The 120,718-nt window shown below is 35.5% G+C and overlaps 6 protein-coding genes, 1 long non-coding RNA gene and 2 pseudogenes across 9 annotated transcripts; 5 read left to right on the top strand and 4 right to left on the bottom strand.

Annotated features, from left to right (window-relative positions):
* Positions 1 to 335: 335 nt before the first annotated feature.
* Positions 336 to 10,479, top strand: LOC138326453 (multiple epidermal growth factor-like domains protein 6; the record flags this gene model as incomplete). The annotated part of the gene is made up of 4 exons (XM_069272557.1): positions 336 to 1,990; positions 2,340 to 4,154; positions 4,393 to 4,556; positions 5,240 to 10,479. Coding segments are annotated over 4 exons (3,663 nt in total), but the record flags the coding sequence as incomplete, so codon positions are not given.
* Positions 10,480 to 22,444: 11,965 nt separating this feature from the next.
* LOC138325601 (scavenger receptor class F member 1-like) lies at positions 22,445 to 47,077 on the top strand. Its single transcript, XM_069271372.1, has 4 exons — positions 22,445 to 22,841; positions 36,830 to 37,043; positions 41,146 to 41,433; positions 41,787 to 47,077. The coding sequence occupies exons 1-4, from the start codon at positions 22,667 to 22,669 to the stop codon at positions 42,166 to 42,168; spliced, it is 1,059 nt and encodes a 352-aa protein (XP_069127473.1). The 5' UTR covers positions 22,445 to 22,666; the 3' UTR covers positions 42,169 to 47,077.
* On the top strand, positions 25,257 to 27,193 carry LOC138325600 (uncharacterized; annotated as a pseudogene).
* Positions 30,748 to 35,288, bottom strand: LOC138325604 (uncharacterized). Of its 2 annotated transcripts, none has more exons than XM_069271375.1 (4): positions 33,730 to 35,288; positions 33,214 to 33,404; positions 32,462 to 32,593; positions 30,748 to 31,875 (listed from the first exon to the last, which is right to left on the bottom strand). In XM_069271375.1, the coding sequence occupies exons 1-4, from the start codon at positions 34,299 to 34,301 to the stop codon at positions 31,733 to 31,735; spliced, it is 1,038 nt and encodes a 345-aa protein (XP_069127476.1). In that variant the 5' UTR covers positions 34,302 to 35,288; the 3' UTR covers positions 30,748 to 31,732. The 2 variants fall into 2 exon arrangements, with proteins under 2 accessions (XP_069127476.1, XP_069127475.1); XM_069271374.1 differs by having other exon boundaries at positions 33,214 to 33,391; positions 33,727 to 33,882.
* A 1,418-nt stretch (positions 47,078 to 48,495) lies between the features above and the next one.
* On the bottom strand, positions 48,496 to 67,026 carry LOC138325603 (required for excision 1-B domain-containing protein-like). The gene is made up of 4 exons (XM_069271373.1): positions 66,530 to 67,026; positions 65,677 to 65,881; positions 65,007 to 65,095; positions 48,496 to 48,683 (listed from the first exon to the last, which is right to left on the bottom strand). The coding sequence occupies exons 1-4, from the start codon at positions 66,655 to 66,657 to the stop codon at positions 48,551 to 48,553; spliced, it is 555 nt and encodes a 184-aa protein (XP_069127474.1). The 5' UTR covers positions 66,658 to 67,026; the 3' UTR covers positions 48,496 to 48,550.
* A 7,962-nt stretch (positions 67,027 to 74,988) lies between these two features.
* LOC138325605 (uncharacterized) lies at positions 74,989 to 82,145 on the top strand. Of its 2 annotated transcripts, XR_011208806.1 has the most exons (9): positions 74,989 to 75,125; positions 75,557 to 75,668; positions 76,448 to 76,875; positions 77,408 to 77,485; positions 77,818 to 77,841; positions 78,150 to 78,203; positions 78,761 to 79,054; positions 79,875 to 80,090; positions 82,015 to 82,145. XR_011208806.1 is itself a non-coding variant. In XM_069271376.1 (8 exons), exons 1-7 carry the CDS (start codon positions 75,024 to 75,026, stop codon positions 79,040 to 79,042), a joined length of 1,080 nt encoding a protein of 359 aa, XP_069127477.1. In that variant the 5' UTR covers positions 74,989 to 75,023; the 3' UTR covers positions 79,043 to 79,054; positions 79,875 to 81,145. The 2 variants fall into 2 exon arrangements, 1 of the variants encoding a protein (XP_069127477.1); XM_069271376.1 differs by lacking the exon at positions 82,015 to 82,145 and having other exon boundaries at positions 79,875 to 81,145.
* A 2-nt stretch (positions 82,146 to 82,147) lies between these two features.
* LOC138325606 (uncharacterized) lies at positions 82,148 to 87,412 on the top strand. The gene is made up of 4 exons (XR_011208807.1): positions 82,148 to 82,278; positions 83,683 to 83,837; positions 86,098 to 86,340; positions 87,128 to 87,412. It is a non-coding gene; the product is annotated as an uncharacterized lncRNA (long non-coding RNA).
* An 8,210-nt stretch (positions 87,413 to 95,622) lies between these two features.
* Positions 95,623 to 96,965, bottom strand: LOC138326454 (uncharacterized). The gene is made up of 2 exons (XM_069272558.1): positions 95,841 to 96,965; positions 95,623 to 95,805 (listed from the first exon to the last, which is right to left on the bottom strand). Exons 1-2 carry the CDS (start codon positions 96,963 to 96,965, stop codon positions 95,623 to 95,625), a joined length of 1,308 nt encoding a protein of 435 aa, XP_069128659.1.
* A 1,803-nt stretch (positions 96,966 to 98,768) lies between these two features.
* On the bottom strand, positions 98,769 to 101,288 carry LOC138326455 (uncharacterized; annotated as a pseudogene).
* Positions 101,289 to 120,718: the final 19,430 nt, after the last annotated feature.

Here is a 120,718-nt window from a genome sequence, read left to right on the forward strand (position 1 = left end):
TTTTACGTACATTGGTGAGTATAATGCATGGTCATCGTTAGTTATGTATGATTGTAGTATGAACAACAACCATATCAATATTTTAATATTATAATGGTATATGTTTAATACTTCATATCATTGACCTTTAGCGTAGCCATAGCAGTATAATACAACTGCATAACCTCTAAATATATTTCAATTTTACTTAAGTTCATACTTTTAGCTTTAATAGAACTTGAACGCTTAATACTGTGTACAGAGTATAAATAGATTGAACATATACATGTAGTAGTTATACAATTGTATATTCGATGCTATATCGGAAAAGGACCAACATGTGAAGAAAAATGTAACAACGGGTGTACTTTTTAAAGAGAGGTCAGGAAGGAGATGACTACGGGAATAGCTGCGATAGGTATACAGACGTATGCAAGTTTGGATGTAATCCTGAATACCATGGTCTTGCGTGTGACAAGAAGTGCAGTGCAGGATGTAAGCCTCGGTATGTTGCTGAAGCTAAGGGCCACATACAGAACTGTAGCTCGGTAACGGCAGAATGTGACGCTGGGTGTAAACCAGGATGGTGTGGAGGACCGTGTGACAATCCGTGTAGCGAACATTGCGTTGCTAAGGAAGACACGTTTTACGGTACAACAACTCGCAATTGTGATTGCATTGGAGAACTTGCGGGTCGGTGTAAAGATGGATGTGAGGATGGATGGTTTGGGAGTAATTGTGAATGCACGGAAGAAATAGCCGGATGTGATGAAAGAGGATGTAATAGAACATCGCGTGGCTGTATCGGCTGCAAGTCTGGGCTATATGGCAATAAATGTACAGAGTCGTGTTCGCCAGGGTGTGTTGGGTGCCACCACATCACTGGAGAGTGTCAGCAATGCACGCCTGGATGGTATGGAGCTAAATGTACCCTCCAATGTAGTTCAGACTGCTTCAACAACACATGTGAACAGGACACTGGTAACTGCCTTCCCTGTCCTGTAGGTTATTATGGCCGTGCATGTGATGTGCCATGTCCACCGGACTGTGATATCAAAGGCTGTCAGCGTGATAATGGTACCTGTATCGAATGCCCTGATGGACGATACGGCATGCAGTGTCAACATGCTTGCTCCGAGACCTGTCAAGAATCTGGATGTGAACGATTTGAAGGCGCGTGCTTTTCCTGTCAGACAGGATACACCGGGGTAACTTGCGCATGTAGAGGTAGCTGTTTAAATGACGAATGTCCCGAGTCCAGGTGTGTTTCATGTGAAGCTGGGTTATATGGAGAAGGCTGTGATATCCAATGTTCAGAGCACTGCGTTGACAAAGCGTGTGACCGTACAACAGGGGCGTGCATTGGACAGTGCGAGGATGGGTGGTATGGCGATAAATGTGATTGCATTGGCTTCTGTGATACCAGTGGATGTGATAGATCAACGAAGTATTGCGCCAAATGTCAGACTGGTTGGCACGGGCTGTATTGCAATTCATCCTGTCCGTCCAATTGTGGCGACGATGGATGTAACATGTTAACTGGTCAGTGTCATCGGTGTAGAGATGGTTATTACGGAGATACATGTTCTTGCAGAGGACATTGTGCACAATCTGGATGTACAGCCGACGGAACTTGTATAGAATGTGCTCTAAGATTTCACGGACAATTGTGTGGACTGGAATGTCCGTTAAACTGCATTGGAGAGGCATGTAATCGCGACGACGGAACTTGTAACGAATGTCAAGACAGTTATTTCGGTGAAAGGTGTGAAATGTCTTGCCCTAAAAACTGCAAGAATAACTCTTGTATTCAGTCGTCTGGTGAATGTGAGAGCTGCATCCCAGGTTTCTATGGAAACACGTGCGAGGAGACATGCCCTCTACACTGCCTTAGTGATGAATGTGACCAGACGACTGGGGCATGCAGTAGAGGATGTAAGTCCGGATGGTTTGGGGATCGGTGTCAGTGCACGGGACACTGTGCAGATTCTGGATGCAATGAAGATGGCAGGTAAGGAGAGCGTCCGGTGTTACACTTATTCTTGCTACTAGCATAATTATTCACAGAAAGTCAATTTGTGCCTCTAGGAATATCTAGAATCAAACTCTTGTAATGTTGATAACATCGTAACTTCGATTTTTTTGTCACTGGTTATGCAATAGGCTTCATTTATAAACCGATCTACATTGTATTCATGCAATCATAAGCTTAAGGAATTTTCTTTGATTAATTTTTCTTTAAAACTTATTACTATTATACCAATAAACAGAAGATAGCATTTGTCTGGCTCCTTTCTGAATAATTATCAAGTCTTCCACGACCGTTGGTATTTGATAATCATTTTCTTCCTTTGACATAGATGCGTGGAGTGCGCGGTGGGATGGTTTGGCGATGATTGTACCGTGAACTGTCCAGATAATTGTGCCGACACATGTGGCCGAATGTCTGGGACGTGTGATACTTGTCTTGAAGGATTTTACATGGATGACTGTTCGTTAAGGTGTTCTGAAAACTGCAACGGTCCTTGTAACCAGTATAACGCAACATGTTCGTCGTGTAAACCAGGCAAGTCCGGTGCCAAATGCGAATGTTCTGGTTACTGTGATAAGAATGGATGTAGCATAAACGGACGTTGTTATGGGTGCCGTGATCGGTACTTTGGGGACAATTGTTTGCAACTCTGTCCTCAGCACTGTTTGCGACCAACTTGTACACGGATAGCGGGCAATTGTCGGAGCTGTACTATGGGATGGTATGGGGCAAAATGTAATTGTACGGGACACTGCGAAAACGACGCATGCTCACCAGAGGGTCTCTGTTTTAAATGTGCTAAAGGTTGGTATGGGTCGAGTTGCACAACGCAATGCCCTCAGAAGTGTGAGGGTGGCGTGTGCGATGCGCAAACAGGCAAATGCCTAACATGTAAAACTGGATGGTACGGCTCAAGGTGTGAATGTTCTGGAAAATGTGACGAGACAGGATGTGACTCTGAAGGGATTTGTCGTAATTGTGAAGCAGGATACCACGGCGAACAATGTTTGGATATATGTCCATCGGTGTGTGGCGACAGAGGATGCGACCGTCGCGATCCACAGCAATGCAACTGTGCTGCTGACTGGTTCGGAAAGACATGCGACTGTTCCGGGCACTGTAATGAAGAAAGATGCAATTCCACTGGTGAATGTCACACATGCGAGGATGGATGGAGAGGACCGCTTTGTACGAAACGTTGTCCAAAACACTGCAAAGAAAACAACTGTAAACGAAACGGCCGTTGCCATTCATGCGAAAATGGGTGGTATGGTCCGCGATGCAAGTGTCGTGGTCATTGCCATATTAAGGACGATTGCAACAAAACTACAGGAATTTGTACAGAATGTGCACCCGGGTGGTTCGGTGAATTCTGTGATCAGTCATGTCCGCGAAGCTGCAATGACACTGGCTGTCATAGACACAACGGTCAGTGTTATGGGTGTCTGGATCATTGGTACGGCGAGACGTGTGAATGTACTGGTCACTGTGATGAAGGAGGGTGTGACAAAATTACTGGTCGGTGTTATACATGTGAAGCAGGATACCACGACAAATACTGTCTGTCAGACTGCCCTATGAACTGTGGTGGTGCCATATGTAATAGAACTTCAGGTAATTGCTTAGCGTGTCCCGGAGATTTGACAGGATTAAAATGCGAATGTCGAGGTCCATGCGACTCTGGCGGATGTGACGTCACAACCGCAAGGTGTCACAATTGTGCCCCTGGATTCTACGGAGAACACTGCGAAGTGCCTTGTGGCGATAACTGTACACTGTGTGATCGACAGTGGGGTATTTGTCGTATTTGTACTAGTGGAATGTTTGGACGTAACTGCTCCAAGTTCTGCCCTGAGGAATGCGTCGGCTCATGTACCTTCACAAATGGCGAGTGTGTTCTATGTGAGAAAGGTAAAATGGGTAAATATTGTACTAAAAACTGCAGCAGTAACTGTTACGATAACCTGTGTTCTATTAACGGTACCTGTCGTTACGGTTGTACCAGTGGCTGGGAAGGATATAACTGTGAGTTGCAGAAAGATGAGCAGACGGTCACCTTTGGAATGTTCTGGATAGTCGTGGTAGGAGTAGCTTCCCTTATAGGAGTGGTGGTGCTGGTTGTTCTTCTCTCTTGTGTTCTGAGGTAAGTTTATGTGCTGTTGAAAAAGATGAAATATTCGTGGGCTGACATATTCGTGTTTCATCTTTTGAACAACGTTTCCATTATTTTTTTATTCATTTATTCATTTTAGTCAACTACAGTACATTAAATATGAGCTGCTTCAGTGCAAGTGGTCTTCAGTAATAGAAGAGTCAAACAAAATATGATAGAAATATTTGTATTGTTTTGGAATTTATGTCTTCTACTCTTGATTATGTAGGAGAAAGAGAACATCGGATCAGAGTCCTGATTACGCAAACAACGTTTCTAAGCCGACAAAGCGGAAACAGCGAAACTGGGGAACAATAGTTCGACGAACAGACACCCCAAGGCCCGGAATTCGACCAATGACTGTCCACGTAGCTAGCGTCGGGAATCCAGCAGGTTATTATTTTTATTGACACTAAAATTAGTATGACAAGATATATATTATACGTTTAAAATATTTTGACAAAAAGAAATTTCAGTAATGTGTTTGAAACTGGTAGTTTTTGAAATGGGTTGTTCTGTAACGCAAGCGAATTATTCAGAGAAAGACATTTTAATTTTGATAGAGTGCTTGATTTATTGAGTAAACAAAAGTAGTATTTGGTTATATCAACTGAGGCATTTCTTCAGATCCCTATACCAATTTGTCAAAGACATAAACCATTTCAAATGCTTTTGCTAAAATCATATAAACGGTCGACGGACTTGCTCAAGACATATAAAATCTCTTCCAAAAGATATTTAAATAACGGATTAGTATTTTAAAATGATTTCAAATACATGACAGGACAACAATATTCTGAAATTTATCAAAATTCCGCTTAAGTATTCCTACAAAATCCATTGAATAGAAAATTCTGACGGATAATATATGTATTTTAACCTCGTTGCATGTACCTCTTTTGTTTCATCCCGGTGTGTTTTGTAAGTATGACCATTCGTTTTGCATACCCCATGGTCCCGGCCATTTGTGCCATGCATCCTCATTTTGCATGCTTGGTTGTTTGCTTGATGTGGCTATTTGCCTTGACTACGTAGATGTAGTGTTACATTTCGGTTTTGTTTTGTTTGCCTTTCAGCCGTTTCAGAACGTTATGTAATGGATTAGAAGATGGTCGAAGGGTACAGATGACTATATGGACCACAACCATTCGTTTACTATTGCAATATTCAAATGGATTGCAAAAATAATTCTTAGACGTGAAAGTGAAGTACGCTTGAACGCGTGAGAGAGAATGGAAGCAAGAGTATGATTGTGAGTTTCGAACGTTTTGCTTGATAGATGGATACCTCTATACCTCAATATAGTTCAAAGTCAGGCCATATATACATACGATTAATCATCCAATTATACTCATTTATGGAGCTTCCCTTATTCAAGTATAAAATATTTTCTTTTCGAAGCTGGCGAGGTCCATTGTAAGCCTGCAGGTATATACCCTGTGGTTTCTACTATACTGACAATTGCGTGCAATATTCATTATGCAGATAAATATATCTATCTGACACACTATCACTTGTTAAAATCCATCCATGTATACAACCTTCAAAATCCACTGAGTATTCCATTTATTTTGAATGCTGCCTCGTTTTGTGTTGCTGCATATGTAGTTTTGAGACTTTTTCTTTAAATAGTCTTTTTGCATACGTTTACAGTTTTTTTCATAGTCTAAAACGTGTTCTTTTCTACTAGTTTTTCATAGTTCAAGATTGTGTTCGCTCCTAAAAGTTCCTTATTGATATTTGTATGTATTTTGTAATTAATACTACAATCTTATGACTAAAAGTTGATATATCACATTATTATAAACTTATTATCAAGATAAGATAAAAAAAATTTCCCAGCTAAGGAAATGACATTCTTTTATGCTTCGCAAAACTTGTCTTGATTACGATTTTCATTGGTAGTCTGTATAACTCGACTCGACTATTTCTCCATCACGCTATGGAACCCAGCAGACGATAGATTGACTGACGAAATTTAGTTGCCTTGGAGAGTTTTAGAGGGTGATGCTATTCTGTATATCCATATTATAACGTTATCTGCCCTTCTGGGTATGTATTGATTGTGACATCATGTGTTGTTTGCGAGTGTAACGTGATACCATTCAGAGAAAACAACGTGAGAAAGTTTCGCTCACAAAACAATAACGTTACAATGGATACCTACCCGAAAGGGAGGAAACTCAGTAATATGCAAATATGGAATGTCCGGCTAGTGAGGATGACATGCCAGTATGTTCTACTGTGATAGGCTTTTTATTGATTGTCATTACGTTAACGACAAAGCTGGGATAAGCATTAGTCAGTTATTTCAGTAATTAATCAAAGTAAATATTATTTTGTCGTTTATCTATGTTGGTAAGATATCAAAGGGCGTAATCATAACCATCGATCATTTGTATATAAATTCATACCCATTCGTAGAACGATTGGTATTGTTTAACTTTGTATACTGTACAATGAGTTCTATCTTTGAGGACACCTTTCCATAAATGATAGACTCTATATCAGATCCATGTATTGTCGTGTTCTAATTAAGTAAAAATAACAATAGCAGACACCTCCCCGTTTCTTGGTTGTCCTTTACAGACACACTTGATTGAATAGTATTTTTTATGATTAAGGCCATATGTACAAATGCACTGACAGCAGTGATACTACTTTTAATTCCTGTCCTGTTAGTATATCATATACTGGTAACTTGCAACATAATGAATACCAAATTGAATATCACGTTTGCTAGAGAATTCCAAAAGAGTTTTTAAAGTGTGACCTTTGCAAATCCGTTAGTTTAAAACATTGGTGCTATAATATACTATATGTACAAGTTAATTAACTTGATATATAAATTATCTGAATAGAACGTTTAAGTGTCATAGTTAGGACAGAAAAACGTGTTCTATTTGGTGATCGAACTTACATCCATTACAGTTTCGATGTTAACTATTTTGTTGAATCCAGCACTAGATCATAGTATGGGAATCATACGATCCATGAGATGTACGAGTCGTCCTGTTGACAGCGTAACTGTTATCTGTATACTCAAAAGAACTTGTAGCAGCATTACACGTGTAAGACATTAGTACATACAATGAACCATGTCTATGGTCATTTTGTCCTGGGACTTTCATGTAATACACAATGTATGTAGTATTTGTTCAGAATATTTTTTCAACATTCCAGATCATGTAAGTTTCACATAAATCAATGTATCTGCATCAGACTAGTCATTGTAACGTAAATGGATTATAAAATCTGAACGCATTAGCAAATTATTCATATTTAATTATTGTACATAAAGTCTAGGAAAGTTACGTGAGATCCCCGCATGAGCGTTTTCCTATTTTTGTCATTTTCCCCATTGCTTTTGCTAGTATCACTATGCTAGTGTTGAACTTACTCGATTGGAAGCATCACATTGTATTAGGTTTTGTTTTGGGATTTCGATTTATTGCACTGCCATAACCCCAAGTCTTCGCAACTTTCTTAGGGTGTTAGTCTTGGTACACCAAGATCCACAGTAATGCTGGATATTGTAGTTGGAAAATCTCTTTCATTATTTCCAGAAACAATAATATAATGATGAACATTATAAAAAGAATAGGTTATTTTATTTGCAGTTTTGTAATTTTAAGTAGATATTTGTAGTCGTGATTTGTGAATTTTACAGCATGGTATGGTGTACCTTTGTAATGCTTGTTGTTTAAACATTTTGACTAAGTTTTTTTATATGTTGTTATTTTATATAATCAACTCTTTAAGAAAGTCACCCTTAAACTACTTATAGCGGCCGTACTTGTCCAAGTGGCACAAGTGTATACGTAGCATTACATATACCATCAGCCTTCCACCTGCGAGTCTCTAGAGATGTAGACCCAAGTAAGGAATTTCTAGTTACAGGCCAGAAGTCGACATTTTTACATCAAAGAACTATGGATTCTCTTTTACTATATAAATACTGGGAATGAATAAAATTGACGTCGCAATGTTCCCCTTTCTTGTCAGAATCTAAAAAATATATGTAATTGTTTGTTTGTTTAAGTCTAGAAACACATTTCCATAAACATTTGCTCAGTATAAAATGTTTTATTTGATTAATGATACACAATTGTAATTACATAAACATTATGATTATTCAGTCTTATGTATTCATAAATTGGTTTGCACCAAGCATATCTATCATTGATCTGATATCAGAATCATGAAACATTTTAAAATCTGCCAATCAAAAATGACCTTGCTTGTTAGGTCGTCTTTGATTAGCTAAGTATAAACTTATTTGAACAGTTTCATGATCTTGAGATCAGGCGGTTCCATAGGGAGGATCGATCGCACCAACATTGTCTTGTAGTGTTTGTCTGTTTCACAATGTTGACAATATAGCGATTTATGGTATGACATACTACTTAGGTTTAAATATTTACATGTGTCGTTTTTTGTATTATTATGTGTAATACTCTATTAGTGAAAGCCATATATACATGTAGGTACCTAATATATCTTGTACATTCCCTCCGGTTTGATGTATTTTAAAGTACCGGAAGCATTAATTAGATAGCCTCTAAGCCGATCGGACACTCAATCATTTCGTTTATTAACTGACAGGTTAACACATCATAAACTAAATATTCTGTATATCATTTTAAGTTCATTTCAATAAATATACTCTTTCAAACAACACAACACAGTTTCAGAAGATAATAGTATTCGTAAAAATATAGACATCCATTCAACTTAATTAGTTTGCTATTGTTTGAATCAGAAAAAAACCCAATATCAAGTATATTTCTGAGATTCGACCATTTTCAAAAAACAATAACTTCAGACATTGTATCGTAATTGCAAAGTAATGAAATTGCTGATTGAAAGTACTAGTATAGGAGATTCCCCTCTTAACATTATTTCGAGTTCTACCTAGACATTTTTTCTCACTATTATAACACGGTTTATTAAACTATTTTTTCTAATAAAATAGACATATTTTTCGGCAATATTGTATTGACCTGCGATTTAAAACGCATTTCAAAATGAACCGTATGTCGTGTCATACAGAACTTATATCAGTATATGTGTTGATCGTTTTTTAATATATCCTCGGGTGACGATTAATTCGGGATATTTATTGATTTAAATACTTCTAAGCGAGATTTTATCAGGATATTTTTTCTTGTGATAACCTTCTACCATATGTAATGTTAAAGCGCCGCGGAGGCTAGCTAGATTAACAATATTATTGTAAAGTTTGTTTTTATAAACTCATTTTACTGTCCCGTGTTTACGATTGTTTTTCCAAGATATACAATGAAAATACCAGGAGGCGAGTAGATGTTAACCTTTTACCTGTATATACCTGGTATCAGTCATGTATATAGTATGAAGGGTTCCATAGATAAGTTAGCTTAACGAAACTTTTAGTCGAGTTAGCGCTCGTTAGGACGAGAGAGAAATGTAACGAGAAAGTTTATATCCATAATAGTTAAGATATGACTTCCCTTTTTCCATAGTCGTGTTTCCTCAGTCTATATAAAAACAATTTAATGTTTTAATAGTTGATAGGACACGAAGATGCATCGATTTCAAAATTCAGTTAAAGAGTGCATAGCTGTTTGGCAGTTTCTGTTGTTACACTTGGTTGTCAAAGATGATGGCTTAACATGATGAAAACCGAAAAATTCATGCGGTCTATGAAATACAAAAGTGTATGATAAATAGGTTTAAAGCACATTAATGATGTTTATGGTAAGGACTGCTGAATACTGTACATCACTTTGATTTCGTATTCACTTTTTTCGCGAATTTAATTTCTCAAAAATATTTGCCAACGCATTTTTAGACCCCTTAATACACCATCGTGTCTTTAGGCATCAACATAGCATTGAGCCTATAGGTGTATGCTTAATGTGACAGTTATTGCATTAAAGGTACACTATACCGTGATGCAAAGTATATGTTTAATATGTTGATGCATGAAGGTGTCTAAAAATGCATGTGTTTGAGAGTTTCTTGGACGAGACAACGATACCACTTCAATTGTACGTCGTCTAGAAAATCATTACAGTACAACAGGACATACAAAGTGATTTACAGTGCGTTAATACAGTCTAGCAAAACTGTTGTATAGTAGTATGTTATTAGTGCTTTTAATGTATTATGTTGAGTAATCTTACTATTAATTTGTGCCAAATTGTAATTGTCGTCTTTATTTAATATAGATCTCAGCCGACCAGAATTCGTCGGTAACTACTGACCCTAATAAAACCTTGATTGATTGTTCAATCTTGATATTCATATTGAAATAAAACATCATTTTTTTCTTTGTCGATTTTGTGTTAGTTTTTAGGTAATCTAACCTGAAGATGTCGTGCACCGTCCGCCGTGCGTACTTTTCATTCAAACAATCTTCTCAATAACCGAAAGACCCAGTGTACTCATATTAGGCCTGCTGCATGCTGGGATGAAGTGCTACCAGGTTTGTTTAAATGAATTACCTTGACCTTTATTCAAGTAAACGGTCAAAAAAGTTACAATCTTAAAAGATTTCTTGTCAATAACCGACAGACCTAAGGTACTCCTATTCGGCCTGCACCATGCTGCCATGAAAGACTACCCAGTTTGTTCAAATGAATGACATTGACCCTCATTCAAGGTCACAGAAGTCGAAAAAGCTAAATTCTTAAAACGATTTACTTAAAGCCCCAGAAACCTGATATTGAGCCTGTGACATGCTGGCATGAAGAACTGCGAAGTTTGTTCAAATGAATGACATTGACCTTCATTCAAGGTTACAGGTAAAAAAGGCTAAAATGAAAGATTAAAAACCGAAAGGTCAAAGGTACTAAAATTTTGCCTAACGCATGCTAGCATGTAGCAAGGACTACAAAGTCTATTCAAATGACCTTCATTCAAGGTCACAAGGGTCAAAAAAGCTAAAATCTTCAAACAACTTATTGTGAATAGTTAAGAGGCCTAGAGGTCTTACATTGAACCTGTAACATGCTGGGATGAAGGGCTACTAAGTTTGTTCAAATGAATGATATCTACATTCAGTCAATGCCACATGGGTCCAATATGCTACAATTTGTATCCCGGGTATGATCATTTATCCCGGGTATGATCATTTATAATAATGAATCCATTCTTCATTATTACAAATTGTCACAGAATATAGTAATAACGGTGTGATGGCAAGGATAGGGGTATTCTACCCGGTTTGAATAATGCAGTAGCACGGGTGTGATATGAAGGGCAGTTCTCAATTCTTTGCTACAGAGGTAGTATATCACCACGACAGTGTACTGCGACTGATGTTTATTCAATATGTTTACGATTTTTACAAAAACAATACTTATAACACATCCACACATTCTAATTCTTTAACATATGACTATAACAAGCATTTATATAATTACCTTTTAACTATATTTATACGATTAAATATTTGCTTTAAAATCCATCTTAATTCATGGATTAAAGAGAAAAAAAGACTTATTTTATTCCTTCAAAAACGAATTACACATAAAGCTCCCAACACATGATGTCATATCATTTACTACAGTAATATAAGTTAACAAATTCCTGTGGATATGTTTTTGTATCATTTATCATCAATTAGACTACAGAGACTTACAAAACTATGATATCAGGATATCAAATGTAGTAATACCCCAGTCGTGCTGAAGGTTTGCAACCGAGAGTAAAATTAATTTCATTTTAACCCCCTTTGGGGCGAGACTGATATAATCTTTTATCCTCTTTGTGGTGTGACACGAGAATTTCAACTCGAGGAGTAAGATTCTTAAGCTGTCAAACACCAGGCTTCGGCAAGTGTTTGACAGCTTAAGAATCTTATCCCGAGGGTTGAGATCTTTTGTCTCACCCGAAAGAGGATAAATAACTCTTTTGTCTTACCCTATTTGAGCACGTGCAAAGACTTAGTGCAGCTTGTTTTTACTATTTGGTAAGATAGAAAAATCTCACATCTGTAAAATTACGTACATATGTATATCTCTGTCAAAGGTAAGAAAAATCCCTATTCTTCATATTCACAAATGAAGTGGAATACCTGGACATTGTTATTACAAATTTCCCATAAAGATTCCCCACCATTTGAGAAATCTTGAAGTAATCAGAAAACTGGAAATTTACGTAAAGCCTTTTGGTATGACGTTGAGATTTTACTATTGTTTTAATGCCGCGACATCAAAAGATTGTAATATAATGTAGTAAAACATCATATGACATAAGTGTATTGGACGAGAAAAAATACTATACCCGTTAGTATCCGTTAGTATGAGAGAAATAACGACCGGGTGGGGTGTGTTGCTTGGTGTCTTCGGCGGCATGCTTCAGTGATATAGCACTATAAAAGGGCAACAGTTCCACTATACAAGAAGACACAACACGAACATACCGCAGTCTCCCAGTACACTCACCTCGCACAACATACACGCAACACACCGCATACATGGGAGGCCGTCCTTACATGACCATAGCTGTTAATAGGACGTTAAATAATCAAACAAACAAACAAACAAGTATAGACCACAACCAATTCGTTATCTTAGGGTAAGAATGGATACCGGTCTTAGACAAATTGTGACAGACATATGTGATTCCAAATAGCTGGAAATTATCAACAAAATGTGGTGTCATCCCAAAGACGCTTAAAGGGACAATTCACTCAGGCTAATTCTTTTACATAACCAAGAAGTGAAATATTGTATAAATGTATTGTTCTATATTTCTTATGAAAAAAATAACGTTAAACATTGACAAATTCCACGTCATTGTTAAGTATTTTAATTAATATCGTTGAAATATCAAATCGTTGATCAATACGATTAAGCAGGTAGAATATGGGCGCTGTACCTACAATGTATACCCGAGCCAAAGTCACGCACGTTAAACAAATGAACTACATAACCACTGCGAAGGTGATAACATGATTTTGAGGCAAGATAATTCACCTAATAAGGTAAACAAACTATAGTCAGAGCGATTTGAGCAGTTATAGACAAAAGTTGCATTACTCTACGAGCAAGGGACAGGGTTCGGCATACAAGAAGTTCGACCACAATGTGTAATGGCGGACAGCGAGCGAGTTTGAAAATTCCACACACATGTCACCACCATGGTCTTTTCAGGCACATCACAGTAAAACCGACTGATCTAAATTCCATTAGAACTGGGTTTTTCCTATATATGTACAAATTTTAATGTTCTCTTAGAATGAATTGTCCCTTTAACTACAATATAATACGAGATGTCCTGTGTCCAATCTTAACACGTGATCATCTGTTTAAGCCTTTTATACAAACGAAAGTATTATTGTTTACTTAAGTTGTACCGGAAGTAGAATTATGTTTGTTTCCCTGTGAACGTGTTGTCCGAAAACGTTTACCGTTCAGCAGGGATAGACATCTGATAGTTATTCAGGAACTCTCCGTCCTTTATCTTTCCGTTACAGGAAAGCGCATGGGGATTTGCAACATTTCCAGTTTCTATTTCCCGTGCTTGAACAATACAATCGACCGTATTACGGTAACAATGCTTCACCAATTGTTGCCCGGAATAAGGGACAATTTACTACTTCCGCTAACGTCGCTAATACTTCGTTATTATAACAGGGAGCTCTAGTATATACTTGTCCCTTTTATAAAGAGACTGCTGTAACCGTATCTGACTTGTCGTCACCCCAACTCTGGGTCATGAGTTCAGGGCTCAGGTGGGCATCTGTCGTAGAATGACCGTAGGTTAACATATTTTTATATATATATTTTCACCGCTGGAAAAACCTTTACTGATACCGGCTGACTGGCTGCTTCCAGATCAACAGCAGGTTAACCCAAAGACTGGAGAAAAAGTGTCATTGTATTTTATCATTAACTTTAATAATACTGGACACAAAACTGTAACGGTTATTCTTATGGTGGCTTTAATTCGTTATCTTTACACGTTAACTTACACATCGCATATAGTTAATCCTAACACTATTTTGTTTTATTACAAACATTTCACCTCAAACTTATTACAGATAAATTACATTTAAATACACCCTTGATATTTCAGGGTTACATGTATACCAGAGTGAAGCGGTAGGCAGTTCAGAAAAACATGACGGATAGCATGATTACATACACTTCCTTTAGATATTTAACAGATCGACAGACAACTTCAAAGTCAGACAATGTACCATTATTGGATTTTTATGTACAGCAAAGGACAAAATTATCCGTATCATCTGTTGTCGCACACCGAGCCTTCTATATTGCTATGGCATAGCTCAGGCGTGGATGTGACGACATGGTGATAGTAACCCCTGGAGTATTGAGGATGGTTAGTTTGGACACTCAAATAACGACAACTGTTCTTTATTAAATCACCAATCACGTCTAATTACTAGAAAACTAGGGTTATACCATGTAAAACCGTTAGACTTCAACATTGACACTGTAATACCTTGCTAGATCAGATATCATTGCACTGGCCTTTTAACTAAAATTTTTATGTGAGCATATACATGTAAATAAGTTTTGTTTTCAATCTAAACATGTCCTTGTGCTTCATCGATTCTTATCCAAGAATTGCGCGAAACCCTAATTCTTACATTCTCAATCATGGGAATCTTATTTTCCAAAAAATATGATGTTGTTTTATAGATAAATTGATAGCGAAATTTGAGTTATCTTCATAAAGATTACATAACAAGTAAATACCTTTCAAAATCGAAAAGTGGTATACAATTATCACACATATACAAGCATACTTACTCAATTGTGTATAGTGTAGGTACACTGCAATCAATGTCTTTAATGACTTACTGAAGAAAGTAAAAAAAAAAAAAAAAAAAAAACACATTTCAAAATAAATCATACATACACTTTTCGCAACATCCACGAATTTTGAAATTTTGTACATTTTCGGCTGTTAGTATTTGTTAGTATTGAAAATATCTGTTGAGAGTACAAAATGTGAATCTGATTATTATAGGAAGGGAAAATGGCTTATATTTAGGACTTTGCAAGATATAGGCGAAATGGGTGACATACTATCTAATGTTATTCCTTGCAAGGTCCCTTAGAAGTTGGATCTGCTGTACGAAGTTGATAAGAACACAAACCGGAGCATTCAATCTGGATAAAAATTTCCTATGGGAATATAAATACGTTGGGTTTATTGATCTAGACGGAGTGTGACTTCAAGGATGTTACATATTGGCGCGGAAAAAAGGTAAACATAGGAAAACCAAAAATAAGATTTTCTGATTTGATAACTTGTTTTGTTGGGTCATCATCACACTTCGTATTGTCCATCAAGGCCATATCTGGTAAACAACGAACACTGTCCCATGTCATAAAATAATTTTCAAGTTCTTATAAAAAATAAGTTTTGGTTTCTTAACAGGAAATAACAGGAAACGAATATTTAGTATATTAAATATGAGTCACAAAGCATCTCGACGGGGCACATTTTAGAGATATCATTTTTAAATACTACACTATTTTAATCTATTTTAATTATGTCATACCATGTACAAAGTAATTTATTTTCATCCTGTTTTGTATGAGCGAATGTATCAATTCTCACATTTTATTGACAGAAAAATACACGTGTTTTATTTCGAGGGACTGACGCTAGTAGATCTATCTACATTCGATATGTAATTTTGTACAAGTCAATGACTACTCGCCCCATATCAATAAACTCGCTGAACCAATTAGCAGTTTTCAGACATGGAGCTGGAATTCCCCATAGCTTCACATGCCACAGCACACAGAGGATAGTCCGTGTTTGAGAATCTGGTCTTTACCTCTCCTCGTTCGCGTTATTGATTTTTTCTTAACCCAGTATCGCTTTGTATATGAAATAGTGAAGGGTTGATAGAATAGCAAAATCACATGAATTCGCCTACGTAATCCTACAGGAAAAAGTAATATATTTGCATCAATATCTATTTTTTTGTCAACATATCATAGGGATTTCCTGTTGTATAATCCACACGTTGCTGAAATGTTTTTGATACAATGCAAAAACAAAATGTAAAATGTCTTTCAAATCGTGTTTCTCAATGTATAAAGATGTGTGAAAATAAATGTAAAAAAAAGTCTGGGTTGATGTCTGTAAATCGTGGTATATATGTTGCTCAAAATAAAATGAGAAAATCTTCAAGGAAAATATTTTGCTAACTCCCAATTGGTACAACAATGATATTAAAGTAGATAGGAAGATTATCTTTTGTAAAAACTATTATCAGAATGGTGCTTGTATTATAAACGACATTGTAATGAATGTTCCTTTTACACATACGAAGATTTACAAAGTCAACACAAATTCCCTACAGTACAAAGGTCTTCATGGTTTCAGCAGCAAAAAATAATTTCATCATTTAATTTACAGAGAAAAGAAATTTCTTATCTATATATGCCTATTAATCTGCAACTCTTTCTTAGAGATGGAAAAGGATCAAAACTGTTTTACAACTTGGAAAACAAGTTAGAGGTAGAGATAATGGAATGCAATTTTTGACAAGATATATGATGAAATGAACAAAATTCAATTTGATGTTTCCAATTGAAATGAATCTATTTTATTTGGGTAACAAATTAATTTTTGTTTAAAATCAGAGTAGTTATCTCCCCTCTTTGTGTACTCTGCAATACTGAACCTGAAACTATTACACAAATATAATGGGAATGTGAAGATTTAAGGACTACTTGAAAAGTTTTGACACATTTTTGCAAGCTCTTTTAATTCATTTTTCTGTTAATAAAAAACAATTTCTTTTTCGACTTATTCATGCAAATTATCTCCATAGAAGTAGATTGGACAATACATTCATAAAAAGTATAAAGCAATACATTTACAGAATGAGATGTTTACACATTTCATTAAGCATCAACGCTCTAATCAACACAACTTAAGACTATTATTTTATTCAAAAATATATTTCAAATAGTATAGATGAGAAAGTAAAACTTTAATTTTAAAAAGGAATTGGAGTAAATGGGAAAAACTAATTAAATTATAATTGCACTTCATCATACATGCATGTATCCATTTTACCTCACTGCACAAAGCCGAAATTGTATCTTTTTAATTACTATGTTATATGCTATATATTATCATTTTGATTCTCCGTCTCCATCCTACCCAGACATTTTCAATTTTTCCTCATTTTTTCTTTTTAAAGCTTCGTGGCTCTTTTCTTTTTCTATTCCAATCCTGACTTCCTTTTCATTACAAAATAATTCATATTTTCATATTTCGAAACTTCCAATTTTACAATATATAAACTTCATATGAAATTGTTATGGTATTTGTGTGAATGTATACATTAACTTAATGATGGTTGATTAAACAGTACATTGGCTGATGTATGTCAGGTAGGATTCTATTAATATCATACCTTTATTATATATTGTTAAAAATAAAAATGTTTTTTGTATACATGTGTCAAATATAGGGGGTTATTTCCTCTATGTGTATGAGTACATTGTATATATGTATTGTTTTGAATGAAAATTCTGCACAAAAAAGATGATTATTAAAAAAAATATGACAGCCCACTGTGAATCATATTGCGTATGTTTCGTCACTGGGATAACAAATGGGTAGGATTCAAGTTTCTACATATTTATACACTGGATGGAATTATGATACGACCACATGATGTGATGTTCACCTATCAATCGAACTACAGCCAAAAGGGCCATGCTCTGTTAGAGTATGCGTTCTGGTTCGAATGTCTCTATAGATGAGGTTATGAGTTGGTGTGGCTTTATAATAAGGGAAATAACTCCAGTGTATTTCTCGAATGATTACAAAGGAACGGTTAAAGTGAACAGTCGGGCAAGGATGGCTTAAGTCGGTAAAAATGGTGTGAATGTATCCAGTATAATTTCTTATGAAATGGAAAAATAAAATCTCTCGTCAAAATCTGTCTGCGTACGAAGAAATTAATTTAAAGTATGGGAAATCTAAAACGTCCTACCGGCTCACTATGTCCGTGGTTACATTTCCACGCAGCCTCTATTTCAATGCTTTCAACTTTTCTTTACTTTAATGGTCAGAACTGGAAAACTAAGCAGAACTTGACCGTCGTATTAATATGTGAGAACTTTTGGAAGGCCAATGAACGCATTTAGACTGATTTTCTTTGCCCGACTATTAGATGTGGTTCTTCCAGAGGTGGCGGTCAAAAAAGTTTGAAAACAAATTGAGGACAGAGACGCGAAGACATTATTCATTCTTGTATCTACATATAGGAAATGACCCGTTAGGCGGCCATTTTGAAAGTGTGTCTTTTTCGCCAAAGTTTTACTATGTTTTGCTTATAATGGTTTTATTTAAATCATCACTGCGCCAGCAGTTTTAGTTGTATCGAGCTTAGATTTGCTATAAAACTTAAAGGGACATGAACTAAATAAACCATGTAATTTGAGTAAAAATACATATTTATTAAGACGTGCACAGATACACTTACTAAGTTACATATATCAATTATTGTGCAAATGTGTCAAATAAAATAATTATAATGGAAATTCCATCTTTCTGTATTTTGAACCGGCACCGGTCGAATTTTGTAACGATTAGTATAGTAGTGTTGAACTTTAGTGACCTCCCACAATGCAATGCCTATGTAAACAAAATGTTGGGTCAAAAATCGTGGGGTGAAGCGAAGACAAACGAATTCCGATAGAAAAACAGTGTACGTCAAGAGTCCAGTAACATGCGCGGATTGGGAAAGTAGGTAAATATAAATGGATCACTGAAATGCATGAGACGGAAACAACTCCCCACTTTATACTTGCGTGATGTACATATGTTCAATAAGTCAGGAAACCTTCCCTTCGCGGTGCCCTGTCAAATGAATAAAGTATCGTTTGCAACTTTTGACTTATCATTCTTACGTTAACATAAAAAGTGTTTTTATAACATATGTGGCATTAAACTTCATTTGTCAAACCATCGTAAATTAGAAAATAATCTTTAAAATGTGGTGTAAAACTAATATTCCTTGTCATGTCAGCAAGTTTGTTATTCATTATAACTCAGTCCGGCCAGTTTAACTAGATTCATTGTATATAAATATTACATTAACTAGATTCAAAAATATTTTTGAAAATACTAAGCACTAATGTGCGAAATGGTACACTTTTTGTCACTTTATTTTTACATTGAATTTGAGCACTTTTTTTCTTTACCATAAAATATTAAAAAATAACAAATATATAAAAAGGTCAAAAAAGTAAGCACAAGGGCCTCACATTTCTCTGCGTTATTTAGAAAGAGCAACCTTTTCCCTAGTGATATGATATTTCCAAAAGCTTAATATCAGAACTATTTCTATAAAGAGTTAATTCTGGCAAAAATGGCTGAAAATGGTGCATTTTGTAGCTCACAATTAAGGCATAGGGGTTAGCATATGTTGTTATTCTGAGGAAAAAAAACATTAGTTACATTAATCACAAATATGATTTGCTTTTTGAAGAAATCACTGGAAAATATATTCTGTAAATATCCATACATATCAAACATCATTAGAAAACTATGGCTTTAATTTATCGTTTGTATGATCAAAAATCGAGCAAACGAGCATACCTTTTTCTTCCATTATCAATTATGGTATGAACTCTTATTTTCAAAAATCTATATAAAAAGTGTAATACAAGGAAATTTAAACTTCTCAGAGGTGTACATCCTTTAATAAACTACTGTGTGTTTCGGCCAGGGTTAGAACTAAAAAGCCTTCCTCATTGGGGCGAGCACTTAACTTCAGCCCAAAAAGTGAGGCGGTGTCAATGGAGATGTTAGGAAGAAGAGAAAAGATAACATCGCATATTATGTTCATGCAGGTACAACTCGAACTGCCTAAACATGCATTTCTCTCGTACCTACACGTGTTATACATGTCGACTGAGGCTGTTCTGCATGGCTACCCAAACAAAATTACTATTTTTTTATTACAATTTTAACCATTTTTTTCAGAAACTAAATTGGATTTATTTTAAAAGATACCAACAACGGAAATTGAGTTGTAAATATCACGTAATTATCATGGAGAAATTGAATTGCAGTCCCTTTCGAATTGATTTCAAAATGGCGGAAAATCATAATCATAATCAAAGTCGTGATTAATTTACAATAAAACGTCGAGATATGAGATCTTTCATACGTGGATATGGGTAAAATATCCCTATCCACACGTGAAAAAGTCCTATATCATAACATGGTTTCATCTTTCATCGGTTTATTGCGAACTATTCTGTTTCACCGTCAGTTTACATTCAGTATAAAAAAAAAGAAAAAGAAAGAAAGAAACAACCACACCACCTCCCAAAAATGATAAAAATGTGGCGAGGGTAAAATGTCTTCATAGGGCGCTTTCCATGTCTGTTTGTGAAATATTTAATGTAAATGTATGTAGGTTGAATCATAGACGGGACGTTTTTCCTGTTTGCGAACACACAATGGCTATTAAATGTTAATCTATAATTAAGTACCACGACTGCCAAATATCACGTTTAAAGCATTTCCCCTGCCGAGTACTAGTACTCAGATATTCATTCTTCCGTATTCACATTTAGTTTGTTCGGAATTATCTACAAGTATACACATAGTTTTTCTTTTTCGATACATTTATATTTTCTATATATGTCATCTATTGTCAGTTTTATATATATTCTTGACAATTATTATTCTTTTATGATGGCCTTTTATTCTACTATTTTCATCTGATAAACAAGCTCTTTATCACAGCATTACCTGACTTCGGTCAAATATTCAATTAGTGTATTGGAACGAATAATTTTCTAGTCATTAATAAGTTGTTTTTTAGGTTCAAAATGATTTTATTATTTCAAAGAAGAAGAAGACAATAAAGTGTCTTCAAACATTCTTATTCATTAATAATTCTCAGCTCAGGATATCAATTTAGTTTCTATATGAAAATGTGCATTTATAATATATATATAAATAGGAATGGACAATTAGTTTTTATCTCTCAATTACAGTACAAATTCCAGACGAAACAGTCATGGATGATGTGTTTGCCTCACCTTATACCTTTTACCTTCTTCCTACAGTGAGAGATAATAAATCATCAAATAATGGAATTCTTCTAATGAACCTGTATTGCCTCTTTAATTAAATAAATTTGGTACTATTTATGTTCAACCTTATTATTATATCATCGCACATTTCATCCTCACTTTCATCACTCAGTTTCATCATCATTTTCATCACAAAAATTCATCCTCACCTTCATTACATAACATTACAATTAATTACTGTAATGGAAATTTGGTGTGCAAATATAACGGTTGATTAGACACTTATCCGTTCAGTTGCATTATTTAAACAGTATTTCACTAAACAAAAATAATTGGCCTTTAGATATTCGCTTTCTGACAATCAACTGTCACAACAGTAAGTTATTGACGGTATGGTTTAGCCAAATCATAGACATCTCGATCCAGCCGACATGTAGTAGGGCCGTGGTGTTTAATTTCCGGTTATGCCGTCTCCTTTATTGGCCTCTACGTTTGGCCCTTAAAGGATCCGCATAATAAATTGATTTCCCAAGTAAACAATGTTAACTTTTACCTCTCCTCTGTTCATGTTCAATTGTCTTTAAAGAAGATCATTGAAGAACATCTCAATGGCAATTTAAAAATAGAGGTGATGGTCTAGCTCATCATAGAGTATGTTTATCAACCTTTTACATCACGTGACAGAATACTGGATTCTGATTGGCTACACACATGGGTAGTATTTGCAATAGTGCCCTTGGAAGGGTGGCGCAAAATTGAATGTGAATCTATTGTGACGTCACTATTACCGAACGTCATTACAACGTTGTGCTCAATCAAGTCGTTAAGATGGCGGTCAGGCTGTGGTGTACGTGGATGGAATGAAGTGTTGCTTTCCTGCAGTTCAGCGTTGCGAGTTGTCCCCTGAAGTGTATCTTATTATGATGAAATGAAATGGGGACATACACATGTATAGGGGTGATGTACTAAACCATTATGGCCTGGTATGGTGGTGGGATATCGTCTTCGGCGCGGGCACTTTTCTATCCCTTGACAACGATATGAGGCAATAGTGTCCTCTATAAAGCAGACCATTATAGATATAGAGGATCTTACATGAGTGGCTGTTTGATATATGCAATTTATCAAACGAGTTCAATAATTTTATATACCACGAGTCTTTAGGCATATGAAATTATTTACCGAGGTATATTTGCCCAAAAGCACAATAGTTTAACGGCCTTAAAACCAGTATAAAATAATTGTTCAACCAATAGTGACAAATTTACTTAAATCCACTCGTATTGACGCTGTACGATTGTGTCACACAATAGGCCGGGTCCTCATATTACTTCCGTCTTCCAGGAATTGTGGAAATATATGTAAAAGTATGAAGTGTGTATGTAAAATGTAAATGCTTAAATCAAGTTTGGGGTCCTTGTGCTTAGGTCTAACCTAACGATTTGTAGCTATATGACTGAGAATAGTCATGTGTTTGTGTTCCTCGAAAGGCGTGGCAGTGAAGTGTTGAGGAAAAATACCAGATTCCATTCATTCACGGCCAGACGGAGTACCATGTTCTTTGTTGACAGTACGACATGGCTGATGCTTTTCTTTATTGTGATTTCTCTGTTAAAGAACGCCACAGGTATGTAATGATACGCATCAAATATATTGAACATTTGACATTACATAACTGTATGTTTATCAACGAAACCACAGGGACCTGGCACGAATTTCTAATCAACAGTAGTTACAAATATGTATGTATATATAGAATAAATAAATGTAGTATATCCTTGCGATGGAATAAAATATAAAAAAGCAAAAATGAAAACAAATCTGCATTCTCTAGCGTTTTCGCAGCTACCGCTGCTCTTCAGGGGATGCTTTTTTTCGTGTATTTATATATACGTTAAATATATATATATTACAAATTGACATCGATTGATCACTCGTTTTTCAATTGCTAATACCTACTTCCAGCATGTGCTGCCCGGCAAAAGGCGACTAAATTTGGGACTTTGCTCCTTTGCAGACACACACCGAGGAGATAGGCGACTAAATTTGCATCCTATACAAATGAGCACAACATATTTAAATTTCGTCACACATTTGACGTCACACGTGGCACGCTCTCCAGCCACCGCTCAATTTGTAGCGTTCTGCCGAACAGCATGGCTACTTTTTGGTAGATCCAGCATTCGGCTGCCACTTGCCGAACAATTTTTTTGTCCACACGGTTGGAATTACTTCTTTGTCCCATATTTACCATTTGAAGTAATTCGTATCATACAGATTTACGTTTGATGGGATCCCGTGTCATCTGGAAAATTATGTTGATATTACTTTTTTGATTTTTGACCCCTATAAATATATATTATAGTATCAATGGTATGAGCTTTATGGTAGAGAAAAATCGACCTATTTTTTAATCCATAATTGTTTTGAATGAACAGGTTCTATATATTACTACGCACATCTTACTTAAAGAGGAATAATTCATATATTTCCAACGGGTGCTTGATGAAAAACGTTAGCCTGATGAAGAGAGAAATATACTCAAACCATTAGAGGAGAGACGACATTTAGAATGGACAGGGAAATATCTACCTAGCCTAGTTTGGCTATATTTCTTTATTCATCAAGCCATATTCTCTTTTTATCTTTAAAGTAAGATGTACGTCTTTGATACATAGAAACCGTTTAATATAAAAATAATAGTCGAATCAACCTAAACGCCGCCATTTTGTTTTTTTCGTGAACATAAGCGGCCTTTCGGTTAAAAATCGGTGAAAACAAACGATGGGCCTCGTTGCGCGGGATATTCAAGCAGCTTCTGTGTACATAATTCGAAAAGATCACTACGTGTGTTTATGAAACGTTACTATAGAACAACATATTTGATGACCTGAGAGCATTTTAAATATTGTTTGTGTGAGTATCTTCAATCTTGCATATTTATTTCAGTTGACATTGCTAATCTTACACGGTTTGAGAAGGGGACGTGTCCTATAGTCGATACTGTACATAAGTTTGATCGTGTGACAGAAAGTTCAATGCTTAGAAACAAACCGATTTAAAAATGAGCATTTTAGAAATGATGCCTTTGTTTACACTTGAATATATATACACAGCTGACTTAAAGAATGTCGATAATGAATATTGTTACAATGAATCTCCGAGTAACCAGCTGATAACCGTACGTGTATTGTTACACATATACATTACAAACTATGTCATATTCATATGACGTCGCGATCGTCAATTGGCAGGCATATGGATATCATGCATTATATACATGACGGACGTTGTATGTACATTTCACATGTTTAACAATGAATCTACAAGTAATTGATTAATTATCATTATTCATATGACTTTGAATTTTACAAGTACACCTTATTTTGTCATCATGGTGAGATTTATAAAGACTTATAAATCGTTGTATACACATAAACATTAAGTACATTTTGAATTTCAAATACGATTTATTTGTTCTTTTTCACATACATACGTACATGCATACAAGCACATGAGCGCCATACATGTATATATACAATTTGTATATGTTTCTTATTTACATATTAACATAATTATACACATGTAGAACTGATCAAAGAAAACATTTCAGTTGTAAACTTCACTATCTGATAGATGTGAAGAATCAAACCCATGTAATATAATTAAAAACATTTCAATTAATATGCGAATTTAATATTCCATTAAAGCTACACATACCGGTATCTAGACTGAAACAATGTTTAATTTTAAACATGGATTGTAAAACAAGTTTGATCATTTTGTAGAGTTGCAAAAGTTGTTACTATTATAATTAGTTTTACCGTTCATACTACATATGTCATGAGTTTATTTTCCGAACAATTTCATTAAAATCAAAGTAAATATTACCGATACTTTTCATAATGTGGGTCGACTGAACTTCATTTTTTATGGTGATGAATTATGCTTACATGTACAATTAACAGATAATTATAACTACAAAGAATTCCTAATGAATATTTCAGATTTGTTGCTGTGGGTAATATGGAAAGCAAATGCAATTATTAGAGTTTTACAGTTCATTTTTATTTGTGTTTTGTTTGAGGCATGCATTATGTCTAAAAGAGTTTGTGCTGTTTCATCGTGCAAAAACAATGGATACAAACTGCAAAAGTGGTTAAACACAAGTTGTGAGAAGCACCAATGCTTCAATAAAGAATGTGACTGTCCAAGACCTTTTAGATTAATTCCTTTTCCCGCAGAAAAGAAAGATCCTGAGACTAGACTAAAATGGGCCAAACTTCTGCAAAGAAAAGGTTCTAGTGGTTGTAACTGGCTTCCTAAAGATGACTCCAGAGTTTGTTCTCTACACTTTGTTGACAATGAACCAACTCTTGAAAATCCCTATCCCACTCTCAATCTTGGTTACACTCCTACCAAGGAATTAAAAGCAAGACCACCACCAAGACGAAGATTAATAAATAGGAGTCCATCTAAGATACAGAAACTTGATACATGTATTAACTCAGAACATGCCTCATTGTGTAATAATGGGCAGGAACAAAATCATATTCCCTTTGCAGATCACAATTACTTTGTTCAAGAGACTCCGAAGGAAGAATCTGAAACAACGACGGACTGTGACCAGTGTCTCTCCAAAAACCTGAAGATCAATGATATGAAAAACGAGATAGAACACTTAAAATTAGAAAATATTAAATTAAAGGCAACTCTGAAGCAAAAATCCCAAACATGTATGATTCTCCAAACAGTAACAAAGTCCAACAAGAAAATGAAATTTTACACTGGGTTTGCAACAGTAAAAGCTTTCATGGTTGTATATACTTACATTCTGGCTACATTTAAGGACATACATGTAACCTACTGGAAAGGTCCCAGTAGGGTCACAGCAAACCCTCTGAAGCCCAAACGAAATATGACAAGAAAGCTGAGTAAGAAGGAGGAGATAATCATGACAATGATGAAGATAAGATTAGGTCTTTTAAACCAGGATTTGGGGGACCGGTTTGGTGTTTCTGCCACATGCGTCTCTAACATTATTTCCACTTGGATTCGAATCCTTGGGAAAGTGATTGGCGATCTTGTTTTCAACCCTAAGAAAGAGGTTGTTAAAGCAAATTTACCACCGTCATTTAAGACAAAAAAGTATAGCTATGTTCGTCACATTATATGCACAGAGGTTTTCATTGAGAAATCTAGTAATTTTCAGACACAATCTGTTACTTGGAGTGATTACAAGCATCAACATACTATAAAACTTCTTGTAAGCATCACCCCTGCAGGAATGATCAATTTTATTTCTAGTACATGGGGAGGAAGGGCAAGTGATAAGTTTGTGACTGAACAGTCAGGATTTCTTGACACTTTAGAGGCTTATGACACTGTTATGGCCGATAGAGGTTTCCCTATAAGAGAAGAGCTGGCATTGCGTCACTGTCACCTTTTAATTCCTCCTGGGAGAAGAGGTGTGGCACAGATGACCTCAACAGAGACTCGCTGTACAACAGAAATAGCCAATCACAGAATTTATGTTGAACAGGCAATAAGAAGGCTAAAATGTTTCAGAGTGTTGAAGTATGAACTACCCTTGACTATGCTTTGTCACATAGATGACATCATCAAAATCGCAGGGGGGTGTGCAATTTATACCCTCCTCTTCCAAGATATGCATCTCAATAGATATATATAAGGCATATTTGTCACTACAATAAATTACAGCTATAGTCATTTTGAAGCAGCAACAATCACAGCACCCCGCCCCTCTCCCCGCCATGGAGAGTCAGATTAAACATGTGAAACATAAAAAAAAAAAAAAAAAAAAAAATAAAAACAAAAACAAAAAAAACCCAGAATACTTTGGTACAGCCCATTCCAGTATCTAATTTTCAAATTATGAAAACAATGTATATATTATATCAGTTTTCAATATTTGCATGTTTGCAGTCTTGAAATACCATATTCGACTGAATAAGCGCCCCTTCCATATATGCACCCCTCTCCTTTTTTAGGCTTCAATTTCATTTACTTCAAATTAATTGCAGACTGAAAATTTGAAAACTTTGTTGGTTTTCTTAAAGAATTCTTTTGCAAATTTATTTATGGTTTAAATGGTAGAAAAATTTTATATAACTAATTTTTCTTTGTTTTCATACTTAATCCGACTTTCTGATTGGCCAATATTTTTTTTTGCATACCTCTATGGAAAAAAAATAAGCGCCACTTACAAAATCCACGGAACTACTTTCGTCGGACATCCCATGTCGGTAAACATTAAGAGTCAGCTGAGTTGCTTCAATATTTTCCAGCGCCATGGGCGCTTTTTGGGTCGAATACGGTACATAGATATGTATACAAAAAGTTAAGTTATGTTTTGTGCTCTGAATACATTATATACATGATATCATAAACATATTTACATCTATAGCAGAAAATCTCAAAAATGATCGCTTCGTATTTTCTTTCAAGAAATCATTGAAAAAGTTACGAATGCTGAGCTTCAAATAATGATTGACAATGATTTTGTGTTGATGATTTACCTGGTATGAACATTTTTTTGAAGAGTCAATTACAAGTAACTGGTTCATATACCAATAATGTATAAAGAACTAATATTAGTTTGTAGAAACTTGATTTTTCTCTCTTTCAAATATGTTAAAGGTGATAAAAACAGATTTTAAATATGCTATTTTTGTGTTGATATTTGTTTATTGTGGTGTACTTTATGATTTCCAACAAAAAATACAGGTTGTATTTGACGTAATTTCCATAAAATGTGCTTGAAACGAAGTCCACAACGACCCTTGTCTAGAACGATCGCATCGCTTATCGCCCCTGATATCACCAGGTGGCCGTAGATTCGTGACGTCATCTGAGACCAACAGCTGTGACAAGAGCCGGGAAACTCAATGGGGCAGTGTTGCGGTATTGGCGATTATAGATATTTAAAACAGTCGCGCTACCACAGGGGGCCAACTCAATGAAAATGGATGTTGTCATACATTTTTTTTGTATTTGGAGGATGGACTGATGAGTATATATGACAGTCATGTAATTTTTTTCAAAAAATGCGAGATTTGAAAAATTATTAAAAAATCGGGATATTTACTATAAAACAGAGAAAGGGACGACAGTCGCCATATTGGATTTTTTACCCCCACCTCGATTAAAGTTAATTTTTTCACAATAGTATACCTTTTTTCCTAGAGTCATAATCACGCATCAGTCCTTCGATAATCCATAATCACACACAAACCATGCAAAAGCATATAAACGATGTCTATATAATCAAACGCAATATTTTAATCCAAAATTACCGGCGCTTTCTGACTTGTGACATCGAAAGCAACGTCCTAGTGAAGAGCGATTAGAGTGACTTCCCCTGCAGTGTAATTCAATCGGTTTAATCAGAGATATTCCGATACGTTTGTTTTCGCGGAAAATTTGAATATTAAAACGTATCGGAATATCTCTGACTAAACCCATTGAATGACATTGCAGGGGAAGTCACTCTAATCGCTCTTCACTAGGACGTTGCTTTCGATGTCACAAGTCAGAAAGCGCCGGTAATTTTGGATTAAAATATTGCGTTTGATTATATAGACATCATTTATATGCTTTTGCATGGTTTGTGTGTGATTATGGATTATCGAAGGACTGATGCGTGATTATGACTCTAGGAAAAAAGGTATACTATTGTGAAAAAATTAACTTTAATCGAGGTGGGGGTAAAAAATCCAATATGGCGACTGTCGTCCCTTTCTCTGTTTTATAGTAAATATCCCGATTTTTTAATAATTTTTCAAATCTCGCATTTTTTGAAAAAAATTACATGACTGTCATATATACTCATCAGTCCATCCTCCAAATACAAAAAAAAATGTATGACAACATCCATTTTCATTGAGTTGGCCCCCTGTGCGCGCTACGTGTAGTTGCTATATTGAATAGTGGAAATGAATCCGTATATATTCTTATCGTCATATTCTGGGCTATAAAATTGTTATGTTCAGTATGTTAAAGATGCTCCACCGCTGACAAATGGTAAATTTTAACTATCAAAAACAGGAGCAGACGATTTAGTATTTTTCTTCAGTTACAAAAGTTACTTACTTTACACCATTACCACCATTGAACAGTTTGTGAGCTTCTACTTTTACTTCAAGTGAAAAACATGAAATATAATTAATGCATCCCGAAAAAAATCCATGTTACTATATCCTATATGGAATGAAGTACTGATTGCGCATGCACCAAAGGCGAAATAAATTATTCTATATTATTGTTTGTGTTAATTAGACATATATATACACATTAAACACCAATTATTGTTCAAATGATGAATATCATTTATGCTCTGTCGGCGGTGGAGCATCTTTAAAAGCCATTTGACACCGTGTACGTGTGCATGTGTGTCACTGACTCAGGTTCAAGGGGGTTGCGCTTGACTTTTAACTTTACAAGAAAATGGACCTAAATTACAATGAGACTACATGCTACATGCACATACATGTACATAATTCATACCCTATCCAAAACGCTATGATACCACGATGCCCCTATCCCGCCTTATGTACGTACTGCACACCTCTATATTTCCTATTTGAAGCTTAATCCTTCAGAACACCGCACAGAAAGGGCTAGACTTATTTATTTTCTTAAAGTTCTATAATGAGTTTTACGGATGTGTACGAAATAGAATAAGATGTACAGTAGTAACAATATACGCACGGCCGATAAAAAAGACGGGACACAAAACACAGATACTAGATACAATGCCCTAATATGGATGACATGTACTCGTGGACAAGATACACATGTAATAGTTCAACTAACACAGGACCATGAAACAACATATATTTCTTATAAAACACAAATGATTTACAAGACCGCTTCATTATATTTTCTAACCGTGCGCAGTTTTGGAAATAAAAAACCTGTCGACCTTACTAAATTTTTAAAGTATACGCACAGACCACGGCACACTAGATAGCCTATTGACCATTATGAGACGATTTAGGAGTCTAAATAAAAAAAAATCGGTAAAATTCGCATTCTACAAATATATACGCAAGTGTACTATGTAGAATATAACAGGAAATTAATGAGTACTAAAATTGGCCAAATTTGCGAGCATTGTGGTGTTTTGGGGGTTCGGGGGAGACCCCGATAAAGATATCACAATTTAGAATGACTGAGATATGAGTTTCACGATGTATTTTGATGATTTTTCGAGGGCTTAGGGCGAGAGATTTTGTTTTTTGGGGGTCCTAAGGTCTCCCCCGAGAAGGAAAAATATTACTAAATGTATTTACGATTGCTGAGATGAGTTTTACGATGTATTTTGATGACTTTAGAGCGTTCTTAACATGGTAATTTTTCTAATTTAAATTCCTGCAATTAAATAATGATAACTGTGAAAGTCGTCATATCATAATGCAACCCTGCTCGATCTGAACTAGTCCGCTAAACCTGTCTATATTATTAGGCTTTTTTGTTTGCCTATATATCAGGCAAAAAAAATAATTAAAAAAGCCTAATAATATAGGCAGGTTTAGCGGACTAGATCTGAACATACCGGTTTCACACCACCGGCACATTGTTGTGTAACCCAAAATAAATATGAAAATCCCTAAAATGAAGTATGAAAAATGTGCAGAAGGACCTCTTTTATTTTTAATACGCATTTTGAGAACATTTCAGTCGACGAAAATGGGGGACAAAAAGACACAACTTATAAATTATTGATTTTTTTCTTTTAATCTGCATGTATTTTTCATGTCTCCGTATGCTTGCAACAGATGATTTTTCTATTAAAACGTAGGTCTAAAGAGGTGGGCCCCAATAATTGTCCATTTTCGCTACGATCTTATTTCGCTATTTCGCACATAAAATTACCAGTAGATTCTATGTATATCAAAACTCCTCAGATAATTTTATGTGTAAACTACATAATGCACAGTCGTATTACTCCAGGGTTGACTGAATAGGAAAGAACTGCTTATTCATTCGTGGTTTAACCCCTGGCACACCATACGCCACATGACATATGTACCCGCGACATTAATGACATCATTATTTACATATAGTGACGTCATTTCATAGGTTATGACGTCAATAATGTGTCATTATGTAGGGGATAAATCACGCTACCCAATAAATCGAAATATAACATATTTTTCTCCGTGTACATTTCCGTAAGTACTAAGACATGTGGCTAAAATACACATGCATGTTGACAGTTCCGCTATCGGCACACCGGCTTCCGGTGGTTGATTGTCTCAGATGACGTCACAACTCATCGGAACTCAAGCATAAAATTTTTTGTGTGCTAACAATTTGTTTAGTGCAAAACAAGTCATTTCTCATTAAAATATGTTATGTTACATTGTATGTATGTATACATGTATGAAAAAAATACATGTAGTGATTTTGTTTTTAAGATAATTTTTGTTGATAATTGTTTGATATTTTGAAATTCTGGAACAATATTTGCTCTATTCAATAACGGTACTTTGTTCATTTACCAGGTTGTAGCATTTGTGTGGCCTTGAATGTTTCCACAATGGTTATCATGTCCAATTTAGATGAGTTACATGTCCTGGGCTCAAGTCTTTGTGCTGTATCATTCGTGACCACAGGAGTTTTGGGCATATCTAAACCTGATGGGAAAAAATCAGAAAAGTTATAAGGATTGAAAAGCGTTTTTATTGTGTTTACGGTGGTATGAATGCAATGTGGATACAGTCATATTTAATGTAGCGTGAAGTAAACAAATTAAAGAAGTAGCCAGGGGCCATTTTGATTGTAATATTCATCCGCCTAACTATGCTTGTCGTTGCTATGTTACCTAACCCGACTTACAGTGATATGAATTCAGACTCGTTTTACTATGCCAAAGAAGACCAATATGTAAATATAATGTATTGTCCACTTTCATCATTATGTCATGCAGATTTGCCAGTTAGAAATTTACCAAATTTTCCGATATAACTTCTATGCAATTTATTCATCAAATTTATTAGAAAAAGTTCCAATAAGAGACTGTATTCTTTCAGGTTACCTCTTAATCAGAACTAATAAATAACCAAGATTCTTTTGTTTGTTTATAAATTCTAAGTGAATTGAAGGGTACCAATCAACTGATAATCAAAAGGTTTCCTTACTATAATCTAATTCCCCTAGGAAGAATGAAATGATATATAAACATTATAAGCTATTTGAACATAAATTTGATTGATTTCCCACCTTTATAAATGCAGGCATTGGGGATTTCCTCTCTTAGTTGGTCTGTCAGAGGCTGTAGATGTGATGTTGTGCTTGACGGTACCGGATTGAAACTGGCCTTTGTAGTATTCATAATTGATGGTCTTTTCTTGACTGCAGTGTTCAAAATACCAAAATTATATGATTCGGTGTTTTTTTTTATTGAAATAACTACCAATTATCATACCTGGTATTACTTGAAAAATGAATTACCAGGTAATTTGTAGTGCTTGGTTTATTTAATTTGAATTCACAAATGATTTACATTATCCCAAAGAGAAATGATAGGTTAATCAATTGTAAAAGCATAAAGTCATGAATTAATAGTGCATTATTCTGAATCTTAACCATATAAAATAGATGACAGTTATGTGTAAAGTACTATTGCAAAATCATTTTAAAACATTTGGTAGTAAATTATTACATATACAATGAATTAAAATTCTATATAATATTCTGAATGTCAGTTGCTGATGAAGTATTTTACACCTTATCAGTTTATCAGGAAAAATAAATTACTGGAAAATAGAAGCTAAAAACTTATTTCTGGTATCTAATATTTACCATTACTAAAGCAATTACTGATTATGATTTTCAAATCAAATCGCAACACTATCTTTCAGTTCAAAATGTTCATGTTTTAATTCTATCATTGAATGTGCTTTCTTTTGAAATTATTAAAAACACCACCATTGCTTCAATTTATATGGCAATGGTACTTGAAAAATATATACCTGATTTTGTGTTATGCTTTGTTTTCGTTAACTCCATATCCTTGACCCGCAATGGCTGTACAATTTTTTTGTCAGTGTCGGGAATAGTCCAACTGCAAGGGACAGATGTGCACGATGTAACCCCCATCTTGTTTGCAGCTTCTACGCGGAACAGGAGACCAGCTATATGGTTGCATGTCTGACCGAGTCCAAAAATATATTCATAATACATGATAGCTACTCACTCATGAGGATACTGGTAACATTAATAATCAACTCAAGACAATGCTGTTAATGATAGTGTTGCAGAACATTAACATACTCACAAGTTCTTAAAATTCGATAATATCAATGGAAAAATAAAGATTGAATTGGAAGCACATTTTAAATATATGATACATGTATAATAGCAAAACAACCATTTGTTGTCCTAATACTTTTGTATAATATATCTGTGATTAAATATCAAAATATAAATGTCTGGTATCAGAGGAGTGCAATGTCAAACAAATAATTAATATGCAATGTACCTACCCTGCTGTACATGAACAGTAGGCACTTTTTATGTCGCCTGTGGACTGTTTAACGCACACCCATGCACTGTGGTCAGCATTACTCAATCTCTGGGATGGGGTACACTGGGCTCTCAGAAGGCAGAGATCATGTGTCAATGGTTGGTAAAATACCTCTCTGAGCCAACTTGTTGAAAAATACGCCTTTCCTACTTTATATTCGTTTAAATACTTCTCCGTTGTTGAAACATTGGATGATGACATGAAGAACTTAACAATGTCTGAACAAAATACAGGAGGCCACTGAGAAATCGCTGTTTTTTCATCTCTCCAACCATCAAAAGTCTGAAAGGGGTCCTTAATGGTAATATCATCTATTGTAAGTAATTTTGAATAGCCCGTCTGATTTTGTGTGTGTATCTCAGAAGCAGAGGGTAGTTTCTGTATCGATAACTTCTGAGCAGCAAAACAAAGAGAAACGAGCTCATCTTTAGCACCTTTGGTCGCCAAACCTCTTTGCGATAAAAAGTCTTTGAGTGCATCAAGTTTCCACATAGATACATCATTTAAAGAAAGACACTGATCACCAGGATCCATTGTAAGATTATATAAACTACATAATATGTAAAATAAATATAGATGTGATACAAAATATTAGGTATAGAACCTCAAGATCAGCGCTCACAGCAATCAAAATACGCGGGCCGCCATGTTTGTTTACCCGTCGCTACGGAAGTCACAACGGTGTCGTTTTTAACCGGAAGGCCGCTTATATCATTGCTAAGTACGAATAGGTTGATTGGTCTATGGGTAAACAAAATATGTCAGTTTTTCTCTACCGTAGATTTCATACATTTGATAATATTGTTACATTAACGAATAACAGAAAGGAGAAACCAGCAGCTAAATTCAAAACACAATTTAATTATATATACAATATTATACAGAGATGGTTTACAATATCTAGAGTAATTGGTGGTGGTACAAGAGTAATACGATGATTTAAAGTGTTACTTATCTGTATGCGAATGTCCTGGTATAATCCTTGATCCTTCCAGGTTTCAAATTAACAATAATCACAAATCCACAAGGAAATTGAATGTCCACAGATGATTTGTAAAGTTCCAGGCAATATGAATAAATCCACACAAAGTGTTGTAATAATCCACAGATAAAGTCACAATAGCTCTCCCAATAGAATCTTATATGGCGCTGTACAATTCTTGATATGTCTTATTACAGGTCTCATTACAATTCTGATTAGCCTTGGGCAGCTGGAGTATATATAGCTTAACCCTAATTCAAGAATATTGGAGAACCTTCTACTTCTAGAAATATCTAACTAAAAGCAGTAAACAAATAAACACACATAACTTTCTGGAAATAGATCATTCTAGATCTCTACTTAAAATCAACATGTTTACAAACATATTTGTTTATACATGATTATATTCTAGAAAGTTCTATAACCTAGACTAATGATATGACCTTTATAGGATGTATTGATAAAAAAAAGCTATAGGAGTTATCTCCCTTATCTCATAACTACATGTATTTAGTGTCATACATAACAATATAATAAGGGCGCAGCCCTTCGTGCCCGAAGGGCACGAAGTGCGAAGTACTTCTAAGGTAACAGATACACGAAAATATAGGAAAAAACACAATCTTCAAAATTCAATCTTACACACGGACAGCTTCAGTTTGCGGCCGCCATTTTTTCATACATATGGGGAGGTTGGGTTGGTTGTGCGTTGCTCCGGTACTGCTCTCCCAGGTAAATATATATTAAACTAATGCAAATGCATAACAGGAGTAATAAAACGGGTTTTTCATAATTTTTTAGATAATAATAATAACACTTTGAAAATTAAAAGCTATAGAATGCAGTCAAAATATCCACGGATCAACGAAGTAATGAGCACAAACCTATAGAATGCAGTCAAAATATCCACCAAGGCGAAGATGAGCACAAGGAATCATGACGTCACATAACTTCAAAAAATGGCGCGATATCATAGGATTCGCATACGCGGCACTCCAGGCCTTGAATGGACACAGAGAAATCCGAATCTTTGAGATAATTTCTTTGAGTTTATGCTAGACAATTATTACATCATATACTTATATAGTTTAAAGTGCGTCCTTTTATTTCTAAATTATGTCTTCTACATGAAATAGAAAATAAAAGAAACAATTAGAGCTTCGCTCTTCCTATGCCTTAAAACATCTGGCTGCGCCCACAGGGACCTGGCACGATTTCTTTAAACTAAGAGTATACATATATATATTATAGTATCAAGGGTATGAACTCGGCGGTCGAGAAAAATGGACCTATTTTTTAAAACCGTGTTTATTTTAATAAATGGGTTCTATACATTATTGACGGATATCTTACCTTAAAGAGAAATAATTTAACTTTCCATTGAGTGCTTGATGAACAAAATTGGCCAAGTATTGACGAAGTTGTGGCTTGATGAATCGGGAAATTTACGAAAAATATGCTAGGTAAGCATTTCCCTGTCCGGTCGAAATGTCGTCTCGGCTCTAATGGGCACCTCAAAAACCAAGCCAAAGTCACAAAATCTACGCTTGTAGTGGTAAACAGTACCCATAACTGTGTTCATCCACAATCTCCTTTGGAGGTATCATGACCCGTACTTTGTAGAAACTCCAATTAAACATCGTGTAGCTCACTTACTTTAACCGTCACCGCCATCTAATTAAATGAACACCTGGAAGATAGATAACCCAACTAGATAATGACATGAGACTTGCAAGAAAATGCACATCCTAAAATGTTACTAATGACATATTTGCCTTCTTTGAACTAAATTTTTGTTACATCAATGCTTTTTCAGTCCAGTACTTACAGTACTTTGATTAAAAAAATAGGTCCGTTTTTCTCGACCGCCGAGTTCATACCCTTGATACTATAATATATATATATGTAGACTATTGGTTAAAATTTTCGTGCCAGGTCCCTGTGGCTGCGACCTTTAAGGCCTTGCCTTCAGTCATATTATATGTATATATACTGTTGGTTAGAAATTTATACCAGGTCCCTGTGAACGAAACATTTCAAAAACGCTCACCTAAAGCTCAGAATTTAAACTCCTTTTTAGGGTGTCCTGAAAACTGTGAGAGATGTGATGATATAACCTCCAACTGTCACGGCTGTTCACAAGGCTTCCGGGGTCCCAGATGTAACGAAACATGTCCAATACAGTGTCTTGATAACGTATGTGACCAGTCGGCAGTCTGCACGAAGGGGTGTAAACCCGGGTGGTCCGGAACCTATTGGTGCCAGTGTAAAGGGAACTTAGACAGAGATGGATCGTAAGTATGATGTTTGGATATTTTCAGACACTAGGCCTTCTTTCATCATTTATCATCTGATCAGATTGTATTATACATACAAATGTGAATACTACAGAACTGTCGCCAGAGTGGACGACTAATACCCCCTGCTGCACAAATTTAGTAATAACTCCATTAATAGGGGACACTGCAGATCCCTTTATAGTTTACTCAACTCCCCTTTATGTCAAGGTTCTGTGTACCAAATCTTATCAATATCTGACAAGTAGCTAAGGAGGAGTCCGCCGGGCAAACTTGTGCCCATAGACAGACAGACAGACAGACTCCTGATTATCGCAGTTTACCCCTACCCCGTTAACTGCGTTGCGGATGGGGGGGGGGGGGGGGGCCCAACAACACTATGACTACCAATGCTTATATTTAGATTTAAATAGTCATTCCCGTTACAAAAAAGAAAAAGTGTGGGATAAAAGTATGAAAATCAAAGTTATACGTTTGTATAGTGAAATTTATCATTTAATAGAACAGCCAATTATTTTGCGGGAAAGAGTTGAGTTCTTGCAACTTCCGGTATGTTGCCACAGACAATTGACTAAACAATAACAGTAGATGAAATAGCCCTATCGGTGAAATGGGATATACCACGATAAGTACAACATTTTAATCGATTTCAAATATTTCAATAAGAATATATTTATTCTTCAATGAATTATCATTTTGACGAAAAACCCAGTCATTTCTTGACCTTTTGAACTCTGATTGTGGTATTAGTACGCCAATACATATACTTAAAGTTGTATTTCTGGTAATTTTCACTGTAACGATACATTGCTTAAAGATGCTCCACCGCCAACAGAGTATAAATGATATTCATCATTTGAACAATAATTGGTGTTCAATCGTGTATATATATGTTTAGTTAACATAAAAATAATAGAAAATAATTTGTTTTGCATTTGGTGCATGCGTAATCAGTACCTCATTCCATATAGGATATATAGTGCGGATTTTTTTCGGGATGCAATTAATTATTTTTCATATTTTTAACTTGAAGTAAAATTAGAAGCTCAAACTTTTCAATGGTGGTAATAGTGTAAAGTTAGTAACTTTTGTAACTGAAGAAAAGTACTAAATCGTCTGCTTCTGTTTTTGATAGTGATAAAATACCATTTGTCAGCGGTGGAGCATCTTTAAACATTTGATATTTGAACATGCACATGTAACTTATTGATTAAGCTCCCCAAAAGAATATGTCGGCCTATAAGAGCGCCGAAATCTAGGGATCATATATTCCTGGTTTTGAATACAGCGCCTTCAATCACCGCCATGTTCAGTACCTTCGGCTTTTGTCGGCATTCCGAATCGTACCACGTGACTTATGTCTGTCCTGCACGTGGTGATCCAGGTACCTAGCGTAAGCGCACATGTGTTTGTATACGTTTTCCTTCTGGCTAATATGAGCAAATCGTGCTGGTATATGTCCACAGAGCGAGTATTTGAAACATCTAATTCACACATTGCCGTAATTCAATATTGTGTATATCAAATATTGTAATGTGCAAGCATTATTTTCTTTGTAGATCCAGTCTGCTGAGGTCGACCGCATGTTTTGTTTTTGAAAAAAAATTGTTGACATTTGGTTTAACAACTCTCGTGTTACTTCGAGATTGTCGCGACGATGTTCGGAAGAGTTCGGAATATTTCGGCATTTTTCGAGTTTATTTTTGACGTGTACACGTTAAAAAGATTTTTTACTTCTATAATTAAAAATACTTCCAGTGCTGCAATTTTATAAAAAGTGGTAAAAGTAGAAAGTTTAAACCTCGGACAGACGGGGAAAATGTGTATAACACTTAAACAGTTTTCACTATGACAAAAAGAGCGAAAGTGATAGACCATACAACTTTAAGCATTGGTTGTCATATCTATGACATGCATTGGTGTGTAACATACATTTGGTGTTCTAGCATAGCCAATGGTGCGCGTTAGCGCACCATGATAGATATGCTAGAACACCCGATGTCTGTTACACACCAATGCATGTCATAAATATGACAACCAATCCTTATATTTACATTTAAAGTAACCATTATCGTTTTAAAAAAGAAAATAGATAAAAATAAAGCATGAAATTAAAACTTATACGCCAGCTTAGAGAAAAATATAAGTCGATGGAATAGCCTATGATTTGGCGGGAAACACTGTGTGCCACAGACTTCCTGTATGTTGTCATGGACAGCCGACTAAACAACAGCAGTAGATGAAATAGTCCTATCGATAAACCAGATATACAAAAATACATACAACACTTCAATCTATTAAAAATATTTTTATAAGAATATTTTGTCATTTTGCTAAATTTTAAGAATATTTTTAACAGTTTTTGCAGTGAATTCTCACACTGACGTGAACCAAGTGTTTCCGTGACCTTTCAACTTTGGTTGTGGTATTAGTACGCCAGAGCCTAACTGTCAATGTTTATATTGGAAATAAAGATATATTGGGCTCAGTAGCAACATATAGAGATTGAACAGTGTTTTGATTGCGTTAAAGGTGGTATGAAACGCAATGGGATACAGACATATTCAATGTAGCGCGTTAGCGCTACATGTAAAATATGTCTGTATCCCATTGCGTTCATAACACCTTTAACGCAATCAAAACAGTGTTCAATCTTTATATTTACATAAATAAGTCTACTTTTACGTCAAATTTAAAACGGTGATGGTTGCTAAGTTGGGTTCCTACGGTAGTCAGGATGACCGAAGATATAGTTCCGATTGTTGAATGTTATAGCTGCAGTTTGATTTAAAATATAACAATGACACCTTTAATTATTTTTAAATTATATTTTCGTTCCAATTTGATAATGTATCAATAATGTCCATTTCGAATAAAAATTGAGATAACCGAGGCGGAGCGACTACCGGTATCGTTGTCAGGGTATACGTAGTGATGCGGTCCGAAGTGGAGCGAGCCGCCATATTTGATTTTCAACCGAGGAAAGTAACTGTGAAATAGTCTGTTGATCAAATGGTATGACTGTTGAGCTGCTGAATGTTTCTAATGTATGTATCGGTCTACGTACGCGATATAGACTAAATTCTTCATAGTCACGACTTTTATTTTATTGTACGGATGATAGACAAGTGTTTGCATGGTGTGTGACTGACTTAACTATGGAATTCCTTGAACATTCCTGAGGAAAGCCCCCGGTTGTAGACACGACCAGCGATTCTTTTTGTTGTTTATTACCGTTACAATGCTTGAACACATATTCTGTTTTGATGTCAAATACATCTTAATTGGATCTAATAACAACTCTTTATTATTATTTTGAATCCGATAACGATGAAACTTTGTTTACATTTCATACAGTAGGCCAACCGAGTAGGCTAATGACGAACATGTTATTGTCTGTGCCGCCTAAGGATCAGTCTTGAGACAAATAGAAGACCGAAATCGTTTTTTAGTTTATTATTAATTCAAAGCAAATCTGTCATCTATGAAAAGGTAAAATGTACATTAAGTAATTATAGTTTATTTAGATTATCATGTGACACAAAATCTTACCGAAGCGTGAACTAGAAATAGTCCGATCCTACTTTGGGTTTGTATTCATACGTCGTTGCATTTACGCTAATTTGAACGCAACTCCCCTCCCGTTGACTATATAGAGGCATATGTAAATATATAGGTACTGTGCAGTGGTAATGTAAATATTGAAAAATATCATACATTGGGCTCAGTAGCAACATATAAGTACTGTGTAGCAGTGATGTAAATATAATATAATGGCATCAATGGATTTATTTCTGAACGGGAATTACAATATAACAATAATGATAATATAAAAAAACGCTTTTTGATAACATGATGAGCACAGATAAGTTTATAAGCAATGATATTTTGATCAAACCAAGAAATAATATGCATTTGGTGACCAACCACACTATGTACTTTACATTAAAATCACAAGAGTTACAGAGGTTTGACGTTAAACGAAAATGAACCATGTCTGATACCGTATATAATTATTCTTGATATAGTGCCGGTATCAGTTTAATTCAAGTATTTAATTCTATTAATCTTATTTTATCATCACTGTTTATTGATACAGATGTGAGAAATGTGCTGTGGGATGGTTTAGACAAGACTGCTTTTTGCATTGCAATTTAAACTGCCTTGAGGACGAGTGTGAACAGATGAATGGGACATGCAGTAGAGGCTGCAAACCTGGATGGTTCGGGGAAGACTGTTCTTCCAAATGCCCTTTACATTGTCGTGGCGATGTGTGTAATGGGGAGAGCGGAACATGCCTCAGAGGCTGTGATACGGGATGGATCGGGGATCATTGCCAATGCTATCGAGATTGTGGCTTCTTCGGATGTAACAATATCAATGGTCTGTAAGTAATACATAGAACCTCTGTTGTTTTAATAACAGCATATTAGAGTAAACGTATCCGCCGTATGATGTACACCCGTATACAAATTGTGACCTCGCCAGTAAGTCGAGTCAGGTTGTGGGAATGATAGTAGGATAGCATTCTACTTCGCTTTCTTGTTGAAGCAATTTAAGTATTTACACTCATTTTAAGTCATACATTGATGTTTCCTAGTTTTCACTCTATTTTGAAATAGTTCATACAGTCACTAAATGCATACATTACGTCTTGTAAGAGCTTAGGTACTTTATTTGAGAATGTAACCTACGGAATATTTTTAAAGAGTTTTAGCCATCCCTTTTTTGTTGATTCAGGTGTTCGGAATGTGCTGGGGGATGGTTTGAGTCCGACTGCTCATCCCGATGTCCTGAAATATGTTTTGGTCCATGCACCCAGTTTAATGGATCATGTACGCACTGCCCCGTTGGTTACTATGGACACCACTGTGACATGCCTTGTTTCCAGACATGCATACAATGTGATAGAAGAAGCGGGAACTGTCTGCAATGTGTCAAAGGTAAAACGGGCTCCGACTGTACCAGAAACTGCAGTATTGCCTGTCGAGACGATGTATGTTACGCTAATGGCACCTGTCTGAATGGGTGTATACTCGGCTTTGAAGGGGACAGTTGTGATCAGATCAGTCGAGAATTTCTGAGGTATATTTTATTTGCCTTGCAGGAATTATCGGCGTGATCGTAGTGTGTATAATGGGTTTTCGTTGGTACGCTCATCGCCCGTCAAAGGCCAACAAAAAGAAAAATGGTACAGATAAAGATAACGATGGAAACATGATGAGTGGGTTGATCTTCGGGATGGGCGATATGATTGATCCGTGTAGCCAGATGTGCGGAGGTGATGACGATTAGTCACAATTCATTGGCGGTGTCAATCACCTACGGCAACAGTCACAAATTGTATTCTTCAAAGCATAAATCTCAACACTCACAAATCACTTACTTATCATTTAAAGATGCTCCACCGCCGACAGAGCATAAATGATACTCATTATTTGAACAATAATTGATGTTTAATCGTGTATATGTATGTCTAATTAACACAAAAAATAATATAAAATAATTTGTTTTGATTTTGGTGCATGCGCAATCAGTACTTCATTCCATATAGGATATAGTGTCAGGGAATTTTTTCGGATGCAATTAATTAGTTTTCATGTTTAAAACTTTAAGTAAAATTAGAAGCTCAAACTTTTCAATGGTGGAAATGGTGTAAAGTAAGTAACTTTCGTAACTGAAGAAAAATACCAAATCGTCTGCTCCTGTTTTTCATAGTGAAAAAATACCATTTGTCAGCGGTGGAGCATCTTTAAATCAAAACTTTGTAACTAAACTCAGCAATCACAAACCATTTAATCATTACTCGGTAACTAAGCTCAACACTCATTTATATCAAAACTCTGTAACTAAGCTCAACACTCATTAATATCAAAACTCTGTAATTAAGCTCAAACACTCACAAATAATTAAAATCAAAACTCTGTAACTAATCAAAACTCTGTAACTAATCAAAACTCTGTAACTAAACTCAACACTCACAAATCATTAAAATCAGAACTATGTAACTAAGGTCAACAAAGACAAATCATTAAAATCAAAAATATGTAATTAAACTCAACACTTACAAATCATTAAAATCAAAACTCTGTTACTAAGCTCAATAAAAACAAATAATTTAAATCAAAACTCTGTTACTAAGCTCAATAAAAAAACAAATAATTAAAATCAAAACTCTGTAACTAAGGTCAACACTCACAAATCATTAAAATCAAAACTCTGTAACTAAGGTCAACACTCACAAAGCATTAAAATCAAAACTCTGTAACTAAGGTCAACACTCACAAATCATTAAAATCAAAACTATGTAACTAAGGTAAACAAAAACAAATCATTGAAATCAAAACTATGTAACTAAGCTCAACACTCACAAATCATTAAAATCAAAACACTGTAACTAAACTCAACACTCACAAATCATTAAAATCAAAACTCTGTAACTAAAACTCAACACTCACAAATCATTAAAATCAAAACTCTGTAACTAAGCTCAACACTCACAAATCGTTTAAATCTAAATTCTGTATCTGAGCTCAACAATGCTAATCATATGCATCAAACCTCATACATATACTATATTCCAGACGGTTGATTCCGTCATAAATATTTCTATATGCGCACTGATTTTTTGAATTTCAAATTCATAAATAGTTAATTGATTGTAAAGTGAATTCGTCCCTATGTTTTCATATAAACAAACACATGACAGCGTAAACAAAGGTTAACGCTGTATTGTTCTACTCTTTTTTCCGAGAGAGTATCTAGAAGTGTCATTTTAACTTAGATCCACATGTGTACGCAGTTTTCAGATTTGTTTGTGACGAAACATTAGCTAACTGTTAAAGGAATCTTCTCGCGAAATAAACGACTGACAGTACCAGACAGAGAAGTTAGCCCGTAGATGTTGGTGCAATGTAAGACTTGATTTTAGATCATAATACGGAGAAAGAAATGACCATATGTAATATACACTGACGTAACGCGCGATGTTGGTGACATATTGCGTAACACATAAATGACGTCGTTTTGGCGGTCTTTTCTGACGTGTTATGATTAAAACGTATGTTTTACCGCTATCCAATATAAACATGTATCATTAATAAAAGAATAATACACTTTTATAAATAACGAACATTTACAGGCTAGACTATACATATAGGAGTGAATTTTCTCATGACTATATATGTTTACTATTTTCATTGAGGATTACTGGAACTTACGGTGCCGCGATTGACGTTCATGTAATATCACCTCTGATTTCTGAGTTCGGTTCTCTTGTTTGTTTGTTTGTTTGTTTGATTAATTAACGTCCTATTAACAGCTATGGTCATGTAAGGACGGCCTCCCATGTATGTGGTGTGTTGCGTGTTTGTTGTGCGAGGTGCATGTTTTGGGAGACTGCGGTATATTCATGTTGTGTCTTCTTGTATAATGGGACTGTTGCCCTTTTTATAGTGCTATATCACTGAAGCATGCCGTCGAAGACACCAAGCAACACACCATTTCGGACACTAAATTGATGTATTTTAGTGTTTTTTCCTGATTCTCCGGTTTTACTCTTTCTCCTTTATTTGGCCAGCACGTTCTTATATGACCCTGCTGTTAAAAACTAGCACAAACAAAGTTCTTAAACGTTTCGTACAGAATATGATCATCATTAAAATCTCCGTGAAATTCTGTTTCAGTTTAGTTTCCTGTTCGGCATTTTAGGTTGGCTTATAATTTTAGATAACCAAATATCTTCACTTTGTAGGCTTGTGCTACTATAGGTTGACAAAGATGATAAACATATGCACGTGATTATTTTCCTAGATATCATCTACGTCTCGAGGGAAAGTGCATTTTTCTGTCCGAAGAAATTTTATCGTCGCAATTTGACTATAAATATTAAAGCACTTTTCCAACGATCGAATTTGATAAATTCTCTTTCAATTTTAGTACAGATCGATTTCTAATCACACGTTTTAAATGGCGTGCATGAAGTACAGGGGTCTGAGAATTAGTACAGTGTATATCAATTTGGACCTAACAGAGTGCCCATATATTACTTTTAGACGTTTTATGGATCTAGATAAAAATCGGCAAAATTCGTATTCTACGTGTACACTGTACTTGTATAATATACCACGAAGAGAATGGAATTTCCTGATTTTTTTTTTATCTAGACGCCTACACTTCTAAAAAGCGCGTGTGGACACTCTGGTGTGTCAGAATATATATCTGTATTAACTGTAACTATATCTCATGTCCCTATGTTATGCATTGTACGCTAAAATATACTCTTTTTGTTCCCAGTCTTTCTCTAGAGTTTAACACATTTCTAATTTTCAACTCCAGGCACTCAGGTTTATCTTCTTCTCCAAGGCCACTTACATTCGGAAAATCGAAAATAATTTTACGTTAAATTGAATATTTGTTTAAATGAGTATATTTTATGTTTATTACTTGGTAAACTACACCGTTAGGTTGCACCAGATATGCAGTCACAAGGACATTTCCCATCACGAGCGTGTCAGTTACATATATTCTAGATCTCTTTACAAGTGAAATGATTGTGTATAGAAGAAATATGTACTGGTATAACAACGCATATGTCTTCTACAAATCTAACAGTCTGGTTTCAAATATTAAGTAAATGAAATTTGACATGTTTCAAACTGACGTTACGTAACGCGCTGTCGTGACGTTTGGTCTTACGTCGTGAAGTGGACAATTTACGGAATTTTTAAAATACGCAGTTATTTTTTATTATTGATCGCACAATCAAAATAAAAAGCGTTATACAATTTTCAGTTGGGACACATTGCGAATATGATTTGACATCTATATTCAATATTTCTTAAAATGCTAATAAATGTCACTAAAATCGCTATATTTGCAAAAAGCAATAGAAAATCACTTGGTGGACAAATTACGGAATTTTTAATTTTCTCTGTTTTAAGTGAAAGCGTCCTTATAGCTGGGCTATATCACATGTATGATAAATTCAATAATAACACATTTCGTACATTATTTCAAATACTTGAAATAACGTACAGTTTTCTCTCAATATAACTATGAAATTGAACATCGTTTTCTCTGGGTTAAGCGTTACATTTTGGCAAAGGCGAATTATGACGGTTTTACCACATCGTAAATCATCTAACACCATTGAAAGATCATGAATGTCATTTGACATATCATACCGCATCTTTGAAGCATGTTCATTTATTTTTGCGTATGTTTAGTGCGATTTAAGAGCATTTTTAGAAACGAACACTCCGGTAAATGTTACGCGTTACATACCGTTATCTTGGTATTTTGGAGAAACTAAACGCGATTAAAATGTTTTTATGATTCGCTTTTCCGCCTATATTACCCATAACATCAAAGTACATTAAAAACCGTTTTCAATGATATATGATAATATGCAGGGATATGAAAAGAAAAGAAAACCACAACGCTTTAATCAAAGGATATGTGTATTTTGAGACGACGGCACCAATATCGCGCGCTACGTCATTAGAAAACTTTATGTCATCCTCGATACTCCAGGGGTTCCGATCACTTACGATCTCTACACCCTTGGATTATCTCATAGTAAACTGGAGGCAACAGAACAGAAGAGGTAATTTAGTCCTTTGATGTACATCAAAAGAGACGTAAAACGGTACGCTTTGGTTGACTGTGTGGCTTTGAAGTTGTGCGTCGCTCTTTTTGTAGTTTTCAAATAAAGTTTTAATTGCTTGAGATTGGTTCAGAGTTTTTCCTCTGAGCTGCCTCCAGTTTTACTGTGAGAAATAGTCCAGGGGTGTAGAGATCATAAGTGATCGGACCCCTAGATTAACGAGTATCATGTCTGTTTCCAACTAATCTTGTCTCATCTTGTTTCATGATTATTGAAGTTGGGTGTTTTAATACAAGTCTGGGGATGTTTAGCTTTTTAAGCCATTGGTATGGAAAGGAGTTTTGTCCTAGGTGAATGGTGTAGCTATATATATATGCAATGTACATATCCCCTACTTTGTCAATAAAATATTGCTCGTCTCGCACGTGTATTTAGTTTCATATGTACCAGGCTTCATATCCAAAATACAAAGTGATCAAATATAGCAAAAGGTATATACATAAAGATTCCATATCAAAAGGTATATACATAGAGGTTCCCTATCAAATGACTGTTCATTATCATGTTTATCAGCTACGAGTTAGTAAATTTTTCGATATAAATATCGAGTGTCTTTTCAAGTTTTGAAATTAAGTAAACGAAAATTTACTCATTGTCGGAACTTCTATTTTTTTCCCTTTTTTGCTGAATGTAATGGCTTTAATCCAGAAATGTTTTTTTTTCTCACTTGAAACACATTTTTATTAGCTTTTTCACAATAAACAAAGACAAATACAAAAGAAACATCTCTTTCACTCTCATTTTCACACTTATTATAATTAGTATATTTTCAATGCCTTGGTTTCAGTCACCAGTAGACATTGATTTTTGTTTTAATGTTATATTTTTGTAATGAAAACACACACTGGATTAATTTTATCTTTATAACCTGGTGATACGGTCTTTTATGTCTATAGCTACATCCGGGAAAGCTAAATAGCATGTACTGCGTCGACGTCATACATATTTTTCTGGCATGATATATAGTGCCTTATATATAGAACCAATATTATGTTGTTTAGAACTTAGATAAAACTTATGAATCTGTCATTCTCGAAAGTTCAGTGTTTACTATCACTGTCGTGATATCCACTACTGGACTATGGCATAGCAAATCTGTGTTCTATGTGTAACAACAGAGGATATAGGTAGTTTGGTCCTTTGATGTGTTGTCGTTGAAGCAGAGAAACGACAACTTTTCCAGGCTCCTTGTCCCAGTATCCCCCGAAAAGAGAACAACACGAATATACCACAGCCTCCCAAAATAGACATTCACACACCGCAACCTATTGGTGCATGGTAGGCCGTCCTTATATGACCCTGCCTGTTGATATGGCGTTAAAGCTAGTAAACAAAACCAATAGTGGTAGTGGGTTATTTGACTTTTCGGTGCTGACCTTAATTTAATTGACTACAAGATTGTATAAGTTGCGATTTTGATATTATTTCGTCGGCTGTCATCAGGTATTGACCACTGATCGGTGGTTTCTCTCCGTGTGTTCCGACTTTTCTCCACCATTTAAACCTGGTACGTCCTTAAATGGCACTGGCTGTTAATAGGACATTATACTTTTCAACAATAAATAATTCCTTTTTCAGATTTCGCTACCCTCCTGAACTACAAATTATGTATATTCTAACTCACAAATCATTACTAGCACGAAAACAAAGCTCCAACGTCAAACTATAGTAAATATACCTGGTTATTTCGAATATCGCATATAAATGAAATTTTTTTGGCTGACCTCAAAAATTACGGTTATACACGGCCTTTATGTCATCATTACAAAAGCAAAACTTAAAGAAACTGAGAAAAGGGAAATTTTAATTAACAATTACAAAATAAAGGACGGCCAAATCATCTCTCAACCTGAAGATTGTCTTTATCATTATCAGTCTTCTCATCGTCATCTACATCGTCGTACAAGTCTTCTGACTCGTACTTTATCTCCTCCATTAAATCTACCAGTTTCTCCACCAGCTCCTTCACACTGTAACACAAACTACATAATCATCACATCACGGCCTCCATGTATATAATAGGCATACTTACTCTATACAATGTTGAAGTTATATGTGCCGTAATTTTCATATTCAAGAATTTAGATGAGCTTTTTATATTTCATTTGCCATAAAAAAATTACCAACATTTTGAGAATAACAATACATACATTGCACAGGTTTTAATTTTACAAGTAAAATTCAGAGCTGAAAACGATTTTGGCAGTACTACCGAAAATCATAATTATTAAATTTACAACACTATGAAATGAGTACATATACGGTAGTGGTCTACCATTTCAGTTCACCTGTTTACAGTGTTATACGTATTATAATGTGATTTCTGTAGATTTATGTGTGCTTCAACCTAAACTATATAAGGCATAAAACAAGAATGTTACTATGCATAAGTGTTGTAACTAATGTATATGAGGCATCATACAGGTTTATCTGTCCATTTGAATGATTTCCATAGCTTTATTCATCAAACCTGGTGGTTTTCAATATATTTCTGCAGTAAATAACTCGTCAAAATATCCACCCAGTAATGGTACACATAACTATGACAAACAAGAGGTCCATCCAGTAATGGTACACATAACTATGACAAACAAGAGGTCCACCCAGTAATGGTACACATAACTATGACAAACAAGAGGTCCATCCAGTAATGGTACACATAACTATGACAAACAAGAGGTCCACCCAGTAATGATACACATAACTATGACAAACAAGAGGTCCATCCAGTAATGGTACACATAACTATGACAAATAAGAGGTCCATCCAGTAATGATACACATAACTATGACAAACAAGAGGTCCATCCAGTAATGGTACACATAACTATGACAAATAAGAGGTCCATCCAGTAATGGTACACATAACTATGACAAACAAGAGGTCCATCCAGTAATGGTACACATAACTATGACAAACAAGAGGTCCATCCAGTTATGGTACACATAACTATGACAAACAAGAGGTCCATCCAGTAATGGTACACATAACTATGACAAACAAGAGGTCCATCCAGTAATGGTACACATAACTATGACAAACAAGAGGTCCATCCAGTTATGGTACACATAACTATGACAAACAAGAGGTCCATCCAGTAATGGTACACATAACTATGACAAACAAGAGGTCCATCCAGTAATGGTACACATAACTATGACAAACAAGAGGTCCATCCAGTAATGGTACACATAACTATGACAAACAAGAGGTCCATCCAGTAATGGTACACATAACTATGACAAACAACGTCATGTTCAGGTCCATCCAGTAATGGTACACATAACTATGACAAACAAGAGGTCCATCCAGTAATGGTACACATAACTATGACAAACAAGAGGTCCATCCAGTAATGGTACACATAACTATGACAAACAAGAGGTCCATCCAGTAATGGTACACATAACTATGACAAACAAGAGGTCCATCCAGTAATGGTACACATAACTATGACAAACAAGAGGTCCATCCAGTAATGATACACATAACTATGACAAACAAGAGGTCCATCCAGTAATGGTACACATAACTATGACAAACAAGAGGTCCATCCAGTAATGGTACACATAACTATGACAAACAAGAGGTCCATCCAGTAATGGTACACATAACTATGACAAACAAGAGGTCCATCCAGTAATGGTACACATAACTATGACAAACAAGAGGTCCATCCAGTAATGGTACACATAACTATGACAAACAAGAGGTCCATCCAGTAATGGTACACATAAACTATGACAAACAAGAGGTCCATCCAGTTATGGTACACATAACTATGACAAACAAGAGGTCCATCCAGTTATGGTACACATAACTATGACAAACAAGAAGGTCCATCCAGTAATGATACACACTATGACAAACAAGACTCCAGTAATGTACACATAACTATGACAAACAAGAGGTCCATCCAGTAATGGTACACATAACTATGACAAACAAGAGGTCCATCCAGTAATGGTACACATAACTATGACAAACAAGAGGTCCATCCAGTAATGGTACACATAACTATGACAAACAAGAGGTCCATCCAGTAATGGTACACATAACTATGACAAACAAGAGGTCCATCCAGTAATGGTACACATAACTATGACAAACAAGAGGTCCATCCAGTAATGGTACACATAACTATGACAAACAAGAGGTCCATCCAGTAATGGTACACATAACTATGACAAACAAGAGGTCCATCCAGTAATGGTACACATAACTATGACAAACAAGAGGTCCATCCAGTAATGGTACACATAACTATGACAAACAAGAGGTCCATCCAGTAATGGTACACATAACTATGACAAACAAGAGGTCCATCCAGTAATGGTACACATAACTATGACAAACAAGAGGTCCATCCAGTAATGGTACACATAACTATGACAAACAAGAGGTCCATCCAGTAATGGTACACATAACTATGACAAACAAGAGGTCCATCCAGTAATGGTACACATAACTATGACAAACAAGAGGTCCATCCAGTAATGGTACACATAACTATGACAAACAAGAGGTCCATCCAGTAATGGTACACATAACTATGACAAACAAACAAGATGGTCCATCCAGTAATGGTACACATAACTATGACAAACAAGAGGTCCATCCAGTAATGGTACACATAACTATGACAAACAAGAGGTCCATCCAGTAATGGTACACATAACTATGACAAACAAGAGGTCCATCCAGTAATGGTACACATAACTATGACAAACAAGAGGTCCATCCAGTAATGATACACATAACTATGACAAACAAGAGGTCCATCCAGTAATGGTACACATAACTATGACAAACAAGAGGTCCATCCAGTAATGGTACACATAACTATGACAAACAAGAGGTCCATCCAGTAATGGTACACATAACTATGACAAACAAAGAGGTCCATCCAGTAATGGATACACATAACTATGACAAACAAGAGGTCCATCCAGTAATGATACACATAACTATGACAAACAAGAGGTCCATCCAGTAATGGTACACATAACTATGACAAACAAGAGGTCCATCCAGTAATGGTACACATAACTATGACAAACAAGAGGTCCATCCAGTAATGGTACACATAACTATGACAAACAAGAGGTCCATCCAGTAATGGTACACATAACTATGACAAACAAGAGGTCCATCCAGTAATGGTACACATAACTATGACAAACAAGAGGTCCATCCAGTAATGATACACATAACTATGACAAACAAGAGGTCCATCCAGTAATGGTACACATAACTATGACAAACAAGAGGTCCATCCAGTAATGATACACATAACTATGACAAACAAGAGGTCCATCCAGTAATGATACACATAACTATGATAAACAAGAGGTCCATCCAGTAATGATACACATAACTATGATAAACAAGAGGTCCATCAGTTATGGTACACATAACTATGACAAACAAGAGGTCCATCCAGTAATGGTACACATAACTATGACAAACAAGAGGTCCATCCAGTAATGGTACACATAACTATGACAAACAAGAGGTCCATCCAGTAATGATACACATAACTATGACAAACAAGAGGTCCATCCAGTAATGGTACACATAACTATGACAAACAAGAGGTCCATCCAGTAATGGTACACATAACTATGACAAACAAGAGGTCCATCCAGTAATGATACACATAACTATGACAAACAAGAGGTCCATCCAGTAATGGTACACATAACTATGACAAACAAGAGGTCCATCCAGTTATGGTACATGTACACATAACTATGACAAACAAGAGGTCCATCCAGTAATGGTACACATAACTATGACAAACAAGAGGTCCATCCAGTAATGGTACACATAACTATGACAAACAAGAGGTCCATCCAGTAATGGTACACATAACTATGACAAACAAGAGGTCCATCCAGTAATGGTACACATAACTATGACAAACAAGAGGTCCATCCAGTAATGGTACACATAACTATGACAAACAAGAGGTCCATCCAGTAATGGTACACATAACTATGACAAACAAGAGGTCCATCCAGTAATGGTACACATAACTATGACAAACAAGAGGTCCATCCAGTAATGGTACACATAACTATGACAAACAAGAGGTCCATCCAGTTATGGTACACATAACTATGACAAACAAGAGGTCCATCCAGTAATGGTACACATAACTATGACAAACAAGAGGTCCATCCAGTAATGGTACACATAACTATGACAAACAAGAGGTCCATCCAGTAATGATACACATAACTATGACAAACAAGAGGTCCATCCAGTAATGGTACACATAACTATGACAAACAAGAGGTCCATCCAGTAATGGTACACATAACTATGACAAACAAGAGGTCCAGTAATGGTACACATAACTATGACAAACAAGAGGTCCATCCAGTAATGATACACATAACTATGACAAACAAGAGGTCCATCCAGTAATGATACACATAACTATGACAAACAAGAGGTCCATCCAGTTATGGTACACATAACTATGACAAACAAGAGGTCCATCCAGTAATGGTACACATAACTATGACAAACAAGAGGTCCATCCAGTAATGGTACACATAACTATGACAAACAAGAGGTCCATCCAGTAATGGTACACATAACTATGACAAACAAGAGGTCCATCCAGTAATGGTACACATAACTATGACAAACAAGAGGTCCATCCAGTAATGGTACACATAACTATGACAAACAAGAGGTCCATCCAGTAATGGTACACATAACTATGACAAACAAGAGGTCCATCCAGTAATGGTACACATAACTATGACAAACAAGAGGTCCATCCAGTAATGGTACACATAACTATGACAAACAAGAGGTCCATCCAGTATGGTACACATAACTATGACAAACAAGAGGTCCATCCAGTAATGGTACACATAACTATGACAAACAAGAGGTCCATCCAGTAATGGTACACATAACTATGACAAACAAGAGGTCCATCCAGTAATGGTACACATAACTATGACAAACAAGAGGTCCATCCAGTAATGGTATGGTACACATAACTATGACAAACAAGAGGTCCATCCAGTAATGGTACACATAACTATGACAAACAAGAGGTCCATCCAGTAATGGTACACATAACTATGACAAACAAGAGGTCCATCCAGTAATGGTACACATAACTATGACAAACAAGAGGTCCATCCAGTAATGGTACACATAACTATGACAAACAAGAGGTCCATCCAGTAATGGTACACATAACTATGACAAACAAGAGGTCCATCCAGTAATGGTACACATAACTATGACAAACAAGAGGTCCATCCAGTAATGGTACACATAACTATGACAAACAAGAGGTCCATCCAGTAATGTACACATAACTATGACAAACAAGAGGTCCATCCAGTAATGGTACACATAACTATGACAAACAAGAGGTCCATCCAGTAATGATACACATAACTATGACAAACAAGAGGTCCAGAAAACAGCCATCCAGTAATGGTACACATAACTATGACAAACAAGAGGTCCATCCAGTAATGGTACACATAACTATGACAAACAAAGGTCTCCAGTAATGGTACACATAACTATGACAAACAAGAGGTCCATCCAGTAATGATACACATAACTATGACAAACAAGAGGTCCATCCAGTAATGGTACACATAACTATGAAAACAAGAGGTCCATCCAGTAATGGTACACATAACTATGACAAACAAGAGGTCCATCCAGTAATGGTACACATAACTATGACAAACAAGAGGTCCATCCAGTAATGGTACACATAACTATGACAAACAAGAGGTCCATCCAGTAATGATACACATAACTATGATAAACAAGAGGTCCATCCAGTAATGATACACATAACTATGATAAACAAGAGGTCCATCCAGTTATGGTACACATAACTATGACAAACAAGAGGTCCACCAGTAATGGTACACATAACTATGACAAACAAGAGGTCCATCCAGTAATGGTACACATAACTATGACAAACAAGAGGTCCATCCAGTAATGATACACATAACTATGACAAACAAGAGGTCCATCCAGTTATGGTACACATAACTATGACAAACAAGAGGTCCATCCAGTAACGGTACACATAACTATGACAAACAAGAGGTCCATCCAGTTATGGTACACATAACTATGACAAACCAGAGGTCCATCCAGTTATGGTACACATAACTATGAAAACAAGAGGTCCATCCAGTAATGGTACACATAACTATGATAAACAAGAGGTCCATCCAGTTATGGTACACATAACTATGACAAACAAGAGGTCCATCCAGTTATGGTACACATAACTATGACAAACAAACATCCAAGAGGTACACAACATCAACAAGAGGTCCACATATGGTACACATAACTATGACAAACAAGAGGTCCATCCAGTAATGGTACACATAACTATGACAAACAAGAGGTCCATCCAGTAATGGTACACATAACTATGACAAACAAGAGGTCCATCCAGTAATGGTACACATAACTATGACAAACAAGGTCCATCCAGTAATGTACACATAACTATGACAAAAGAGGTCCATCCAGTAATGGTACACATAACTATGACAAACAAGAGGTCCATCCAGTAATGGTACACATAACTATGACAAACAAGAGGTCCATCCAGTTAATGGTACACATAACTATGACAAACAAGAGGTCCATCCAGTAATGGTACACATAACTATGACAAACAGAGGTCCATCCAGTTAATGGTACACATAACTATGACAAACCAAGAGGTCCATCCAGTAATGGTACACATAACTATGACAAACAAGAGGTCCATCCAGTAATGGTACACATAACTATGACAAACAAGAGGTCCATCCAGTTAATGGTACACATAACTATGACAAACAAGAGGTCCATCCAGTAATGGTACACATAACTATGACAAACAAGAGGTCCATCCAGTAATGGTACACATAACTATGACAAACAAGAGGTCCATCCAGTAATGGTACACATAACTATGACAAACAAGAGGTCCATCCAGTAATGGTACACATAACTATGACAAACAAGAGGTCCATCCAGTAATGGTACACATAACTATGACAAACAAGAGGTCCATCCAGTAATGGTACACATAACTATGACAAATAAGAGGTCCATCCAGTAATGGTACACATAACTATGACAAACAGAGGTCCATCCAGTAATGGTACACATAACTATGACAAACAAGAGGTCCATCCAGTAACGGTACACATAACTATGACAAACAAGAGGTCCACCCAGTAATGGTACACATAACTATGACAAACAAGAGGTCCATCCAGTTATGGTACACATAACTATGACAAATTTGAGGTCATGTTCTGCTGACCTTTGCTGACCTTTGCTTTTACCAATCAAATTGTAACTTATACTTTTTAAATTGACATAGGTTCATGATAACATCTGGGAGATTTTATTGTTGACATAGAAAACTCAAACTGATCACAGTCGGTAACATGGAAATGAAGTATTAGAGAAGGTTTCTAATTTGTTAAAAAAAAACCACCCCACAGTGTTAATTTAATACTCAGATCTCCAATTCCGTCAAAGATCACTAATATATCATATGTCAAAGAAATATTTCCAACACATAAACATCTTCCCACCATTGAAATATTCCATTAATGATAAATCTCGGGCATACTTTTAGACCTCGGCTTATAAACAAAATTATCAGCTGAATTCCATTTTTTTTTAAATTACAGTACTACCATTGGACTTTTGACCTTCTGTTTCTGATATATTGTTGATTCACATTAGAATATATGTACCTAATTGGGCGAATGTTTACATGCTGTTTTTTCTTTAGTAATGTATTGGAAGCCATCAAGTCTGATGAATTAAGCTGAGATAATCATTCAAATGAACAGAGAGACATGCATGATGCCTTCTAAACATAAGTTACAACACAGAATTTATGCATTGTAAAGTGTTTATTATGCTTTATGTATTTATGGATATACTAACAACACTGTAGAACTGTGAAATGGAATTACAGACCACAACTTCTTTTATAGGCTGTCCGTATGTTCTCATTTCACTTCATTGAAAATGGAAAATACTGAATTTTGGCAGTTTTCAGCTATTACTTGTATTTGCAACATTAAAACCTATGCATTGTAAGTATTGTAATTCTCAAAATGTTCGTAAGTTTTGGCGGTGAATATGACATTAAAAGCTATTTTTGATTAGTGAGTATGAAAATTACGGCACCGTATAACATATAACACAGTAAAATGAACATGGCCTCTGTGGAATTATAGACCAAATATATACAATTGATACAGTTTGAAGGACGATTGTGCATGACACCTCCCCAGGGATGTACATGTAACTACACGTAATACCAGTAGCCCTGTACGTGGGTACAGGGTACAGGTTACTACATTATAAATACAATCCCCTAGGTAATATGTTATTTACTCCCGATCTCGTCTGGCTAAGATATAATAACATGGCAATATGTTATTTACCCTAGGTCTCGTCTGCTAAGATACAATAACATGGCAATATGTTATTTACCCTAGGTCTCGTCTGCTAAGATACAATAACATGGCAATATGTTATTTACCCTAGGTCTCGTCTGCTAAGATACAATAACATGGCAATATGTTATTTTCCCTTGATCACATCTCGCTAAGATACAATGACATGGCAATATGTTATTTACCCCAGATCTCGTCTCGCTAAGATACAATAACATGGCAATATGCTATTTACCCTTGATCTCGTCTGCTAAGATACAATAACATGTAAATATGTTATTTACCCTAGGTCTCGTCTGCTAAGATACAATAACATGTAAATATGTTATTTACCCCAGATCTTGTCTGCTTAGATACAATAACATGGCAATGTGTTATTTACCCTAGATCTCGTCTGCTAAGATACAATAACATGGCAATATGTTATTTACCCTAGATCTCGTCTGCTAAGATACAATAACATGGCAATATGTTATTTACCCCAGATCTCGTCTCGCTAAGATACAATAACATGGCAATATGCTATTTACCCCGGATCTCGTCTGCTAAGATACAATAACATGGCAATAGGTTATTTACGCCAGATCTCGTCTGATAAGATACAATAACATGACAATAGGTTATTTACCCTAGATTTCGTCTCGCTAAGATACAATAACATGGCAATATGTTATTTACCCCAGATCTCGTCTGGCTAAGATACAATTACATGGCAATATGTTATTTACCCCAGATCTCGTCTGGCTAAGATACAATAACATGGCAATATGTTATTTACTCCCGATCTCGTCTGCTAAGATACAATAGCATGGCAATATGTTATTTACCTTAGATCTCGTCTGATAAGATACAATAACATGACAATAGGTTATTTACCCTACATTTCGTCTCGCTAAGATACAATAACATGGCAATATGTTATTTACCCCAGATCTCGTCTCGCTAAGATACAATAACATGGCAATATGCTATTTACCCTTGATCTCGTCTGCTAAGATACAATAACATGGCAATATGTTATTTACCCTAGATCTCGTCTGCTAAGATACAATAACATGTAAATATGTTATTTACCCCAGATCTTGTCTGCTTAGATACAATAACATGGCAATGTGTTATTTACCCTAGATCTCGTCTGCTAAGATACAATAACATGGCAATAGGTTATTTACCCCAGATCTCGTCTGATAAGATACAATAACATGACAATAGGTTATTTACCCTAGATCTCGTCTGCTAAGATACAATAACATGGCAATATGTTATTTACCCTAGATCTCGTCTGCTAAGATACAATAACATGGCAATATGTTATTTACCCTAGATCTCGTCTGCTAAGATACAATAACATGGCAATATGTTATTTACCCTAGATCTCGTCTGCTAAGATACAATAACATGTAAATATGTTATTTACCCCAGATCTTGTCTGCTTAGATACAATAACATGGCAATGTGTTATTTACCCTAGATCTCGTCTGCTAAGATACAATAACATGGCAATAGGTTATTTACCCCAGATCTCGTCTGCTAAGATACAATAACATGGCAATATGTTATTTACCCCAGATCTCGTCTCGCTAAGATACAATAACATGGCAATATGTTATTTACTCCTGATCTCGTCTGCTAAGATACAATAACATGGCAATAGGTTATTTACCCCAGATCTCGTCTGATAAGATACAATAACATGACAATAGGTTATTTACCCTAGATTTCGTCTCGCTAAGATACAATAACATGGCAATATGTTATTTACCCCAGATCTCGTCTGGCTAAGATACAATTACATGGCAATATGTTATTTACCCCAGATCTCGTCTGGCTAAGATACAATAACATGGCAATATGTTATTTACTCCCGATCTCGTCTGCTAAGATACAATAGCATGGCAATATGTTATTTACCTTAGATCTCGTCTGATAAGATACAATAACATGACAATAGGTTATTTACCCTACATTTCGTCTCGCTAAGATACAATAACATGGCAATATGTTATTTACCCCAGATCTCGTCTCGCTAAGATACAATAACATGGCAATATGCTATTTACCCTTGATCTCGTCTGCTAAGATACAATAACATGGCAATATGTTATTTACCCTAGATCTCGTCTGCTAAGATACAATAACATGTAAATATGTTATTTACCCCAGATCTTGTCTGCTTAGATACAATAACATGGCAATGTGTTATTTACCCTAGATCTCGTCTGCTAAGATACAATAACATGGCAATAGGTTATTTACCCCAGATCTCGTCTGATAAGATACAATAACATGACAATAGGTTATTTACCCTAGATTTCGTCTCGCTAAGATACAATAACATGGCAATATGTTATTTACCCTAGATCTCGTCTGCAAAGATACAATAACATGGCAATATGTTATTTACCCTAGATCTCGTCTGCTAAGATACAATAACATGGCAATATGTTATTTACCCTAGATCTCGTCTGCTAAGATACAATAACATGTAAATATGTTATTTACCCCAGATCTTGTCTGCTTAGATACAATAACATGGCAATGTGTTATTTACCCTAGATCTCGTCTGCTAAGATACAATAACATGGCAATAGGTTATTTACCCCAGATCTCGTCTGCTAAGATACAATAACATGGCAATATGTTATTTACCCCAGATCTCGTCTCGCTAAGATACAATAACATGGCAATATGTTATTTACTCCTGATCTCGTCTGCTAAGATACAATAACATGGCAATAGGTTATTTACCCCAGATCTCGTCTGATAAGATACAATAACATGACAATAGGTTATTTACCCTAGATTTCGTCTCGCTAAGATACAATAACATGGCAATATGCTATTTACCCCAGATCTCGTCTGCTAAGATACAATAACATGGCAATAGGTTATTTACCCCAGATCTCGTCTGATAAGATACAATAACATGACAATAGGTTATTTACCCTAGATTTCGTCTCGCTAAGATACAATAACATGGCAATATGCTATTTACCCCAGATCTCGTCTGCTAAGATACAATAACATGGCAATAGGTTATTTACCCCAGATCTCGTCTCGCTAAGATACAATAACATGGCAATATGCTATTTACCCCAGATCTCGTCTGCTAAGATACAATAACATGGCAATAGGTTATTTACGCCAGATCTCGTCTGATAAGATACAATAACATGACAATAGGTTATTTACCCTAGATTTCGTCTCGCTAAGATACAATAACATGGCAATATGTTATTTACCCCAGATCTCGTCTGGCTAAAATACAATTACATGGCAATATGTTATTTACCCCAGATCTCGTCTGGCTAAGAAACAATAACATGGCAATATGTTATTTACTCCCGATCTCGTCTGCTAAGATACAATAGCATGGCAATATGTTATTTACCTTAGATCTCGTCTGATAAGATACAATAACATGACAATAGGTTATTTACCCTAGATCTCGTCTCGCTAAGATACAATAACATGGCAATATGTTTATTACCCCAGATCTCGTCTCGCTAAGATACAATAACATGGCAATATGCTATTTACCCTTGATCTCGTCTGCTAAGATACAATAACATGTAAATATGTTATTTACCCTAGGTCTCGTCTGCTAAGATACAATAACATGTAAATATGTTATTTACCCCAGATCTTGTCTGCTTAGATACAATAACATGGCAATGTGTTATTTACCCTAGATCTCGTCTGCTAAGATACAATAACATGGCAATAGGTTATTTACCCCAGATCTCGTCTGATAAGATACAATAACATGACAATAGGTTATTTACCCTAGATTTCGTCTCGCTAAGATACAATAACATGGCAATATGTTATTTACCCCAGATCTCGTCTGGCTAAGATACAATTACATGGCAATATGTTATTTACCCCAGATCTCGTCTGGCTAAGATACAATAACATGGCAATATGTTATTTACTCCCGATCTCGTCTGCTAAGATACAATAACATGGCAATAGGTTATTTACCCCAGATCTCGTCTGATAAGATACAATAACATGACATTAGGTTATTTACCCTAGATTTCGTCTCGCTAAGATACAATAACATGGCAATATGTTATTTACCCCAGATCTCGTCTCGCTAAGATACAATAACATGGCAATATGCTATTTACCCTTGATCTCGTCTGCTAAGAAACAATAACATGTAAATATGTTATTTACCCCAGATCTCGTCTGCTAAGATACAATAACATGGCAATGTGTTATTTACCCTAGATCTCGTCTCGCTAAGATACAATAACATGGCAATATGTTATTTACCCTAGGTCTCGTCTGCTAAGATACAATAACATGTAAATATGTTATTTACCCCAGATCTTGTCTGCTTAGATACAATAACATGGCAATGTGTTATTTACCCTAGATCTCGTCTGCTAAGATACAATAACATGGCAATATGTTATTTACCCTAGATCTCGTCTGCTAAGATACAATAACATGGCAATATGTTATTTACCCCAGATCTCGTCTCGCTAAGATACAATAACATGGCAATATGCTATTTACCCCAGATCTCGTCTGCTAAGATACAATAACATGGCAATAGGTTATTTACCCCAGATCTCGTCTGATAAGATACAATAACATGACAATAGGTTATTTACCTTAGATCTCGTCTGCTAAGATACAATAACATGGCAATATGTTATTTACCCTAGATCTCGTCTGCTAAGATACAATAACATGGCAATATGTTATTTACCCCAGATCTCGTCTCGCTAAGATACAATAACATGGCAATATGCTATTTACCCTAGATCTCGTCTGCTAAGATACAATAACATGGCAATACATATGTAGGTTATTTACCCCAGATCTCGTCTGATAAGATACAATAACATGACAATAGGTTATTTACCCTAGATTTCGTCTCGCTAAGATACAATAACATGGCAATATGTTATTTACCCCAGATCTCGTCTGGCTAAGATACAATTACATGGCAATATGTTATTTACCCCAGATCTCGTCTGGCTAAGATACAATAACATGGCAATATGTTATTTACTCCCGATCTCGTCTGCTAAGATACAATAACATGGCAATATGTTATTTACCTTAGATCTCGTCTGCTAAGATACAATAACATGGCAATATGTTATTTACCCTAGATCTCGTCTGCTAAGATACAATAACATGGCAATATGTTATTTACCCTAGATCTCGTCTGCTAAGATACAATAACATGGCAATATGTTATTTACCCTAGGTCTCGTCTGCTAAGATACAATAACATGGCAATATGTTATTTACTCTAGGTCTCGTCTGCTAAGATACAATAACATGGCAATATGTTATTTACTCTAGGTCTCGTCTGGCTAAGATACAATAACATGGCAATATGTTATTTACCCCAGATCTCGTCTGCTAAGATACAATAACATGGCAATATGTTATTTACCCTAGATCTCGTCTGCTAAGATACAATAGCATGGCAATATGTTATTTACCCTAGAACTGTCTGCTAAGATACAATAACATGATATATACCCCAGATCTCGTCTGCTAGAGGCCCGGTCCCACCGAAGAGCGGATTAATTACGGTTGAATTTAGTTTACAAATTTTGGCCGTTCGTTGTCACCCGCAACAAAAATGGTTGAAAATAACAAATTTTTATGTACAAATTACGGATACGTTAATAACATTCTGCGAATTTATTACGAACATATGCGGATATTTCACGAATAAAAACGAATACGATAACGGATGCTCTCCCGTGAGGGGTAATCGGTAAGATTATAATCCAACAATGCGGATACGTAACAAACAATTACAAATATATAACGCAATTATTGATGAACCAGATCGGAAGTATTGCGATTGTTACGGAAATATTACGAATCTATTAATAATGCATTGCGCAGATGTAGCGGAAAGAACGGTTGCATTGCGCATGTTGGGGATCTGAATTACGGTAGGAAAAGAAGCACACTCGGGCCTTTCGTGATCGTTTTTCACAACAACACGACTGCAACAAAGATAAGCAAGCTGCAACTTTCATCCTACATCCTCCAGATACAAAGAAGGTCCAGTCTGCTTCAAATTCAAATCAAAGCAAAAAACTTTTTCTTTTCTGTCTTTGAATTAATTTCATGACTTGAACAATTTGATTGATATGTTGTTGGATACCATTGTTATGTTGCATTGGTATTATTGCCGATGACCCATTATTACACCTGTACTTCTCGACGGACTGGAAATAATAGATAAATATGTCGATTTTTGCCATATTTATACAGTAGTTTTGGTTTACGCAACACGTTTGTTATACATTCGCAAATTATTCCCAAATCAAATGCAAAACAGACGCAATACAAACGCTGAACTCAATATGCATTAGCTACAAATTATTTTAATTCGTGATGTCAACGTGATAGGTACGTTATACATTCGTTTTACACACTGTCCCAGTTCGCTATAAATCCACAAAACCCTGTCAGTTGCCGATATTAACGAATAACAGCGAATATACAGCGCATGTAATAAGCATGTATTGAGTATAGATTGCGTGCAAATAGCGTATCTAATGCGAATGATTTCCGCAATCAAAATTTTGTGCAGTTTAAAAATCCTGGGAACGGAAAAGCACGCCATTGCGGATAATTAAGGACGTGTGCGGATGTTGGGCGACAGATACAAGTACGATTTACGAATATTGCGTATGTTCAGCGAATATCAGCCAATTTTGTGCGCAATGCATTCGCAAATCTTCCGTACAGGAACGGTCCCACTGAAGAACGGATTAATTACGGATGAATTTAGTTTATAAATTTTGGCCGCTCGTTGTCATCCGCAACAAAATTGGCTTAAAATAACAAATTTTCAAGTACAAATTACGGATGTATTAATAACATTCTGCGAATTTATTACGAACAAATGCGGATATTTCACGAATACAAGCGAATATGATTACGGACACTCTCCCGTGAGGTGTACAATCGGTAAGATTATCCAACAATGCGGATACGTAACAAACAATTACGAATACATAACGCATATATTGAGAAAACAGATCGGAAGTATTGCGATTGTTACGGAAATATTACGAATCTATTAATAATGCATTGCGCAGATGTAGCGGAAAGAACGGTTGAATTGCGCATGTTGGGGATCTGAATTACGGTAGGAAAAGAAGCACACTCGGGCCTTTCGTGATCGTTTTTCACAACAACACGACTGCAACAAAGATAAGCAAGCTGCAACTTTCATCCTACATCCTCCAGATACAAAGAAGGTCCAGTCTGCTTCAAATTTAAATCAAAGCAAAAAACTTTTTCTATTCTGTCTTTGAATTAATTTCATGACTTGAACAATTTGATTGATATGTTGTTGGATACCATTGTTATGTTGCATTGGTATTATTGCCGATGACCCATTATTACACCTGTACTTCTCGACGGACTGGAAATAATAGATAAATATGTCAATTTTTGCCATATTTATACAGTAGTTTGGGTTTACGCAACACGTTTGTTATACATTCGCAAATTATTCGCAAATCAAATGCAAAACAGACGTAATACAAACGCTGAACTCAATATGCATTCGCTACAAATTATTTTAATTCGTGATGTCAACGAATGGGGACGTGTGCGGATGTTGGGCGACATATACAAGAACAATTACGAATATTGCGGATGTTGGGCGACATATACAAGAACAATTACGAATATTGCGTATGTTCAGCGAATATCAGCCAATTTTGTGCGCATACATTCGCAAATCTTCCTAAACGCCAGTGGGACCGGGCTTTTAAGATACAATAACCTGATTATATTACCTCTGTTTGAGTTGAGCGTCCTCTACTCGATGCTGTTCCTCTGTTGGATGGTCTACAAGGTTCTGACGTGTCATCTGTAGTTTGGCCGTCTAATAAAAAGGTTCACAATATTACATATTCTGTATTTGCAGTTTACACAGTTATCTGCCCTTGGGTATATATTTCCGAAGATTACCGGAAATTTCTCCGAGGGGATCCGATTGGGTATTGACTGTCATATGCTTGTGAGCTTATAATTACGTAATGATTTTCAGAGAAAGCGAAGTGAATTTCGCTCATTAATATTTTTCATATCTTTGTTGTTCACTGGTGTATGAACGAGATTTTTGACAGATATTTTAAATGACGTGTGTCTTGCTGAAATATATCAAAAAAGCCATTCATACACAAGTGAACAACATTTACATTTCGACAGGCTTTTCGTAACAATACAATGAGATTAATTTGTATCTAGAACTGATTGGATAATGGTTAATTTTGACTGGCCTTTGGTTATAAACTTTTTTTGTAAAATGACAATGAATTTATGTTCGTTCAGTGCTTTGGGAGAACAAGTAGAAAATGTAAATTGCTTACGGACGCAGACGACGGACAAAAGACGATTAGAATACATGACAAGAGGTTGCGTCTCGAATCACCTAATAAAATACCATGCCGTAATATTACTTACATTCTCCAGTTTGGACTGCTCGGCGTCCTGTACTTTACGTAGCAAACTGGCCAGAGGGACACGGTTATGGACAGTTTGTAGCTGGTGTATGATCGAGATGATGTCCTTTGATATTTTATTGAATGTTTCCGTGATTTCGTGTACCAGCTGTCTGTACAAGTTGAAGTTGTAGTTTGGCGATCCATTAAGATAGGCCTTAAAGCCCCTAAGATATACAAAAATGTCTTCGTATTAATTGATAGAAAGGGTTCTTCGTAAAAATGAGTTTGATAATTGTGATAAACTTACTATAAATACAACACTTAACATTGATTCATTAGCAAATTACATGTTTGTTTGTTTGATTAATTAACGTCCTATCAACAGCTATGGTCATGTAAGGACGGTCTCCCATGTAGGTGTTGTGTTGCGTGTATGTTGTGCGAGGTGCGTGTTTTGGGAGACTGTAGTATATTCATGTTGTGTCTTCTTGTATAGTGGACCTGTTGCCTTTTTATAGTGCTATATCACTGAAGCATGCCGCCGAAGACACCAAGCAACACAACCCCGGTCACATTAATGTACTGACAATTGTATTAACGCGGGTCGTTTTATACATGTACATGTATTTAAACATCACGTCGTGGAAATAAACTTTGATATACGTATAATGTATACGTTGGGGGATTAGTATAAGACTTTCTATGTTAAAAATCTATACAAATAAAATCTCTCAGATCTCGTGCTTGTAATCTTGATGTAAGGGAGGCAACTCTTACATGCTTATACAATATACAAGTGCACCATGATTTTGTGTGGTCGTGCTTTGACAGTAGAACTATAACCATACACACAAACACTCACGCATACTTACTCTTCAAATAACTGATACGTTTGCACTCTTTCCTCTTGAAGCAGATAGAATCTTTTCATGAGGTCTCGGGGACAGCACGACTTCACGTTGTTAGACCCGTCCTGTTGTACTCGCTCTTCAGCAGCCATATTCACTGGATTTCCTATTATTCATATGCCCGAGTCGATTGAAATATCCTAAAGTACATACTACATATAACAAGAATAGCTGCTTCCCTCTCCTAAGTCACAAATTGAAGTTTAACATGACACTCTAAGACTATCCACAACAGAATCGCCAGGTCATCCACATGTCATTGTTTACTTCCGGTTTTCTGTCCTAGTAAATCAGAGTTATTCCCCTTCATACAGAACGAACAAATTGACTGAAGGTAAGGCCTTGAAGGGCGCAGCCATATGTTTTGATATGAATCATGCACGTATGGTGGCCCGTTAGTGCCATTTACTAATATCGCAATATCGCCCTCTCAACTTAGGTCGACAACGCGAGATCGCGACAACTCGACGGCGACAACGCGACAACTCGACGGCGACGCTCGACAACTCGACGGCGACGCTCGACAACCCGACGGCGACAGAGCGATATTTTCGCCGATATTATCGAGCGTCGCCGTCGAGTTGTCGCGTTGTCGAGCGTCGCGTAAATTATGGACATGCGTATTACACAATTAAGCGCCCAACTGATCGAGTGTTGTCTGGCGGCGTGGTCAAAATGGCTTCCAACACAGAAGGTAGACTAAGTGTTTTGCTAGTCATTTACTTTATTTTTGACTTTTTTTCTCTCTAAGAAACACTACAGTATGAATAATACACTATTACAGTACATGAATATATTTTCCATGTTCCATACTAATCGAGCTAATATGTTAGCGTTTTAGCACCACGTGTTTTAGACCTGCCCTAGTTAGGCCTAGGCCTACTAAGAGTCATGTTTCTGCTACGGTGGTGTAGGATGATTATTCTCCCAAATTGTATTACAATTTATTATCATGCATGGGCCTAGTGGGTTAAATCAGCCCCAATATATATCTATTTTAGGGTTATATACCATTGTATACATGTGTGCTTCTGATGGATGAGGCACCGTGACCCACATGATCTATGGTTATTTTACCACAGGAGTGTTTGACGTTCTATAGTATTTAAGGGTATATATTTATACTATATATTATTGACAGAACGTCAAACTCCTGTGGTTTTGGACGGGGTGGGGGGAGGGGGTGGTGGGGGGGGGGGGGGGGTGTTGTTAACACCGGACATATAATGAGATATTTGAGATTATAACCTTAACGCCAGCATATAATGACAGTATAACCTTAACACCAGACATATAATGACAATGACAATATAACCTTAATGCCAGACATATAATGACAGTATAACCTTAACACCAGACATATAATGACAGTATAACCTTAACACCAGACATATAATGACAGTATAACCTTAACACCAGACATATAATCACAGTATAACCTTAACACCAGACATATAATGACAATATAACCTTAATGCCAGGCATATAATGACAGTATAACCTTAACACCAGACATATAATGACAGTATAACCTTAACACCAGACATATAATGACAGTATAACCTTAACACCAGACATATAATGACAGTATAACCTTAACACCAGACATATAATGACAGTATAACCTTAACACCAGACATATAATGACAGTATAACCTTAACACCAGACATATAATGACAGTATAACCTTAACACCAGACATATAATGACAGTATAACCTTAACACCAGACATATAATGACAGTATAACATTAACACCAGACATATAATGACAGTATAACCTTAACACCAGACATATAATGACAGTATAACCTTAACACCGGACATATAATGAGATATTTGAGAGTATAACATTAACACCAGACATATAATGACAGTATAACCTTAACACCAGACATATAATGACAGTATAACCTTAACACCAGACATATAATGACAGTATAACCTTAACACAGACATATAATGACAGTATAACCTTAACACCAGACATATAGTGACAGTATAACATTAACACCAGACATATAATGACAGTATAACCTTAACACCAGACATATAATGACAGTATAACCTTAACACCGGACATATAATGAGATATTTGAGAGTATAACATTAACACCAGACATATAATGACAGTATAACCTTAACACCAGACATATAATGACAGTATAACCTTAATGCCAGACATATAATGACAGTATAACCTTAACACCAGACATATAATGACAGTATAACCTTAACACCGGACATATAATGACAGTATAACCTTAACACCAGACATATAATGACAGTATAACCTTAACACCAGACATATAATGACAGTATAACCTTAACAACAGACATATAATGACAGTATAACCTTGACCAGACATATAATGACAGTATAACCTTAACACCAGACATATAATGACAGTATAACCTTAACAACAGACATAATGACAGTATAACCTTAACACCAGACATATAATGACAGTATAACCTTAACTTCAGACATATAATGACAGTATAACCATAACACCAGACATATAATGACTGAGTATAACCTTAACACCAGACATATAATGACAGTATAACCTTAACAACAGACATATAATGACAGTATAACCTTAACGCCAGACATATAATGACAGTATAACCTTAACACCAGACATATAATGACAGTATAACCTTAACACCAGACATATAATGAGATATTTGACCAGTATAACATTAACACCAGACATATAATGACATATAACATTAACACCAGACATATAATGACAATATAACATTAACACCAGACATATAATGACAATATAACATTAACACCAGACATATAGTGACAGTATAACATTAACACCAGACATATAATGACAATATAATGACATATAACACCAGACATATAATGACAATATAACATTAACACCAGACATATAATGACAGTATAACCTTAACACCAGACATATAATGACAGTATAACCTTAACACCAGACATATAATGACAAGTATAACATTAACACCAGACATATAATGACAATATAACATTAAACACCAGACATATAGTGACAGTATAACATTAACACCAGACATATAATGACAGTATAACCTTAACACCAGACATATAATGACAATATAACCTTAACACCAGACATATAATGACAGTATAACCTTAACACCAGACATATAATGACAGTATAACCTTAACACCAGACATATAATGACAGTATAACCTTAACACCAGACATATAATGACAGTATAACCTTAACACCAGACATATAATGACAGTATAACATTAACACCAGACATATAATGACAGTATAACCTTAACACCAGACATATAATGACAGTATAACTTAACACCAGACATATAATGACAGTATAACCTTAACACCAGACATATAATGACAGTATAACCTTAACACCAGACATATAATGACAGTATAACCTTTAACACCAGACATATAATGACAGTATAACATTAACACCAGACATATAATGACATATAACTTAACACCAGACATATAATGACAGTATATAACATTAACACCAGACATATAATGACAGTATAACCTTAACACCAGACATATAATGACAGTATAACCTTAACACCAGACATATAATGACACATTATAACATTAACACCAGACATATAATGACAGTATAACCTTAACACCAGACATATAATGACAGTATAACCTTAACACCAGACATGAGATAATGACAGTATAACCTTAACACCAGACATATAATGACAGTATAACCTTAACACCAGACATATAATGACAGTATAACCTTAACACCAGACATATAATGACAGTATAACCTTAACACCAGACATATAATGACAGTATAACCTTAACACCAGACATATAATGACAGTATAACCTTAACACCAGACATATAATGACAGTATAACCTTAACACCAGACATATAATGACAGTATAACCTTAACACCAGACATATAATGACAGTATAACCTTAACACCAGGACATATAATGACAGTATAACCTTAACACCAGACATTATAATGACAAGTAAACCTTAATGCCAGACATATAATGACAGTATAACCTTAACACCAGACATATAATGACAGTATAACCTTAACACCAGACATATAATGACAGTATAACCTTAACACCAGACATATAATGACAGTATAACCTTAACACCAGACATAATGACAGTATAACCTTAACACCAGACATATAATGACAGTATAAACCTTAAACACCAGACATATAATGACAGTATAACCTTAACACCAGACATATAATGACAGTATAACCTTAACACCAGACATATAATGACAGTATAACCTTAACACCAGACATATAATGACAGTATAAACCTTAACACCAGACATATAATGACAGTATAACCTATAAACCAGACATATAATGACAGTATAACCTTAACACCAGACATATAATGACAGTATAACCTTAACACCAGACATATAATGACAGTATAACCTTAACACCAGGACATATAATGACAGTATAACCTTAACACCAGACATATAATGACAGTATAACCTTAACACCAGGACATTATAATGACACAGTATAACCTTTAACACCAGACATATAATGAGATATTTGAGATTATAACCTTAACACCAGACATATAATGATAGTATAACCTTAACAACCAGACATATAATGACAGTATAACCTTAACACCAGACATATAATGATATATTTGACAGTATAACCTTAACACCAGACATATAATGATAGTATAACCTTAACACCAGACATATAATGACAGTATAACCTTAACACTCAGACACATATAATGACATTATAACCTTAACACCAGACATATAATGACAGTATAACCTTAACACCAGACATATAATGATAGTATAACCTTAACAACAGACATATAATGACAGTATAACCTTAACACCAGACATATATTGACAGTATACACCTTAACACCAGACATATATTGACAGTATAACCTTAACACCAGACATATAATGACAGTATAACCTTAACACCAGACATATAATGACAGTAATAACCATAGATCCTCAAGGCTTTTACATTGTTGTAATAGGGTCAGGTTACCAGTGTATGTCAATGATAATGAGTGAAGATGAGATCAGTTACTTTATATATACTATATTACAATACCATTGTTCTTTACATAAGTTTTGTATTTTGGGTTATTATTTTAAATGATTTTTTATGATTTTTCAAAACATATCTTATTTTTATGTTCATCTGACCCTTCATCCATTATCATGTGCTGTGTGCATTTTTTTTTCATTCAAGGTCATAGGGGTGAAAAAAAGGCTAAAATCTTTAAAGACTTTTTCTCAAAAAACCAAAAGGCCCAGAGAAACTTATATGTGACCTGTAGCATGCTCAGATAAAGGGCTACCAAGTTTTGTTCAAATGAATGACCTTGACCTTCATTCAAGGTCACAGGATTCAAATAGATTACCTCTGTAATGACTTAATGTGTAGTTCAGTTCTACTATATAGTATAACATGTTGTAGTTATATGTAAGTTGTATTGTATTAGTCAGATGACCGATAAGGCCTTTTGTTTATTTTTAATTTTTTACTGTTTTATTATAGGTCTGTTGGAGTTCTGAAGATTTTATTGAGCAGAATTTTGGTTTGGTTTGGAGAATACATGTGTATTATCTTCATTTGATTTTTTTTTTAATTATTTTACTTTGTTTTCCTTCTCTTTTTCTTTTTGGAATACCATGGTTTGTTTGGCACTAATGATTCACTTTCTGTGATTGTTACCAGGTTCAATTCCTGGGAACCATCCCATAAAAAAAGTGTTTGGTAAACAAAGTAAAATTATGAAATTTTTGCACATGTATTTATTTTCTACTACATAATACAAGGGGTAAATTAGAGATAAATTCATCAACATTGACATATAACCTTAACACCAGACATATAATGACATATAACATTAACACCAGACATATAACCTTAAACACCAGACATATAATATATAACCTTAACACCAGACATATAATGTAACCTTAACACCAGACCAATATAACCTTACCACCAGACATATAATGACAGACATATAATGACAGTATAACCTATAACACCATATAATGACAGTATAACCTTAACACCAGACATATAATGACAGTATAACCTTGACATATGACAGTATAACCTTAACGTCAGACATATAATGACAGTATAACCTTAACACCAGACATTATAATGACAGTATAACCTTAACACCAGACATATAATGACAGTATAACCTTAACACCAGACATATAATGACAGTATAACCTTAACACCAGACATATAATGACAGTATAACCTTAACACCAGACATATAATGACAGTATAACCTTAACACCAGACATATAATGACAGTATAACCTTAACACCAGACATATAATGACAGTATAACCTTAACACCAGACATATAATGACAGTATAACCTTAACACCAGACATATAATGACAGTATAACCTTAACACCAGACATATAATGACAGTATAACCTTAACACCAGACATATAATGACAGTATAACCTTAACACCAGACATATAATGACAGTATAACCTTAACACCAGACATATAATGACAGTATAACCTTAACACCAGACATATAATGACAGTATAACCTTAACACCAGACATATAATGACAGTATAACCTTAACACCAGACATATAATGACAGTATAACCTTAACACCAGACATATAATGACAGTATAACCTTAACACCAGACATATAATGACAGTATATATAACCTTAACACCAGACATATAATGACAGTATAACCTTAACACCAGACATATAATGACAGTATAACCTTAACACCAGACATATAATGACAGTATAACCTTAACACCAGACATATAATGACAGTATAACCTTAACACCAGACATATAATGAGATATTTGAGAGTATAACCTTAACACCAGACATATAATGACAGTATAACCTTAACACCAGACATATAATGACAGTATAACCTTAACACCAGACATATAATGAGATATTTGAGATTATAACCTTAACACCAGACATATAATGATAGTATAACCTTAACACCAGACATATAATGACAGTATAACCTTAACACCAGACATATAATGACAGTATAACCTTAACACCAGACATATAATGACAGTATAACCTTAACACCAGACATATAATGACAGTATAACCTTAACACCAGGACATAATGACAGTATAACCTTAACACCAGACATATATTGACAGTATAACCTTAACACCAGACATATATTGACAGTATAACCTTAACACCAGACATATAATGACAGTATAACCTTAACACCAGACATATATTGACAGTATAACCATAGATCCTCAAGGCTTTTACATTGTTGTAATAGGGTCAGGTTACCAGTGTATGTCAATGATAATGAGTGAAGATGAGATCAGTTACTTTATATACTATATTACTAATACCATTGTTCTTTACATAAGTTGTATTTTGGTTTATTATTTTAAATGATTTTTATGATTTTTCAAAACATATCTTATTTTTATGTCATCTGACCCTTCATCCATTATCATGTGCTGTGTGCATTTTTTTTTCATTCAAGGTCATAGGGGTGAAAAAAAGGCTAAAATCTTTAAAGACTTTTTCTCAAAAAACCAAAAGGCCCAGAGAAACTTATATGTGACCTGTAGCATGCTCAGATAAAGGGCTACCAAGTTTGTTCAAATGAATGACCTTGACCTTCATTCAAGGTCACAGGATTCAAATAGATTACCTCTGTAATGACTTAATGTGTAGTTCAGTTCTACTATATAGTATACATGTTGTATATGTAAGTTGTATTGTATTAGTCAGATGACCGATAAGGCCTTTTGTTTATTTTTAATTTTTTACTGTTTTATTATAGGTCTGTTGAGTTCTGAAGATTTTATGGAGCAGAATTTTGGTTTGGTTTGGAGAATACATGTGTATTATCTTCATTTGATTTTTTTTTTAATTATTTACTTTGTTTTCCTTCTCTTTTCTTTTGGAATACCATGGTTTGTTTGGCACTAATGATTCACTTTCTGTGATTGTTACCAGGTTCAATTCCTGGGAACCATCCATAAAAAGTGTTTGGTAAACAAAGTAAATTATGAAATTTTTGCACATGTATTTATTTCTACTACATAATACAAGGGGTAAATTAGAGATAAATTCATAGAGTATTGTTATATTATAAAGCTTATTAAAATAAGAACACTAATTATTTTGCATCACAGACTTTTTTGACAAAATTCAAACCAATATGTCATGTGTATGTTATAAATTGTTTTCTGTACATTTATTTACTATATGCATCTCTGATTGTATCTGGAAATTACATCACAGAGGATAAAGTACTTAGTCTAGATAATATATTATTTGATAGGACTTCCTTTTAACAGTTTTATATACAGATTATAATTTGCAGTAAAAACAATGCTATTTGAAAAGAAATTATAACTTGATATGTAGTCTGAATGTACTTTGTTGATTTGTTGAAAGTTGAAGATGATCCTATTGAGACAGTGTTAGAAAGGATTGGCTGTGGACATCTAACTAATACCTTTAAGGATAATATGGTAAGACTATCTCAACTCAACGGTGAGAAAGTTAGAATAAAATTTCAGTATAAACTATAAAGCTGTAATCTAAATTAATAGCAAGGTTCTTATTCATTTATGGACTGGAAATGGAAAATGTGCATTTAACTAAAATATTGATTATTATTGCTCTAGTTTATAGTAATTCCAGGTATGAGGGACCAATTTTCATCAACGTTCTTAGTTCAAAATTTTCTTAAGCTGGAGCAAGTCTTTATAACAGATGTGTGCTGATCTGATGTTTTTTTTTTAATTATTCTGATCAAGGTCTTAATTCACTCAGATTGTTTAATGTAATTAACAATAGTATTACATTATAATTATGGCATTAATTTATTATAGTACATTAGACATTGATTTAAAAATGTTTTCTTCTAGCAGTACTTTTTTTAATGAGTGTGCCATTACAGATTACTATAGAGCAAGTGGAATTGCTGTCAGTGGAGGACTTTCACCTGTTGGGTGTTTCTACCATGGGGGTCCGTTTACGGATTGTTCAAGCTTGTAGGAACTACATGAAAGGTACTACCGACATGTAACCTCTAGCACAGACTCAGCTACGGAGTACTTTGCTTTGATAATTCTCAAATTACTGATATCTTTAATATGTTTTTATTCTTGTTTACTGCCATAAGTAATAGTATTATCATGTACAATTTTTGTAATGTAATTGCTTTTGTAATCACTTCACGATTAATTCATTTGATGCAAGTTTTTGTGACGTCATAATCACTGTAAGGTTGGATGATAAATTGTACTTTACCCACATCATTTTGGGATCTTTAAATCCCCATATTCATGGTGAGTGTTCTGTTATATATAAGTCAAATAAATACCAATTTTGTAAATGGTGTGTACATGTACATTTGATATTTTTATGTTTTGGAGATACAATACCGGTACAAAACAAATATTTTATCTCTGTAATTTTGATCATCTTAAACATATGTAAACCATTTTCCTTACACCTCAAGTTCATGACATCAGGAGTGATAATTTTATGATAAAGATGAAATATGACAACAATAAGCTGTTGGCATGTAATTAGGGGAACATCTCATTAACTCACTTTGGGAGGTCATACTATCACTGTATCAGTGCAATCCAATGGTAATTTAATTGGATTCCATGTAAGATTCACCTGTACTAATATTTTCATGTACATGTTCAAATTTTTATTAGAATAATTCCTAAATACTTACTCCCCTCAGTAATCAAAATGATTATACAATGTATTTTACCAAAAATGCATATCATTGAGAAGTGTATTAATAGTTTTTGTCATCAACGGATTGTTTCAGCTAAGGCAGAGGTCCAGGTTCCTGAGTGTGTCAGGACTTTCATTGACCTGCAAAAAAAACGTGTTAGAAGAACAAACACAACGCGCAAAGATGATGAAAGGAAAAGCACTCGCAGAATATATGTTGGCTGGAAACACATGGTTAAGGGAAACGCATACCAACTAATTTCGGCCAGTAAAGGTGGAGGCCAACACATTTTAGATATTGAGAAAGACTGCAATAAGGATCAATTATTATCACAGATTTTGGGTGTCTTTCTGCCCAATGGACGATCAGTAGCCCAAAATATTATCTTGGAAGAAGTCCATAGCCATCTGGCTACATTTTCCGGGGAAGCACTGCCCCAAATGCCGGGTGGTTTCACAGTGGGAAAATATGTTGGTGGAGTAAAAACCCACCCAATAAGAATTTATTTGCATACTGAAAAGGTAGATATTTCAGTCTGTGGTTATCATATTTGTTTGGCTTTTCAAATCTCCCTTTGTCAATTTCTGATAATTATTTAGTCTCATAACAACCATACCTTTTTTGTCCTGATTTCTTAAACATTTCATATACATTGTACATGCATTTTAAGTTACAGTGTTGACCTGTATTGTATATTGTTGTGTCAAACACTTCAGTGACTTGGAAATCAAAATGTTGTCTGATAACACATCATAAAATGACCACTTCCTGAGTCATTTGAATAGCATTTTGGCATGTGATTGTTTTTTTGTTTTTGTTTTTATTACATAAGGATCTATAATTATGATAGAGATACCGGTACATCTTTTTAGGTGTAAAGACTGCACAGTTTGTATAATGGAAAGATTATACTTCTCACTACTGATAGTTCACGATCATTGTTGTAATATCAAGCATTTGGTAGTTTTCAAATAAGAATGTAATGTATCATTAGAGGGCAGTAAGTGGTATATATAATTTTGTAATGCGTTGCAAGTATTTATCATATTGCAGAAAAGTGACCAGATTCAAGATGATGAAGACCTGCCAGAGTTGTCGAGGCCGCAACGAAGGCAGACTGTTAATGAGCAGGTGATAATTCAAATATAAATTACTGATAATAGGACATTAAACATGTAGTTCTTAGAAATGAAACAAAATCCCCTGAGAGATCTGATAGATCGAGTTACCAAATGCTTCAGGTTATTCAGCGGTATCTTAATTAACTAGACTCAGTATTATATGCAACGAGTTCAGGTAACATAATTTTCCTCGCCAAAGTACTGCATCAATTGGTTTTTTCAAGAATTGAGTCGGATTCAGTGTTTCTCCTATACATAAAAATTATGCCATACATACCAGGTACCATGTTTTATACTATTGTTTAATGATAAAATATGAGATTGATTTTGTTCTTGTTGAAGAATGAAGAGGCACCTGATACATCGGTAAGAAATGGTTTAATATGATATATATTATGTATGTTCCCTATAGAAAATACATTTATATAAAAAAAAAAACACAAAACTTTTCTACAAAAAACAAAAAGGCACATATTTATCAAGGATTGCTGCCATCAAGCGAAGATTTGTGTAATTTATATGGGAAAGAATAAATGATTGGCATGTTTGCTACGAGGTAACGGGGTATAAAGTTGGCCTCATGGTTGACATTTTTTACTAAATCATAGTGGATTTTAAAACATTAATAAAGTCTAATAATAATAATAATAAATACTAATAAAGAATGTTTTTAGGTGGATGAGGACTTTGCATCAACAGGCACACCAACTGTATCATTCAGAAGAACTGTGAGTATACACTCTTTGCGAGTTCATTAATAAGAAAGCTTTTTCATTGGATATATTGTGAATTGATTTGTTATTCTATTATGTCATTGAATAACAAGGGCATTTTCATACCATGGTCACATACTCTTAAGTAAGGTGTAATTTGACTTTCGAACACTGTGCAAAACGTAGTCGTGTCTACAACAAAAAAATCATGAATATTAGTCCCAAAATGCAGCTGCCTTTATTCACAGTTGGCTGTGTAAAATAAAAATTAAAATTGGAAAAAAAATCAAAATATGTAAAAATATAAAATTTAACAATGTTAGAATTTATGGCATAGTTTCCTTCTCTTGCTTACAATATTCAGCCTTTATTACCATATGTATAGTGTATGCTTATGTACTACTCATGTTTATAACAACAACATTGAATATTCCAGAATTCATTATTTCAATATTTTGGTTGTATTTCCTTTAAACTTGCCACCACTCAGATGCATTCATTGTGCTCTTGAATTCCAAAGTATTATGATATCTTCGTTGTGCTAGTGTTTAATATGTTTCTGATATTTGAAGGGAAACAGACTTAGACTGCGTCGATTCCCAATAGATGTACCAACAACAACAGCTCCATCATTATCACTTACAACAACAACGGCTCCATCATCATCAATTCAAACAACAACGGCTCCGTCATTATCACTTCCAACAACAACGGCTCCATCATCATCTGTTCAAAACAACAACGGCTCCATCATTATCACTTCCAACAACAACGGCTCCATCATCATCTGTTCAAACAACAGCGGCTCCATCATTATCACTTCCAACAACAACTCCAGAAACTATTTCGGATAATTTTGATGGACCGTAAGAAATCATTTTATTTCAAGTCCTTGGAAACCTCTATAAATATGTTTTTTTAATTACCTTCAATGGAGTGATGAGCTTATTCAAACCTATGTATGTTTAATATCTAGTGGTATGCCACTATTATACAGGATTATGTTATATTGTGATTGATTAAATATGTCTTTTACATGCATATTGTAAGAGTTATAGGATATAGCACAAAAATAACCAAATATGTATGACAGTAATGTCTGCTTTAAATTGCTGTTGTAGATCAATGACAATGAGATGATTTTATGTTTTACTTATAAGAGATAGTATGTAATTACTTAAATAATATATTTTTGCCCTCAAGAGAATTCTAGATGTATCCTGACATAATTATTTTATTATACTGAGCAAAATTAACATAAATGTATAAATTTGTTATATTTGACATCAACAAACTAACTAAATTTCTGGTAAAAGAATTCATAACAATTTTTCCCAATTGAACTGGGTTGATTATCAGTGACCATGCAGGTAGCTTAATCAGCAGAGCAATCTGATAGTGTTTGGAGGTCCCGGGTTCTAATTCCGTTCTGGTAGCTACATTTTCTCCTCTTCTGTTGCACTAGTTATAACTTTTAATAAGAAGTTGTACTCAGATACTTAAATGTTTTCAGTCAATTTTGTCCGTTGTATTTTATGTTATTTTTTCACAAAAATATATACCTCTACAGTTATTGTAGGTATTTTAACAATTGTCAGATGATTACCAAGGCCCATGAGCACCTTGATATTGTTTGTTCTGGAGTAATTAAATGTATAAATAACCCATTGTTTATCACTGTTTCAGGTCAGACCTGTCCTTAAATTCCATACTCACTTGGTGGGTGAAAAAAAACCTTTCACTAGGAGAACCACAGATAATTTTGGTTTGCAGGGATTTTGTTATGAAATCCACTACAAGAGTTGTGAGAAGGCCAGAATTTAATTTTTGCCAAGAATTTCAGGTGATGTTTGCAGGAGAGGATGGGGAAGATTTAGGTGGTCCAAAGAGGGAATTTCTAAGGTATGCTTTTAATGATAAAGAGTATGACTGCATTATTAAGGTTACCACTGTAAATTACAATTTTATGCCACAGATATTGGAGTGGCTAAGCATAACAATTATTCAAATTTTAAAGATGCTCCACCGCTGACAATTGGTATTTTTTTACTATCAAAAACAGGAACAGACTATTTAGTATTTTTCTTCAGTTACAAAAGTTACTTACTTTACACCAGTACCACCCTTGAAAAGTCTGAGCTTCTAATTTTTCTTCAAGTTAAAAAAAAAAAAAAAAAAAAAATTGCATCCCGAAAAAAATCTGTGGCTCATCTTATCCTATATGGAATAAAGTACTGATTGCGCATACACCAAAGGCAAAAGAAATTATGTTATATTATTTTTTGTGTTAATTAGACATATATATACAAGATTAGTTTAGTTTAAACGTATTTTATTGCAAACAAATTTACAAAGGGATCGGTCACAAGTTATTACGACTTATTAAAACCCTCTCCCAAAGATTAAACACTAATTATTATTCTAATGATGAATGCCATTAATGCTCTGTTGGTGGTGGAGCATCTTTAAAGAAAATGTGAAAAGAAATGGACCCACCATACTGCATCCTTGATACTCCAGGGGTTACAAACTTACTATCACTGACGTTATCATTAGTCCACCCCTGGACTATCTCATAGTAAAACTGGAGGCAGTTCAGGAGAAAAACTCTGAACCAATCACAGATCTGCAAAGATTCTTTTGATAATTTCAGAGAGAGCAACTCCGAACTTCAAAGCTACACAGTCAACATTGTACGATGATACAACTCATTTGATATACATCAAAAGACTAAATTACCTGTTCTGTTTTGTTATCACCCACTTTCTCCGAAACGGGGGATATTAATTTGGGTTTGTCTGTCTGTCTGTCCGTCTGTCTGTAACACTTCGTTTCCGTGCAATAACTGTAACAAATGTAAACTGATTTTCTTCAAACTTGGTGACAAGGTTAAATGCCTTAACGGCTCAGCTAATTTCGATCGCGACTGTCGATGGACCTTGTTTAGCAGAGTTATGGCTCTTTGAATTACTAAAAACGTCATTTTCTGCCATTTCCGTGCAAAAAGTGTAACAAATGTAAATCGATTTTCTTCAAACTTGGTAACAAAGTTAAATGTCTTAAGGGCTATGCCAAGTTCAATCGCCACTTGCGACAGACTTTATTTGGCAGAGTTATGGCCCTTTGATTTAATAAAAAAGGTCATTTTCTGCCATTATCCTGCAATAACTCTAATAAATATTAACCGATTTTCTTCTAACTTGGTAACAAGGTCAAAAGCCTTAAGGGTTTGGCCAAGTTCGATTGCCACGGCATGTTTCTTTACCCAACCTCAATAATGTTTACCTACAATATGTCCTGAAAGAGGGGGATGGAAATTCCACAAATTTGCTTGTTGCCTCCAGTTTTACTATGAAATAATCCATGGGTGAATTTACAGTAACCCCCTGGAGTATTGAGGAAGACCATATAAGTACTGATGTTCAAAATAGATACCAGAAATCACCTTCTTGTAGTTATATCTCACATGCTATAGCAGTTACCTATGTCCATGATCTAGACATTTACATTAATTAAAGAACATCATGGTAGTGTCATGATTCATTTAGATAGATTGTCAAAGATGACCACCAAATATATGAACTTGCTATATTTACAGGTGTCTATTTGCTATTTGCTTTATGTCAATTTCAATAGATTATAAAAAGGCAGAGGTCGTAAAGACTATTTGTCCACCTTGATATACAAAATAGTGATCCTTATACATAAATCTTGACACTACCAAAATGCTCCTGATGAAGTATAAATACTGATGTAAGTGTTTAAAGTTTGGACCTAAATGCTATAAAATGTAAGATATTCAGATTGAATTTGCCTTTAATTGTAGACTACTGATTAAGGATGTTATAGACAACATTTTCCAGGGAAGCGATGGGAACAAATTTTTTGTTCACGACATAAACAAACTGTCGAAGTGCGAGTATGAAATGGCAGGCAAACTAGCCGCATTTTCAATACTCATGGCGGACCTGGTATTGGTGTCATGAATGAGGCAGTGTTTCAGTACATGACAGGCCGTCCAGATTTAACATCTCTTCCATCAATCGAAGAGTGTGTCTTCGATGAAGATAATCGAAAGAGGCTTTTCCAGGTAAAGTTAATTAAATCACATTTAATTAAGTGAAATACATGTATCAGCAATCAGGATTTACATCACTAGTAAATGTTATTTATTTGTAATCATGTGTATCATCTTCTCCATCTTATCAGATTATTCCTAATTAAGTCACTAACAACATAAGAAAACACAGTCATACTTTAAGTATTATACTTTAACATTATAAAGAATTAAGAAATAAAAAATGTCCCTGGTTGTTTGCAAAACGATTTATAGATAAAACACTGTCGATAACAGTGACTAAATTCCCTGTCGGAGAAATTAACCCTGAGGGAACATGCTAGCTAGCTAGAGTGTTAAGACTGTGTCTGTTTGTCTGCTCAGATGCTGATTTTCAGATGATATTTTGAGAACAGATTAATTGATTTTGATTTAATTTGGTGTCAAAAGTTCAACTACAAAGGTCACTGTCACTTAAAAAAGACTGTTTTGTTAAATGTTGGTTTCCAGATAATAACTCATTAGCATTGATTAATGAATTTTGTTGATAATAGTACTGTCATCTTAAAAGGTAACACTCGTAAATGAATTTGGGATCAAAAGATTAATAACAAAGGTTACTGTTACTAACAAAATTGAGGTCTGTGGGCCTTTACAGACATCAACTAATAGCAAAATTGCTATATCCACAGTATAGAGTAGTTGCTAACAATTTAGGCTATACAGTTAATTCCTTATTTGACACAGGAAGTTTCCAAAATATTTAATGACTTTGACCTTAAAAGTGTGTAAAGGTCATTCAGTTGAATAAACTTGCTAGCCCTTCATCCTAAGTATGATACAGGCCCAATATCAGTTCTCTAAGCATCTTAATTATTCACAATTCACAAGATGTTTAAGGATTTTTGCCTATTTGACCCCTGTTCAAGGTCATTCATTTGAACAAACTTGGTAGCCCTTATTTTCTAGCATGTCAGGCCAAAAGAGTATTTTTTTCTCATACCTCCATGTTTTATTGCAATTTCAATACTATGAATATCCACCATTTTGACATAAATTCAGAAAAAAAACTTGACTGCAGGTCAATATTCCATGCATGAAAAATGTGACATTTTCAACGCCAATCCCGTTGCTTGCATCTTTTAAGGTAAATCCATTCTAGTTTCTAAAATAATCTTTAAAATGTACCCAGAAAATAGTAATTTTATTGATGCTGTGATGTCTTGAGGCTGCATTACATAGGTAGCCATGCAATACAGTTTTAGGCGACATGAAGACATTGCCTGAAGCCAGTCAGTATTATATGTGTAGGTATGAGAGAAGTACATATAGTTTGCAGGGATCAATAGGAAAAATTGCATAAGCAATACTAAGAATGCTTGATAATATATTATGTTCTTCATTAAGAATCATATACCCATCATAATCCCATTTAAGATCAAGGATTCTAAGGACCAAACTGAATACCAGCAGGCACTGGAGGCAAACAATGACTGGTGTTTGGAAAGAGGACTTTCCCTTTTCTCATACAGAGGTATTGAGACCAAAGAGAACCTTTTAAAGGTCTTAATCACAAATGAAATAATCTACAGGTATGACAATTAAGTTTATTCTTTAATTTCTACATGAACTACATAAACATTAATATGATTCTATATTTTGGTAAACAAAAGTACCTTAAGAATAAGGACATCATTTTTGGAACCTTTTGTTTTATCGTAAACGGTGGTTTACAACAATATATATATATATATCTACAATAGCAATAATAATATAAAACATGTGTGTACAGTTTGGAAGTAGTACTAAAAGAGAGCGCTTTGCAGGCGCCATGTGACCCTATCCGCACATATCGGTGACGTTATCAAATCTGCAGTTTACAACACTCCTCCCCATTTTATGGTGCTCCCTCCTAAAATGAAAATGTCGGTGGTCCTGCTGATAAATCACGAGGTCCGATGTTGTCTTAAGAGGCGTCGAGGTTCCTTGTCCAGGTCTTGAAGTTTATACTTAAAATCCGAAGTGCAGGGGCGCTTACTCCAAGAAACATCCCTTGTAGGGAAGATGACCAAACTAAATATTTGTTGTTTCTTTTTTGCCCCTAAATTGGATTTATCCAAAGTCTGTTCTGCATGGTCATTATTGTTTTATTACATGTACTGTCCTTTTAACCAAAGGGACTTCCTGTCCGAACGGCAAATTAAATGTTATACACTATGTAGTTGTTCAACCGACCCTGCTTGTGAACATTTAGCGGGTTGGTGCAATTAAGATACCAGATGAAATGGTGCCACATGTGGTGTTTGGGGAGTGGCGCCATTTTACTTCATTTGCAATCTTGTATGTACAAAAACATTGGAGGTGCTGAGTTCATTAATTTCTACGGTTACCTTTGGTACCTAGTTTGACATGGGCGGCTATTAGTCTTTCTGTACAGGCCAGTCCAAAGTATTTGTTACTCGATAGTCCAGTTTTTACTTCAAACGTTTTGTACACATATAATGCTATTGTTTTCTGCAAACCATTCCTTGGTCTATGGATGAACGGTGCTATTAAGGACACCTGCTCTCACATTAGTAATTTTCAAACAAGTCTGTGCGGCACCACATGTGGTGCCTGTAATAATATGTCATCCCTTATTTATAAGATGGCGGCGCGAACCCTGGCACCTGCCTGTAGACATTACATGGAGATCAGATGAATCCCTATGGCATTACTAGTAAACTAATTACAACTAACTAATATGCCCATTGTAACATTTTAACTCCCCCCCCCCCCTTTTGTTACGATACAACTATTTATAGGAGGGGTGGCCACCATAACAAAGAGCGAGGCCTCTGTAGGGTATCGGTCCTGAGTTAGCCCGAAACACCTCTACCATGTTCCATAGGATGTGCCAGGCTGATGCAGATGGAGTTCATCTATCCCCATCTTTGTTACTCGGTCGGTTACAAAGTGGAGCCGATCGTATAGGATAACGCTGTTCAATTGCTAAACGGATTTATTCCTCCCAGAGAATAACCCTAACAGTAGGGATTATGCCCCACACCCCTGGGTTGGCCCTAAATGAGTACAGGCTGAGACTGATCCTTGGAGATTGTAGGGATTCTACGTACAGAGTTCCGAACTGATTAGAAGGACTGGGCAAATCTCCCAACCTCTTTAGACAGTCGGGAACAGGAGAGGATGAATATGAGATAACATGGAGCCCCCAGGAGTAACCTGCAACCTGATGATTCACCTCCACTGTTTCACCGGTTCACAGGCTACCTACATGGCCTGGATGGTGGCCGTCCTGGGATTGTATTTGGGGGTCACCGATAGCTCTTTAGCAACGGAGGCCAAGAGATCAGTCTTGAGACAGGCCGACCCATGTTGAACAAACTTGGTAGCTCTTCATCCAAGCATGTCACAGGCCTTACATCAGGCTTTTCAGTTATACAAAAGAAGTTGTTTCAGCAGTGAGAAGCTGTTCAAAGATTTTAGTCTATTTGACCCATGTGACCTTGAATGAAGTTCAAGGTGACCTTGAATGAAGTTCAAGGTCATCCATTTGAACATTTGTAGCCCTTCATCACAGCATGCTACAGGCGAAATATCAGAACAGTTTTGGTTAGTGAGAAGACGTCATTTGACAGCGGATGAAGATGGACATGTAGGACATCTTGACCTTTCAGATCAGATGACCTAAAATCAATAATCAAACTACAATTTATCTATATAAACTTTGATGGTTTTTATTGGCCATATCATATTTCAAGAATGACAATGAATTACATGTTTTACACCTTAAATAAGACAATAAGATATGTAATCTTATTTATGTCTGATACATTTATTTGTATTTTGCAGTGTTCATACTGAAATCAACCAATTTAAGGACGGGCTTCAAAAAGTAGGGCTCTTTCTTGATGCCATGATGTTGTCTCCAGATGTATTTCAACCACTGTTTTGTGACGTTAGCAGCCAGCCATTGAAGTTTTCTGACTTAAGGTCAATTTATAAAGTTAAATATAGTGACCAGGGGACCAATTACAGGCAGCAGGAGAACAAAGCCATTTTACTGCCTGGAGGCATACCTAGCCGACTGTGAAGGTACATTTATGCAAATTATTGAATAAACAGCATCAACATACCCCCTTATTATACATGTAGGTGGTAATGATAACAGTGCCACTGTTTATAAAATCCTTCTTATTTACTAATTTGACTCAAACTATAAATTGAAGTACAAAAAGTACTGCCTTTTGGTTAATTTAGCAGAGGGTTATTATAAAAAAAAAATTTAAACTGGCTGTTTCTTGATGAACACTTTTTTGTAGATAATTGAACTATGACATACTACTAGTATAACAAAAGTTATGTTTTTAACTCTTTTTCCCATAGATGATATTAAAATGCATAATGCTGTATTTATTTTATCTTATTCATACCTTTTATTCAATAATTTCTTCTGAAGACAACGCTGTTGTTCATATAGAAAGTAAAAATAAACTTTTGGAATGATTACATTTTCATGCAATATCAAAAGATTAAAATTTACCAGGTTAAGTCAATAGGTAATATTAGTTGATGCAATCTAATTATGTCATATCGTATTGTTGAAGTCTCTTTCCATGCTCAACACTGGTAACATAGCAATAATTAAGTACACGTGTGTATCACTTCTAAAATCTAAACTAAATAACAAAACAACCTTTCATCCATCATAGCCTTTTGTTGCTATTATAAGTTACAAATTATGCAGTTTCTTTTTACTATCATTAACATGACATTACCATACAAAGTTACTATTATAAGGAATTAAAGGGCATGGTATAGATTCACTTTAAATTTGCTCTTTTGACCAAAGATAATTTATATTCCATCCATCTATTGTCAGGTGGAGCAAGTGGAATGAAGCTTGAAAGGGTCCTGGGGTTCTGGACAGGAGCAGAAAAATTGCCACCCCTAGGATTTTCCAAACCCTTGGAGGTGTCATTTACCTGTGAAAGAAGACTTCCCTCTGCACATACATGTAGTATGGAGCTGAAAATCTTCAGGGGTTATAATACCCCTGAAGAATTTGAGCATGACATCAATCGTGCTATTGAGTGGGCAGGAGGTTTTCATCTAGTTTAGGAAATAGCATTGAATCATACATTTGTTAGTTTTCTGGTACCACATGTTTATATATTAGCCCACCATCATTAAATGAGTCATCAATATGAGTACCCTGGGCGGTGACACACTTCGCACAACCACAAACGAAGCATGGTAAACATATGTTCGGATCAGATGAGTCAAAGGCAAATTCCATCATCTTTGTCAACAAATATGTGTCTAAATGTTTTGCAACATCCATTCCAGTAGTTCTTTTGCATTCTCTGCATTTTGCGGTAGTCCTCTGCCGCCAGTGTGCATTATTGACATGAAATGGTCATTCATTTCCTCTGTGCATCCATAACTGTTTGGATACTGGCAGAATACTTTCAAAGATTCCACATCTCTTGTTGAAACTGGAAACTTGAAATCGACAGTGTCTGCAACGCAACAAATATCTCAGTTTTTGTTATATGCTAAAGAATGTATACCAAGGAAAAAAGTATATATACGACCACATGATACATTATGGATGAATTCTGATCTGCGGAAAGCCATCCGATTGCGAGATAGGCTACACAATGCAGTTAAACGAGTTAAGTCCGCATCCAACATCGATAAGTTTAAAAGACAACGTAATAAAGTCAATAACATGAAAAAATATGCTAGAGAAGTTTTTTATGAAAATGTGGGCGATGTTATTGATAATCTTAAATACTAGTGATCCTAAAGCATATTGGAGATTGGTAAGGAAAATTTTTAAACAGTCGAACAACAAAGAAGCTATACCACCTTTATTAAACGATGATACGGGAAATGTAGCAATAGGTGATTCTGAAAAGGCAAACATTCTCAATAAATACTTTTGTTCTATTTCCACGATAGATGACAGAAATAAACCTCTGCCTATTTTTGAATCTCGTACAGAATCTGTGCTTGAATCTGTTGTGGTAACCAGTAATGAAATTTGTGATATTTAAAAAATTCTTAAATTAGGTAAAGCATCTGGTCATGATAATATTAGTCACCATATGTTAAAATATACTGCAAATACTGTGTGTAAGCCATTGGCTCTTCTATTTAATATGTCATTAAATCTTAATATTTTTCCAGAAACTTGGAAAAAAGGTATTGTTCTACCCCTATTCAAAAAAGGGGATAGGCATTTGGTATCCAATTATAGACCTATAACGTTGCTATCTTGTCTAGGTAAAGTTTTTGAAAGAGTTATGTTCAAACATATTTACAATTTCTTTTTTGAAAATTCATTGTTTTATGAAAAACAGTCTGGTTTTATGATGAACCATTCAACGGTTCATCAATTAATAGAAATGTATAATACTCTCTGTTGTTCACTTGAACAAAAGAAACATGCCTGTCTTATATTTTGTGATATCTCCAAGGCATTTGATCGAGTATGGCATAAGGGTCTGTTATTTAAATTGAATGCGTATGGCATAAAAGGTTATTTGCTTAATTGGATGAAAAGTTATATATCAGGTAGACAACATCAGGTAATTGTTAAAAACGAATATTCCAGCACAGGTTGCACCAATGCTGGAGTCCCACAAGGAAGTGTGTTAGGGTCTCTTTTGTTTTTAATATATATTAATGATATAGTTGTTGACAATTTAGATAGTGTATCACGTCTATTTGCTGATGACACTTCTTTGATGTATTCTTCATCCTCTGTTCACGATATTGAATTAAATCTTGATAGAGATTTAGATAGATTAAACAGATGGTCTCTAGATTGGCTCACTAAATTTAATCCTCAAAAAACGGACGTTTTACTAGTATCCAACTCTGAAAACCTGCATCCCTTGCAACTTTCTTTTGGTGATGAAATTTTAAGATGCGTTGACAGTCATAGGCACTTAGGTGTGACATTTAGTGCAGATGCTAAGTGGTCGTTACACATTTCAGAAATTCAAAAATCGTGTATGAAAAAACTTTCGGCATTACGTAAGTTAAAATACTTACTCAATAGGAAAACTTTATTAAGGATATATAAAGCATTTGTGTTGCCTGTGTTGGAATATGCGTGCGAAGTATGGGATGGTTGCTCTCTGGGAGATGTTAACAAACTCGAACAAGTGCAGCTTGAGGCGGCAAGAATCATAACGGGTATGCCATCCTTCTCAAGTAAAGACTCACTCTATTTCGAAACCAATCTTGTACCTCTAGTAAAAAGAAGAAAAAAAAAAAAAAAAACTTATTCTAATGTATAAACTCCATAATAACCTAACCCCATCTTATCTGACCAATATCCTTCCTCCTAAAGTTGGAGAGCGATCCGCCTACAACATGAGAAATAGAGAAAACTATGTTATTCCGAAAGTTCGTTTGTCATGTTCACTTGAATCTTTCTTGCCATCTTCTATTAGATTATGGAATGATTTGCCTAGCAATGTCAGAGAGCAGCCATCCGTTCGTACCTTCAAAACATTGATACAATCTGATGTAAATTCTTTACCCGTTTATTATTTTACTGGGAAAAGGAAGTTTAATATTTTACATACAAGATCGCGACATTCGTGTAGCAGTCTGAACTATGATTTGTACAGAGTAAATATAATTAACGACCCATCATGCGCATGTGGTAATCAATGTGAAAATGCAACTCATTATTTTTTTGAATGTAGTCTTTATACTAGGCAAAGGGATGTTTTATTCCGTAATGTTTCACAATATGGTAATATTTCAATTAATATTTTGCTTTATGGTGCTCCACACTTGTCCAACATGGAAAACCAAATGATATTTCAATGGGTACAAACCTTTATTAAAGATAGTGCTAGATTTTAGGTCAAGTCTGTAACAACAAACTCATTTTGATTTTTTTTTCTATTTCTTCTTCAATATTTTCTGTATATATACATAATTATATGATTGTATGCTGTCAAAGTATTGTATATACATGTATTATGGAGAAGGCATTATTAAGTTGTGATAACTTGTGCCTAATCCATTATTGTATTTTTGACGATAAAAATATGTTTGAATCGAATTGGTTATTAATTTAGAAAATAGTTTTTATTGCTATTTTGCGAAAGAGAGATCTAAATAGATCAGAATATAAGTAGAAAACTTGTCAAAAATACAATGTTTTTTTTTTATTGAGGTGTTCGAGGACGCAATTTCCGCCATTTTGACAGTGGTCTTTGACTCGCTGTCGTAAACAAACCAAGACGTGAACTTAATTTTAATTTTGTTGAAAATATTCGCCATAAGTCTGTCTTAAGTTAAAATAACACAAACTTTAATCATGGCTTACTATTCTAAATTTACCAGCCAAAATCCATGATTTTTGTTCGAGCACTGGTCAGGAGAGTCTAGTACAGGGGATGGCGGTAACAACAACATGACAATCGAGCGTGATAGATAAAAGTATCAGTATTAAATTAAATAAACAAAACTCCTTTGCGTCTATGCAGCGTTACGGTTACCGTTTCCAGATCTACTATAATCGTTTGCAGTTTCGGTCATATAACATCAAAAAATTGTTGTTTTTTTTAACTTTATATGTATACAATGTTTTTCAGAATTAGATGTATGTGCTAAACTACGGAATATTAAAGATGCTCCACCGCCGACAAATGGTATTTTTTTCACTATCAAAAACAGGAGCAGACGATCAAGTATTTTTCTTCAGTTACAAAAGTTACTTACTTTACACCATTGCCACCATTGGAAAGTTTGGAGCTTCTAATTTTACTTCAAGTTAAAAGTATGAAAAATAACTAATTGCATCCCGAAAAAATTTCGTGGCACTATGTCCTATATGGAATGAAATGCTGATTGCGCATCTACCAAATGCTAAACGAATTATTATATATTATTTTTGTGTTAATTAGACATATATATACATGATTAAACACCAATTATTGTTCAAATAATGAATATCATTTATGCTCTGTCGGCGGTGGAGCATCTTTAAGGACGAGAAGTCAAGATTAAAAAAAGAAAAGAGTTCGAAAGAAAGAAAGAAATACAATGTCCTCATTGAGTTTCTAGCAAAATGTCTTACATATATCATCAACAACAACAAAAATAGTTCATACTCTTTTCATTTCATGGATAGTTCTATGAAAACTTTGTACACAATAATACAATCATAATGAGGTAAAAACGGTATAAAGCTAGTATATTAATAATAAAAGGCAAAAAAATCATTTCTATGGAATATGTATTCAGTCTTCTTCAGGGCCTTCTTCAGTCCAAAATAATACCAACACAACGTGTTCGTCTACATGCTTGTTTACATCTATTGTGCGCAGGTATGAAATGTCTCAATTATACAATGCACAAAAAATACAATAACACTAACTTGTCAGATAAAACAATTTTGCATTTTAATTATGCAACACTTTGAAACTGTTTCACCCCTCCCCTAACTTATATTACTAATTTACACAATTTCCAATACAGACTTGCAAATAAATAGACTATACTTACATAAAATTATATCATCAACAAACTTTCACAATTGGATACATTATCCTATTCTATATCTGGAATCACTATATCACAAAAATTTGGTTACAATCTAAATCATTCCTACTGGTGTATAAATGTGCTTAACGCTTATTTCTGTTTCCCGTCGTCAGGTCCAAGGGAGTGTCTGTGGTGCTGGTGCTGTTGTCGTGTCGTGTGGTGGCTGATATTGGGTGTCGAGTGTGTGGGTCTCAGACACCATGTGTCCTCAAGTGTACAGATGTTGCTATTTAAAAAAGCATGTGTCTCTTTCTTCACGATTCAATTGAATTCGCAGGGAACAGATCTTCTCTTTTTATGTGTTGGATGTTGTCTGTCTGGATGACCTTTACTCCTTACTGCACAGATACGCATTTCTACGCATCTCCGCGATCATTAATTAAAATGATTCAATAAGGAAAACATAAATTGTTTAATAATATGATGGTTTAATAATGATGATGTATAACCCTCCATGTAATGTGATAGGGCTCCTTTGAAGAAGTACCTGGGATCTCCGGAGAGTTCATGTGGATTGTTGTCTGGGCTTGTCTTGTTTCCCTATGTCCACTGTGTTGTTGCCTGTTATGTGGTGGCTGTGACCTTGGCTTTTGTTGTTCCTGTGCAAGTTTTCTTTACCAGATCTAATATGAAGTCTGTAACCAGAAAAGTTTTTAGTCACTCAGGTATGCTCCAGATGTGAGCTGGTTGTAATAGAGGTGTAAGCGTTAATTTGGTGGCAAGAGGGTCCTCTGTCTCAATATGTAAATCTGTGGCTGTGTTGGTGATAGTGGCGATAGTGCATTTCCATGGTGATGTCTGTTGAGTCTGTAGCTGTTGTTCAGGTGTTGTTGATATCTTGTCAGGCGTTGTGTGTCTTTTGTCTACCCTTGGCCTCGTAGGTCACCTTTTTACGCATAAAAATACATCCTTCTTTAGTACAGTGAGTAGTCGGTCCAAGTATATTTCTTCGGTCACGCTGGACCCGTTCCCTACTGGTAACGTACATGTGTCTCTTCCACATAACGGCTGTATCTGAAAATTAAAAAAATAAATCTTTGTTAATCACTAAAACTATGTCACATTATTTATTTTGACGAGTCACAGCTACTGAAGTAGTTACGTCTAGTGTGAAGGTTTCAGTCTACACATATTTACTGTTATAATCTTTGATTTTGGTCCTTTCTGAATTTGGTTAACCTGATCACACAACTTCTAGATTACTGTAGATGGTCCCTCCCAATTCGTCTGTAATTTGCGTGCTGTGCCCTTAACAAAACTTTGACCTCTAAGCCAAACAGGATCCCCAACCATATACGAAGTGTTAGTGGCCTTGACATCATCATTTCTTTTCTGGTAATCACTAGCTTTCTTCATCCTTTCCCGCGCAAAAATTATTAATCCTCCATATTCTTTTAACAAAGTCCTCTATCAACACATTTCCTATAATTCCGTAGGTCGACAATGTTCTTCGAAAACATTTTTTCCTGCTCCTTATTTAGACAAACTGGAATGACTCCCACTGTTGATAGGATGGCCGTGGAATGAGCGAAGTAGGCAACGTGAAACTCAGGGAAACATCGCTAAAACATCGTATCATAATCAGTATCGGGTAAAATGTTATTGACCATTCAAATAGAAACCGAGAAGAGTATTTGAAATGCAATATAGTACAATACAAGATCTAACAATGTCCCGTTCGGGGTCACCTCAGCATGATTGATTTGATAATTGCCGTTTTCTCCCGTCCCTATATGAGATTTGGATATTTACAGTCTACAAATGGCGACTCTCACTGTTACATTGCTGATTTGATTTATTGTTGCCATTAAACTTGTCCATTACCTACCTTAATCAAACAGATCCCCGGAGAACGATCCTATGTGGACAGACCATGTTCTCAGGCAAAGCCTATGATTTCATAACATTTTGTGAAAGTCTTATAATATACACTAAACAAACTTATGAATATACAAGTTCCAACAGTACCAGCTGACACAACCTCTTTGCCGATGTTTTCATTAGTATGTTCTTCACGTGTATAAATGCCCACCACCAGTGCTTTATAAATCTATTATCACTGACTGTGACTTTATCAGTATGTTCTTAACGTATATAAAAGTCCACCACCAGTGCTTTATTATACAATTATCGACCTATTTTCAGGTGGATACGGTGAGTTATCAACAATAGTAAGTGATATACCCCGAGGCCGGAGGCGGAGGGTTATATCATATTCGAGGGTTGATAACTCACGTATCCACCTGAAAATAGGTCGATAACTGTTTTATTATGTGACATTTGCAGAATATTAACCTGGTTCTTCAAAAAGACTTTACTACAATAAATATGATATTTCCAAATCTTCTTTTTATAAAAGTAGTTTATACATTATATGTAGCATATGGTAAATATCCGTATGCTTCTTGCTAATATTTTAGACTGGTAGAACTGGTATATTTTACCGCTGCATCAACTGCCCGTCTGGCTTTCTTGAACGTTTTCCATAAATTGAAGTTCGCAGTTGATCACAGTTGACCGCAGTAAACATGCTACCTTCCGCCATATATGTTGCCGACTATAATAATGACGTCACAATATATTATTATAAGACGTCATTGAATTAGTAAACTCCCGTTACGCTATATTTAGGTACGACTCGACGTCAAAAGTGATTATGACGTCACATCTAAAGGGAGTTTTCCTCGATCTATGAATCCAGTAACCTCGCGTGCTTTTCCACGTCGATTTCGGAGTTGATATCGCAGTTGATGAATACTTCTGGGAAACGTTTCGGCCAATTAAAATACAGCAAAAACACCAGTCATATAATAAAAATCTATAATTACTGACTTTTTCATGTTTTCATTACTTTGATCGTATACATTCAATACATAGAAGTCGAATGTCACATTATTTGCTTTGATTTGTAAAGTTAACTACGGATTATAATATTTCTCCGTTGTTTAATGACTTTAAAATACCGGATATGACAACATCCACTTTATCACACATAACACACATAATCACTATTTCTGCTGAGTGTGAACAATATCGAAACACCATTACGCCAACAAAACAATATACACAATATGTGTATAGTTCACTGTACATAATTATTGTCGTAATTAAACAAAAAATATTCTATTTGTAAATCTTCCTAGTTTATTATTCCATATTCTACGTTTGCACTGTTTCCATTTGTTATAGTATGATCCGGTCCGCATTTGTTCCGCATTCCGGATCTTTATTCCTGCCATTAGTCACGCCCTGCAATGTATTATGGGATATAAATAAAATGTTGTTTCGATTAAATGTTGGCTGTTTGTGATACATGCACACATGTTCAGAAGAACACAACACAAATATTTTCTTTTTTAGGTTTCACTAACAATAAAACTGATTTTTTTTCTTGAAATAGAACCTACAGTATTGTCAGGGAATGGTGGAAATATACAATAATAATTTCGGTCGTCACTTAACGTTTAAATCTCAATCATTTACAACAGACAATATGTATTGTCAGTATCGGCTATGCTTGCATCGAGATCCAATATTTGTTTATCTGGATACTTTTCGTAACGAAGTCGTCAATAGGACTGTAATTAATGATCTACACGTGCAACGATGATATGGTTATTGATATTCCTTAAATAATTCGCGCTTTCGATAAAATTGGAGTCGATTATCTTACAATAATGACTTCACTGCCCATTTGTTCTCACTCGCACATGAAGTGTACAGTTTCGGTCACCACATCCGGAATCCAACAACAGTCCCCGAATAATATCAGCTCCCATCCACTGTCGGACTGACAGACTACTCCATTGTTCTCTCCGGACGCGTCCAGAAGACACGCTTCTGGCCCGTTTGTATTACGGCGTACTCGGTAAGACGGATAAACCTGATTGTGTTCCTCGACACTCTCTCTGGTGTCCTGGTACTAACAAACACCTCGCCTGTCCGGTTGGTACTGATGTCATATGCTTCACGAGGACTTATGTCCCCAGCATCCCCTGTGCATGACGTGGGCTGATGTCGGCAAATGTTTCCACGTGTTTATCGTGTAGTGATAGTTTATACACTAATGTACTTGGTGGATTACTGGTCATAAGTATGTCTGTTGTCCCCATCATGGCCAGACTAAACGGACAGAAGTCTAGGGTAACAGTGTCTCTGACCACACCCGTCTTATTGACCAGTACTAGACCCTTGTGTTTGTGTATTGATAACCACGCGTGACTGTCATCAAACGGACATATGTCAGATATAAAACTTTTTTGAGTAATAATGAACTTTGAGAATTGTTGGACGTATTTACTGTTGATGTCTTTTTTCTCGGACAGGTCAAGTTCGCCAAACATTTTCCTCAGCAGGTCGCGATTAATACATCCCGTCGCAAATCTCGGATATTTTCTTCCACCAGTCTTCACATTAACGTCACGCCGGGGAAATGTTGATCTCATCGACTTTTCTGTTTCAAGCATTGATTCAACTGATCTACTTGTATCCGCTTTATCGTGAAGTCGTATCAGCTCCCCAACCTTGGTCTGATATTGTTGACAATCTTCTTTGTACTTCGCCGACTGTTTTTTCTTCAGGATCGATAGCTCTTTAAGCACGGCATCGGCGACGTTGTTCACTTCAGCTAATAACTTCTCCCTCTGAAAGTTAACTTCATCCCGAGTTGTTTTAATGATGTTTGTTGATATTTTATCATTACGTTCCAGATGTGACATCGCGGTCTTGAAATGTTCTACTTTCTTTGCTACTGTCGTCATGTGTTCATTTAAATGCCTCTTCAATGTTGGTACAATTTGTTCTAAATGTTTCCAGTTGTGTTGTTTGTGTTTTTCTAAGACACATACGGAACAAAGCACTTCCTCACAGTCAGAACAGAAAAGATCCCGGAGTTTACCAGGGTGTACCTTACACACCTTTGGTACAGGCTTGTCGGTCTGACGGTCAGCTCTCACTATCGGTACGATGTCATGGTTTTTAGGTTTCTCTCCGCGTGAATGGAAATCCTTACAGCGATCACTTAAGGAGTCCTGGCATTCATTACAATACCAGTTTACGTTTTCATCATTGTCCCACAGAGAAGATGGGTAAGTAAGGGGTTTCATGGCTCCTTGTATACATGTAGGTTTAGAACTCGCCATGGCTCAAGTAAAAGGTATATTTCAATAAACAAAATTACAACGCACGTCTATATCGTCGTTACGTGCATCTCGTGCCGAATCACATTGATTTACTCGACACAGTTTATAGTTTTGTCTAGATATTATATCGGCCGACTGTAGATAATGATGCAGTAAAATATCAAAGTATACTTTGTTTTATCATGGAACGATCACGTGTGAGGCAATCGTGTGGTGCACTTCTACTTAAGGATTAAAGTATCTTTCTGATGGTTTGATCAAACGATAAGCTTAAGATGGGTATTACTATTTACAATGGACCTCGACCATAATGAGATTTATTTTTATTATATTTATAACATTAACATTGAATTATACCGTTTGGTTACGACACAGACATTTGGAACAGTCCATAGAAATTGACGGGAATTCCCGTCTGAAAGAGCATTGGAATGTGCTCATACATCGCGGTGTTATCAGAATTATTCTTCATTAATCACAAATTTGCCTGGTATCAAGTGGCTTCGCTCATGTTATATTGTTTACATATAGGACAGAAGACAGTATGATATAATCAGGATCAATTATCATTGGTTTGGGAATTCATTTCTACGTCATGACTTGATGTCAGCAAACAACTACGTGACGTCATGGTCCATTGACAATGTTACATAATGGCCGTTGGAATTTTTTTTTACATTTTGACGTCGATATTCTTTGAAATGTAGCTTTTTGTATTTATGAGATTACCGTAATCTTAAATTGCGCTAATTTCCTATAGGTTCTTATGAAATACGACTCGAAGTTGTATTCTTTGCTTGAAAGACCTGCTATATAACAATTTTTCTTTTCGTAAAATCTCATGTGACATAAACACTTATAAACACATGTTTAAACAATTAATTAAAGACTGTTTGACACTCGAGTAAATCTACAATCAGGCCATTTGTAAAGCATCCAATCAGATATTATCCTGGCACAATAGAACAAAAAATATATATCATACATATAATATAAGTTATTTAAAGTGTGTATAGGATCCAATGTGCTCCAATGACCTCATCTGTCATGCACTCTTTTCCAACGATTTTATCAGTCCATTTTGTGTATAAAAGTCAATAGCTGTGCTTTATTAATGTTTTCATTACTTTAACGAAAACCTTTGTTATAAGAAATACAGTGAAGTCGATTATCAAAATATTTGTTGTTCTTTTACTTAGGTTGATTTTTGGATTATGATATTTTTCAAATGAGTTTAAAATATCGGATATAACAACATCCACTGTATTATATATAATCACTACCTTGACTGAATGGAAACATTATTAAAACACCGTGAAGAACACAAAACGTCATCACAAGTTGTATATAGTCGTTCACTTTACATATCAATTCTCGTAATTTATCCACAAGTTTATTTGTCTATCTTCTCCGTTTGCAGTGCGTCATAGCAAATATTTTCTGTAGGTTTCATTCAAGTCACAAGGCAAGCTAAGGTTTGATAATTTTTCCTTATTACCAGTTTAGGTCTTAGTCAATCTTACGAGAACATCATGTCAGTAACTGGTATGATATGGAATAGGATCCACTGTACGACATATATTAAATATCCCTGCTGAATGTGATCAATATTGAAACACCACGAAGAAAACAAAATATGTATATAGGGGTTACACAACGAGTGGTTGTTAGATATGGAATTTTATCCTCACAAGTGAGTTATTTTTTAAAAGTTACAAAAGACACGAGCTTTAGCGAGTTATTTTTTAAAAAGTTATAAAAGACAAAAACTTTAGCGAGTGTCTTTTATAACTATATGCCGTGATATTTTCAGCAAAAATGCACTAATTAATATTCAAAAAGTCATATTTTAAGAAAGAATTCATTTATATAAAAATCTTCTAAGTGGGAAAATTTTTTGGATGAAACATTTGTCATTTAACGTATTATCAAATTATTTTTTCCAGAGTTATTCCAACAATATCACACTCACTGTCGGACTATACAAAAGCATACGCACCGACAAACAGTGCCATTTACTTTCCGCCAAATAATCATCAAGCCATTGTTATCAAGTCCGTGACAGACTCGTTTAATCTATATGTATATTTAGCTACCAAACTTACCAGTTAGATCCTGTTTCATCAAAACAAGTTACACAGATTATTATACTACATATGAATACGTCACGTTTTTGACAACGACCACCTTACATATGGTTTCATGTACGCTTTCCAATATCAGTTTTGAGGTCAAACAGCGATCACAACATAGCATGACGTCACTCGATTATTGATGACGTTGCCAAACGATGATGTTGCACTGAGCAATAAGTAATTCGGTCAAAGTTCACCGTGTCAATCAATTAGAATGCGTACAGAGTTTATACCACGTGTGGTGTAAACAAATTATTAACCAAAAGTTGCATCGTTTATATAATGCCCTGAGAGTTGAATAACACCGTCTATTGTGGTAGAAAGTTGTTAATTGAACATATATATTATCGTGATTTAACAAATAAATCCTATTTGTGAATTAATTTAGTGATCTGCTCCGTTTGCACTACTTTACAGGGAATCTTTTCGCTGTAAGGTTCCTAAGTCAGGAGAAAAACTTCAGTTAAAAAAATCAATAATCTATTTGCAACAGTAATTGATACATGCATCTCAATCAATAAAAAAAACCATGACAATTATTGATGTGATATAAATTCTTTTCTCTACTGTCTATCATAACGAGATGTGTATAGTAATAATAAGTACGTAATGAAATTATTGAAATATCAACATCATCGCTTCACAGTTCGAGTCAATATTTACACCAAGTGTTGCATAACGTGTACAGTACCGCCCCAACATCTGATCCACACGTCCCCGATCGTATCCACTCCCACCACTCTAGGACGTACCACTTCATGTTTCCGGTCCAGAAGACACGTGGCCCGTGTACCGGTGCTCGGTATGACGTACACCTGATTGTTTCTGACGTCTGGCACAAACAAAGTGTCGTACTTGTCACATGACATCCTAAAGAGATTCATGTTGGTAGCCACCTGACCATATCTGTATAATAGTACCTGACTCGTCCATTATATATATTTTGTTAGTTGCGGATCCTCTAGTGCCTGTTGACATAGCGATACTCGAAGACAAACAGTCAATGCTATTTCCGTCCCCGATACAGCTCATCTACTGATGTCCCCAGTTGTACGTGGACTGATGTCGGCAAATGTTGTCACTTGTGTGTCGTGTAGTGATAGTTTATACACAAATGTACTTTGTGGATTACTGGTCATAAGGATGTGTGTTGTCCCCATCCTGGCCAGACTATGAGGACAGAAGTCTAGTGTAACAGTGTCTATGACAACACCCTTCTTATTGACCAGTACTAGACCCTTGTGTTCGTATATTGATAATCAGGCGTGACTTTCATCAACGGGACATATGTCCATTATAGGACATTTTTGAGTAACAGTAAACTTTGAGAGTTGTTGGACGTGTTTACTGTTAATGTCTTTTTTCTCACACAGGTGAAGTTCGCCCAACATTTTCTTCAGCAGGTCACGATTGAAACGTCCTGTCACAAATCCTGGATATTTTCTTCCACCAATCTTCACATTAATGTCATACTTGGGAAGTGTTGCTTTCAGCAGTGTGTCTGTTTCAAGCATTGATACAAATGACCTTCTTGTATACGCTACTACCGCTTTTTCTTGAAGACACATCATCTCCCTAACCTTGGTCTGATATCGGTTACAATCGTCATTGTATGTCGCCGACTTTTCATTCTCCATGGCCGATAACTCATCGAGCACGGCATCGGCGACATGATTCACTTCAGCTATCAACTTTTTCCTCTGAGAGTTAACTTCATCCCTAGTATATTCAATGATGTTAGTTGATATTTTATTTTCATGTTCCAGATTTGACATCTTGGTCTTGAACATTTCTACGTATTTGGCTAGTGTTATCGCGTGCTGATATAAATGTCCCTTCAATGTTGGCACAACTTGTTCTAAATGTTTCCAGTTGTGTTGTTTGTGGTTTTCGGAAACACACACGGAACAAAGCACTTTCTTACAGTCGGAACAGAAAAGATCACGGAGTTTACCGGGGTGTGCTTTACATACCTCTGGTACAGGCTTGTCGGCCTGACGGTCAGCTTTCCGTATCGATACGATGTCGTCGTTTTTAGTTTTCTTCCCACGTGAATGAGAATCCTTACAGCGATCACATAACGCCTCCTGGCAGTCATTACAGTACCAGTTTACGTTTTCATCTCTGTTACACAAACACTTATAAGTAACGGGTTCCTGGGCCCTCGTATGGATTTAGAACTAGCCATGTCTCTAGCCTCTTCATCAAATGGATAAGTGTGAATATAATGTCCACCTAGCACTTTGGTTTTCTTACATACATAGCCAGATAAAGGTGTTTAGTTAAGGAGTATATATCAATACTTCCTCCTAAGTTTGATAGATTTACAACGCGCAATTTTATTCCATTCGGTTATTATCACGTTACTTGATTTATATCGATGTTGTTGACAAAGATCAGGTTGTATTTCAAGAATATACTGGTCGAAGACAGGTAGATAAGAGTGCAATGTAATATCAAAGTATACATGATTTCATTATGCCATGACCATGCACTAGAGAATTCTGACAGTTTAGTGGTGTACTTATATATCTTGATAGGTTATGGTGGAATTTCAGTCGGATGTCATCACTTCATTGGAGTGGTTGTATTATTCTCAACCATGAAAGCCAAAATTGCGAATCTATTGCATGATATATAATCATTGTATTTGCTGATTGTGAACAATATTGAAACACCAGTACGAAAACAAAAGTCACCATCAGATACATATAGTTATTTACTGTACACGTCTAATATCGTAATTAAAAAAATATTTTCTATTCCCGAATCATCCAAATTTATTTTCCCAACTTTTGCACTTTTTGCGTTTGCACTAATTCATAGCGAATATTTTCTTTTAATTGTTAAGTTTCACTGAAGTCACAAGGCGAACTTAATTTTTTTATCCATGAAAATGGAGTTTTGTCCCTATTGAGGAAATGATTCTCCGTAATACTAGTGTATATCTTAATAAATTCAAAGGGAAGGCAATTATTCATATGATATGAAATATTGTTATTTCCTCCGGTCCTTCATTTTGATGTGTCAATCTGAACAATCACAACACTCTGCAAAGGAAATTGTTAAAATTTCTACACCATTGCGTCAAATTAGGAGTCAATATCTATAAAATGACTTTCGTGTCAAAGTTTACATTTGTATAACATGTACGGTACCGTCCCATCATCCGATCAACACGTTCCCGATTATACGTGTATCCACTCCGACCACTGTAGAAGCCATCACTCCATGCTCGTGTACCAGTACTCGGTAAGACGTATACCTGATCGTAACTGACCGTCCATTATAGATATTTTGTAAGGTGCGGATCCCCTAGTGCCTGTTGACATTCACAGCTCAGCATCCTTATAACCGTACCAGAGTGGTTGAGTACCACTATCTCTGGTGTCCTGGTACTAACAAACACCTCGCCTTTCTGGTTGATACTGATGCTCATATGCTTTACGTAGACTGATGTCGACAAATGTTGTCACTTGTGTGTCATGTAGTGATAGTTTATAAACAAATGAACTTTGTGGATTACTGGTCATAAGTAAGTATGTAGTCCCCATCCTGGCCAGACTATGAGGACAGAAGTCTAGTGTAACAGTGTCTCTGACCTCAACCTTCTTATTGACCAGTACTAGACCCCTGTGTTTGTGTATCGTTATATAACAACGCGTGACTGTCGTTTACTTGACATATGTCTAATATAGAACAATTTTGAATAACAGTGAACTTTGAGAATTGTTGGACGTGTTAATCGATAATGTCAAGAGATTGAGTGTCAAGTCAGGCGATATTGTCTATTATTACCAATTTTTTTTAAAACTTATTTTTCAATAAAATGGGGGTAGCTAGCAGAGACTTTTACATGATTATTCATGAAAATGCATATTCCAGGCAGCAATAGCAATTATGATGAATTAATTGTATGTCATAGGGACAATTAAGTCAATTATAAAATGCCACATTCAAGTTTTAAGTCTCCCTTTATTTAAGAAAATAGTAAAGTAATAGCCTAATCCTTCTTCATACGCCAGGGGTTACTATCACTGACATAATATCTACCCTTGCACTATTTCATAATTAACTGACCGTCAGCTGTCAATCAAACTGCATTGTTTGTTCCGACATGGAATAGAAACACATGTGTTACACCTGGCAATCGGTCAATGAAACTGCAGGCAACAGAAGACACAGGTAATTAGATAATTTAATGTACATCAAAGGAATTGTATAATGTGGTTCACTGTACATATGTGTTGGTTTGAAGTTGGGTGTCACTTTCTAGGTTATCTTGAAAGGAAATCTATGCAGGACTCAGTTTTGAGGTCACCTGAGATGGCCATTGAATCCTATTAACAAATTTTCCATGATTGACCCCAGGGACCTGAGGGGTGGGGTTAAAAGGGGTCAAATAGGATAGGCTAAAACTTCAACAACCTTCTTCTAAAATTCTGGAAATGGTAGAATCAAATACTCTTTATAGATGGAAAGGTCTTAAGGTCCTTCACAAAATTTTGAATTATATATATATGACCCTGGAGTCTCATGTTTCCCCCTGGGGAGGGAGTCGAGCTTACTATAGTTTTTATAGTGAAAAAACATTTATGAACATTATTTGGTCATTTGTAATAGAAAATGAGTCAAATGTTTTCAGAATTATCAATATGATATGGCCATTGAGTAATATTAACACATTTTCCATGACTGATCCACAGGGGCCTGAGAAGTTGGTCCAAAGGGGGTTTCTTTTAATTCATAAATGCTATTTAAAGATTTGAACCAACGTTGCAATGTTCTGTATCAGCACTCAAGTGACCATCAAGGCCTCTTGGGCCTCTTGATTTCTTTTTACCTTCCTCCAATTTTACTATAAGATATTAATCCATGGATGGATATTTCGTCGGTGATAGTAACCCCTGGAGTATTGAGGATGTAGCTTACAAAGATTTTTCATTTTTTAATTACTTTCCTTTGTTGTTGTTTTTTTTATAGAAAATCAATTAAAATGTATCTTTCAGCTTAACTGCTAGTATATATTATATAATGAACTACCAAGTTTTTTTAAAAATAAATAACCTTGACCTTTATTCAAGGTCACACGGGTCAAAAGACTAAAATCCTGATATTACTTCAAACTCTGGTATATTTTCCATAACCTAATGAAATTGGTCCCTTGTAAGAATAACAACAAGAGTTATCTCCCATTTCTCTTCTCTTCATTTCATCCGCGACACTCGTTCAGGTGTTGTCCAACTAGTAAAACGTACGTACGAAACGTATGTAATACGTGTGTTAAACATGCATAATACGCATGGTAAACGGACGTAAAACGTGCGTTAATATAAACTCATGTAAAACGGATGTATCTGAACATGTGTTTTACATAAGTTTTGTCCTGTTAAAAATCTATCTTCTATATGTTTTTTCAGGCAAATTGACCTTGAAGCTGTTGCAGATTTGTCCATTTCATAAAATTTGTTTCCTGTCCAATGACTTTGTGGTTGTTTTTTCATACATGTGTGTTGTGCAGTGACTGAGCCATTATTCAGTTATTGATCATGCAGACCAACCCCCATGCTGATGAGTATATATTTATTAATAATATCATACATGTGTGTTACTATATGCATGAACATCCATTATCGGTTATATCCTCTCAGTTAGTGAAGACTGAAACACAAAAAATATTGTTTCCAAAATGGTGTTGTATGCAGGAAAGCTGGAGTATCCTGAGAAAAACCACTGACAAACAGTACCTGGCAACTGCATTGATTATTTCGCAGGTAGAATTTATACAAGTAATAGTATGCATGCTTTATAAAGATGGAATATTTGATTTTTTTAACATTTATAGTGCAGTAGTTACAATACATGTATACATAAACAGTATATTGTGTTTTATGTCTGTTTGTTAACGTACGTACGTTTTACGCATGTTCTCGACGTCTGCTTTACGTATGTTTGCCAAAACGTACGTAAAACGCATGGTAAACACACCTATTTTTTTCAAACATACGTAAAACGGACGTTGCGTTTTACGTCCGTTTATAAACATCCGTTTTACACATGTTATGTACGTCCGTTTTACGCATGTTGGCCAAAACGTACGTAAAACGCATGGTAAACATACGTTTAACACATGTTTTTTCAAACGCAAGTAAAACATGCGTTGCACTTTTTGCTGTATAGCTGCGAAAGTGCTTGGGAATCTTTACTATTCCTTTTTTCATATGTACATGTATATATATTTGCATACGTTTTGATAGAACATGATTAGCGTTACTTAAGTCGATGGTGATTTACACAATACGTAAATCTAAGACGGGCTGTTAAAACGACAACCAGAGTTACACATTTAAGTTCATACACGTTTTATTTCATATGATCTCGATATAAATCAACAGACCACTTAAAACTTCTAAGACAGAATATGTCCCTCGATTCTATGAAGGTATATGTATGAGGATAAGCACACTTCAGATAAATTACATATATTGGACAAGAGGTTTCGAGGAACATTTGTAAGTTTCCTTTTTTTAATTTACCATATATATCTGAATAAGCCTACGTAAGATGGATGGTGTAGTCATTCATATATTTATTATTGTGAATTATCACAAGCCTATTATCTTATCATATACGTGATCTGACAGACATAATTTTGATATAGTGCTTGTAAATATGAAATGGCTTGTTTACGTATCTAAGAAAACGATTTTAATTTTCTTGATATCTAAAAAAGCTAACAATTAGGATTTAAACGCCTCACATTAATGCAATATAAATGCACGCAGTATGGTATGCCTGTATCTGTAGATAACTGTTTAAAAGGTTTTAAAAGAATAAAATAAACCTGTATGTACATACATTCACCTTGTGTGTTGTTTCATGTCTTCTCGATACAAAAACTATTTTCTATCCGGTGTGTTTACACAAAGGAAGGTAATACGATATCTCAAATATATTCGTTGTAATGGTTGGATTTCCAGCCCATTCCATAATGTTGCATGTACCTCAATGAAATATGATGCCAAAGATACAGAACAACACACTCCAACCAATACTTATACTGACAAATGGCAAATCAGTCGCCGAGTCGCTATGTTCCAAAACTGTAAGCAGGAATAGAAACTACGATCTTCAATAACGTGATGAGAAGATAGAATCAAAAGCTTATTTGTAGAAAACGCCCAAATCAAGATCAAAGAGAGGCAGTGCCAAGGGAGTCGTAAGTAAGAAGAAAGTCACTAAAAAAGATGAGAGATAAAATCTCAAATTAAGTTGCCTTCATTATCATAATATTGGAGTTGTGGGTACAGTGCATATGCCTTTCCTGTAGAGTCGCTCTAATAAGTTACGACTTGTTAAATTGGTTGTTAATTTCCAAATTAAGTAACATGGAGTGTTACGACTCGATGGGTATATTGTATTCACACATGTAGGCAGATAAGACGTTAGAACAAGACCGTTGACATTGCGTTTTATTAAAGGGACAATTCGATGAGGCTGATTCTGTTACATAATCACGAAACAAAATATGATGTGGATGTATTGTCCTGCAATCCATATGAAACATAAATTAAAAAAAAAAACAATGACATATCCCACGACACTGTTAATTATTTTGTTTTATCCCAATGAAATTTCAAATGATATATAATATATAATCGTATAGCTATACGATTCAACAGATACAGAACGTAGGATATACCCGTATGCGAGTTGATGTCACGTAAGTTAAACAAAACAACTGTATGTAATAAATGAACACCGATGCGCTGATAAAATTGTGTTTCAGAAATGAACATGTATGAAATAATAAAAGCACACTACCGCTATAGCTATAGAAGTTCTAGACAAATGTTGGGTTATTCCTCTGGCGCGGGCCGGGGTACGGCATACACAATGTCGCACCATTATTGTGTAAATACGAACATAAAGGTGTTACGATAGGTAAAATAAAATTAAAGGACAATGAGGTTATGTTGATGAACGAGTGATGACATATCTCCTATTATTCCAAGATTTTGATACACATATATTGATAGACCAGTCTCGATTCATAAATACGTAGTCAATGTTAAAAAAGATGTACCAATCAAATATACTCCTGTAGTAGTCTCTGTAGTAATACTATGAGTGGATGAAAATCTTCTAGCTACGACCAGCTGAGTAGTGTAGCAGACGAACTACGAATGTAATACCATCATGTATCATTACATATTTGGTTATCGAAGTAGGTTTTCATCTTTTAAATGCATTAAAGACATTGTTAGATTACAACCTGTTGAACTGTGAAGTTTCAGATTTTATCTGCAAATCTGGACGATTGGTACGATACATAGTGGCGGAACTATTTTTCCCTTAAATAATCTTCTCAGAATTCCTTATAGTGTCGGATCACAAAATGATGTAAAAACTTCGGCAAGCCTCGGGTTTTATAACATTTTGTGACCCTCTGGTAGAATATCCCTATCCTTTATATCCACATATGAAAGAGTCTTATATTCACGTATTACCATCGTGTTCGATATTACATTTGGGCGTATTGATATGATATTCCTGGTGCGAAGTACACATAACATCAAATCATGTCATTATACAATCGATTTTCGTTAACCCGAACTCGTGTTTCTAAGACAACCTGTATTATTCGAAGTAAATCGTTGGTCCTCACTAGACTTTTCGTTACGCTTTCATCTCAAGCAAGTCAGCTTGCCATACACTTAAATTACTTGATATATCATTTATCTATTATTACAAGGGCGCAGCCCGTCGTGCGAAGGGCACGAAGTGCGAAGCACTTCTAAGGTTACACATACATGAAAATATAAGAATAAGTACAATCTCCCGAATTTAATCCTACACACTGACAGCTTCAGTTTGCTGCCGCCATTATTTACCAACTGTAAAAAATCCCATCAGCGTGATTGCGTTACTTTGAAGTCTCATTTTATAATCGAGCGGTTCAAACGCTTTTATGATCCGACGAACGTAATCTTCATCCGGTAGAAGCTCAGTGCATTTGCCCTTTATTTGCAAGCGTCAAGTGATTTGGAGGAAACACAGACTTTCGCCAAACCAACTACACTTAGTCCCCAACATAAAAATAAACTTGACCTTTCAGCCTAATACCAAAATTGTGAATAGTAAACTACAGTATGTTTAATGAATATATCTGTATTTTTAAAATGATAAAATAAATGATTTAAAAGATTTCGAATCAAACGAAATGTTGAATGTTAAATGTTCAAAAGGCATGAGGCGAAACGTCTGGGGCGAATTGAAAGGCCAAAACAGGAAAAACATAGACATTTCGGACTTATATCAAACTGTTTCAAAAATAAAATACAGTGTGTTAATATCAATGAATACATTTGTATTATTTAAATAACAGAAAGAATCGATTAATAAAATTCGAATCAAACTTAAATTTGAATGTTGAACATCAATTAGCTATGGTGCGAAAAGTCTGGGACATGTCGACTCAACGATCAATTGGGTACGCGGTTAAAACGGCCCCACTGTAAAAACGGCCCCAGTCAGAACGGCCCCAGTTAAAACGGCCCCAATTTATATATGTAATATATGTGTGTGAATGCATATGAAAGCGAGGTCTTTAATTATAAAAAATGTATAAACATGAAAAAAAGTGTTTGTTATTTATATGAAGTATATGTTTTCTCATTAAATATTTTTATTAATTAACATATTTAACCTATTCAAAATATGATAAATGTCTTTGCTAAATTGTTGCATTTAATAATGTTTGAATAAATAAAAAAAAACAGTTATAAATTGAAATTATACATTTATTTTGATCGATATTTAAAAAAAAAAAAATAGCGAGATGGATACGCATTGGCTGTTAGTGTTTTTATAACCGAGTACCTCGGAGTAACTCGGTTAAAACAACAATCTAACTGATTGGTCCTTTGGTACTGTAAAACGAGTAACTATACGGAATAATTTCACTTCTTTTACATTCTATTGGATTGTAAACTGACATCATGAGACCAGCATTTGTGAGATGTTTGTGTTGTTCCCGTGCAGTGCGACCTGCACAGCATGCACTTCAGTGCGACGGATGTGACAAGTGGCAACATCGTTTGTGTGGTACTGGTAAGTCTTAATTTATTTTATATATTCAAATGTATTTGTTTAAGTTGTCACAGTTGTTCAAAAGGTTATTAGCAAATGCTGATTAAAAATGCAATGTATAATTTGATTTATATATATGTCATATTTTGAACAACTAATACTTAGTCATATATTATAATTATGTTGTTGCAATGAAAATAGCCGTTAACATACGTGTGCAAAATATCACTATTACAATTTTATATCTATAAATCATATCAGACATTATAAAAACCCGGTAAAGTCTTTTATTCATCTTTCGATAATTAATTGTATGTATACATGGAAATTTGATTAATTATTTCATCCATTTATTTAAAACGATATATGAGCTTTTATCCAAGATATAGATATTAGAAACTATGTTTTAAAAACTGACGTGACGGAGATTGATTAACACCTTCACGCGTTTATAAAACATTTTATTTATATAGACCATGTGGCGAAATGTCTGACATTCTGCTGCATCAGTCTGGGGCGAATTGAAAGTCCAAAACAGGAAAAACATAGACATTTCGGACTTATATCAAACTGTTTCAAAAATAAAATACAGTGTGTTAATATCAATGAATACATTTGTATTATTTAAATAACAGAATGAATCGATTAATAAAATTCGAATCAAACTTAAATTTGAATGTTGAACATCAATTAGCTATGGTGCGAAAAGTCTGGGACATGTCGACTCAACGATCAATTGTGTGGCGAAATGTCTGACATTCTGCTGCATCAGTCTTGTGCTACACGCTATACAGCTTGTAATCAAAAATCTGCGTAAAGTAGTAATGTTTTCTAAACACAAGTTTGTGATTAGAGAGTCAAGTTTATTTCAAAAAAGGTTCATCACTGCCCACTTTTATTAACTATGATCAGATTATTTTCCCATTATAAAGATTTCTCGAAATTCGCTGAAACAAATATCCATCACGATCATAGCTATTTAGCTCATTCTAGTGCAGTTGTTGTAACAGTTACTGATCTTAAAGATATCCACTCTCAGTGTACCATTGGTCAAAAATCCTCCGCTGAATCGCTGAATACAAGCACATCAAAGTTACCAACCCATGCATGAGAAAATGAACGTTAATAATGATGATGTTGATTCCAAAGAAGGTGATGTTAATCTGACAAATAACAAACCATGTCAACCACTTTATCGCGTAGTGGATGTACCATGTGATGGGAATTGTTTCTTTTGGCGTGTCAGTTACTTAATGCATGGGAATTTCAATCACCCAAATGACCTTGGGCTCTTGATTTGTGAAGATATATACAACAACTGAGATTTCTTTAAGGATTATGTTTCTCTTCACCATGACATACAAACACAAGAAACATACCGGACTGCAATGATAACCGAGTGTTGGTGGGCAACTAACGACACCAGTAATTAGGTTATTGTACGAAGATATACTGTACAATCAGCACTTGAATGGTTAAAAAGCATAAATCATCCAGGCACCTTGGTAAACGAAGATAGATTGTGTCATAGGGTTGATACACATATTACGAGGGCTGGATCTCAGGATATTCAACGTTTACAAAGCCTATGTGAAGAAACCAGGAATCAAAATTATTAACTGTTTTCACAGGAAGCTTTAAATTTACAGGCCTTGTTAATGAAAATTGGATCCTATTCTATTGACAGTGTCATTAAAAAGTTAACATACTTCAAAGTTTCGTAGACATGTACTGTGTAGACACGTATTTTTAACGAATATCATCTTGCACATTTTAAAATTTATTTTTAATTTCAAGAAAAAACTTTCTGTCCAGTTTATCTATTGTCAGGTTGGGGACTTCATACTAAAACAATATTCCCTTTTGTTGTATTGTATAAATTTTGCCAATTTGTACATTATGTACAATATATATGTTGTATATATGTTTGTTACTCAAACATATGGCTGCGCCCTTTAAGGCCTTGACTGGAGCCATATTATTTAATATTTACAGTTTGCATAACTCACAAGGGACTCCGACTTGACCTTAATCATATGTCATACCATGATGTCCTAAACCCAGGGTATCTGTAAACAAAAAATAATGCTTCTCGGTCATGGCCACCAGAGGGCTCAAATTGACGCTCCTCCTTTGTTATAAAAACGTTATTTTACAAAACTTATATTACATACGTACCATGGTTAGAAAACATTTTTTTAGCAATGAGGAAATAATCCACTTCTTTCTATCGGATATCATATGATCAATGTTGCAAAAACTTTTTCATTTCTTTAGGCCAATATTTGTTTAATGGTGTTATACCACCCCGATTAATCTAAATTATGACCGAGGTCGTATACATAATAGGAGGTCATTATTATAAATTCTACTTGGGCTGTACAACACCATATGCATATTAACCGAATCAAAGCCCCTATTTTCATATTAGATAAAGGGTTTCTTTGAAAAATGTCCTTAATAGGATTTTTTGAGGTGCTTGCTACTAGCAAGGAAAAGGGATGTCCATAGGACAATGGATCTGTTGGGAAATGTAGATACTCATTGTCTTGATTCTGATCGATCTTGCGAGCGTGCTGCCGCAAGCTTGATTTGAATTATGTTTGTTCGAAATATTCTTCCGAGTATACTATCTGTGTAACCCTGACACTTTGACATTGGATATCCATGTCATCATGAGTGTCCCCCTGTTGGGCTCCGAGGTGGGTGGGGGCACAGCTAGCGAATTTTAATTAACTCTAAAAGATGGCTTCCAAAAACAAACAAAATGAACTACAACCAAAATCTCCCCAAAAGGAATCAACCACAAATCAACAAACAAAAAGCGGTACAACAAACACATTCCCACAGTTTCTGGTCATGTCCTCTACACAGAGTGGCAAGACCACTGCAGGTTTATCACCCCTAATATTGCGAAAGGGCATCAAGGGCATTGCTGGAGATGTCAAATCTGTCAAGCCTTTGGGATCGGGTGATCTCCTAATAGAGGTTTTCCGCAAGCAACAAGCGGAGAACCTCCTTGGAACCAACAGTTTTGCCGGCCTCAGTGTGTGTGTAAAACCACACTCATCATTGAATTGCAGCAAGGGGGTAATCAGGTGCCCAGCCTTGCGCAATGACAATGAGGCTGACATACTGTCATACTTCCAAGAGGAGAACATTCCGGTCTCTCATGTTAAACGCAAAAAAGACGAAAAAAAGTGGGAGCTTGGTCCCAACACACACTTTTATCTTAACATTCGCTACACCAACATTACCACAGAACGTAACTGTTGGTTACCAACGTTACAATGTCACTGTCTACATCCCCAATCCATTGAGGTGCCGTAACTGCCAGAGGTACGGCCATCATGAGAGCAATTGTAGACGGAAAATGGTATGTCAGTACTGTGGCCGTGAAGGTCACGACGAAAAAGACGAATGTGACATTGTCAACCGTCACTGCGTCAATTGCGGGGGTGACCATGCTGCGTCTGCTCGCACCTGTCCTGCCTGGACTCGGGAGAGGGAGATATTACGGGTCAAATATACCCGAGGTGTCTCCTTCCCTGAAGCTAGGAGGATAGTCGAGTGTTCAGACCTGAATGTGGCAACCTATGCCCAGATCACCCGCGCAAAGACGCCCTTTGACAGTGTCACCGTCAAACATGCGTCGGTCCAGGCCTTGGTTGACAAACCTAACTGGGACAATGATGTCCCAGATATGGCTGATGCTAAGGCTTGCAAAGTAATCATGGGGGACCCGAACAGATTCAAGTCAGGTCCATGTAAACCACAAAACAAACCACAACAAAAACCACCTGCTGGGCCACCTGGAGCTAAAACGCCAATCCCACCGGCGTCTCCAGGACTTACACAACACCAAATTCAAACACCGAACATCAGAAAAAAAGTTACCGCCGCTCGTCATAGACGTGCTACATCTTCACCGTCTATTGACGTTAAAAAACTCCCCGATAAAGCAAAGCGTCCAGCAAATACACCACCGCAGGAGCAACGCCAGACCAAAACCACCAAGGTAAAGCTGGCGAGGCTCCCTGCACTAAACAACAAACCCAGTAAGGGATCAGATGACCCTATCCTTGGACGGAACATCTATGATGTTCTATCGGACGACAGCGAGTTTGGTGACAACACATTTATCGCCACCAAACAACCTGCTTCAAGTAGTCCTGTCGGTCCGACAAACTATCCTCAAGGATCAATATAGAGACAAACACTATCATACAATGGAACATACGCGGATTTAAAGCGAACATAGAAGAATTAAAACATCTTATACAAACAAAAAAACCATCCATATTCTGCCTTCAAGAAATAATGCTGAAAGACACCATCAATCTCCGACAATTTACACTATACACCAAAACTCCAACAACAGGTGGCCGTCCATCAGGTGGTGTGGCGGTGGCGGTGCATAAAAACGTTCCTCACAGACACATTCAGCTAGATACCACCTTGCAAGCTGTTGCTATAAGCGCAACTCTTCACCGAAAAATTACAGTCTGTTCTATATATTTACCTCCAAATACTCCATTTAGTTGTGATGAACTGAGTAACATCGTATCACAACTACCAGTGCCATATATTATCATGGGTGACTTTAACGGTCATAATAGCCTCTGGGGCTCCCCTGGCACTGACGATAGAGGTAGACGTATCGAAGATTTTATTAATAAAAACAGCTATGTCTTTATAACACCAATGCCCCAACATATTTACACCCTGCCTCTGGCTCGCTTACCCACATTGATCTATCGTTGTGCCATCCATCAATTCTTCTGGATTATGATTGGATGGTCAACGGTGATCTCTGTGGGAGCGATCACTTTCCAATTATACTTAAAAACATAGGGTCACCAAAACTTGAGGAGCCTATTCCTCGTTGGAATCTACATAAGGCGGACTGGGTTCAATTTAAAAATTTGTGCGCAGAGGAGCTCATTGAGGATAAATTTTTGAACCTCGATGACCCCATTAAAATTTTCACAGAAGCACTCACTTCTATCGCTACAAAAACCATACCAAAATCCGTGCCAAAACCTACAAAGTTTCGTCTCTCAAATGATTCATTTATCAATAGATCTGGTAGAAATTCCGCTTTGAGGCGGTACTTGGCTTCGCCAACCGTCTCAAACTATAACAATTTTAAAATTTGGAGAGCAAAAGCTCGAAGGTCTATCAAATCCGACAAGAAAAGTACTTGGAAAGAGTACGTCTCAAAAATTAATTCCAATACATCTTCGAAGAAAGTTTGGGAAATGATTGGTAAAATCAGTGGGAAAAGAAAAGCAACACCATCCTCCCACCTCATTAACAACAATAAAATATTTTCTTCAAAATCCGAAATAGCTGACGCCTTTGCCAAAAATTTTGCTAAAAATTCATCCATCAAAAATCATTCCAAAAAATTTCAAAAATTTAAAAAGGAAAAGGAAAAGAGACGTCTTAATTTTAAATCCTCCAATAGTGAAAGTTACAATAGGCCTTTCGAGATACCAGAATTGCTCGAGTCCCTTGAGAAATCAAAGGACTCGGCAGCTGGACCAGACGAAATTCCATATATGTTTTAAAACAATTACCAGAATCTTCACTAAAATGTCTTTTAACTATATTTAATCAAGTTTACTCTTCTGGCAAAATTCCCGAGTCTTGGAAGGAATCTACTATTATACCCCTTCCGAAGCCCGGGAAAGATGCTACTGATGCCAATAACTAACGTCCTATTTCATTGACGAGTTGTATTTGTAAAACTCTAGAACGTATGATAAATACTAGATTAGTTTGGTTCCTGGAATCAAACAATATTTTAAGTCCTTTGCAAAGCGGCTTTAGAAACCGCAGGGGAACGGTAGACCACTTAGTTAGACTAGAAACATTTATACGAGAAGCATTTGCCAAGAAAGAACATCTTGTCGCCGTATTCTTTGACCTTGAAAAGGCATACGACACAACTTGGCAATATGGAATCATGAACGATCTCCATGACATCGGTATACGTGGTAATTTGCCGAAGTTTATATCAAATTTTATATCTGACAGGCATTTCAAAGTTCGAACGGGTTCAACTTATTCAGAAACAGAAACACAGGAGATGGGCGTCCCTCAGGGTGGTATCCTGTCCGTCACACTTTTTGGACTAAAAATTAACAGCATAACTAAATGTCTTGGCCAATCTACGGAAGGGTCTCTATTTGTGGATGATTTCTTGATCTGTTACAGATCAAAAAACATGCACACTATAGAACGACAACTACAACAATGTTTAGGCAAATTACAAAATTGGGCTGACGAAAATGGCTTTAGATTTTCAAGATCAAAAACTGTCTGTATGCACTTCTGTCAAAAACGAAAACCACACAATGATCCTGACCTCACACTCAATGGAATTAAAATTCCAGTAGTTGAACAAACTAAATTTCTTGGACTAATATTTGATTCGAAACTGTCCTTTGTTCCACATATCAAACATCTGAAGGATAAGTGCTCGAAGGCGCTGAACATTCTACGTGTTCTGTCCCATTCTGATTGGGGTGCAGACCGTGAAATGCTTCTGCGTATCTACCGGGCACTTATTAGATCAAAACTTGACTACGGCTCTATTGTCTATGGATCGGCTCGCAGCTCCTATCTACAGATGCTTGACCCTATCCAGAATCAGGGACTGCGTCTGGCACTTGGAGCTTTTCGAACAACACCTGTGAAGAGTCTCCATGTGGAAGCTAATGAGCCATCTCTAGACGATCGACGAAAGAAATTATCCTTACAGTATGCTGCCCAACTGAAATCCAATCCCAAAAACCCCGCATTCGATCTTGTATTTAATCCACAACACCAGGACATATTCAGACAAAATCAAAAGCTCATACCAACATTTGGCATCAGAATTTCAATTTTTTTGCAGGAACTAAATATAAATTTCGACGCCATTGACGAGTACACCATATCGGATGTACCACCATGGCTCATTCAAACACCTGATATCAATTTATCTTTGCATGAGAGGGCAAAGTCCAGTGCATTACCCGAAGAACACAAATCCTCCTTTCGGGAGTGCATTAGGGCTTTCCCTGACCATGTTCAGATCTACACTGACGGATCAAAAGATGGTGATAATGTTGCGGCAGCATGCTGTACGTCTAATCACTGCTCCTCTATCCGACTTCCAGATGTTGCCTCCATTTTCTCTGCGGAAGCATGTGCTATCGGTCTGGCGCTTGACCACATCGAAGAACACCGCATTGAAAAGGCAATCATCTGTTCAGACTCTCTTTCGGTTCTTCAGGCTTTGAAATCAAGAAGCCCTAGAAATACTCTAATCCAAAATCTTTTAATCCGAACATTTCGATTATCTTCTAAAACTCAAATTACTTATCTCTGGATTCCCAGTCATGTGGGTATAAAGGGGAATGAACAGGCTGATAAAGCAGCTAAGACTGCTCTTCGCCTAGCACAAACAGATTTGAAACTACCATACACCGACATCAAACCTTCAATTCAGTCAGCCATCAAACACCATTGGCAACAAAGGTGGTCTACCGAAACAAACAATAAACTGTTTAAAATTCAACCTACACTTAATCCTAAACTGTCCAGTCGGAGAGACCGCAGAGAGGAAGTTGTTCTCTCTCGGCTTCGAACTGGACACACATATTTTACACATTCCTATCTATTGAGAGGGGAGGATCCTCCTACATGCCATGCATGTGATTCTCCTCTCACAGTGGAGCATATTTTATTGCATTGTATTGATTTTAAACACATTCGAGATAAATACTACGATGTCTCCGACATGTACACTTTGTTTCATGCCGTGAGACATAATCGTATTTTTAATTATCTCAAAGACATCGGTATTTTAAGCAAAATATGAACGTTTTCTCATCATACATCGTTACAACTCAACATTTCATCGTTTCATCAACATTGTGCATGAGTTTTCTCATGTGTTTTAGCCAAATTTATTTTATCCCATGCAAACCTTCTTCTTTTTATCAAATTAACGTTTACAATCTATGTTTTAGTCCTTACTTGCTTTTTCTTACCCTGAACTTTTATCCTGATATTAATGCATGACTTGTAGTTTGGCCCTAAATGACCTAAGTTGTCGATGGGCCGTAAAACTCAAACAAACAAACAAACAAAGATACTCATTAGAGTTATTTTAGCAACAGTATAGATACAAGCATAGAGAAAATTTGCTTCTTATACATTTTATGTATAAACGTAATCAGTATTTATTCTAAAATGAACATGAAAATGATGTGGATGCGTAGGAGTAGGCCTACGGGATGGAAACAGTTTCCAGATTTCAACGATGTTTCAACATTTATTTTGAGTGAACTTCAGCATTTCGAACAACGTCATAGGTAGGTATAGATGACAAAGTTCGTGCTCGTTAATGTTAAATGTAGCATTAACATTTTTCACCTAGTAACGCAATCATTTCGTGTAGGGGAATGTCACAAAAACGATGTTTGAAATACAAATCTACTTATTTTTTTAATCTTAATTGAATACTTTTTTACTTTTATCGCCAGCTTTAATCATCGCTTCTTGAAATATATCATTAGATCCCCCAACACTAAAAATGTATTACCGGCATTGCTGCTATTATTACAGCTGATCGTGATGCCCAGACTTTGCACAAATCGTCTGGTGTCGGGGATGTAAGAAATATGTGAACGAGGGAAACTGCCCTGATAAAATATAACGAAAGATTAACATTAAGTTTAGCAAAGTGTGAATGTTTTAATAGTCGATGAAAATTCGATGACTAGTTCTAATTTTTTGGTAAAGTTAATGTTTTATGTACACATCGCGGGCTTCAACTTCGATGTTTGGCTGGGTCTTATGTCGTATATCTGTAGTAAAGGTCATCATTATCAACGTTAAGGATGGACCATTTTACTGTACTGTATTGTTGTTCCTGACACGACTATTTATCTTAGTGTAGGAACCTGAACCACAGGTCTACACTTCATTAAAGTGGCTGTAGTGTTCCTGTTTGAAAAAAAGCAAAAGTGGAAATACGTAACATCACAGTATGGATACTCATTGGGTTACTCTCATTGCCGTAATATCCACCCTTGGGCTACGTCATAGTATTGCAGGAATAGAAAATTCCAATCACAGGCTTTTAAACTTTTCTTTTCAACAAAATCCGTAACTCAAGTTCAGGTAAAATTATTGGAAATCCACACAATTGCTATATGGATTTTGATAGAAATGCTCAATTTAAGGCAGGTCTTAAGAAAAAAAATGTGTACAATTTTCTGCAGTTTTGGGCTAAAACATAATAATGTGCAAATTTTCGATTGTTTTTTGTTACCATGGTATTCATATGCATGAATGAGAGCAGAAAATGTCCAAGTCTTTATTAAAATATCATATCAAAATTTCAAATCTTGTGCTGAAAAATTAAATCTATAAAATATATAATTTTGTACAGATATTTTTTACAGTAAAATGACTATATCTATATTTCTAAGGCTTGTACCTTAATTCATAAATTGTCCAAATCCACTTTTTTCTGCCATCATGTACAGTTCAAAGAAAATGGTTTGAGATAATTCCCATTACTTTGATCATTTGTCCAGTTTTTAATTATCTGTCATTTGAAATTAAAGTGGGGAGCAAATGATAACCCAATCATTTATAGATTGCTCATAATGACATGCATGTAATATAACAGAAGGAATGGAAACTCTTGTCAACGCAGATTTTATGACATTTTTAAAACTCACATTCTCTTTTCACAAACCAATTAATAAGGTTTTTACTTTTAACCTCAAGAATATGTTTTAGGCCTATGGGAGCATCACATGTTTTCTATGAAGGAACTATTTTACTGTTTTACCTCTCTCCAGTCTCCACCTTTTTCCTATGTTAAAATTGCAATCAATATAAATCGTTATGTGTCAAGTCTCGCATAAAGCGGAACAACTCTATTTGAAGTTGGCCAATGTTTCCACGTCGTCCAAGAAGAAGTTGCAGTGCATGTTACATACATGTTACATGTTTTGATGGTATGCTGTTTAACATACAAACGTATTGCAGTATTAGACTGGTCCTGAAAAAGGTATCAGAAAAGTACGGTGGAATGTTATGTTAGCAATGATTCTATAGACAGTGTCCACAGCTCCACTTTGTTATAGTATTACTATTCTTTCAAAATAAACATCAAATATTTTTTGTGATTTTAAAAATGGAGAACAGGTGACCCGAATCTTTCTGTTGATTTTGATAAACACATACTCATCATTTGTGTTTCTTTTTCATTTGTTAATTTATGTTAAAGGCATTTTAGGTTAGAATCTTAAAGGACCATTTCATTTGAGCTCACGATGTTTACGATGTCACGAAGTTGTGCCTAAGTTGTCACTATAATCATTTAGGGAAAATAAAGTAGAAGTAAAAATAATAAATAATAAAAATAATCAAAAATAGATGTCGAAATCATTATCTAGACATCTCCTGTGTACGAGTAAATTTTCAAAATTGACATCAGAAGAAAACATTTCTAGGTGACTTGATCGCTATAAAAATATAAAAAGCGGGGGATATTATATTTGTAATTGAAATCATTTTTCCCCATTGAAAGTCTTAAAGGGGCAGGATTGAAAAAGATGGATGTATCCCAATCAGATATTTAATGTAATGTAGATTACATACATCTATTTTGTATAAGCATTGTTGCCAACAAGTTTCATTGAAATCCCTTCAGGAGTGAAGGAGTAACTGTTTCATTTCTTCGAAACGCTTGACATAAAGGGAGCAAACCGACGACCGTATTGGGTGTATTTGTTTTGTGTCTCTGGAAGAATGCTTCAGTGAGATAGCACAACAAAAAGGACAAGAGTTTCCCTATGACAAGGCGTCAAGACACGAACATACTGCAGCCTCACAGAAGCACACTCATACTTCACACATGCAACACACCGCATACACGGGAAACTGTCCTTAAACGACACTTGCATCTTTTCCACATGCTTGTATTGTATTACACTTATTCATACAAGAAGGTATATTACATATTAACAATATTGGATTGAAAAAAGGCTTTGCCTATACTTGTCTTTCCCATGATAATACAATGCATATAAAGGCAATATATTAATTGGACATTAATACAATCAACCAACCTTAGCGAACAACATGATTATATCTGGTATTGATAAAGTATACTAATAGATATCACCTGTCTGATATGGAAATCTAAAAATCACAGATAGTCAACAAATACATGCAACATACATTTTTATCCCACCTCCGACAAGAATATTGTATTCCTATTGGTTAAAATGACGTCACGTGATATCCAAGATATAGTCTATCAGGTTAGTAGAAATCGTATCAGGTTTAGACGACAGAGTTATAGTTCTTTGCCCCTAACGTCATTGGCAACAAGATGGCCGTCAAGTAACGCTTCACGACGACGGCACTCAAAGAGATGGAGACAAAATTTTTGAATGATAGCGCTGATGAACACTTTCAAAGCAAACCGAAATCGGCAATACTTATTCA

The sequence above is a fragment of the Argopecten irradians genome, chromosome 6 (assembly GCF_041381155.1).
Source record: "Argopecten irradians isolate NY chromosome 6, Ai_NY, whole genome shotgun sequence".
Lineage (NCBI taxonomy): Eukaryota > Metazoa > Mollusca > Bivalvia > Pectinida > Pectinidae > Argopecten > Argopecten irradians.

Coding starts and splice junctions, on each gene's coding strand:
- LOC138325601 (XM_069271372.1), top strand. CDS start 22,667: ATGACTGAGAATAGTCATGTGTTTGTGTTCCTCGAAAGGCGTGGCAGT. Junction 37,044..41,145: donor AACTTAGACAGAGATGGATC/GTAAGTATGATG, acceptor TTATTGATACAG/ATGTGAGAAATGTGCTGTGG. Junction 41,434..41,786: donor TGTAACAATATCAATGGTCT/GTAAGTAATACA, acceptor TTGTTGATTCAG/GTGTTCGGAATGTGCTGGGG.
- LOC138325604 (XM_069271375.1), bottom strand. CDS start 34,301: ATGGATCCTGGTGATCAGTGTCTTTCTTTAAATGATGTATCTATGTGG. Junction 32,594..33,213: donor AAAGCATAACACAAAATCAG/GTATATATTTTT, acceptor TGAACACTGCAG/TCAAGAAAAGACCATCAATT. Junction 31,876..32,461: donor CAATGCCTGCATTTATAAAG/GTGGGAAATCAA, acceptor TTTTCCCATCAG/GTTTAGATATGCCCAAAACT.
- LOC138325603 (XM_069271373.1), bottom strand. CDS start 66,657: ATGGCTGCTGAAGAGCGAGTACAACAGGACGGGTCTAACAACGTGAAG. Junction 65,882..66,529: donor ACGTATCAGTTATTTGAAGA/GTAAGTATGCGT, acceptor TGTATATCTTAG/GGGCTTTAAGGCCTATCTTA. Junction 48,684..65,006: donor GACGCTCAACTCAAACAGAG/GTAATATAATCA, acceptor TTTGTGTTACAG/TGTGAAGGAGCTGGTGGAGA.
- LOC138325605 (XM_069271376.1), top strand. CDS start 75,024: ATGTACTTTGTTGATTTGTTGAAAGTTGAAGATGATCCTATTGAGACA. Junction 75,669..76,447: donor TTGTAGGAACTACATGAAAG/GTACTACCGACA, acceptor GGATTGTTTCAG/CTAAGGCAGAGGTCCAGGTT. Junction 78,204..78,760: donor CTGTATCATTCAGAAGAACT/GTGAGTATACAC, acceptor TGATATTTGAAG/GGAAACAGACTTAGACTGCG.
- LOC138326454 (XM_069272558.1), bottom strand. CDS start 96,965: ATGGCGAGTTCTAAACCTACATGTATACAAGGAGCCATGAAACCCCTT. Junction 95,806..95,840: donor ACGTGGAAACATTTGCCGAC/ATCAGCCCACGT, acceptor GATGCTGGGGAC/ATAAGTCCTCGTGAAGCATA.